The sequence below is a fragment of the Patagioenas fasciata genome, chromosome 25, assembly GCF_037038585.1.
Source record: "Patagioenas fasciata isolate bPatFas1 chromosome 25, bPatFas1.hap1, whole genome shotgun sequence".
Taxonomy (NCBI): domain Eukaryota; kingdom Metazoa; phylum Chordata; class Aves; order Columbiformes; family Columbidae; genus Patagioenas; species Patagioenas fasciata.
Window position 1 is genome coordinate 1633500 of NC_092544.1, and position 136969 is coordinate 1770468.

Genomic DNA, 136969 nt, shown 5'->3' on the forward strand with positions numbered 1-136969 from the left:
AATGTTTTCCTTAGATAACTGATAATAGTCTGCGTAAATGTGCAGCCAATTTAATACTCAGCAGCTTTATGTCTATGGCAGGTGTTTGTTTAAGAGAGGTTCCACAGTACAGAGAGAGGTAAATAGCAGATTTCTTCCTTTAATGGACCTCAGGCTCATTAAACGACATTTCACTTCCTCGTGCACAAGGTTTTTATTCATTAAAGGGTTTCACTCTGTTTCCAAGGGTGTTCTTTCCTCCTTTATTGACAATTCACCTAATGTGTTCAAAGTTGTGCATCTGGATGGGGGGCAGGCAGTTGAAGTGTCTCTGCTCCCACCCCGTTGTATTTTCCACCTCCACAAGTGGCTCCTCTCACACTCACAACAAGCAACTTGACAAATTCATCTTTTCCAGATGCCATCTTTTCTGAAAGACAAACTGTGTCTTCAAAAGGCTGTGTTGTTCAGCCTCAAAACAGGCATATCATTGCAACTGGCAGAGCCAAAAAGCCATGGGATTTGCTTTTGAGACAAACCAGCTTATAGAATTTGAAAATCTCTGCAAAATCTTGGAATTCTGTTTAATTTTTTCCCCCATATTGATAATTTTTCTACTCTTGCTTCCAAAATCTATGCATGAGCCCAGGATGGAGCACACCCAGCACGTCCCCACCAAATCCACAGACTCATCGGTCTGTTTAGTTCAAAAAATCACGGGAAAACTCCAGAGGATCTAAAAATTCTATTTCTTAAATTAAAGCGCATGAATTCCTAAAACTCTAATTATCTGCGTCTCACAAAAAGTCTTCAATCCATCCAGTGACCTCAAGCTGTCCATCAGTTCCCAAGGAGGACCATCAATAGCAAATAAGCCTTTATCTCCAAACTCGAGCCCTGGTGCCAAACAATCATCTGCCTTGATCAGCCCTTTGCTGGCCTAATTTTAATGACCAAAGTTGATTTCTAAATCCAAGTTGATGTCCTTTCAGTGGCTAAGAAGGGCTTGTGCAAGCCCAGAATAACCGGCCACAAAATCTCATGCAAAATAAAAGTCTTCGGATTCCTGCCTTATCAGAAGCAATCTCAGCTGCCTGCTGGCTGTCAGCCTGGATACAGGTAACACCTTCTGGGGGTGGGAAAGCACAGTATGGATAGAAAACAAAATCCATTATGAGAATGCACACTACAAAATAAATGAAGATCCAACAGCCACCAGGATAACGAGAGAGGTGGAATTGTTGAAGTATATTTGGAGCAAACATTGAGGCTGAAGGTCTCACGTGTCCTTTATGAGATGGAAGTAATGAGGTTCCCACTGGCAGTCTCCTGGGTTTAACAAGGAATTCACTAAACTGTTTTGCTAATATCTGGAAAGAAAGAGGGAGATGCTTTCCCAGCAAGCTGAGATAACACAGAAGTGTCTGCTCCACCCCTGAGAGAAGGAAGGTGTTAAACTGCAATCGAGAAAAACAAAGTTCAACTGATTGCTTAAAAACTTCAAAGTTAAACAGCTCCAATAATCTGCAACCAAGGATCTGGAAGGAGATGTTTTCCTAGGAGGATGAAGTATTTGCAAAGCTGGGAGAAAACTAATGCTATGATAGTCTTTGCATAAGATCAGCGGGGAGGCACGAGGTGATTAGGAAGCTGTTAGGTGCTATAAACACCGGGAAAGCTCAAGGAACTGTCATGGACTGGGAGGTGGCCCTGGAGCTGCTCACGTACCACCATTAATGACACTTGGTAAACAGGGTTTTCCAAAGAATGCACTAAGTACTTGAAAATCTGCCTCGTGGTGAAAAAGGTGAGAGGTTCAGTGTATTGAATTTATCTATGAACTACCTAAAGAGTGAACGGAGGGTGCTGCAAACTGGGAGAAACTGTGGGATTTGCATATGAGCCAGAGCTGGAAATGCTCTAAGTGCAAGAGTGCAAATAAGCAACGTCAGGAGTACTTGATTTTGGCATGTGATGCGTTTTCCAACAGGTAACACCTGTATACAAGGATTACAAGGCTTTAAAAAGTGTGCCAGATGCATTTGGCTCAGGGAAAGAATCCATGAGCTTGTATTCAGACAGTCACATAAACCACTGGAGTCATCTCTCCTGGTCTTGCTGTCTATGGAGATCTTCCAGAAATGTCCTCCCCTGAACAATTCAGACCTTCAACAGATTTATTGCAGTATTTGAGAAGTCAGTGTTTGTACTCCATACCTTAATACAGCATTAACAACCTCTAAGAAAACAGAATTCAGTCTCCCCCAAAGAATTATGCTTATTATAAGACAAAGCTCCTGGCCCCATTGCAACCAGCTGGGTGAGCTCAGACTGGGGACACTGGGGACACTGGGACTCCCCCAGGCTTGGGCAGCTCTCAGCAGTGATGCTGACTGACAGCTGTCACCTCGCAGCCCTGGAAACACGCAGAGCGTTCCCCATTCAAAGGAAACGTCGAAAAGTTTCAGTTTCAGCCTAGTTCAACAGCAACCAAATTTCAACTACCCCAAATATTCATTTTCTTGGAAATCACACTTTCCGACCAAGTTTCGATTCTTTTTTTTAGGAGGTGCCTAACGCTGTGTTTATGTCATCAGTGGTCAGCAAATACAACTGTCCCCACGACTGCCCCGGAATGGGGGCGTCGGGATTTCTGAGAGGGTGAAATTTAGACATATGTTGCTCCTGTGAGCAAAAACCTAAATATTTGCATAAAATCCACTTCCCCTACACCTGTGTTATTACTGCCCCGAATGATGAAACACTGACCTATTTCCATAACCATCAAAGTGCCGAAACAAGTGGCCCAGAAGTACTGGGGCCTCTGAACATTTGCACAGCACTGATAGGATCTGTAGGACAGATAACCCCCGAGGCTCTGAGAAGAGAAGCAACTGAATTATACTGTATATATTTATTTCTGTTATTCCTGATATGTTTTGCTGCATTTCTCCACCATGAGGAAAGAGCTGTTAATCTTATTAAATCTTGAAAAATCCTACCAATTACCTACTCCAATTAAAAACAAAAATGCAATATAATGGGGCATTTAGGAATTGTGTGGACTTCATTCTGATGTTTCAAAGCTCCAGGCTAAAATGATTTGCAAGATCTCATTGCAAATACATAACAAGAGAAGGAGAAGAACTCAGGTGAAACCCATTTTTGTTAGGGCCACACAGCTGCTTATAACTGCTGCAATCCTTGATTTTTTTAACTGTTATTTTATGACATGTTGTGTTGCTTTATTAGCTATTTGTTGGCACATATGCTTGTGAACCTCAGGAGTGGGTTCCAGAGCTGCTCTTGCTGCTTCTGCCCGCCTGTGTTGGTTTGTGAGCAGCAGGTTCCTCTGCCTGGGCTGCTGCTCGTTACCAAATGGCTTTTACATTTTCTCTTCTTGTTTCTTTTCTCCCTTCCCCAGCCCTGCAGCTGGACACCCTGGGGTGCTACGTCAGCTCTAAGAGCGCCAAATTAGCTTTTTCAGATGTGCAAAATAATGCCAGTGACAGAAGAGTTGCGTTCAAGGAAAAAAACCCGCAAGAGCAACAGGAGACAAGCCAGAGCGTGCAGAAACTCCCTGTTTCCGTTCAGCTGTCAGTGCACAACAAGAACTTCCACTTTCCAAGAAGCTGGAGAATGTCCCTGTATTGCCCCTCTACAAAGGCATTAAAATGATGTTTCACCTCCTGAAGACCTCGTTGTCCCTGTCCCACGAATGTGCGAAACCAAGTACAAGAGGAATAACAGGAAAGAAAGCACTTTGCGGTAGTGGCTGCACAGCATGGTCCTGGCCAGCCCTGTAGACTGCCGATAAAATATGAATTAAATGCGTTTATTGCAATTCATGAAGCCGAGCAGAGGAGTTGTCAAAGAGGTCCGTCCGCTGCAATGTTTCCCTGCCCCTGCTAATGACAGCAGGCTCCCCAGAAACAAACTCTGCTGCAAAGCACACCCGGGGTGTGCGGGTGAGAAGAGGAGGCATCGGTACATCAGTACATCGGCCACCGGTGCATTATCTGCAATGGAGACCCCGGCAGAGCCATTGCAGCTTGGCCAGACCTAAGGGTTCTGCTCCAGGGTGGCAAACAACCATTGCACACCCACCAGCTCTACCCATTTGTAAAGCAGAGAACATGCAGGTGCTGTGGACACGGAAAAAACATGTTCCCTGGGGCAGGGGACATCCAAATAACCAGCAGGGAAAGGACAAGGAGTGCTCAGAGTCAGGGCTAAAGAGTGGCTGTTGTTGACTCTGGATCTTACTCATTTTTTCTGCTTACACAATACTCCAGCCATGCATATTAGAGGGGGATCAGGAAGACCACAGCAGCAGGAAGCGAAATCCTGCAGAGCTCCTGGTCAGGACACAGAAGATGCCAAGAAGGAGTTGGGAGCAGGGTGTGAGAAAGGTGGCTGCGAAGGTGCCAAGGACATGAAGCACCCCGGGGGCCAGCCCGCACCCCTGGGACCGGGCTGCTGTGCGCAGAGCACAGGGTGCAGTGCACGGGGTGCAGTGCACCTTGCAAACAGGGTGTGCGAGCTGTGCTGCAGCACGGCGGCACAAGGGGCCACAGCGAGGGCTGCGTGTGCTGCCAGCACCAGGAGTGCCCGTCCACACACGCTTCGCATCCGACCTTGCTGTAGAAGCACAGCATTTTTCCTTATAATTATCTTTCCACCTTATCTCTCCAATGTCCCGACGAAATGTGCTCTTGCTTTAACAGCTCCGTTGACAGAGTCCCTCACAGTCCCCTGGAACGCAGGTAGGAGACATTGATCTGCATTTTCCTGAGGGAAACCAAATGTGTTTGGCAAAATTTGGGGTAAATGTGTATTTTGCATGTAGCAGCGTGGGTTTATGCAACCAAACCCCACTCTAGAGCACTACAGTAGATTGCTCAATAAGTACATGAGACAAATGTTTATTTATCAGGGACAACCCTTTTGTGAGATAGGCACATCCCACCTAATCCAGTACAGACACTCCTTTGGTCCTTGTAGCTCCAGGCACAAGCCGGGACCACCAGACAGCCCTGAGGGTGTAGGTATCCTTAAAGCAGTCCTACCTCCCTCATCCCATCCCTTTCCTCCCTTCTAACTAATCAATTTAGGCAATTTATGGTATTTACAGCTTGGCTCGGGATCTCTTGTTTGTGAGAATGCAAATGAAGCGTTGTTGGAGCTTGTTGGGTTCTGGAATACACAAAGGCTTTGTGATATGCTGATGTCTCACACCAGGCTCACCCTCCTGCCAGGGGCTGATTGAGCTGCCACCTTCCTGGCTGCTCCTTTCCCAGGCAGCTGCAGGGTGTGGTGCCACCAGCATTTTTGTAGTGGCAAAGCCAGTTTGAGAAATTCCACCCCTGTGGTTGTGTCAATACAGCTGTCTGGGGAGCCGGGTGGCAATTTGGGTGGCTTGCTTTAGTCACATAAAGAGAATATTTTGGAGGGGGTGTTTTCATCCACCTGGCTGATGTCGGTGATCGGGTCAGAAGGGACCACGCACAGCGGAGAGGACGCCAAGATAGAGCAGGAACGAGCAGCCAGGGGGTGGAAAATCCTTCTCTTGCAAAGTGGCACCAGTAGAAAGAATGAAGCTCCATCACCACTCCAGGAGCACTCTAATCCTGCCGTGAGTCGTGGAACCTCGAGCTGAAACCATAAAACTGCGTAGATGCACAGGAGGAATTCCCTGGTGCCGTGGAAATAATTAGTGCACAGCTGTAAGAGAAATACGGGAAATGGGAAAAATCAAATCGCCAGCCTGGGGAACAGCAGTGGCTTCATGGGCAGAGAAGGTGGCCAAGAGATCCAGGCTGGGTGGGACCAATGGCCAACACCACAGCTGAGTCCTGTAGACTTCGTAAAAATTGTGCTTGTATTAAATTTTGTCTGAGAAAAGCAGTTCTGCAAGAAAAAACACACTAAATCAGGTTGGATTGCCTGTACCTGAGACACGGCTGGGACTCTGGGATTGTAGTTCTGCCCTGAATTTCAAATTTTTAGCGGAATTCAGACCAAACAGATACGTAAGCAGCAGCATTAGGACTGAGATCAAACCTGATCTCTGCTTTTTGTTGGCAAGGCTTAGGTACAGCCTGATGGAGAACTGGGAAGGGAGCTTGGAATCAGGAGTTCAGTGTCAAGAGCTGAGCCAGCTGGGATATGCACAGAGCAATGGGTTAGAGAACGAACTGGTTTCTCCAGGGAGCAAGAAAATGGTGCCAGGAGTTTTGAAATTAGCACTGAATATAGAAAAGTGAAAGATGAGTAAATACAAGAGAATACTGCAGGCATGAAACAGACCTCTTCAAACGGGTCACCACAAGGAACTGGTTAGAAAAACTGGTTAAAAAGTGAATGTAACCAACGTCTTTGTCAATGAGCTTTGGGCTTCTGCTGCCCACTTAGAATGTGGTTGATTAAGGTTTGACAGTAACAGGTACTTCAGCAGCAATGAATGCTGTTTTATTTCAGGGGAAACCTGTGATTCACATTCCTTGCACTTCATTTCTTTTGAATATTTGCACTCTGAACTGCAGATATAAACAAAAGGAGGGTGCACAGGGATATATTGCTAGCAAGCAGCCCCAAAGCAGAGGTGCTGTCCCCAGGAGTCTGTCTTTCCCCCGCGATTGTGGAGGGATGCAGGCAGCCTTCCCACACCAGCTGCCTGGCGTTTCCGCTGCTGGACTGATGAGCTGAATTTCCCCAGTGTGTGCAGCACAGGTTGGTTTAACCCGTTTAGCAAAACCACCCCGCTCGTCGGTGTTGGAACACGCAGGTGCATCCAGGCTGGTGACTGTAACCACTTGCATTACGCAGGCAGCAGCAGCCGGGCAATGAGCCTTGATGGGATGCTGGGTGCAACCCAGTCTGGCACGGGCAGTGCCACAGGACTGGGTCCTGGCACACCTGGTAGCCTATGAGAAAGGTAGGCATGAATGAGAAAGAATATCTGCTTTGTTTTAGCCTAGAACTAGCCAAAATGCACCATCAGTGTAACACTGGACTGGCTGCTGGAGACATCAAAACTGCAGAGGGACTGGTTTTTTTGACTGTGTTTGTATGTCTTGCAAGATTTGAATGCAACCCTAGGAATGTGTTGTTCCATCCATTAGATGTGCTTTGCAACCCAGCGCTTGATGTATCTCCCAACGTCAGGATAAGCAGACATGCCTGCTCTTGTTGTGCCAGGAATCCTTCTGGGGCTTTGGCTGAGCCGAGATTTTATAATGCATGGATCCTTGCCAACTTTTAGCCTGTGAAGGCACTTTGCCCACCTTCAGCAAAGCTGAACAGCACGGCAGGGTTTGCAGTGTGAACCAGCTGTCAAGGATGAGTTATAACTCCTGCCCTGAAGGGAGTGGGAAGAGATGAGGCAGGGAATATCTACCCAAACAAGTTTGTACACACATAAGATTTTGTAATATGCTGCCTACAAGAGACTTGCAGCCACGGTGTGGAAGAGCCTGGAGAGCACTGTAAGGATCACATCCCCGTCCAAGGGGATGGGACGGGCACACACAATGCGCTCTGCTGGCATCTGGCTTCCCCAACCCGACCTCTGTGAATGGTTTTGGGAGCAGCATGGCCACACAGTGCTGAGGGGACATGGAACAGTTCAAACCTGGTGTTTCCTTCGTTTACCTGGTCCTGCAGGAAATTCTTAATGAGGTGACAATGAAGCTTCCAGCATCACTGAGTGCACATGGAGGCTGTTTTGCACGCACCCAGCAAGGCAGGAGGTGATTTCAGCGTGAAGACGTTGTTTTATAGTTCGGTGTCTGAATAGCAACTCGTGCTTTTTTGCCATAATTAAATGGCAAAACGCATTCAATTGAATTTTGTACCAGAGAGACAGTGGGTTTTACTAGCACCAAGAATAAACAGAATATCAGTAATGATAGTGGTTGGGCCCCAGGCAGATGCTGATTCAGATGTGGTGCTGGCTTCTGAATCATTCTGGGGAAAGATTAGCAAAGTGTTAGACACCTCACCAGAAATCAGAGTCCATTGCAGAGCACAGCTTTGCTGGAGCATCTCACTCTTCCCTGCCCAGGCCACCCTACTTCAACTGCGGGTGGGAGCAGAGAGACTTGGTTGGCTCTCCCCTCATTTTCAGAGCTGTGTGTGAAGGTACCAAGCTTTCCCAATGTGCTTCCCTGCTTTGTCCTCCAGCCCAAACACAGCCTTGTGGATTTTCCAAGCTTTATCAGCACTTTCTATATCACACAATTTGAGAAACAGTGACTGTACGTACATCACACGTTGTCACACGTTGGTAGCTCCATTCTACCTCGGGAGAAGACAACTGAGGTCAGGGATGAACAGAGCAGAGCAGGGTGAGCATCCCATGGCCCTGCTCCCACGGCCACAATGTCTGAGCACAACAGGGACCCGTACCTACCCGTAGTTAATAACAGCACCGGGAGGGGAAGAGGACACAAAGGCACCTGAATAAAGAGGATGTGGATCCAGCCATCCCTTCAGCTGATCCAGCACCACTTGCAACCCCGCAAGTTTGGATGCCCAGGAAGAATTAGCACGATCGGAAGCTTTTGCCTCTCAGCAGCTGCTCCCGTGGGACTGGCTTCAGCACAAATGGCTGCTGCCAGATTGATTTCACTCTGGGCTGTGATCTGCCTGCGCTGCCACATCCAGGGCTGCACAAAGGATTCGTTCTGCTGACAGGTAGCCTGGGCACGGGGATGTTCCCGAGCTTCTGGCACCAAGTGCTGCTCCAACTCCTTCCACATTGGTGTAGAGTAGAGTAAACCCTCTTTGATGCATTTAAAATCAGGTGTAAAACAGGAGTATCCAGCCTGGGCCATTTCATTCTCTGAGATCTAAGCAGGCTCGTAATCTTCATCAGCGTTGCTTCCTGCTTGAAACGCTTTTCATTAGCTGCTCATTCAGTGAGCACAACCGCTTCTGCTGCCTCAGCAAAACACATGCCACACTTCTTGCTCAGCAGCAGAAGGCAAACATTTTATTGCATTTTAATCACTGGCAGTTTCAGCAGTTGCTTCCTGGTCTCTGTGTTTCTTTTACCCATCCTGCTGAGAAGCCTCCATAAACTCTGATTGCAGAGACGTGCTTGACCGAAAGTGATCTGGTGCCTCCTCAGCCTCCAGGTAGCCGCACAGCCTATGCAGTTCCCGGGGAGGATGAAGGCTGAATGTCTGGTGATCTCAGCGGACTATCGATCCAGTTCTGAAGAACTGAGACAGGCTGAGCATAGAAAGTTTTCAGTTGCAGAATGGAGAAAACCCAATGACTGTGCGCCCTTTCCCAACCCAGCCATCGAGGACCCGAGAGCAGTGCCGCCCACTGTCAGGCCAGGCTGAGGCTCCATCCGACACTGCAGTTTCAAGTGAAGAAGTGTTGAGCGACCAGAGAAGGGCAGATCCCAGCCCTGGCTGATTGGTTCTAGCCCAGCAACCCAGAATCTGTTTGCTGTTGTCCCTGGTGGCTCCCCTAGATGATGCTCAGGGACGGGGTCTCCTGCAGATTGTTCCCTTTCCCCCGGGCACCACAGCCTGTGACCCGCTGCTTCTCTCCCAGGCTCAGTTTTCCTGTGCCTCTGAGTCACACCAAGTGTGCACAAGAAAATTTTGGTGCCTCATTTCTTCATTTTCCTGCGTCTGGGGATTTTCCAGCCTCTGATCCACACCGTTCACGCTGCCAGGGCGGAACTGGTTCTCCTCGCTTGGGCATGATCCTTAACGTGCCCGTAATTCACCCACAGCCCCTGTGCTAAGGTCAACATCCCTTTTGCTTCGTTCTGCTGCTGCGTCTATGGGCAGGCGTAAGCAGGGAGTGTGTTTGGAGCTCCCACCAGATGCTGATGGGCCACGGACAGGCAGACATGGGCTCTCTGGATCAGGACGGACAGAACCCATCGCTGCCCCAGGACAGGACTGGGGGCTGCGGGGATGGTGGCCATGGGACCACCAGCATCCCTCCAGCAGCACCAGCCCTATTCCTGCTCCAGCAGTGGGTTCAGCGGAGTCTTTCCCTATTTATCCACATGAAAATGAATGATGGGATCAGGCCCAGCGCGAGTGTCAGCTTCTGGCTACCAGCCGTGTGCAAGACCCTAAGGAAGAGGGTAAGCGCTGTGTGCAGAAACCCCAGGGGAGCAAGAACAAAGGCAGGTCCCTTCCCCTTCCTTCGCCGTTATCTGGGATCGATCGTTGCCTTGATGTAACACAATCCCCTCGGCCCCGCTGCCTGCCTCTCGCCCTGCAGAGTCATGCTCAAGCGATTTTGTTTCAGGGTAACACTGAGTTAATTTGTCTGAAGCCCCGTGGGACTTCCCAGCCGGCCCTTTTCTGCAAGGGGATCTTGCTGAGTCTGCAAAATAATTCAGCGCAGGGAGGGGAGCATCCGCGGGCCCCAAATCCTCTGGTTTTTCTCCTTCAGCTCTGTGTCCCCAACCCGCCGAGGTCTCAGGCTGCCCCGGGACAGTGCCTCACTGAAATGGTCCAAGCTCGGTATTTTCCCCGCTGCACAAATCCTGCTGTGTCTTCCTCCCCCCCCGCAGCACCCTCCAGGTCACATTGGGAGGTTGTGTGATCTGATGAAAGGGAACAGGGAGGAAAGAAAACAGCCCAGCAAGATGAAAACTGATCCCAGGCTGCAGCCCGTTCCCTTCGGCCCCTCTTGGCTCGCTCCACGCTGCCCGCGACGCGCTTGTGAGGTGGTTATGAAAGGAATTGTGCATTCAGGTATTCTAAGAACTGGCTGAGCCTCTTGTCCGGAGAACGGATGGGAAAGCTTACGCCTTAGTGCCTGCTCCTTAAGTAAAGGGTTGTGTAACCCTGGCATGCGGCAGTGCTCCTGCTGGCAAGTGATGAGAAACCGAGCAGAAAACAGCCTTTGAAATGCCCAGCTGGGGAGCCCTGACCCTCCCTCACCCCTCTTGTAACCTGGTGCTGCTCCTCTGCCCAGAAGATGCTCAGAGATTTACCAGCAGCCGAAGTGCTTGCATCTCCACTGGTGGTTTAAATACACCTGGCACTGTTTACTGGCCCCGAGGCCTCTGACACAGAACAATCTATTAAACTTTCTTATCCTTCCAGCCAGGATGAATGCACCTAAGTGCACAGGGCAATAATATCAAGTCCCTGCTGCCCTTAAACTCTTGTCCAGGAGTTGTTTCTGAAAGCACTAGTTGGCTATGACCCAGATCATGCCAGGGACTCACAATCACAGCGGGACCTTCCAGCCCAGGTCCCCATGGTGCCACCCTCCTCCTTGCCCAGGTTTACCATGGAGAGGCAGCCCCAGCAGGAAGCAGTGACTTGCACAGATTTACTCTGTCTCGAGGCTCCCCTTTGCTCAGGGGTGCACAGAGCAGCTCTCTCCCCCTTCTCCCTCATTTACGCCCTTTGCATCCATTTCTTCTGACACACCAAACACGAGTGTTTTGCACCGGTGCCACGATTGGCCTGATTGCTCAGACGAGCTGCCCGATCCGCTCCCACTGCTTCGCTGGGAAGGTGCCAAAGTGCTTTTTGCAGAACTGCTGGACTCTCTTCCAGCAAACATCCTGTCAGTAGCTGGATTGTTTGAATATCCAGGGAAATCAAGTGCAAACCACAGATTGACCAGGCGGGTTCCCCAGAAACACTTTTATCGAAACTTCTGGCAGAGAAAGTGCCTGGTTTGGTGGAGCCTTTCCAGGGGCAGGGACGGAGAGCAAAGGTTCAAGCACCATCCTTGTGTGAGCGGAGTCAGAAGCTTGGCTCCACTCCTCTCGCTCAGTGCATGCTCTGGGCTCAGGCTGCAGAAACAACCATCTACATCCAGAGCATGTAATTAAATGCTCATCGGGCCAGGAGAAGGCTGCTGTGCATGGTGCAGAACATACTCATTCCGGTACCTCAGCTGTTTCTTTTCCTAGGGTAACGTACTAACCACAGGACCCAAATTATTTCAGATGTCCCAGGTTTCATTCTGCCTCATAAATAGAATATTTTGGGAAGCTCTGTCTTTTTCCTTTTCACAAAACCAAGCTTTCATTTCCCAGAAATAGGGAGCACAAGCTTGAGCTTCCTGCGAACATCCTCACATTTCTGCTTCGGGTTTGCAGCGAGACATCGTCAGATATCAGGTGGAGCAACACGCTCCAAAGTGGCCATCACACTGCACCCTAAGGAGCCAGCAAAGAGATGTGCAGCGCAACCAGCAGGATCAGCCCCTATGTTTGCAGTGTGGGACATCACACAGCCCAGCATCGGAAAAATCACGCTTCTTCCTGAATGCTTTATATGCTATTGTTAGCAGCAGTAATCCTACGGTACAAGAGCTGTAAGGGATTAGGAAGGAAGAGCTTTCTCCCTGCGTTGCAGTGATTGCACAGTAAATTTCCACAGATTAACGTGCATTGAGTCGGCGGTTTCTCAGATACAGCAGTTCCGCAATTGCTCCTACTTTTGGGGGTCTTTTAAACAATAAAGGAGTGAAGAAAGAAAAAGTTGCACCTCTAGCATGTAACGGTGAAACCTCAAAATTTGATTATTTTTCTTTCTTTTTTCGAGATCTGATTTATACAACTAAAAAGTGTCACTGAGTCTGCAGGGAGCCCCTGGCCCCTGGTGTCCCCCAGCCTGGGCTCAGCACCGTCACTGCCACGTTTGTCCTGCGCACAAAGAAGCGGCACCGTGTTGAGCGGGAGCGGGGCAGCAGCGAACAGCTGCCATCTGCCAGGAGCCGACCCGGCGCCCTGCGCCTCCCAACCCGGACTCCGGTGTCAGCAGCAAAGCTCCGCTTGCAAGGGTGGAACTCAGAGCAATTGACCTTTGGGTGACAGTTTGCAGAGTGCCAGCTCGAATGACGCTGTGGGGAGGGGTGGGGGTGTTATTAAGGTATATGATATCACCCGCAAGCAGGAAAATAGCAAAGCTTCCCCTGGGAAAAAGAAGAAAAAGCCTGTGATTTCTCCCAATGTTTGGCTTCTTGGCTCACGGCTTCACAGGTTCTCTGTTGGAGATGGGAGCTCATCACCAGGATACCTGCATTTCTCATAAAAGGTAAATTGGCTTTTAACTCCTCTCCGTTCCTTTATAACCATCCTGCTTAGATCTGATGATGTGCAAAAGTTTACGAAGCATCTTCAGTTGACCTGGAAGGCTTGCCAGCTTGGGAGTAGAGCAAATAGCTTAGCTAGGATAACAGAGGGGAAATCCACCGGATAGCTCAGCTCATTAAGATGTTTGCATTTGACGAGACAGCCACTACCAAGGGCCGGAGAAAAAGAAAGGAGGCAGTGCTGCACGTCTGCATCCACCCCTGACCCCCAGCACCCTGACCTGTGAGGCTCCAGCCTTTTCCCAGCTCACCGCCTTGATCGCTTTCTGCCCAAGACCTGGAAAAGCTGCAACGCACAGTTCAGCACTTCCACACGCAAGCAAATGAAAAACAAACTACATTCCATAGTAAGCGCATCTGCATTCCTCCAAAAAGCTGCGGGTAGAAGGGCTGAGACAACAAGTGTACCTCGTCGGTGCTTGTTTCGGAAAACGGCCTCATCCTGGAATTGTAAGGCGGAGTTGAAAACCTCTCCTCATCCATCTCCATTCTTGTAGCTTTCAGCCATGTTTTACAAACTTTAAGGAAACTTCTTTTCGCTTTATGGCTGGGTGAAATGCATCCTTCTTCCCAGGGAGGACCATTGCAAGAGGACTGAGTGCTGAGCACTGTGAACTGCGGGGGGTCAGGAAGGAGGCAAGGGCACGCTGACATGGGAGCCCTCGGTTTCCTTTCGGGTATGATGTCCCTTCTCACCACACACACCTTGGAAAGCGAAGCTGAGACAATCACAAATACCTCAGGAGCAGCTGATGCGAAGGAGAATTTTCTCTTTGTCATTCAGCCTCAGGGACAAAAGCAAACAAAGGGAAGGCAGAAGGGATGGGGACTGCAAGCAGATTTAAAAAGCTGGTTTGCACTGATAGCTTCTGTGGAGAGGCCAGGAGTCAGACACCTTCAGGCAACGTGTGACAAGGTGCCTTGTCCCTACCCAATTCTCAGTTCCACTGTGGGAGGTCCTGTGATGCCATCAGGACTTCTGTCCGCTTGCTCCAGGACACTCAACCTTCCTCCTTCTCTGTCTCCTACCACTTTGCTTTCTCACACTAGACTCCAGTTTCTGGAGAAGAACAATAAAGTAAGGTTGCCAGTGCCGAGGTGGAAGACATTGCACTGGGGCTTATTTTACCCAAACCATCAGAACAGTGTCAGGACTAATACCGAATGGCTGTATCAGAACAAATCCAGATTAACTCTGCTTTTTCTGTCCAGCTGGCTGTGGCAGCTCTGCATGTCCAAGTGGGTATCTGGAAGATTAACGGAGAACGTATGCCCTTCCAGCAGGACATTAAAGTCATCCCCAATTGGGCTCATTATGTGCCGACTCCCTATGTGTCATTTCAACAGCTCAAGGGCCCCTTATGAGAAAATAATGACTCCAGAGCAATGTACATTACGCGCAGTTACACAGAATTCTTCCCCAAGTCTCATTTTCCACTGTAGAAGTCACAACAACGCTGGATTTCTTATAACTAAATAAACACTGTGACAGCAGCAATTGTCTGCAGGAAAGAAATCCCAGGGCACATGAGATCAGTCGCAGGTACAGCGCTGAAGTCTTTGGAATCCACTTGTGCACCGGGGAAGCTGTGTCCTCTGCAATGCCGTTGCTTTCCGACGTGACCCTCTTGGGCTGCAGCGCAGGTGTTGTCCCAGGGCCATGGAGTTCCCCATCCTGAGACAAGAAGACACGACATTTGCAGACAGGGAGTTGCTGGGATTTGTTAAAAAGAGTTTCTTGGGCGCTCAGTGATGCTGGATTTACACATATCCCCCTCCTCACCATTCATAAATACATGCACGAGCGTCATTTTATTCACACACATTTTGGCAAAAGGCCCGTTGAATTCAGCAGAGAGGAGTCCATTGACTTTGGTAGACTTTGCACATTGCGGGTGAGAACAGATGGAGGCTCCATTCACCAGTTGCCTCTTGTTATTTAAAGCTTATTATTGTTAAAGAGTTTTGTTAATACATTCACAAATGAAGTGTGATCCGGGCGGCGTAACCACCGCTGAGAGCTGGCGAGCAGCAGACACGCTCTTCAAACAAGGATGGAGCGAACAAAGGACACACAGACCTTACAAACAGGAGCTACTGGCCAACTCATCTCCCGACCTTCAGATGCAGATCTACAGCCAGCGCTTTCCACACACAAGAAAAAGACTTGTTGGGCTAATCTAGAGCAAGCACTAACAGACATGGGAGTAGTGTGAGGGAGAGTAATGGTTTTTACTCCAAAGTGAGACTGCAACCAGCAAAATAGCATCAGTAAAGAACAAGGAAAGTTTCCCTTGCTTCATTAGCCCTTGGGACTGCTTCTCCAGAAACTGGTAAAGCCAAACACACCTGGCGCACGCAATACAAAAGCCTTTCCCTGCTGCAGGTGGGCAGCCTGGGTGGGTCTGAGCCAAAGCACCCGCTGAGGAAGGTGTAAATAATGAGCATTGATCTATGCAAATATTGCAAAACATAGCAGTGTGCACATGTGGCAAGAGGTAATTAATTTCAGCTCGCAAATATCTGATAAAGATGGCGTCAGCGCAGCCTCATCAAAGAGCGGCATGTTCCTGGTTGTTAATTATTGGGGTGAGGAACATCTTCTGCTGTTTCTGTGCTTCTTAAAATGGTTCAGGGAAGAAAGTGAATGTATACGAGCTATAGAGGAACAGAGTTCTTCCAGTCCCCACTTTCTCTTTCTGCTTCAGGGCTTTTATTCAAGACTACAGGAACAGCATCTCCTGGGTCAGAAAGTGGATTGAAGAGCTTGTTAAGGTTTGGTTTTGTTTTCCATCTCACACATATTCTTCCACAGCTGGACCTGGTCGGTCTTGTGGTGGTTTAATCCACGGTTAATGAGCACACTACCATGGAACTGATGTGTGCGGTGTCTTTCACACAGTAATTGAGACGTGTGTCTCTCAGGCAGGCTGCAACTAAGCTCATCTTACAACAAAAGCTGCATGTCTCAGGCCGGTTACCGACACCACTAGTCTGTGTAGCTATTTTTGCATCACTTCTTCTTTAACCATTTGTGTTGACCATGTACCTTCCCCTCCATGCTAACCCACGCGTCACGCAGCCCAGACGCACAGCGACTCAATGTCATGTTTCCCCATACAGAACCACCCTGGTGCGTTGTGGAAGTCTCTCTCTCTCGCTTGTTTGACATCTGCGTGCATGCCCAACAGCTTTACTGAGCAAACCTTTCTTTTTCTACCCAGAATTAACTCATATGCTTAAAAAAGGCCACTCCTTTGGTCTGCAAAGCCACATCTGGCCAAGGCTGGGCACTCGCCATCCCTGTTCTCTTCTGCACCCAGTGGAGCTGCTATAAAAACATGGGCTCCTCCCACTCAGCCACTGGAACAAAGGCAGAGGAAAAAGTGTTTCTTCTATACTTCAAAGATGATTCTTCAAATATAAAGCTAGCAAAACTTCTACCGAAAGCAGCAGTCCCAGCAGTGAAACCAGTCCAGGCAGGAGAAGGCCATGAAGCATTTTGCTCCCAGAAAGCACCAGTGTGACAAGCTCGAATACAAACAGTTCTCGAGTTGTCAGCTGCAAACAGTTCCCATAAAAAACACTCCTACATTTCCAGGGAAAAGTGATGCAAGCTGAACACAGCAGATAATCCCTGTGCAGAACTTGCCCTCCTCGCCCACCCTGCTGCTCCTCTCCAAAAAGGTGCCACTCTATGCACCCAAGTCCAGACCCGAGGACCAACTCTGTGCTGGTGCTGAGGTTTCGCAATGGTAACCCGGTGCTGGGGAGCAGCTTGGCTCTGTAGCTGGTATCAGTTGGTGTGTGCAGAGGCTAAAAATAGAGACCCTCCACTCTCACAATGACTCAGAGATGCAGAAGGGAAACCCGCAGGCTCTGTGCTTGGCTGTCCCCCGAGCTGATTGAAAAGTTTTCATCTAAAACCTTGTTTTGACACAAAACGGCTTTTTGAAAAACAAACTAACCAGAAAAAAAACCCCAAAAAATAAAATTCAAACCTCATCTCTCACCACCACCAAAGCTGCTGGGAAGGCTTCTCATTTTCTCTAAGTTTGGATGAGGTCTTGGCCAGAAAAGTATGACATTTTGTATTTTTTTAATTCTAGTTGGCTAGAATTACCTGCTGAGCTCTTTCTTGGAGACCTGTGAGAGCACATGAAATGGTGATGAAGTGAAAGGTGTGCAAGTCCTCTGAAACTTTCATGGGAAATACAGCACACGTCGAGACGGCTCTAATTCCAGCTCAGGGAGAACACAGATCCTCCAGCTGGCCTCGCTAAACCCGCACAGGGAGCGATCCTCTAGGGCTTTAACTCTCTCTGTTCAGCCCCTGCACCAGGGCCACCAGCCAGGTTCTGGCCATGCCGTGGGTGGTGATGGTCTGGAGGGTCCTGATGGAGAAGCAGAAGAGAACTGGGAGAGGTGCATCTTTGCTTCGCATCATCTCACCCGTGAGGAGAGCGGAACCTTCATCTCTGGCTCTGTTTCCCTGCCCCATGTTTACAGGTAATTTTAAGATGGGTCAAGCTTTGGGGCAGGTGCCCATAGGTGGTGGAGTCTCCATCCCTGAGATTTTCAAAATGACTGGACAAGGCCAGGAGCGATCTGCTCCAGCTTTGACATTAGGAGGTTGGACTAGAGACCTCCAGGGACCCTTCCAGCCAGGAAGGCAGGAGCACACACACCTACAATACCCCAAAATAAGACCTACCCTGAAAATAAGCCCTAACATCATTTTTCAGGATTTTTGAGGATGCTCAAAGCCGTAAGCCCTACTCCAAAAATAAGCCCTAGTTACAGTTCATAAAAAACTCAATTTAAATAGTGTCCAGGCAGTTAGATGGATAAATAAGTCAGCATCTTTTGGAGCAAAAATTATACAAGACCCTGTCTTATTTTGGGGGAAAGCAGGTAGGTCTTCAAACACTGCATTAAATCACTGTGGTGCCCAAGGCTTTAGGGAAGGGCTGAGCCCTAAAGGCGACCATAGCAGGAGCCCAGCTCAGTCCCAGTCTTAGCCCTCTGTGGACAAGTCATGATAAACGTCCATTCTGACCCTGCGCTGCCGGACCTCAGCATGGCCATGGTATCCCACCCAGGGCTGCCCGGTGGGACACACAGCTGGACCCACAGCTGGAGCACGTTCCCAGCTCCCATGGGAACCCGGGTGCATGTCTGTGCCTTTGCTCCCTGCGATACAGAGCGAGGGGAGACAGTGAAAATGAGATAAACCGATAGCGATGGGATGCCTGTAAATCCCAGAGACAGCTGGGATGAGAAAGACCTCAAGAAGCCACCCCCACCTCCTTCCCTGTGAGGATCAACCCTACCTAAACTAACAGACCATCTGCCCATTGCCCAGGCCTGTGACCCCGCAGGGCAGAGCCCTTCAGCAAGGGCTGCAGGTGGAGATGCCTTCTCCAGCTCCATCCAGACTGAGATCACTCACCCACTGTGTGCTCCCGGCTGGGCTCTTCCCCATCCAGAAACCCATCATCGCTCTACCCACCAAGGGAAGGTCATGAAGACAGCATGTTGCCCTTTGTCACCACATGTGGGTTACGAGTGTCCCCTGCGTGGCAGCGGTCACTGCTCCTGCAGCCTTGGCGTGTGCTGCTGAACATCACCAGGATCCTCAGCAAGTCCATCAGGAATGAGGTGGCCGGTCCTTGAGCTATCCTGGAGCTGACGTTGCCACCAGTGTCTGCCAAATGGGGCATGTGAAGAAGTGACGTGTGGTTGCCCCTGCTCACAGGGTGGCTGCTGGCCTGGGACCCGTGCCCACCTTGCAGCTCACTCATCTCTGGTCAGGACAGGATCCATCCCATGCTTTTGTAGGCTTCTGACTCCGAGAAAGCCAGATAATGATTTCTGCTTCAAGACCAACTGATTTTTCAATCAAACCAGAAAATTATTTTATAATCAAGCCACTTTTATTTTCCCTTTTCTCACCAGCAAAGTGTTGTGTTTGGGATTAGCCACGAGCATTTTGTCCCAACTGAAATGGAATTTCTGCTTTTATTATATGCCTTTGTAACACAGTCATGTCCTCGGCTCTTGCGAGGGTCAGTTCGCTTTTAAGTGAGACCCCAGGGCTGATGCTCAGGTGGGACATGGGGTGTTCGGTCTGAGTCCTTTCCCCACCCGTGGACGTGTCCCACAGCAGCAGGTTAGAAGGTCTCTCTGGGTCCCTCACACCTCCCTCCTGGACAACCTCTATGGACCAACTGCCACAAGACCTCCTGCCCCTATAGGAAGGACCACAACCCCCAGGCTCACAAGACGTTCTCACTCTCCATGGACCAATCAATATGTCTTTATTCTTCACGAAGCAGAGAGGACAGACAAAACCCCCCACCCCTGGCTCTGCACCCCCACAGCAGCACAAAGCCACTTCACAGCTCAGGGCCTGTGGGAGTCCAGCCCTGAACATCTTATTCAGACCAAAAAGTCATGTCCAGCTTCCTATGACCATCACTGGCATTTCCACAAATGCCATATTCACTGCGAGCAAAGTCACCCTCTGTTAATAATGATACTTGAGTTGGTGGAAAACACTGGGAGTTTTTCCCCCATGAGATGAAACAGTATTTTGTTTTGATCTGAATCATGATTTTCTTTTCGTTTTAGTCTGCAAAATTTTGGAATTGATGTCTTTTTTCCTTTCCCCTCCCAACTTTTAATCTCTTTCCTCTGAAGCTGCCAACCCGCAGGGTGCCCTGGTGAGCTTTCTGAAATCCGTCGATATGAGGCGGGATTTGGATCCCCATGAAACCGCCGGTTGCATTTTAGATGTCGCATTTTTTTGCTGTGTTTCAAATAACCAGAATAGATGTGTGAAAGTCTGCTCTGAAATAGGGCACTGGGACAAAGAAAGAAGCGTAGTGGGCCCAAAATGCTCGTGATGAATAGCAGCACCGAAATGTCACTGCTCCTACACACCAGCCCATCATTAAATGCTTCCACTTTCTTTAGTGAAATGACAAAAAAACTACTTGATGCTTTCAGCACAGCACAAAAATATCTATCCACATCTGCCTTAGAGCGTCAGGTTCATGCAGGAAGCAGAAGCGCTCCTGTGAGATTAACATCTCTGTCTAGAACGTATCTGCGAAAGGTGGGAGCACAATACTAGCACAGTGCGATGTTCCTGCTGCATTTCTGTGTGTTTCATTAATGATAACATGGTTAAAATGAAATTATATGCTCTTTAGTTCACTTTTTTTGGTCATCATAACTAACTCAAAGGAGTTTCTGGGCGCTTGCTCAGAAATGTATTCTTTGTGGACCTTAAAATAACACTTCTCATGCAGTCCTTTGAGACCACAGCAGAGCTCTGCTGTAGGAAGGCTGCTGCTCTGCCCTTTGTTAGTGCTCGATGGATATAATTCTGCCGTCGTTGTTTGTCTAAATTCCCATGGAAAATGGTGATTTACGGCTCTGAGCGGTGCACAGTGTCAAAGCTCCAAGAAGCAAATATTCTCCTCATTTTTAGTAGGATCTGATCCAGATTTCCTGACTGCAGGAAAAGGGATCAAAGATGCTGCTGAAAAGCACACACACACACACTGCTTGACATTCTTTATTGAGAAGAAAAAACCACCATAATTTGAGGTGGTAATGTCTGATGGGTAGATCTGAAGCCCCTTCTGTGCGTGGCTGCCCTGCCAGTCCACCGAGCTTACAATTCCAGGAAAGGTTTAATCTGGAAAGCCTTTGTGTGCTGCTCATCCAGCACCAAAGCAGCTGTGCTGGTCCTTCTCTTCTTTCCATCCCAATGCCACAACCAGAGAGGAAATGTGGTTGCATCAGCACGGAGGAGCTGAGATGATGCAGCTTGTGGCCATGCAAGCAGGACTGAGCTGGCCGAGCAGCGGTGGTGTTTGGCAGCGGTCACACTCTGACACAGTCTCAGCAGCTCTGCCATTTCGAAGACCTGCGCTTCCATCCATAGGCGACTCCTATATTTAGCTGTGCTGGTGGCAAAGGCCCGGCCTCCAGGATGTTGATTCAGACACCCAGACACTCACCCACTTCCTGTTTGGATGCACTAAAATTATTTGCATCGTTTAAAAAGTGATGTTGGTTAAGGGAAACAAAGCGTTATTGTCAGAGGAGGCTGAGGGCCACGTTACGTACCCATGCACAATGGAAAAAAGAAAGCAGAACGAATTGTCTCCGTCTCCCAACAGCCACACACACACACAGCATGTCCCCAGGAGCCACTTTCACCAATTCTTTCGCACCGTTGGCATTTGTATTGCGGTAGAGCACTGTGATCCCTGCTCAGTCTCCTCCCAACATCATCTCTAGCAACAGATCAGAAGCAAAGACGTACCCAGGAGGTGTGGTCTGCTGGCTGGAACAGGCAATAGGCAGAAATACAGACTCCAGCGTCTGCCCTTGCTCTGCCACCCAGGCAGTTGTGGCTGGTGACAAGTTTTCCATAGCAAAATGCAGCTTTCCGCTGTCACACAGTCTTTGCAACCCCGGTGGGCATGAACGTGGCATCTGAGATGTTCATGAACTTCTGGATACCGGAGGTCCAGGAGCGTGGATCTCTGCCCTGAAGGCTTTGTATGATCAACTTGGCCTTTCTTCTCTTTGTTTTGAAGCCTTACTAATGTCTAGGAGGGTGGATGACTCAATAGGTTTTTCCCCACAGAGTCTGGACAAGCAATCTCTTGGAAAGGGCTGTTTATGACTTAGCTGCAGATGGATTTACCTATCCTGCCTTCTTTTTAGCTGAGATGCAGCTAGCCAAGCGGACCAGGAGCTTCAAAAGTGACCAGATACCTCAGTGCCTCGACAGCAATCTGGGCACCTAAAAATGCAACTGTGTTCCACTGTCCCTCTGAAAAGTCTTTGCCAAAGTGCACTTTCCAAGCCCAAATAAGGTGAGCGCATTGTTTAAACTAAGGAGTAAAAGGCAAATTACAAATAACAAATCACACGACGTGAGTTCTGAGTCACCCTCAGGCAGTGACAGAGGTTCTGCAATCAGAATTTAGGTCAGAACTGCATTGCTATTGTATGCGCAGGAATGTAATCTGGTAGCTGTGTTGAGTCCGCAAGGCAAACAGGAGTCAAAGAGAGTTAAAGTCTTATTTTTGTCACTGTGTTTAGCAACTGATTCTGAATATCTGTTCACCACAACTCAAATACCTTAATGGGAACCAAAGTGCCTGTGCATGCCAATAATTCCTTGCTCCTTGCAGCAGGAGGCAATGGTTCGGCTTCGTGTCACCACCGACGGAACGGGGCAGCACAACCGCTGTGGGTCCAGGATGGATCGGTGGGTTACGTGTTTCCCAGGGCACGGGCCGTGGGTTTCTAACACAGCCATATTATGGGAGGGGACATCACAGGACCAGCTGCCTTCACAGCCAGCACAGGGGAAAATCAGGGTTTTCAGCATCGGTGTAAATGCACCACAGAGTGCAGGGTGCAAGAAAGGAAAGTTCTTTTGTATTAAGTGCTCTGGAAATGGCCTTTCAAGGAGTGCCCCACCACCACCTGACCCCACTCATGCAACCGGGCAGAGCTGGGATCTCCGGTGCCACTTGTGCCGTGTGACATAAATGGCTTTGCTGACCCTAATGCTTTGGAGCTTACGGCTCCTGATCCAGGTAGTCCCAGGACAGCCATCCGGCTCAGTTTCCTTGCAGCAAAATGAAGTTAGAAATGCGACTTGGGAGCTCACAGAGCAGAATGTGCTCCAATCCTCCCTTCACAACCAGCGCTGAGCGGGGTGCGCGTGTGCCCCTTCCCTCTCCTGAAAGCACGGGCTCCGCTTCCTCTCTTGCTTCTTGGGAAGCAGAAAGTCACACACTGACCTATGAGCAAGTGCTGCGTGAGGGTTGAGCAAGAGGCGCTGGAGGCGTCTGTCTGGGAGCCAGCAGGTAAGTCAAGAATTCCCCAGCACATGCCTCACGCCTTGGAGCGCAGCAAGCCGCCGTGTCGCAACACCTCCCGCCAGCTCAAGATGCACCAAAGGAGTTCACAGGATGGAAGCACTTCTAGGCCTGTTGCATAATCCAGATAAGGAGATAAGCCTGTAATATTTGCACAACACTGTGTCCCTTCCTTGGCCTTGTTACTGGTCTCGTTTTGCAGGGCTTAATTCAGGGGATCTGGTGGATTGAGGACACCTTTCGGGTCATCTGTTCCTTGGGAGGGGGTTGTCTCCCAGCTCTAGTGTTTTGCTACTGGAATAATTAAAGACATGGGCACACTTCGCTTGCTTTGTGCTTTGTAAATCTGTCCCGAAGACATATTGGAAATGGCACTGTGACACCTGTGGAAAATGCTTGGGCAGCTTCTTATGGAAGGACTGTGGCAGTGCAGATGAAGCTCATTTTCTGCACATGGGATCTCTAACAAGTCCTACAGGAAAACCAAGAAATGTCAGACATGACCTTCCTGGCAAATCAAATGTGAAAAACAAGGAAGCCACACTAGGAAGGCTTTTTAAGGAAGCAAAAAAAGGGCACAGCCCATTTATTTTTCCTCCGCAGATCCTCTCTGAGGTCATTGCACTATTGTGAACTGCAGCTCAGTTTGGCCGATAACAGGGTTTAGTGCTGGTGCTCTGCAGCACTCGTCTTGTGCTGGTCTAAGTTCATCCAGAGGAGGAGCAGAGCTTGGAGAAACAGTGACAAACCCATGGTCAGACCTGGCCGGGATCTGAGCATTTAATCACAGCTTCCTGGTCCCAGCCTTGTCCAGACCCAAAAGTCGGAGCGTCCCTGGAAAACCCTGGGGGCTGGATGTGGAAAAAAGCCCAACTCCGTGCTCAGAGGAGCCAGAGGGCTGTTATTGCTCTGCTTTATGAGAATCCACTTTCCAACCAACAAACACAGAAGGGTGCAAAATTATGTGTCCTGGTAACTGTTCAGATTGTTTTCCATCTTGGTTACATTCCGTTTCAAAGCTCCTCCAATGTGTCAGCGTGGTTTATGGTTTAAAGCTTTTTCCTGTCTGCTAATCCAAGTTTTAGGAGTCGCCTCCCAGAGGGAAAAGCCAGGAGGGGCTGAATCACCCAAGCAAACCACAAAACACAGAGCAAAACGCAAAACACAGAGTAAACCACAAAATGCAGTCAACAAGGATGGGCATGGAGGTCATGTAGCAAGTGCCATAGTCTCCAAGACTGATGTTTGCATCTCAGGGGTTACATGAAGTGCTATGGTCACAGGAGAGCACAGGGTTTGAGGTGGGACTCAGGGTCAGAGGGGTGAGCTGCCTCTGTAAGAGCAGGACGTGAACTGAACTTCAGGCTGTATGACACAGCTGATTAGAAAATACACGGCTCTTGTTGGTACCAAGAGAACCCATGGCAAGGCAGCTCTCAGGGCAGAGCATCAGCAGTGCTGCTGGTGCTGCTGCATCTCCTGCTGGCCTTGGCCTTTCCCCTGCTTCAAGCATCGCATATAGCTCAGAAGATTAAACAAACACATAATAAAGGGAAGATTTTGGTCACAGGGAGAGGACTGTGGGGGAACAGCTGGTACCAAATATTTTTCCGTGCCCGGTGCGTCACTGCAAGTGGGGGCAGGTGCGCTTAGAAAAACAGAGCCCATGTTTGTGCACTCTTAAAACCGTTATCGAGCTGTGTTTAGGACCCAGCAGGAAACTGAAACTCCTTTTTATGATGTGGAGGCTACTGATGTGTAAGTAAATCACATTTTATCTAGTTAATAATATCAGAGCCTGGCCAGGGACTCCAGGCAAGTCTGGATTAAACAACCCAAACTGCAATATCCATATAGCACAGAACAGCCCGCAGACAAGTGCCCAACACCAGCCATGTGCTAGCAGAACAGAGCCAATGCGCACAACTACCTTCTGGCTTACATATGCATGTGCATAGTTTTATTACAGGAAGCCATGGCCAGTTGAAACTGACCACAAATGATTTAATCTCTATGCCCGCAGGGTCTTGGTCAGTGCCTCTAACCTGGGCACACACAGGAAAACGCCTCCACTGCAAAAATCATTTGCAATTTATACTCCCTTGAGCTGCTAGAAGATGTGGCTGTGACTTGCGGCTGCACAGATCCAGTCCAGCACTAGAAAGATGGAGCTGACACTGTAAGTCTTGGTTAAAGGCCAGACTGCCGTGTGCCTGGGTGCAACGGTTTCAGTGGCTGGCAAGGCCATTTGGCTTCAGTTGTATCTCTGCTCACCACTGGTACACCCTGCTTCAGTGTAGAGAAGAATTTGCTGCCCTTGAGGGTGGTGAGACCCTGGGCCAGCTCAAGATGCCCCACATAGAAGAGCAGAGAGCAGCTGAGAGTTGAAGACCAACCACCATCCATCCTTGATGACTGTAGGGCTGGCACGTATGTCAGGGGGGCTTTGATCTTCCTTTTTCCTCATGAGTGGAGACACAGGACTCCCAAGCCCAGAAGAAGCTGGTGGGTGGCCAGGGCTGGTGTCCCCAAGCTAGCAAAGGGGATATGTAAGCCAAGTGCCCCTTGGAACCCAATCTGGCACAGCACTCTCGTAGCACAGCCATGGCATGGCCAGCCTTGTTCCCACCTGGGCCACCACAGGGACGGTGTCTGTGACCTCAGGACCTCCCTGCCATCGATAGCTGCTGCTCATGAAGCCACCGAAGGCCTGAGGAGCTCCCACACGTACAGAGATGGAGCTGCCAGAGCTGGCCCAGCAGGCCAGCCCAGGTTGCAAATCCTCAGCTGACAGGACAAGCCCTGAGCAGAAGGGACAGGATTCCCGGGCAGAGCCTCTGGCACCTCCATGAGCTGTTCTCAGACAGATTATGTTTGCAACTCAGCCAGCAGCGACTCCCGAAACAGCCGCCGTGCAGCCAAGGAACCATCCCCTGCTCCACTCCCACCAAGTGCAGTGTCCGCAGGGGCTGCCAGGGGCAGGAGGGTCCCACGCCAACCTCTGGTCCCCAGGCCACAGCCCCTGTGTAGGGTCTCACAGGTACAGTGCTCTTCCCCTACCAAAGGGCTTTGCTCTTTGCCTCATACCGGATGCTCACGCATCTCTTTGCAAGCAGAATCAGCACAATCTTTCTTTTTTTTTCTTTTTTAAAAAAGATTTTCCTTTTCCACTTGGAAGTTCTCCTGCTCCCACAGAGCTCAGAGAAATGGGTCTTGTTCTTATCTGCAGGCATGAGCTGATAGCAGATGAACTCTGGCAGCTCTTCCAGGAGGGTGTGTGCAAGGTGATTTCAGCCATAAAGCCATTGTGGGTGGGGTGTGATTATTTTTTCTTACCCTCCTCATTCTGCACTTAGATAGTTGCACTGATTTGCAAATTCCCCATGCCCCCATGAGTTTACATCTCCTGAGAGAGGTACAGCCATAAATGTGACTGCCGGAGGGGCGTCCTCTGCAGGGTGGGACCAGTGACTCGCTCTGACCCCCGGCAGGCAGCCCAGGGTGATAATGCAATTTTTCTGAGCCTGATCCTGTGGTGTGATGGGGGGACAAGGGCTGGGAACCCACCATCCCGGAGAGGTGGGGGATCCCTGCTGGAGTGCAGGGCAAGCCGTGGATTTCACGGTGCTGTCAGCGGGCAGAGAGGGACAATGCAAGGGGAGAGAAAGAAGCCGCTAAACAGCCCTTTTGGGGAGAGGGCGTTAAAGGACGGTCTGTGCTGAGCTGCAGGAGGGACCCGGGGCTGTTTTCAGCAGAGCTGAAGTTAGAGCAGGGCCGTGGTGCCCGGACACCCCCTCTCCTCTGGCAGGAGGATGCCTTTGTGTGCAGTTTATGCACAATAGATTCTCCGAGGAAAGAGATACTGTCTCTTTGCTCCAAATACAATTTCAATTAGATGAATAGCAGCATAATCCCATAGAGGCACTCAGCTGGGAACTGACCATGTGAGAGGCAAGCGAGCCCTCCCCCAGACGAGCGGTGAAAGGGGATCCCCCGCAACCTGCCAGCGAGCAGCACCGGGCCCCCAAACCCTGCAAGAGGGACCATCTGCTCCCCCAGCAGCCCCTCCTCCCGCAGCCCCCAGCCAAGAAGGAGCAAGGGCTGCCAATGCTGCTGCAAACAAAGGCAGCGCTCCCAGGATGGTGCTTTGAGCATCCAGGACAGAGGAAGAGGAGGGAGCAGGAGCCCCAGAGGCTCCCGGGGAGTTCCCCGTGTCCCCGTCCTTTGGGCAGGCAGTGTTGGCAGGAGATGGGAGTAAAACGGGGAGAGCACGTTGTCCCCCTGCACCAGCTGATGCCACCACTAGGCAAGAGGAGAAAGGAAGGAGGAGAGATCACAGGAGACTCGCTCCAAACTCTACTTTCTTCTCCTTCTGCCGTGTCCCCGGTGCATCCCAGGGCAGGGACTTGCTTCTGCTGCCATCCTGGCCGAAGGGCAGAGCGGCTGCACCATCTGCCAGTGATAAACACGGCAGAGCTGGGCGCTCCCGTCCCTCTGAACCCCTCCGGGCTCTCGGGAGGAATTTCCTCTCTCACTGAAATTCTCAGACTTGTCCCTAGTGCCAGAGAGGCAATTTGGGGAAAGTTTTGAGAAACCTAGGTTGTGCAACAGGGAGTTTAAAGTGATTTTCAACCCACAAGGCAACTGACAACACTTTTGTCAGTGACTATTACCAAAACCCTCTGTTGCACTGTTACAGCAACCCCTTGCCAAGCGGGAGTGCACCACGTTTGTAGGACATCACTCACTGTACACAACAGGCGTGCTCGGCTCACAGCTACAAAACCCCCATATCCTTGGCTTTGTGGTGGCCTCCTCCATCCCTCCAAGCATCCCAACGTCCTTCAGAACAGGCCCACCTGCCAGGGACACCCTCCATGTCCCTGCACTGGGACAGACGGAGGAGCAGTTACGGCTTTGCAGCACATGGAGGAACCTCATCCAGTCCAAGGGGCAGCCTGGCAAGCTCTGCAGGGCAACAGCAAGGCATCTTCTTGCTAAAGTCAACAGCTCCCAGCCTGAATACACACAGCTGGGCACAAAGTGACTGGAGATCACATCTGCTGAATAAGAAGGGGTCATTGTTGTGCTTTGTCACCCATTTCAGAGCAGCTCGCACTTTAAAGCCATTTGGTTCTGCACTCTGAATAGTTAAAAAGGTCAGGCACTGAGCATGGGCAGAGGGGTGTTTTCCCAGCACCAGAGCGTGATGTGAATATCCCCAGGTGCGAATATTTGTCCGAACATCCGCTGCCTTCCCAGTCCGGCAGCACGGGAGGGGACAGCTTTGATGTCCCCGCTGAGACCCGCGCGGGCTGCGCGTTCGCTGTCCCCGCTCGCCCTCCGGCTCTGCGACTTGTTGCTGTGCAGAACGGCCAAAGTCAGCAGCACCGCGAAGCCAAAGAACAGAACTGCCGATAGATGAGCCGGGGGGACCTGAGGGCTCAGCAACCCAGCTCAGCCTCAGCCTGACCCTGCAACCAGTGCCTGTAATTTGCTGTTGATCTGAAACGCAGCCGGAACACATGGGTTATTGGTTGCTAGTGAAAGGGGAGCTGCTTTCTCCCGTTCTCTGTGTCCCGGGATGCTGTGCACAGCCCAGCATCTCCCCACCGCAGCGCAGTTACAAACCCAGACATAAATCATGGTTAACCTTTGCTCTCTCTCATATGTTTGTCCAGAGGCTACAGAAATATTGCACAAGGCACGTGATAGCCAGAGAAACAAAAATAACTTCTATTAAACTGTCCCAGAGTGGAAGAGGAGGGGGAATTTTTGGAGAGTCAATACTTTTCACAGTAAGGGAATGCATTTAGGAAAATAATGCAGAGCAGGTATTCGTTTATCAGCAGTTAAAGGTACGTGTTAGGATCTCAGAAGGGACAGACACACGCCCTCATGACTCAGTACAGCAGGGCTTTGCGCTCTGACCCTGACGTCTTGTTTGCTCTTTTCAAAACCAAAACAACTTGATTTCCCATCAGCTCAGCTCTTCCCAACTGCCCTGACTTTGAAACTCCTGCTAATTCCCTTTCTCTCCTCTCCCTCAATCGCTGCTGCAAAACAGAGCCGAACGTGTCCTAATGCCTCGTTATTTCTGAATGACACGGGATTAACCAGAAGAAGAAAAACCTGATTTTGCAAAACCAACTGAGGTTTGGATTGCAAGAAAAATAAATACCTTGGTTTGCCCAGTGCAGGATTGATTACGAGATGATTACATCTATCTGCAGATAGAGATGTCACCCAGCTGTACATGTATTTCTGATGCTAAAACTGGAGTCACAAAGGTTGATAATATTGGGGAAAATTCCTGTAGGCTGAAACCCATGAAAACAGGAACCAGAAAATGAGGCAGAAAAGCCCAGTGAATATCCAGGCTGAGTTTTTGAAGAGGAATCATACATACTAGAGCATGCAAATGTAGCCTCATGCATCTTTTGTATTCGCTTTCCACGAACCTGCGACTGAATGAGTTTTACTCGCACAAGTGTTGGACGAAAGTGAAGTTCAAAGCTGCATGCACGAGTAACCATGGAAACCGAATTTTAAATTTGCACATGCGAGTATTTGTATCCGAAGCACTTTGTACGCTCGGCCAGTGTGGGGAGAGGGACGGCATCATGTCACAGCCGGCCAATCGCAACTCGGAAACACAGCTTGAATTTCAAATATCACCTACTTAGAGCAAACCTCCGTCCGCTGAGCTGGGAAAAAAGGAAATGTGAAAAAACCTGCCTCGAATTGCCATCTGCTCGTGAATATTCCACAATTAGCAGAGACGGATTCATTGGATACATTATTCATTGTGGATTATTCGTCCAGATCTAACAACGATAGTGGAACGGGTATTTAAATGTTGTGATGAGGGACGTTTTGGACAGAGAAGGTGTATGTGACTGTCCCCATGTATGAATATGGATGTGCTCCTATCCTGCAGGAATCTCAGGGAACAGTAGCTGTGTGGTAAATACCATGTCTTCTGCACCTTCAGAAAACCTAGAACTCCATGATAAACTATATATGTTTTTAATCCTTTTTCCTGTTCATTCATCCCCTGCCTCAACCCCTCCTTCCTCAGCTGGGCTACTGGTGCACCAAAATCAGCTGCCAATTCAGCAACAAAGGCATGTGCTGCTTCCCTTGCTGTGCTTCAGGTTATGAGAGAGGTTTGGTGAGACAATATTTGTCCCACTTCTACCCCAGCCTTCCAGTGTGACCCACGTTAAGTAGCAAAAATAACAAAAACTAAACAAGACCCTCCAAGGGCAATGCTGTGTTTGCCAACACGGCTTTCTCAGGGAATCTTCATAAGTCACCTCGCAGTTCGCAGCGACCGCAGCGCAGGTGGGTTTTGGGCCCCTTTGCAGGCTCAGCTTTTGTGGCACGGAGTCATCAGTGGCAAATTGACCCCTGCAGACCTGGAAAAACACAGATAGCCCCCAAAATCCCTCAGCTGAAAGTGATAATCAACAGGCATGGAAAGAAACGGCCTTGGGAAGGGGGCAAGTTTGGAGGGGTGCACACAGGGAAGAGTATGACAGAGCCAATGCAACCAGGCTGTGCCAGGATTGCTTAAGTAGAAACAACACAGAGAAAAGGAAAGGGGAAAACCAACAATAAAAAGGAAAAAAAAAATATATATACGAATGTAATGAAAGAGTCCAAAGTAGCGCAGGATGGGGTTATGCAACTTCAATTTGTCCAGCACTGCTCACAGAAGCAGCACGGGCTTGTGCAAGTGGAGGTTGTGAAATCCCACGCTGCTGCCAGCTGTTGCCCAACTCCAACGGGTAGCGAGGCTGGAGAGGACAGCCCAGGATCCCGCAGGCACCTCGGCGAGGCTCTGGCGTGCACAGGGAACTTCACCACGGAGCCTGGGCTGGCTGGGTAGAGCCAGGAGGTGTTTCCGCTCTTGCTGAGAGCAAGACAAAGAGCAGTTCTATCTCATACACGTTGCCTCAGTTGTCCCAGGCCTGCAGTGCTCCAGAGACCCTGTGGAAGGAGCCAGGGCTGGAGAAGTATGTGATTCCAGTGCCAGTGCAGCACCAGACCCACCCAATGGGCCCCGCAGCATCTCCAGGCCACGTCTCATCACACACAAGCTGGTGCTCCTCATTTCCTACTGTGCTGTCACTCAGTCCCATAGCGAGCCTGGAAAAAAGCAGCCACCAGAGACTCTAGGACCAGATGAGGGGCAAAGCTTGAGTCTGGAACCAAGACAAAGAGCCCTGGGAAGGGGAGATGAACATGTAATGGATGGAAAGAAGCATGAAGTTCCCAAAGGGAACAAGACAGCAGCTCCACGTCTTGCCTGGTTCTGTTTCCCTTTCCTCTCCAGTGTTCAAAGTCTTTTTCCCAGGTACTGGTGCAACATGATCGTAGTCTATGAGGACATGTCCTCCACCAGCAAGGGCAGAGCCAGCTGCTGGGACCCATCATTCTTCACCATCATCCCGCTCTGATTAAGGCATCAAGGCTACAGCTACAGAGTTGTAGCTCAACACGTTTGAAGCTGGGAGGGGAATCTCTCCATCTTTTTGTCAACCCCTTGGACAAAACCTTCAGACCCACCCAGGAAGGGAAAGGGGTGGGGGAAAACCAGAAAGAATGAGGAGAAAAATAAGCAATTCCAGAGGATTTCAAGGAAAATCAGGTGTGAGGGTGGCTGTGATGGGTTTCACTAAGGGCCATTTGAACTGAAACCACTTTCAAAGCAAATTTAGGCCAATACCAGAGGGTGGTCAGCAGTGAATTCCCGTCTGCAGATTGGGACCTCTTCATCTTGATAAGTTTCCACTGGAAAGGCAGTTGGACCAAAATAGAAATTCATTGTTGGAATGTGTCAATTCAAATCATACTTTCAATGGAAAAAAAAGTCAAAATGAATCATTTTTCCCTTCTCCTTTCAGTGAGGTAGAAAGTTTCATTTGACCGTGATTCATTTCATTTAAACCTTAACTTTTTGCACCAAAATAATATATGTGCATCCACATTAGATATTTACCATGTAAATCTTGCCGAAATGAGCTACCACTACCAAATTACTGCATTCTGCATTTTGCTCCGTTGTACAGCTACATTTTTCCTAGGCGACACCTTCCCATTTGTGCACTGATGTGTCCTTGCATGTGTTTTCTTCTGGTTGAAGCAGCCTTGTCTGATAAGATCTATCCTGAAGTCCCACCAAAGTGTGCTTGAGGATGGATTACTCGATGAGCATTCAGGATGAGCAGCATTTGCAAGATTTACCTGAGATTCAGTCCTCCCCCAGAGGTAATAAGGCAAAGACCCAGCACATTAAAAGACTTACCCTGATGAAGCCATCCTGTTCCAGCCCTGACTGAACCAGACAGGTACACAAATCATGGTTAATATCCTCTGAACTTCCGTGGTATGCAAAAAAGAGTCTATTTGAATCCAGAACGGAGATTTGACTTCTTTAATTGGACCGGGAAGAAAGCCTTTTCAAGCTCTGGGAAGAAAATGATTGTTGCTGTCTTGTAGGAGGGACCCCTGGATGCTGCTCCAGCTCTTGTATAGGTGACTTGGAGTGAACTATGTGTTCTCTGCCTTGGTTTCCCCATTTGTGCAGCCTTCATCTTCCCCAGAGGATGTCTGGGAACTCATTGGTGCTCATAAGCCCAGAAACGCTTGTGGGGAGACATGCAAGGGCAGTCACAGGAGCTCAGCACCACCATGCGCTGTCACAGCACCAACTCCTTCCAACCAACTTCGCTTGTTGGTCCTGATTCCTCACCCGTCCACACTGCATGGAGCAGCTCTGGGCCAGCTCCTCTCAGGGCTGTTTCCTACACGTAATATGGACCAGGCCACCTCAGGTTTGGGTCCCGAACCTCAGCTACCTCAGACACAGCACAAATTATCCCCACTCCCAGCCCGCACGTGCACCCGCTGCAGGAATCGCTGGGACTGTCCTGTCCTGACCACATGCCCTTTGGGACTAATTCTGTCTTTTCACATGTGTCTGTACAGCACCTAGCACAATGACCTAGTAATTATAGCAGAAGCTAAATTACTGCTAAAATTAGGTGCTTATTAACATCATAGCCTCTGGGCACCACCACAACACTTAATAATGCTGCAGTCTAAGAGTAACTCAGGACCCATCATCATCTTCATGAAAAACTGTCCTTAGGGAGAGACTTTCTGTACAAGGTCTCAGTTTTCCATTAGGTCATATTTTACAGATGGAAGAAAAATATCTGTTCACATGCCTAAGGATTTCAATTCAGTTCAACGATTTCAACTGCAAAATGAACGTGTGCACGTGCTGTCACCCCCGCACTTTACTTTTGATTGTAATCTTTGAGCCATGATCTTCGAGGACAGTTTTTGGATGTTAAGGTGCTTGGACTCAGACAACTCATGATGGTGTAAAGGCCAGAGTAGGTCCCACGCCACCCCACACACACCAGAGCAATAAATGCAGCAGTTCAGAGCCAAAGTCAGTTCCAGCCCCAGGGGGAATTTAGGACCACAGCTGAAACAGACCATGGCAAATATACAATCTGCTGCTTAAATCCAACCCAGTTGACTGAGGTGTTGAAGATGCAATATGGTCCACGGCAGGTCCATCAGGAAAGGCTGAGAAGAAGAGGGTAAAGCCAGCAGGTTCAAGTGCCACATGGTGAGACAAGGGGCAGGGTGAGCTCAGCATGGGACATGGAGGAAGGGCTGTGGGGCACTTCCCAGCTCCCAGACACAGCACCCTGGAGAACACATGGACATCCTCGCAGGGGCTGATTCCCAGCCCATCGACTGCTTGGAGATGCAGAGACAGGATCAGAGTGGTGCTTGCAGGGACAGGGACGGAGCCGAGCATCTCATCTGGAGACAACCCCCACAGACGGATCAGCTCGCTCGGTGTCCGGGGTGAAGGAATGGCTTGTACGGCCCCAAGTGAGCAGCCACGAGGCTGCCGGCCAGCACCAGCTGAGCTGGGGAGTCAGATGCTGCTATCACACCACACACCTTCTCTTCTGTTGCTGATTAATGAGGCTGAAAAGGAAGGACCCGGAGGCTCCTCCCAGCCCTGCCCGTCTTGCACACCCCCCACAAGCACCCATATTATCTGTATCAAGCACATTTTTATGTAAATGCCCTAACCATCCCTTTCAGAGGTACAATGCCTCCCAGACTAAGCCCTTGAATGGCATTGGCACATTTCTCGTGCCTCAGCTGCTCGCCCAGACAAACAGAAGTGTGGCTCTCCACAAAGAGAGTGGTAATGCTGAGCTGAAGGAGGGTCGAGGGGAGGGGGCAAGCAGGGGCCAAAGCTATTTCAATGACAGAAGAAAAGCCGGGCTCCCAGTATCTGGATGAGTCAAGGAAGGGACAGGCCCCACAGATGGGTGAATGGAGTTGCGGGAGGCAGACAGCTCAGCCTCACAGCAAAGCACCATCTCTGGCTGGTGTGGTGGCCCTGGGGTCCACCGCCGGGCCATGGGGCATTGCTGGGAAGGCAGGACCTGGGCTTGCAACCTGGAAATTACGTGTGGATTTGCCACTCGCCACCTTACACACTGGCTGGGGCAAAGCTGTGAAGGTGGGAAAATGAGACAAATGTCTATGTACAAACGGGCCGATTTGGGGCTGATCAGGTGTCCCACACCAATGTCGTCTGAATTCCACAGGGTCGACTCTACGACCCCAGTTGTGCTCTGCTGATGGAGAGCAGCAACACCAGCAACCTGGCAGAATCTTCTCCCTCTCCTGCTCTGCTGTTGCAGGTCCTGGTCACTCACACCAACCATCCCATGAGGCTGCTGTGAAACACCTGGAACTGGGCAGGTGTGGAGGGGATGGGGGGGCAGAACAGCGTGGTTTCCAGCATCACTGTGAGCCGGAGCACCGAGCAAGCCTGACAAAAAGGTCACGGTCCACGCGGAAAGCCCAGGGCAGTGTTTCCAGCTGCTTCTCACGTACAGAAATCCAGGCAGCACATGACCTTACTCTTGCTGTCAGCCAAGCCGTGCAATCAGTGTATTAGTCTCCCTCTGCAAAATCAGGCCAAGGGCACACAGACATCCTTTCCATTTATTCTTTCACTCTGTTTTGATAATCCACCATTAAACTGCAAGTAAGTTTGCAGTGAGATGCAATAACTTAGGGTAATAACTACTAATGGGACAAGCAGTGAATTTGCCCCCTGTGTGATGCGAAGGGCTGGTGCCTGCCATCCCCCTTCCCATGAACATGGAGACATGGCCAGGGGGAGGGCAACCAGTGCCCATGGGGACCACTCGTGGTCACTCTCCCATCCTGCTTCCTCCAGCGCTATCTGGATGTGTCGGACCAGTCTTCTCACTCTCTGGATCCTCCAGCACTATTTATTCCAGTGGATTTTGCACCATCCACCTGCTCCACCAGTGAGACAGAGCGGGAGGGACAGGACAGCCCCAGGTGTGGGAAGGAGACCCCAGGGCTGAATCTGGAGTGGGGCTGGTGGAGAACATGGTGCACATGGCATGAGGTTGTGGCAGCCTGAGTGTCCAGGTCCTGCAAGTGCCAGATCAGCTTAAGTGCTAAAACAAGCTTGCCGACTGCAAATGAACTTCTCCCTCACCCCCTCCAAACATGCAGCTTTCTGATGTTCCTCAAGCCCAGGGCCCCATCCCACCCACCAGGCTGGGGACTGCAAACACAAGCAAAGTGCAGCTGAGGTTTGGGTCAGCTCAGCAGCTCTGCCCTGGAATGTGGGCTTTGCAACAAACAATTATGATAATTGCCAGTGACAATAACAGGCAGAAAATGTTTGTGTCATGGCAACACGGAAAACAAACTCCAAGCTGAGCCTGTGTCCATCCCTGTGACATCCCTGCCCGCACAGCTCGTGCTCGGGCTGCTGCCGATGCCCCTGACTTTTCTAACAGCTGGGCCAGACTCTGTGCTATTCACCCACCATCTCAGAAGCCAAACCAGCGTGGGTTACGTGTTCCCAGAGCTGTTCTGGGCGCTGGAGGTGGGTTGTGTCCCATCTACCCCAGGACTTGCAAAGGTCATGGTGTCCACAAGTAAAGTCCATTCCATGTTATTTTGCAGCCAGGTCTCTTTACAACGGGAGGGTGGCAGACCCAGCTCTGCTGGACACCAGCAGCCGGGCATGTCACCCCTGCGCACCCACCGTGTCCAACCCACTCTGCTCCCCCTTCTCCTCACTCACATCTGTACTTCTGCATAGCTCAGTCATGGCTGATGAAACTTCCCACTGATTTCCCATTTGAAAAATACAGACCACATCTGGACTGAGGCCAGAGAAGTAAAACTTTAGCTCCACAGGAGAGTGATTCAGCAGTTTACAACCAAGGTTATAATTGAATCTGCACTTATTCATACAGTCTGGGTGCTGGCATCTGCTCATGAACACCACATCACACAGCGCTGAATTGCGATCCAAGGAGAGGGCAAACACGGCTCGTTCCTGCCCCATGGGCCTGCACCTCTCCTGCCCTCAGCTGCCAGCTGTGCTCCGTGGCACGCTCCGCAGGGCTTGCACATCTGGCTTGCACCCTTGCCCAGGGTGTCTGTGCAGACAGTATTGCACATACACACACGTGTGTGCACACACAGTTTGTTCCAAGGCAGCAAACACTCGTGCGATGAGTGTGCCCGCTGAAACACCAGCAAAGCGGAGCTGTGCATCGCTTCTCAGCTGCAGGGCTGTGTTGACTCTCCGAGAGTAACTTTTAGTGCTTACAGCTACATAATGAGTAAAAGCCTTGAACTGGAAATGCAAATAGACACATAATTTATATTTAATAAGGCAGTTAATGTACTGTGTGTCCAGTAAAGTACCATCCAGCTCCTATCACCCATTTATTGAAGTTATTCCACATAATAAATTCCAAATGAGTGATAATGACCGTATTTGGAATTATATTAATAACTGCACATGCATATCTGAATCTGGGGAGATGAGGGTTCATCAAGATCTGCACTTGCTGAGCAGGCGCAGCAGCAGGCAGGCCCATGAGTGCTTTGGAAACTGCACAGTGCATCCTCACCCCATCCCTTGGAGGATTCTCCCCCAGAGAATCAGGAGCCAAAAGGGCTACAGCCATCAAGTGTGTGTGTGCCTGGGCAAGCCGGAGATGCTCTCCTACCCAGAGCAACCCCCTTCATCCTCTTCCTCACCCCCCGCTCCAGCACCAAACCCCACTGGGAGCCCTGCAAGGGCTGTGGGGCTGGCGAGGCAGATAGAAATGCAAAAGCCCATGGTGCATGGAGATCATCTCTGCTAGCATCAGATAACACTTCAAAAGGCAAGTATCCTTTCTGCTTGCGCTCAGTCTCCCTCTCAGCTTCTTTTAAGCACAAAAATGGTACAAAAAAAAAAAGGAGAGGGGAGGAAAGAAAAGAAAGGGGCGACTTCCAGCCAGGCAGTAAAATGCCATCTGTCTCCTGACGGCTCATGTGACACTGACAGACATCCACTGCGAGCCCGAGCCAAAGGCACGCAGCCCGTCACAGCAGCAAGGGAGCGCCCCTTCCCAGCCTCCGCTCTCGCCCAAAACCATCACAAGGTTTTGAGCTGGGAGAAAAACATAAATCAGGCTGATCCTCGCTGCCCTTCCCGCAGGGAAACGTGCCCAGGGTGGCGGTGGAGGCCACCGTGTCGGACTTTGGAGCGGGGCTGTCTGTGCTGCGTGACTTTTCACCAGGCTGGGATCCCCTCCGATCCACCTGTTTCCCTCTCAAAAGCAGCTCGTGGAAAACAAAGGCGAAGAACAGCAGGCAGCCCACCACCCCCACGCAGCCCAACTGCTTAATTGCCTTTGGGGAAAGAACCTTACTGACCCTGGGACCCTCCTGTGCTGGAGGAGCGGAGAAGAAAAGGGAGCTGTACAAGACAGACGTGCGCCCTGGCTGCCGGTGGCCGGCCGCGGGCTGGCCCTGCAGACGCTGCCACAAAGAGAGAAGCTGCAACTCATGTTTCATGGGAGCACAGATGTCTCCAGATGACACAGCCACTTCCCAGAAAGGGATATGACCCCATTCAATCCCAGAGAGGACAGCAGGGAAATCCCTGTGCAGTGGGTGTAAGAGGAAAAGCCCCAGGTGTTCCTGGTTGCCCTGGGTTCCCAGCAGCGATGGCTTCAGGACAGCACGAGCTAGCTGGGTGTTGGAAGGTGCAGCCTCCTCACCCTGCATCCCCACATTTTTATTAGGAGGCATGGAGTTACAGTACTTGCATTCCCCGATGAAGGGATGCAGAGGAAGAGCCCAGCAGGTTTGCTGTGCCGGTGCTGGTCGCTGGAAGAGCATCAGTACATGGAGGACCTTGAGCCAAGACAAAAAATGCTCACAGGGTGAAAAAGGCCCTGGAGAAACTGTGAAGAGTTTATTACCACAGGAGAGGGAAAAGCCCTGGTTCTGTAGTGAAACGGCAGCGTGCGATTGCTTGGCCTCAGCCTGTGGGCCACAGGAGGGATGGAGACAGGTGTTACTGCAGGTGGGGCTGGGCTGTGGGGCTGGGATATGTGGGGCTGGGGGTGTGACGCTGCCTCCGCCAGCCCTGCAGGAGCCACCATGCAGTGCTGTTACAGAGGAACCCTCTGAAACAGCCTGGCCCTGCCGTGTTTAACCTGGCTAATGATTAGCAGGCTAGGACGTGGCCATTCAAGGGCACAGGGTGAAAACAGCCCTCCTGCCTCTGCTTACACAGCACACACAGCTGGGCCATTCCCACAGCCAACACCCAGGGGCAGCCACAGCGCCGGGGCAAACGCCAGCTCAGGAGCAGCGTCCAAGGGCTGGGGCTGGGAGAGCAGCCCAGGGGATGCTGCCCAACCCAGCTCTGCTCCACACGTCCCCAAGCAGGGGCTGACTCGGGCGTACACAGTTGCATCTTCTGCAGAGGTGTTTTATGCACCCTAATGCAAATTCAGAGAATGGGGATCTGGCCCTTCCTTCCTTCCTTCTTTCTTTCCCTCTCCCTTTCTCTCTCTGTCTCTTCCTTTCTCTCCCTCTTTCTCTCTCTGTCTCTTCCTTCCTTCCTTCTCCTCTCTTTCTCTCTCTGTCCCTTCCTTTCTCTCCTCTCTTTCTCTCTCTGTTCCTTCCTTCCTTCCTTCCTTCCTTCCTTCCTTCCTTCCTTCCTTCCTTCCTTCCTTCCTTCCTTCCTTCCTTCCTTCCTTCCTTCCTTCCTTCCTTCCTTCCTTCCTTCCTTCCTTCCTTCCTTCCTTCCTTCCTTCCTTCCTTCCTTCCTTCCTTCCTTCCTTCCTTCCTTCTCCTCTGCATTCATTCAAATGACAAAGGTTTCTGATTACAGTTCTCCTGGGGAACGGAACAGCGAGGCTGCTGCTCACTTACTGGCTGGCAGATTAAGGCAGATAAAGGGGGGGATTTGTATATTGACTCTGTGTTTGGGTAACTCATGTGCAAGGCCTGGCCAGGAGCAAAGGGAGATCTGACCCACATAAATAATAACGAGCAGCATTTTTAAACTAAATCATCTGGAAAATTCACAGATGACTCCGTCGGTTCCTTCTATTGTGTCGCCAGAGGGTTATAAATAATTCAGCCTTGCTCAAATATTTATGGAAATCAATTTAGCCTTAAGTCCAGCGTCACCTCCCTGAGAAAACAGTTTCCTTTTGTACCTCAAGTGTAAACTGACTGCCCTCCATCCCACCAGCCTCCCCGCGGCCGAGGGCACCTGTAGCGTCCCAGCAATGTGCCCAGGAGCCAGCCCAGCCAAGCAGGTCCCCAACAGCTCTGTGGCCATGGGGACCACCAGGAAGACAAAGCTGCGGGTGCTCCTCAAGAGACGAGCAGGTCCAGCAACTGCCCCCCCTTCTGCTGTGGTCACCCGAAGCTTCACGATGGGGCATCTGCTCTGGCCCAGGGCAATTGTCAGCTCCAGAGCCAAGGAACAGTGCTTGGCAAAGCTGCCAGCACATGCGGAGAAGCTCCTGTGCAGGTGACAACCCATACTCATGTCAATGAACCCTGAACAGAAGAAGGTTCCTCAATGTGATCGAAGGTCACAAAACGAACTCCCACAGCAGCGAGCAGCCCCGGGGAGCTCCCTTTGCCCACTCCCAGGGCAAGGTCCGTGTCCCTGCCATACCCACTGAGGAGCAGCTGCTGCTCGACCTGAGCCGTGACCCAGCACTTGCAGCTCGCTTCCTTAGATCCTCTGGCTGACACATGGCAACGATTCCCATCCCTGGAGACATCCCAGGCCAGGCTGGATGGGCCTCTGAGCAATTTGATCTGGGTAAAGATGTCCCTGCTCATGGCACGGGGTTGGACTGGATGAACTTTGAAGAGCCTTTCCAGCCCAAATTGTTCCATGGTTCTGTGATTCCTGAGACCTCTCTTCCCAAAACCAGAGTGGCCTCATGGGTTGCCCATCATGACCAGCACCCAGGAAGATTTCCACACACATCAATCCACCAGGCATATCGCATACCTGCATGTCTGTAGATGCCACTAGATGAGAGTGCTGCTGGTTTTTCCCACAGGTGATCCACACAGGTGACCCTTGCGATGGTTTGCAGGTGCAAAACCCTTCTTTCAGGTGACCCTCCCAAAATCACAACCCCACCCTCTTGTCTCTGGGCTAGCTCATTTAAGCTGTGACCCCTGCTAGGGTTTCCAAGGCTTCAATGGGGAAAGCGGAAAGAGGCAGTAGAGCTAAGGAGCGCTGTTAGACCTGGCCCAGGAGCGCTGTTAGACCTGGCCCAGGAGCGCTGTTAGACCTGGCCCAGGAGCGCTGCAGCAGCAGCCCCGCTCCGCCTGCGCACCCACGAGCAGCGGGTGCAGTTTGCCTGCACGTCTGCCCCAGCACGCCTGGGCATGAGACAACGGGATCAGGATGTGCGCAGATGCTAATAACATGGAAGAGCTTCACTGGAAATAATTAGCCCTTGTTAGGAGAAAATCTAAGGGAAATTTTTGACAAAAAGGTGGGTAGAATCATTTTTTAGTTTTTCCTCTCCCTGCCTGGAAAAGTCCCTCTCCTATCCAGCACTTATGATTTGGGCCCTTGGAAAATGTATTTTGCTTTCTCAGGCGGGTGATTCATTGCAAGCTGGAAAGAAATGGGTGTTCCTGAGCTATAGGTCCTGAACTGCCTGACATTTGGGATGCCACCTAAGGCTTATCCTTGATTCATAGCCCCACTGTGAAGTGTCTGCCTCTGCTCTCAGTGCACGAACATCACCTGGCCTCTGCAGACCTGAGTGTTAGTTGTGTTTTATTCGAAAAGGGGTTAATTTGTACCCACTTGTCCCCAAAGCACAGTAGCATAATCTCAAAAGAGCTGCTTGGCTTTCTCCTCCCTTCTCCAGCCGTCACTTCTTGGCTCTTAATAAATTATTCAGCTTTCCTAAATATGCATAGGGGTCTCATTAACAACTAATTTTGCTTATTTAAAACAACTGCATAATCAAACCACTATAGTGTTTCGCCTTTCTTATAGCCATGAATTATTCATGTGCTGGAAATCTGCATACAAATTTATTGATTCTTAAAAGGGCACATTTTTCACAGCCTGGAAAAAAAAAAAGAAACCCTGGTTATTCTGGTTTTGAACATTTTGGTCCAAACTCCTGTTTAACAAGTCATATGGTGTTTTGCTGGGAACAGACGGCAGGTGAACCCATAACATCACCAAATGCACCTGGAATTCCTGAGTGCAGCAAAAGGGAATATTTCCAATGTTGCAATTAATCATTGGCACAGTCTTGACTTGCAGCCCTTTCCCAGGGTGCTAATGGCTTGTTGCTGCAGCATCCATTCCGCACGGGCTTCTTGGTGCCTTCAGGCGCTCCCGTCCGAGCCACAAAGAACATCTGGGCAAGGAAGGGACATTTTGGGAAGGCATGAAAAGCCTCCAGTGTCACTGGATCCAGTTTGGGCTCATCCCACAAGCAAAGCACTGGGGATAAAAACATGCACAGGTTCAAGAAGGTGGTTCATTTTATTTGTCCCTAGAGAACTCATCAGGGTTTGGTGGTGGTTTTTCTGTTTGCTTAGTAAGGGACAAGGTTGATGTGTTTGAATTTGTCTTCTTATTCTTTCACGAGTGAAAAAACCGCTCGCCACAGGAGGATTATGAAGCTGTAAATGTTTTTTATAACACAGCAGAGCCCCGAGACAAGATCTCCCTTTCTTCCTTTCCCTGTCCATCTGCATCACTGGCTGGATGGCTCTTTATCTGTTCATCTGCTTGGCTGCAGCTTCTCAGGCTGTCGCTCAGGAGCAACCAGCACGTGGAGCAGCCTGAGTCTGACTTGAGCCAAATTGCAGCCCCTACCTGTCCTCTGATGGCCTGGAGTTTTCAGACAGGACTTGTTCAGTGAGGACCCAGGGGGTGACAACCACAGGTGAGGCAGAGTAAGCTGGACGGGAAGATGCACTTTGCACAAAGCGTGCAGTGGGATGCAGGGTGGCTGTTGACTACCTCCATCCCACACGTTTCGAGGTGTTGGTGTGCTGACCCATCCTTGAACGAGGGACTGGATCCGCTCCTCGCTGGCACTGCGGAGGTGCCAGCACATCGTGTCACAGCGAGGTCACCTGGGAGCTGGCAGGACTGCGCTGCTGTGAGTCACTGGTGGCTCTGCCACGTACCACTTGGAGCAGGTAATCACCCTCGGGGTGATCTCCAGAGACCAGGGCATGGAGGAAATGGCATCTCAGGCTGTTCTGGATGTCTTCTCAATGACCCACGTTGGTCTCACTAACTTCAGGGACTCCCTAGAAAAACTTAGAGCTTTTTTTCTTCTTCAAGTTCACGCTTCTGTCCCAGTTTCTGTGTCTAGTCCTCTGTTACAGCCTTTTGCAATTTATGAGAGCTAAGTGCATCCTGTGATTGCGGTGCAGGACTGGTAACCAGGATGCCTGGGTCCTGCAGAGGGTGGAGAAGGTGCCGTCCTCGACTTGTTGGGTGAGGATGAGCCAGTCAGCTTCCTCTTGCAGACCTTGTTTTCCCAGATGGAGATGGTTCTATTTACCCACATCCATAAATAGAGTTTTACAGCCTGGGTTAATGCTGATTTCTGGGTGACTGCACTAAAGTCTCATCCAGTCCTTAGCACTCGTTCAGAGATCCCCTTTTCTCCAGTATTTCACAGGTCAACTGCAGAGCAGCACAGGTGCATCGAGAAGCTGGTACAGGAGGTATCAAAGCACAGCCCCTTCCTGCAGCTGCATTTCAGAGCATGTTCCCCTGGGTCAGACCCCTCAGACAGCACCCCAGAGGAGGAGATCGCTTGGCTTGATCACCGGATGCCTTTTACCCATCACAGCTGCACCTCCTGGCTCACGTTGCAGCTCTGCTCTTCAGAGGTAGGTGGCTGACCTGCTCTTGACACCTCGCACTCATTCCCCACCTACCCATGGCTTGGTAGGAGCAGATGAAATCTGGAGATGTCATCCACAGCCACCGCTGCCCTCTGTGCCCACCCAGGGAAACAGGGAGCGGCAGGGAACGTCTGGATTCCATAAGAAGCTGAGATACTCATATAGGCAGCATTAATTACAACTCTCAACATTTAATTATAGGTTCACTTGGTTTCCACTGTATATTTACAGCTGAAAAACCTTGCTAATTGCCTGTGTTGCCATAGCTCAGACTTGAACTCACACTCTAGAGATGGTAGAACCAACCTGCCTGTTCCAGACCAGCTCGTGACCTTAACAATCTACCACCTGTTTATGGGCACCTAGAGAGAGCGGAGAGGAGGAGCTGGGTGTTCCCCACCAACCTCACCCCCTGCTTACAACATGTCCAAAAAATGGCCTCAAGCAGTTCCGAACAAGAATCTCCTTGAGAACAGCAGAGGAACAGAGTTGTAGAGCTGAGCCTTCAGGACCAGTAATCCATGATGAAACTGCAACCTCCATGGGCACAGGACACAGCTCCAGTGGAGCTCCTTCTAAATAGGCTGCAAAAAGATCTGATCTTACGCAAAAATATGCAGATGGGATCTAATTTCTCTGAATCACACCCCGAGTGCTTCAGCCGCTGCCCACACTTCACAGGGATGCGCAGGGTCACGGTGCCACAGGGACGGCACAGGGAATTATGTTGTAAAACTGCGTCATGTTGTGCAATGTCCCATCTCCATCCCGTTGCGGCAGCTCCCTGCTCGCTCCCCGCTTGCTGCGGTGTGATGCTGCCCGTCCTTGGGCTGTGCTCCCTCGGAGCAGCGTGGCTCCGGGACTGGGGCAGCCATGGCAGGGCACAGTGAGAAGGAGCATCCTTGTTTCTGCACTGATCCCTGCACTCTTCCAGGAAGCCAGACCTGCAGAGCTGGGCCTGAATTAGGACTTCAAACACCCCTCTGATGTCTATTATCTCTGCTGCGCAGGAGGCAACTGCTTCCTTCAGCTGAATTAAGGGTTGTGTGACCCAGGAACAAGAGCCCACAGCGTGTTTTGTAAGAGCATCCATTTTCCCCTGAAGATCTTTCCCCAGCGCTTGCCTAAAGGGACAGGTCCAACTAGACAGGAGGCACCTGGTCGTTCCCAGAACCAGGCGTGATCTGGGCAAATGTGCCCTGTCCTGCCCTCCCTGAACACAGACGGGAAAAGTACCTCGCAGGAGCCGCTCCCTGCCTGCCCTGGGACGTGCCCATGGGGTGAGTGTGCAGGAGCTCACTCCAGGATGGTGAGCAGCGATGAGCTGAGCCCAACCTTGGAAGGCCAGGAACCGCTGCTGCCTTACCTGGCTTCCCAGGGCAGCCCTGCCAGGCTCCAGCCTGTGTATGCCCTTTCCACCTCGGCAGTGGGCATCACTAAAATCACCTGGAGATGCTGCCTGCAGTCTTTTCCCATGGATTATGCCAACCCTGACTGCACAGGGCTTGGAAATCTCCTTCTGCCTTATCACATCTAACACACAAGCACCAATTGGCTCAGCACGACTGCTGAGGTCCAGCAGAGAGCTACTCGGGCACGTGCAGCGAAGATGCAAACAATAATCAGAGTGTATATTTGTATATCTCTTGGGGACTGTGTCCTAAGGCAGTTGAAGGGGAGGGTGGCTGCCGTCTGGAGCACGGCACAGTGACCTAGGAGAGCTTGCTTGGAAACCCTGGGCTTTCCTGTCTGTGTTGGTCACCCGGCAGCACTGAGAACGGGGGTTGTCTGATGCCACCGCTGGTTTTATGAGCTCTTCAAAAGAAGCAAGCGCACTGTCTCACTGAAGAAAGAAGCTGATGCACAACCACCACTTAGGAATCCACCTCTCCCCTGGCACTGTCCTGCCCAGGCCAGTCTATGGCAGGCTCCAAGTCAGATGGCCACAGCAGGCCATTGCTTAACCCATCCGCTGTTCCCAGGGGACAGAACTTTTGCGTTTAATGTCACAGCAGGATCATCCAGGGAGTCATTCAGCCCTGGGCCACATCTGTCCAAGCAGACAGCTGGTGTCCAGTCCCTGGGGCAGCGCACAGCCACGCACTGCAAGGCAGGGAGCACACACACCTGGAGCACAGCTCGTAGACCGTCCTGGAACACCAGACACCCATTTGGCCCATGGACAGACAGACCTGCCCTTTGCAGGCGTCATCCACTGATTCCTCTGCAGCTTGGAGACAAACTCCCCGTAAGACAACAACTATGAAAAGGCATCTCAGTCCTAATGACTGGGTGGAGAAAAGATAAGGAAGAAAGTATCATTTCCATCTTGCAAACTGGGCACCGACAGGAGTTCCAGGCCCTGTGGCACCTGCCCAGTGACTCTGCTGGGTACCGCGGGTCTCCCTGCCCCACCAGAGACCTGTGCCTGGGATCAGGCTGCGGGGTCCTTGCTGCAGCCTGGAAATTTGTCACCAGAGCGGATGACAAAGTGCACAGGTCTCCCTCCATGGAGAACACCCCAGGGCACCTCCGCACGCTGCCTGTTCCAGCAAAGCACATCTCGCAGGTCAGCAACTGTGATGGGATTTGCACAGGGCTGGGGAGGAAGCAGAGGAACCAGAGCAGCTGTGCCACGCCAGCTCCATCTTGGACCACTGCGGGATGCCAGCCAGGAGCCACTTTGCAGTGCAACCATCCAAGGGATGGAGTTTTCTGCCACACCTGCCCAGGCTCCCATCCAGCTCCCAAGGGCTTCCTCTTTCTTCTGCCCTCCATGCTCCCAGTAACGCAGACGCTACGCCCTGCAGCCTGGGGTGGCTGGGAACAGCCAGCTCTCCCCTGTCACAGCATCTCCTCCCAGCTGCGATCCCTCATGCACCAGCTTTAAGCTACTTCCTTGTGGCTCAGCCTATTCACATTCAGCGTGGCCACAGATTTCACACAGCTTGTTAACCAGCGTCACACACGGGGTGTTGCTTCGTATTCAAAATTCCAGGATGATTGCCAAACAAGGTGCATCCAGCTCCCATCAGAACCAAGACGAGGACCCCTCTGGCCTTGGGAGGACCCACTGTCTATATACAAGCTGATTCTTTAGCTCAGCCAGCCCCAAAGGTTTTCATTCCCATTTAGGGGAATTACCACATTTGCCTGTGTTTGTTACAAGCATCAGAATGAAACTCTTCAAATTCCACCCTAATGGGATCCTGCCCCTAAGGGACTGAAAGTTTTTCTTCACAGCAGTCTCTGTCTGAGCCGTGAGTACTTGGAGCTCTTCCCAGTGTTTACCTGGAGCTGTGAATAGCTGCCGTTCCATTGAACTGTGTGAAGTTAGAGCCCTTATTTGAGATTTCGCCAGAGCAGACCCCAGGAGCTGGTCCCCTTTGGGTGGGCTGCGCCCCCCATGTCCCCACAGCCACCCAACCTGCCCAGCCTGCAGCACAAGGGGGACAGAGACCTTTGCTCCGTGTCCTGCTCCTCTTATTAGTACATGAGTTAACTTTAATACAGAGAAGAGCCCTTATGAAAGTGGCTGTCCAGAGTCAGGTAGCATTTCTCCCCATTGCCCATGTCAGTGAAACGGTGCAAGTTCCCAACCTCTGATACAGAAGACATTCTCTGAAATCTCAGGAAGACACTGCCCTTCAGGAATATTAACTCAGAAATAATGGACCGTGCTGCCTATTCCTCTCTCTGAGAAATTTCCTCTACAACAGCTGTCACTCCTCTTGTCATTCCAAGCAGTGTCACCCTTTCTTATTCTCAATTAACACAAAGCCACAGCGCTGTCACCCGGAAAGCTCATCTCTTGGAAGGGCCACTGCCATTCAAACATAACTTTAGCCCTGACTTTCCCATTTGCTGTGGTTGTTTGTGCATAATTAGCCTCTGAAAATATTCTATCATCAGCTTGCTAATCTGGACGCCACATCTGAATAGATGTTTCTGGCTGCTCTCCAGCCAGAGGGCTTCGCAGACTCCTCGTTCGCGTCTGGTCTGGCCTGCGCTGCTCCTTGCAGGTGGGATCAGTCTGTGAGCAGGTCAAGTTTTTGGTTGTTTTCAGCAGGTGAAGTTTTTGGTAGTTTTCAGCAGGTGAGCTTTTTGGCTGTTTTGCAGCAGGTGAGGTTTACAGTCGTTCCTAGGCTGTACCAGAGCTGTGCTGAGCGCAGTCAAGGAGCTCTGGCATTGTCGATGAGCCGGAAAAAAGTCACGATGCTGATTATAGTCTGTCAGCTTCCCTAACCACTTCCAGCAATTAGATTTAAGGACTTTCTTACTAAATTTACAGAAATTGCTTCCTTCCCTCCTGTTCCTCGGAGCAGAATCAGCAGAGCCTGATCCCAGATCTGCCCACTTGCACTGTCGGGACAAACAGTTCCTGATGCATCCCGGTCAAACTGTGCTGCCCAGGCAAACACCAGCACTGAGCTTCCCCGGGACCCTGACCTTCACCAATAACCCAAGCAAGAGATAGCAAAGAGATTTACCTTCAAGCCAGGTGCATGTCACTTGGCAGGTGAAGCAACGTCAGCTCACAGGCAGGGGAAGCTGGGCTCGGGTCAGGAACCGGGTGGATTGCTGCTATCAGCTCCCCGGGGATTTGCGGACTAATTGCTTCCCCTTTCCCCTCAGGCCCATGCACACAGTCCTCTGGCAATTCAAACTCCTCTGATTTGACAAGGACCCACCCTTCCCCAGCCCCTGCGACACACTCGGTTCCTTCCCTCGCACCAGGGGCTGACCTGACCGTGCAAACAGCTGCTGCGCGGGGCTGATGTGGCCAAACACAGAGCTGTTTTTGCAGGGTTACTTATCAGTCTGATCAACTCCCCGAGTTAATTCAGCCAGCGCTGGCACGGGGGCAAGCAGGAACACGCCACCGAGGGCGTGCGCCCTGGCAGGGTCACACAAACCTCGCTTAGATCAGTTCCTGCCATGTGAAATGGATGCATGGAAGAGAAGATGTCTGCAAGGGACAGTTCACCCGCTCTGTGCCTTGCACTCCGTGTTCCTCCGCTGCGTCCTTGGCACAACACAAACTGTACCTTTCCGTGGCAGAACACGTATTGTTTTCCTCTTGCAAAGTCCCAGGAAGCCCCGTGACACCAGGCAAGAAGCAGAACCTGTACCAGAGTCCTCACCTCCCCAAGGGTCCGTTCCCAGGGGACAGATCAGCAGACATCCTGCAGAGCAGTGCGATCCGCAGCGTGTCCTTTGCAGACCAGACGCAGAGGGTGAAGAAACAGAGATTCTGGAAACATTTACAAGTCACAGGGATGCCACAAATCCACCCAGAGCCCGAGGGGATGAACATGGGCCTGCCCAGGTGAGGGCTTCCCGGAGCACTTGGGCTGGAGAGCGTGGAACAGTTCTTTTCTCTATCTGCGCTAGTTTCCCAAGTTAACTTGTCCTAAGACATGCAGTATTTATAATTTAGAAACATTCTGTCAACACGCATCGATTTGGTCAGATTTTCCATTTAAAAACCTGTCAATGTCCTTCCCCCTGCCCATCCCGACCCTGGTGCCACCTCTGGTTTTTAACTGGAAACACGGTGCTACCACTTTCAACCAAACAACAATATCAAGTCGCCCACATAATCAAATTGTCTTAAGGATAATTTCAAGCATAAGTATTAAAAATCATCAGAAAAACTAGGCTGGTGTGCTCTGCCATCTATGCTTGAATCTGAAAAGGTCTAATTTCTGTCCATCTCCACCCAAGACCCTTTTCCAAAGTGACAGCTGAGATTCAACTTGGTGTCTCCTGTGGATGGAGCTTTCTTGGGGACCAGAAGTTGCGTGAGTACCAATTTTGTATTCAGTTTGAGCCCTGGGGCTTCCCAAATGCAAAACCTCAGGTAGGTTCCTCTTAAACTGGCATGCAACATCAGCTCGGTGCTTTCTTCTGATTCAGGCTCTGCCTGATAGAGCAGAAACCAGCAGCACGCTCTTGCAAATATGGCAAACCATGAACTAGAGTGCAGTAGATGAACCATACCTGGAAGGCTGAGTGAAGTTATTACCTTCTCTGGTTGAAGCCTTCACACCATTAGTGTAGCCCCAGTGATTTTCCAGCAAACTTGAAGCCTGGTGGGGAGAGCACGGGGTGGTCTGTGAGTCTCTCACCAGGTACTTTCCATCACCTGCTTGTGGGTTGGGTACAATCATCCCTGACCCTTCTTCCCTTCCTCTCTGGGAGCTCTGCTGCCCCGAGGGCTGTTGGCAGGAGCTGGGCAGCAGGGCCAGGGGTGGGATGATGGGGTGAGACGTGTCCCTTTCCCCTCAGCTCTGCAGAGATCTCAGCAGGTGCAAACCCACCGGAGCCACCCCTAAAGCCCCTCCCCAGGAGTGCCACCTCCTGCAGAATTCAAACAGCAGCATCTCACCCAACGGACCTCAGCCAGGAGGGGCCTGGGACTGTCCCCAGCAGGACACAAATCTCTGAATGCACCTCACCCTCGTCCCCCAGACAGCCCACCGGGGCTTCCACGTACTGCTTTCTAGAAACCAAAATACGACCAGTCTGATGTGGAGCAGCAGCGCTTGGCTCTGCCGGCCGGGCTGGGCAAAGGCACCGGTCCCCACCTTGGGAAGAGGGGGCTCTTGCACAGGGCAGCCCCTCTCCTGCCCCCGGGGCGCTCGCTGCCTCTGCCCGCCGGGGAAGCAGCTTCCTCCCGGCAGAGCCGCACAGGAAGCCCTGCGGTATTTATAGCTCCCGCTGAGAGCTTCTTGCACAAACTCGGGGAAAAACCCGCACTTAGTCGAAAACAACCGCCGTGCACACGGCTGCACTGGGAGCTGGTGTGGCGGGAGATGTTCTCAGCACAGCCCTGGACCCACAGGTCCTGGGGAGGAGGCTGCAGGACCATGTCTACCATACAGATGAGGAGCCTTTCCCAGGACTATTTCTGGTTTTCCCTGCTGCAGGCTACCCACTTGCCTCTTTCCATCTCTGGCTTCCACCATCTCACCCCTCTTCCTCCCTCCTCCATCTTCCTCATCCCTTTTCCTCATGGTCAAAGCAGGCTACTCCCCACCCAGCCAGATGCACTGAGCAAGGACAGTGGTCACTAAGATGAAGAGGACACTGCTGCACAGGAGGGAAGGACAAAGCCTGCTGCTCAGGGTAGTGTAAAGTGTCCCTGGCAGCCAAGAGGGACCCGTGTCCTGGTGCATCCAGCACAGCATGGCCAGCCGGGCAGGGAGGGGATTGTCCTGCTCTGCTCCGGCCTCACCTGAGCTCTGTGCACAGGGCTGGGGACACAGGATAAAAAGGATATTAAGCTATTGGAGAGTGTCCAGAGGAGGATGACCAAGCTGGTGAAGGGTCTGGAGATGAAGCCATATGAAGTCCCTGGGTTTGGTCAACCTGGAGGAGACTGAGGGCAGAGCTCATGGGGCTGTAGGTTCATCAGCAGGGAGCAGGAGGGACAGGGCTGAGCTCTTCTCTTTGTGACAGTGACAGAACCCAGGGAATGGCAGAAGATGTACCAGGGAGGGTCAGTGGGACATGAGGAAAAGGTTCTTCATCCAGAGGTGCTGGGCACTGAACAGGCTCCCAGGGAGGTGTCACGGACCAACCTGACAGTGTTCAAGAAGAGACTGGACAGCGTCCTCAGACACACGGGGTGAGCTGTGGGGTGTCCCGTGCAGGGGCAGCAGTTGGACTCCATGAGCCTTGTGGGTCCTTCCAGCTCAGGACTTTCTATGATTCTATGAAAGAAGAGCAGAAGTCGGAGCAATCTGGCACGTGGCCATGCACACTCATCTCCTGGGCCGCAGGGAAGCTGGACGGGGTGCAAAGATCCTTCCACCTGGGGTTCCAAGGTGTCAGAATTTTACTTTGGTCTCAATCGGGATAAAAGACACGGAAACTAAGTTTTGCTTTCATGATGTTAGGTAATTCCAAGTTACCATTCCTATTCTGAATTTTAAGTGATTTTTCTGCTATCACATAAAGCAGGAAAATATTGAGATTTCAAAACATCCACTTCAACTGGAAACACGGAAATGTTTCCCTGTGAAAGAGCTCTGAAACAGGTTCAATTGAACTCTGAACCTTGCTTTCCTGAATGAATTTTGCTTCATCTGGCCCAGTTCCACGATTTCTTGGTAGATTCGTGTATGCTGAGGTAATACAAGTTCCAGGAAAATTGTCCCAGCCAGTTCTGGCCCAAATGTGAGCCAATTTCCAAGCCCAGCGATGATCATTTCCAATTCAATTCCACCTGACCTGGGTGGATCCTCACCTTCAGCTGTGCCCTGCAGTCGGCCCTCTGAGCAGCCTACAAGGCACAATGCGTGATAATTCTCCGTATACGATACTTTTCCCCCCTTTTCTTTCAGTGCCCAGCAGATCTCCTCGTGGATGGCGAGGCAAGCAGTGATTTCCCACCTTCGTGGGCATGCCCAGAGCAACCAGCCTCTTGGAGAAGCTGAACGGCTGCGTCCTTCCAAGGTTGGCCCTTGTCATGAAGACAAGGCAGCCCCGAGGTGACCCGTTTGTGGCTTGCTGTGCTGAATCTGCGTCAAGAAGGGCTGCTGCTGCCTAAAAATAACAGCATGGATTTTGCCATTTTTCTAGTGCCTCTCCTCAAAGCTGAGCCCACAGGGGCTGCCAACAAATACACTATACACCTGTCTTTAGCGTGCTGCCCCTCTCTCCATGCATGTATATGTAAACGTGTTGCCTGAAAATTCCTACTTGGCTTTGGGAGCTGCAGAAAGGAGGCCCTGGAGCACAGGGAGCAGGTTTCCATCTGGCAGTGTGCTGAGATGATCTGCTTTGCCTGTAAACCATTATCTCTCCATCCTTTCTGGGAAAGACCCAAGTTGAGGCTGCATCTTGAAGATAACTGTGAACATGGGAATATTTACACAGGTCTCTCTGCTGGAGTCAGGCCAAGCTGCCTGTGGTTTGTGGCCTACAATAACAAACGTTACAGTAGAAGATAGTATTTGTTTAACTGCTTGTTCTGTCAATACCGTAGCTTGCAAAAGCCCAAAGATTGCACAGTCAGAGCTGACAACATTTTGGAAATCATCTGTTCTTGCACCAGGAGTAAGGGCTGTGTTTCTGTAGGTGGGACTCTGCCAGGCTTCGCTTCTCTCTGGACACTGGGGATGCGCCTGCTTTTGAAGACTTTTTGAAGACTCTCCTGCCTGCGCTGGTTCTCCCTTCTCCAGGACAAACCACCCAGCACCTCCATCTACCATCACCTCTGCTGGTGATTTCCCACCTCCAAACACTCTCCAGTTTCTCCACGTCTTTCCTGAAGTGGTGAGGCTTCAGAATAACCCTTCCATAGGGCTTCTCCATTCACAGCCATCAGTTGGTCTGCTCCTCTGTGCCAGGGCCGCACTTAGCCAGACTTAACCATGCCCGTTGTGTGGCTTCAGCACGCAGCACCGGCTCAGCTTCCCATCAGACACAGGTCCATACCCAGCTTTCCAGCTTTCAGGTTTCCTTCTGGGGTGGCTTGGGTTTGTTGGGAACCAGAAGCGAAGTGTTGAGCTGGGAAAGCTGCCGGTTTCATTGCCTCTCAGAAGAGCAGCTCTTTTTTCCTAAGCCTTATTTATAAACTGCTGCTGTTTGGTGGTGTTTGGTTTTTTTTTATGACAAAGATAGCGAGTTCAGGAAATCAGCAGTGGTTTCTGTTATCTGGAGCACAACCACGCGAGAGAGGGAAGAGGGTGTCACACTCTAGGAGCCTGTTCATGGAAACTTGTATCTCATTGCTTCGCCTCTTGAGAGTCAGATATTTATAACCCCTCGCATCTCCTCTTCCTGCTCCTTGCTGTCACCAGCTTCAAAACTTGCTCGTAGTTTTAACCCCACAAAAGTAGCCAGTGGGGGAGGGCCACCTCTCCTTCCTTCCCCCATTTCCATGTGTAATTCTTTGCTCACAGACCAAGCACCACGTTTGCATCGCTTCAGGTCATCTCCAGTGGACTTTCCCACCCACCGTACCTGGAGCCGGGAGCATGATGGAGAGCAAGGAACTGAAAATGCCTTTCGACAGCACACAGCGTGGCCGTGGCAAACAGGACGGTTTCTCCCCGCCTGGCACTCCGCTGCTTTCACCAGCTTGTCCCTTACACAACAGATGCCTTCAGCAATCAGCGTTCCCAAAAAGGGCAATTGCGTTTTAACCCTGACAATGGCAGCAGCAACACAAGCTGTTTTCCTAACATCACATGTGCCAACAGCTACTATGGATTTCAGTGGATACTGGCCAGGAACACACATTTTCAAGCAGCACATGTTTTCACGTTAGTCCCAATAAATTAATAACTCACTTAAACATCCAGACCATTTTCTTCACGTAGAAAGGAAACCGGTCCACGTGAAAACCAGGCTCTGACGCTGTGCGATGCCAATGAGGTGACAACGATGCGATTTGCTTTCAGGAATACTGAGCTGATGAATAACAAAAAAAAGGAACCTGACAAACAGGTCTTGGGCGACCTGGATCCCAAGTAGCTCTTCCTGCACAAAACTTTCAGTTGCCCTGAATCACCCCCCCCATTCCTGCCCTGGCCACAGGAGCTGGAGCTGGGGCCGCCGGGCACCCACGCACCCGCAAGCTCGCACCTTCCCGGGGCTCCACTGCAGCCCCTGCTCAACACTCAGACGGGTAAGAAAGTGTAAAAGCACTTGGGCACCTTAACAGAGTCATAGGAGTGAGAGGGGCAGGAGTGAGGATGGGGAAGCACGATCATAGCCATGAGGGTCTGGAAATACCAGGAAGAACATTGTTGCTACATCGACCCAGGGAAAACAGCCACTGCCATTTGAAAAGAAGCTTGCATAACACCAAGGAAAGAGAAGGCAGATAAACAGCAGCAGCCACTTCTGATGATAATGCAAGAAACACCACACTAGAGCCCCCCGAAGACTCAGCACCACATCCCTGACTACCCCACACCTCCAAATGCAAGACAGTTGCATGAGGCAAGTTCATCAGACCAGAGAAACCGCCACCAGCTAATCTGCCTCAAGACAGCAGCAACATGGGTGTCAGGAGATAAGAAGAAATAACCTAAAACCTCTCTGACTTCATGCTGTGCTGTGCAGGAACAAGGAGGACAGAGTCATTTGAGGGGGAAAGTCCCACTGCTCTCCATGGCTACTGATCCCACCACCATGCACCAGGTCCTGGCAGAGGGACACAGCATCACACTGGGACACAAGAAGAGGCAGCCTTGACCCCAGATCCCGCAGGGACATCCAAGGAGGCACGTGGCTGTGCCAGGCTCTCCTCCCTGACCTTTCCCAAGCCAGAGAACAAGGTGCGGGCGCAGAGCAGGGAGCGGAGCAGGAGCAGCCAGCACAAGGGTGCACGGCATGCCCAGGGGAAAGCAAACAGGAGAAAGCAATTGGGGATCCTTGACTCAATAGGCTCATCGCCAGCGAAGCTACGGCATGGCTCTGTCCATCGCTGCTTCAAATCCAGCCTGAGGGAAAGCGGAGTGACCGAGACATCCCAAGAGGCCACGTGGGCAGGAACACGGGCCCAGGCAGCAACGCAAAGCAGCTTCTTGACATGGAGCAGCCCTAGGGCTGGTGGCATGAGAGGGCACTGCTCCTTGGCTCCTCTTGAGCAGGGAAAAGGACACACTGGGGTACCTGGGCAGGACAACCATGGCACTGAAGGGACCGCGCAAGAACAGGGCCCCGTGACATTGCACACGGACCATCCCTTTGACACCAGAGCTGGTTCGGTGCCAGCTCACAGTCCATGGACCACAGACACCAGCTGATATGGAAACCTGGAAAACTCTGAAGTGGAAAGGAAGGATAGAAATGGGAAACACCAACAGAGCAGTAGCCAGGCTGGCACAGAACAGGGAGCAGAGCAGAAACAACCAGCACCAGGGATGCACAGCAGGACCAGGGGAAAGCAAACAGGAGAAAGCAATTGAGGAAGCTCGTGTCTCATTCGTGTGCATCTCAGCCAAAGTCCAAAGCAGGAGGTGCTTTCAAAGGACACTGGAAAAATTCCAGTGATGTTATCTGCCCTCACAGAACAAGATTAGCCCAGAGAAAAAAAATAAGAAGAAGTTGTTTACAAGCTGGGCAAAGCAGCTCAGTGTTGGGAGCACAGCAGAGCCTGGGTGAGCCGCTGGCCTGGCTACCTCTGCCGCTTGGGAAGAGGCACCAAACCCCTCCATGCCCTGCTCTGGTCGCGGTCACCTTTGCAGCGTTTCACAGCCCTGGCAGGTGTCCCGTGCCGAAGGGCACACGCTCCCACATCGCCGTGCGTGCATCCAGGAAGCCGCGTGTCCCAGGGAGCGTGTGCACGGAGTTTGCACGCTGGACACTTGCATGTTTGGCAGCTCCTGCAGCGCAGTGGGAGGGCTGTGAACTGAAGTGTACACTGAGAGTCACTTGGTCGGCGGAAATTCCTAAAATAAATCCTCTACCTGCTCTCCTTCCATCGATACATCTTACATCCTACAAAGCTCCTCATAACAGTGTTCTTTCCCTGTCCCTCCCCGCCACTCAAGATTCTCAGACTCTTGCAAAAAGAGAGATTTGGACTGTAGATCGGCAACTGGAATTAGCAAGAACCAGTTCTGACACATACAAAACATTGCAAGGTAAGTGTTCATGTCTCTGCTTACAGAAGCTCTCACCTGTGCCACTTCTCATCCCTGGGGTCTTTAGGGACATGATTTTACCCCTGTAATTGTGCAGTTAATGCATGATGATCAGGGATCAAGTATGAGGAGGGAATATCTTGCATAAACAGATCACAGGTAGCACAGACTACCTGTACGCTGGGCTGCAAGCCCCGCTGAGAGGGGAGCGGAAAGGTCCGCAATGTGCTGGTGACCCAGTCTCTGACCTGATGCCCATCCACAGGGATGCCTTGACCTGGGACACAGACACACTGGGACACAGATCCCCAGCTTGCAGAGCCAAACTGGTGCCACTGGAGCCACAACATGATTTATAATGATTCCCAGCCTGGGTAATCCACCTTGCCAACATGGGACTGATGACACCGGTACAGCCAGCCTGGGGAAGTCCCACGTCAGGAAGCTGTGAATGACACACTCCTGGAGGTGGCTTGTGTTGTGACTTAAGTCAGGGCTGACCAACTGACAGCCCCGGGGCTGGATCCAATACACGGGCGGTTTATCTGCTTTCCCAGAAAGGCCAGTCTGTCCGGGGGCTGATGACAGATGGCAGCGCATGGGGAGGTGGAGAGACTGCAAACCTGGGGTTGGATCGAGTCATACACAGCGTATGTAAATACAGCTGCAGCGGTTTGGGTCCTTAATACTTGGGACCTCAGCATGATGAGGAACCACTGCTTGTTCTGGGCCAAAAGGAGGAATGTTGCCAGGACTGGTCAGCCTTTCCCAGCTCTGCTCCCCCAGCCACTGGCTGGGCAGCGTGAAATGCAGCAGATGAGCCCACACTGGTACCTGTAAAATAAAACATTAGTGGTTTGAGAGCAGGAAGCCCTCAAGACACAGAGCACAGGCTGGTGGCACACACCGTGGCAAACACGGAGGCTGTGGATCTGTGGACCCATCTCACCACCGCAATGCGTCCCATCACCTCACACGCTTCCTTCTGCGGGTTCCTCTCAGAACACCCCAGGTTATGCTGGTGAAACGCCTGGGGGACAACATAAGCTAGATCAGGTGATCCCAGCCAACACAGCACCATTTCTGGTCAAATTATTTTCAGACTGGATGAGGTGCTGATCTAGCTTACCCTTCCCAAAGCAGAAGGGACATAAGCCAGTGCAGAGGCAGAGGGGACTTTCACACCTGTATTCAGCAACCGTGCTCTCTCATCTGCCAATTTATTTCCAAAATACTGGGTCATTTACCGTCCTGGGGGTCTTGTGTAATGCACATGGCTATGGAGAGCCCCTTCCCACCTGTTACTCCTGTCCAAGAATTCCTGCCGCGGTGTGAGCTGCACACCACACCTCTCCTCTCCTCCGGCTGCGAGAGGCTCGCACGGCTGGATGCGTCTGCAGAGGCAAGGGCAGACACTCCCTTCGTATTTGTTCCTCGCCTGGGTGTGCGTCTGCATGTGAGCTCTCGGGCAGGTAGGTATATGTGTGTGAGCGTGTGTTTATTAGCACTAAAAAATGCATTTGTCAAAATCTCTAGAGTTAAAAAACAATCATTACGTAATTACACTCAACAATTAACCAACTGATTCATCAGTTAGAGGCTCACCAGCAACACCTGAGACCCATCCCAGCCACTTAGCAAGGCAGAAGGTGGCACAAACAAAAGCAATTCCCAGAATGACCTGGAAGTTAATGGTGTTGTGTTCTGTCCAGGGAAGAGAAGACATTTTCCATCCCTCATGTCTGGAAACTGATGGTTTCTGGGCATTATCGGCTCTGAGGAGCTGGTTTGAGGTGTTTTGATAGAAAGATACTCCATACAAGTAACCCTTCAGGTCAGTGTTGTGTGGTTCGGCACTCATCCAGGACGTCTGTCCCTAACTTCAGTCCCTCCGGACAGCACATCCTTAGACCTCATCACTCGTGTAATACAGTTAGCAACAAACACTTTATTCAGCAACCTTTGAAACACTGTGTTATCGCCTCTTTCTGCTTAACAGGGTCCATGAGCATCACAAAAGCGCAGAACATATAAAACTCCATGAAGCAGGCTGCTCCAATTCTGCAGAGATCTGTCTGTCATTACCAGAGCCGTGGTCTGTAACGCCGGGAGGGAGCTGGCCAGCCCGGGAAGCGGCCGGGCCTTTGTGCCGCCCGCCCGCCCCGTCGAGGGCCGGGCAGCACCGGGCCCGCTCCAATGGGCGCCGGGGGGCCGGCTCGCCCGGCCCGCCCCAGCCCGCGTCCCTATAAGTGCTGGGAGCGCGACGCTCCGCACACGGCGAGCTGAGCGGGTGCAAGGCTGCTGGTTGAGCCAACTTGCTGCACGAACCTGCTGCCCGCCGGAGCCCCGGATCGGTGCGTACCCGCGCGGGCACAGCCCGGCTCCCCGGGGCGGCCGCGGGCCGGAGCGCTGGGGCGCGCCGCGCTGGGCTTTGTGCGGCAGCCGCGGGCGGACGGGCGGCAGCGCGGCTCCCAGGGCGGGTGCAGCGCGGTGCGTTCCTGCCGGCGCGGAGGCGGGGGGTGCTCGGGATCCTCGGACGGGAGCGGGGAGCAGCGTTGTCCCCGGGAGCCTTGCCTTGAGCCGTGTGTCGCCTTGCAGGGGCCTGGAGCCATGGCTGAGCACATGATGATGTCCATGAGCCACGGTGGCACCGGGCTGCAGAACTACCGCATGGGGGTGAGCGGGCTGCAGGGCCCCCCGCAGCACGGGCAGCATGTGCTGAGGACGCTGCCTGGCACCGGTCAGATGATGCCCTACGGAGGGGCTGGCATGGATGGTGCGATGAGGCCAAGACCCAACCTCAGCGGACAGATGGGCCACCACCAGATGCAGAATGCAATGATGTTCAACGGTCCAAGTCAGCAGCAGCAGTACATGGGGCCGGTGGGCACCCAGCAGCTAATGGCCAGCATGCACCTACAAAAACTCAACACCCAGTACCAGGCTCACCCGCTGGGAATGAGCAACGGGCCCATGGGCGCTGGTGCCCAGCAGTACAGAGTGGGGCCAAGCCAGCACCCGGGCATGCAGCACATGCCCTCACCAGCGCTGACCTTGAACGTTATGGACACTGATCTCATAGATGAGGAGGTCTTGACATCTCTTGTCCTGGAACTGGGGTTGGACCGGATTCAGGAGCTGCCGGAGCTATTCTTGGGACAGAACGAGTTCGACTTCATTTCAGACTTTGTTAGCAAACAGCAACCCAGTGCCATCAGCTGTTGAGGGGCTTTGAGCTCCTCCTTGTGTCTCGATGGTTTGGAGTTTGTTTCTGACTTCCTTCTCCACCTGCCATCCTCCTCCCTTCCCCTGCCTTGCCCTGTCCTGGATTCCTGACCTCCCCGAAGAGACAATCATCGGACACTGACTTGCAATGGATTGCTTTTCTCTTCTGTGTGGTTTTCCATTTGGAGTTCCTGGGGAGGGAGCGTGTACCCCAAACAGAGAGCAGATCAAGAGCTCTTGCTGTAGAGCTGCCTCTAAGTGGCATTAACAGGATTTCTGGCTTAAGTAGAAATAATGGACTTAGGACTTTCCACACTAGGCTTTGGGTGCAGGAGGAGATGTGCAGCTGGCAGTCCTGCCGGTAGCTGGATTTGCTCAAGGATTCTGTGGTGCCAGCAAAGCTGAAGGATCCCCCGGGAGAGGATTGTCTCCCTGGTGCATGGTTTGAACCAGTTTCCCCTTGCAAACGTGGGTGGGGTTTGCTATTTGTTGGGACTTTTTACGGTGACAGTAAACAGGTTCAGCTGGGGAAGGGGGCGCTTCCCCTCCGGCAGGCTTTCCCTAGCCGGCTGAGCACAATAAAGTCTGCCTTGGGGAAGGGTGTGCGTAAATGTTCATCTCTGTGGAACCTGGGATCTCCGACCTGTACAGCTAATCAACTGTAAAATTCACAAAGTGTTTGAGGCTGATTCAGGCTTAAAGCTGCAGTCTAACTTCACTTTTTTCCACCTCTGAAACCAAATAAAGACCATGTAACTGTATATTCCAGATCTAATCTTTATTTATTTTTCCTATTATTTATTTGCAAGGGCTGCTTTTGTTATTTGGCTTCGGGACTGCTGGGAAGGATGCTTGGAGAGTACTGCAGCTTTAAGATTCTGGCTTCAAAAATAGAAAGCCTGGGATAGTTTTCAAGGTGCTCTGCAGATAGTCACTTCAACCCGAGATCTGTATGCTGAACACACAGGGCTGTAAATCCAACACCTTTCCGAATGTGATAAAGATGACTCGATTTCTAATTCCCTTACTCAGAAAAGGTTAAATGTAAAAGCTGCTGGGGTTTTGTTTCCTCTGCTGTCTCTTGTTTCCAGGCTCTGTGGAAAGCTCTGAACTCCTAGTTGCTGCTGCCCCCTGCTGCTGACGGCTCCTGGCAGCTGTCACTCAACAACCAAGTGCGAATGTACAAGATGAATTAGCAAATAAAAGCTGAAATATCTCCAGCGTGCATTTGTTTGGCGCTCGCCTCTGGCACGGCTGCAGCGGGGTGTCCAACCCTGGGGACAAGGGTTTTCTTCGCTCCCGTTGATCTGCGGATCCCGGTCACCAGTGTCGCCCACCTGACACCTGAGTTGTAAGGATTGTGTTTCTAGTTTAATGCTTGGACGAAGTCAATCCTCAGAGAGTGGCTGGGAGGATGAGATGCTCCTTCTCTGCACTGAGGGCAAAATCCTAATGTGGACGGAGGGGTCCGGACAAGTGGATGCTGACTCCTTATGCCTGTTCCAGGCCACGTGCAGCTCCGGCAGCTGGGCTGGAGCTCTGCTGGGAGCTCTGCTGCAGTTTTCTGTACCACAGAGGCTCCAAAAATCATGAATGCTTTTGCAAGCGTCTGATCCCAGCACAATTCCCGGTCCAGCCTTTGCCCTAAAGGAGGGGGAAAGCGGGGAGATCTGCACCTCAGGTCTTCGATAACACACTGGTGACCAGCAGGCTCAGTAGGTTACTCTGTGGCTCCTCTCAGCAGTATTTGGAGGCTGAGGGTCTCTTCTGGGACATGTGGTGGTTTATGGCGCATTACAACATTCATAATTTTCAGATGCTGGTTACAGTGTGCCGTTAGGTTGCTTCATAATTGCTACACCAAAGTATGGACCAAGTCCTGCTTTTCCTGTTTCAACTGTCGATACAAAAAGCAGTTGATTGTGGGGCATTATAGTGAGTTGAGAAAAGTTTCAACGAGTCAGCCAAGTCCTGTTGTCAGTTGTATGTGCGCAGCTCAGAACCACTGGGACCTTGCAGGGTGCAGGGGGCTGTGCTGCATCCTGCAGCCTCCCAACAGAAGATTATTTCCTTTCCAGATTTGCCAGAAACATCCTTTAGTTCACATTTCCAGTGAATTCTGCGAGTTCAGCCTGCTATAAAAGTCCGTGACCCACCCGTGACCACTGAAGGGGTGAAGAGATGTCTGTTTGATACTTTCCTGATCTTTTCCCAGTGCGTTGGCTCTGAGCCGCACGTCCATCCTCACCACCGCGGCTGTGTTGGGTGTGCAGAGCACGCTGAAATCTGCCTTTCTCTGCCTGGCTGGAGAGCTGCGCAGTCTGCCCCATCCTCTCCTCATCCCTCTATACACCCCTTGCTTTCTCCAACAGCACCAGGACAAACAGAAAGGGACAGAGGGTTCTATTTCATTCTTTCATTCTTGACCAAAGCCCTGTGCACTGTTTTGCTAAGCACCTGCTCTTCCGCGCCAGGCTGAGAGCCACAACCAAAAGCTGCCACATCAGTACAGGTGGGGAAATCTGGGTGACACTTCAGTGCTGCACTGTGAGCAGTGCCAAGAGCAAACCTTGTTTGCAAAGGGGGCACAGCTGGGTCAGGGAAGGAGCAGTCGTTTTAATACTTAGACCTAGTCCGAGCTTCCTCGGAGCTTTCGGTGGGGTCAGAAGAGGATTCTAGTGGCCCTGGAGGAGGAGAGCTGAGCGCTGCCCCACAGAGCCTCTGGTCTGCTGGACAAACCGGGGGGAGGCAGGCGGAGTGTTGCCCAGCATCCCTACACAATTGAGCCAGGGACAATACTAAGAAAGGCATCTCAAGGAAATGAGAACTGAAGATTCCTATTTCTCTGCTTTGACAAGAAAGTAAAGTTCGCTAGGGCTTAGAGGATTTGTTTCAGACATCTCAGAGCAGACAAATCCCGCCTCAAATGTGTGCATGCGGCGAACACTGCGCTGCTCAGCAGCTTGGAAAGATCAAGCCAAAACTGCTGCCGATTTCAGCCGGTACACCGCAGGGATCGTGCCCTTTGGGCAGGCACAGCTGTTTCATGCATTAAAAGCACAACTGCTACAAATTACTAATTTCTCCCACAAAGCCTTTGGAACAGTCCAGGGCTGTGAACAGCACCGGCTGCACAGGCAAAGCGTTTAGGGCTGATTCTCACTGGAGTTTGGTAACTCCGAGGAGTTATTAAAAGCCATTGGTGCTGCACTGTTCCTCCAGCAGATGCTCAGCAAGATCTGCTCTGCTCGCTCCTGGCTGGAGGATCGCTGGGTGAATTCAAGGCAGAGAAAGAAAAGCTGCGAGAGTCCCTGCCCCCTCGCAAGCGAAGGCTCAGCGCAGCAGGCTGTTTATAAATAGCCGGTTTCAGGAAAAGGCACTTTCCGTTCTGGTGTCAGTGCGCTGTGAAGAATAAGCAGCTTGTAGAGCTCAGAAGAGCCCTCCTTATGTTCTCAGTATGCAAAACCCTGCATCTGCCTCCATGTGCTCGGCAAGCTCAGGCATTCAGGGCGCGATGACCATCGGGGTCCCCTCGGCCTGGCAGGGACGTGGGCAGGGGACCCTGGTTCACGTCCTGCGCAGAAGCGTTTGCTGCAGCTTGTACATCATCAGCCCAGAGGCACCAGATGAGAACTTCTTTAAGGACTCAGTTTAAGTCGAAACAGCTCTCAGACGATCCTAGTAAAGACACAGTCTCTGGGATCCTGATACTTTCTGAAAAGCACACCCTGTGTTTTCCTTTCCTCTTCATCTCTAAGAGCTGGAGACTGTTTTGATGCCTGGTGGAAAGGGGCTGAAGTGGGACAGAAGGCTTTTTCCATCTGTAGGATGAAGGGGAGACAAAGGACTACGGATGGCTGGGTCCACTTCCACACCACGGCCCTAAACTCAGATCTTTGTGGGAGCCAGTGTAAAGCAGAGCAGAGCGGGGACACACTGTGAGGAGCCTTTCCTCCCCATCCCAGCACGGGTTTGGGCCCCTCATGCCAAGAAAGCCCTTGAGGTGCTGGAGCGAGTTGAGAGAAGGGAATGGAGCTGGTGAGGGGCTGGAGCACAAGTGTGATGGGAGCGGCTGAGGGACCTGGGGGGTTCAGCTGGAGAACAGGAGCTGAGGGGAGACCTTCTGATCTCTGAACTGCCTGAAAGGAGCTTGGAGCCAGGGGGGTCGGGCTCTGCTCCCCAGGAACAAGCGCCAGGAGCAGAGGAAACGGCCTCAAGTTGCGCCAGGGGAGGTTGAGGTTGGATTTAGGAACAATTTCTTCCCCAAAGGGCTGTGGGGCATTGGAACAGGCTGCCCAGGGCAGTGCTGGAGTCACCATCCCTGGAGGGTTGGACAGATGGAGATGAGGTTCTGTGCTCATGGGTTAGTGCTAGAATTAGCTTATGCTTAAACTCGATGATCTTTAGGGTCTCTTCCAAGCTAAATGATCCTATGATTCTATAGTGTCCCTGCACAAGGTGCTGGGTGCTAGGAGCTATGATTGCTCAGGGGACATCAGTGGTGACAGCATCGCCACTAAGCAGCCGTAGCGGCCAGAGAGAGGCAGGGAAGGCAGGAAAGGTCCCCAGTCCCCCGGCACCCACGGCCACCCAGGGTTTCCCACGGGGCGCTGCCGCCACCCGGTGGCACCGGGCGAGAACCACAGCGCTCAGGCCGCGGGTGCTGGGTGCGAGTCCTGGTTTTCACTCCACTGGGGTCACTTTTCGGAAGCTGGTGCTGGCCTTTTCCTTCCTCCTTTCCAGACACGGATGGATGCGTGGGCTGTGTGCAACAGCAGCGACATCTTCACGTTTCACACCCCCAGAAATCAGAGCGAGGAGCCAGAACCCTGGAAATCTTCCTCCCCAGGGAGGTATCACAGCCCCAAGCCTGACAGTGTTCAAGAAGAGACTGGACAACGTCCTCAGACACACGGTGTGAGCTGCGCGGTGTCCTGTGCAGGGACAGGAGCTGGACGCCATGATGCTGTGGGTCCTCCCAGCACCAGACGCGGGCTCCGTTGCCATGGCGCCCCGCGGCCTCACCGCCCTCCAGCGCGCAGGCGCCGCTGGCCGCGCCCCGCGCATGTGCGGACGTTCAGCGCCCGGCGGCCGCGCATGCGCACAGAGTCGCGGGCGCTGTCAGCCGGGCCCGGCGGAACCGCGCTCCCTCCCTCCCGACCCGGCCATGTCGTACGGGCCGCTGGACCCGCACCGCCCCGGGGCGCCGCCGCCGAAGGACTTCGGCGGCATCATCCAGACATGCAGCGCCAACGTGCAGCGCATCGCGCAGTACAGTGAGTGCGGCCGGGGCCGGGCGGGAAGGGGCGGCCCGGCCCGGCGGAGCCCCGTGGGGAGCGGCCGCCTCGCCGGTGTGGGGTGGGAGGTGCCGGTCGGACCGAAGCCTCTCGGGGGTGCGGGCCCCACTTCCCCGCGGCCGCGGAACCGCGTCCTCCTCCCCGCGCTGTAATGAACAGCAGGTCCGCCGCCCCTGGCCTGGGTGAAATACGCGCTGCTGTCGGTTCCCATGCGGTGTTTATGGCATTTTTGCCATTTTACTTGGGAGTTCTGGTGGACAGCAGGTTGGCAGTGAGCCAGCAATGTGCCCTTGTGGCCAAGAGGCCAATGGTGCCTGGGGTGCGTGAGGAAGAGTGTGAGCAGCAGGTCAGGGAGGTGAACCCTCCCCCTCTGCTCTGCCTGGGGAGGCCACATCTGCCGTTCTGGGCCCAGTTCTGGGCTCCCCAGTTTAAGAAGGACAAGGAATCACTGGAGAGAGTCCAGGGAGGGACACAGAGATGCTGAGGGGTCTGGAGCATCTTTGTGATGAGGAGACACTGAGAGCTGGTGCTGCTGAGCTGGAGAAGAGAAGCTGAGAGGGATGTGATCAATGATCAGTATCTCAGGGTGGGTGTCAGAGGATGGAGCAGACTCTGTTCAGTGGTGCCCAACGCCAGGGTGAGGGGCAATGGGCACAGACTGAAACACAGGAGGCTCCATCTGAACATGAGCAGAAACTTCTTTGCTGGGAGGTGCCAGAGCCTGGCCCAGGCTGCCCAGAGCGGGTGTGGAGTCTCCTTCTCTGAGACATCCAAACCCCCTGGGATCCTGTGTGATCTGCTCTGGGACCCTGCGTGAACAGGGCTTGGACTGGATGATCTCCAGAGGTCCCTTCAACCCAACCAGGCTGTGATTCTGGGATTCCCCAGCAGAACTGAAACCCTCTGTCCCCCTGGCAAGAGCGCAGCTTCTGCTTGCCTTGAGGGGCCTTTGGTGAGGTGCCCGAGTGGAATCAGCGGGCGAAGGTTGTCACCCTGCCTTGTGGGGGGGACCTGGGAGGAGCTGCTGGTGCAGGAATTTCTGACCACTGCTGTTGATCTGCCCGTTTCCTCTTGAATGTGCTGGCAGAGTTCCACAGGAAGCGTTCTGCTGCTGAACAGATTGTCGTTAAGTAAATGGCGTTGCAGTTTCTTGGTCATATGGTTGCATAGAATGCATCCAAGAAGGAGTAAAATACACTAGAACTTGTGTTACTAACTCATCTTGTGATCTCTTTATCTTCAGCTGCTCAAATAAAGAATTTGATGAGCCAGCTGGGAACCAAGCAGGATTCCAGCAAGCTTCAGGAGAACCTGTAAGTATTAAATGGGCTGATGTTTTCGAGGTTCTCTTTCCTTCTGTCTGTAGGTGCTTGTTCCTCACATAAGAGCAATAAGGAAAAATAGCAAGAAGACCCATAATTGATGAAAATGTAGCTTGTGGTACAGGTGGATTTACACACTAGGAAGATTGAGAATCCTGTAGGGCAGCCAAAATGCCACATGTAATTTCAGAAAAATTGTATGCCAGTGGGGGACGATCTAGAAGACATTTAAACAGGCGTAGTCCAAACTGACTGCTAGAGAGACTGAACAAGGAGTCCGTCTGTCTGTCTGTGCGGATTTTACAAACTTGTGAAGTACTAACAGCAAGTTATGAGAAGAGCAGTTTCTGGAGTCTTAAAAGAGAACTTGAAAGTAAGTTCAGAGTCAAGTTGATGGTAAAAGCTGAGAGTACATCTCTGTTCCACTAGGGTGAAAAAACCCCCACCAGGAAGATGTGTGATCTCAGAACCCCTACTTGGTGATTATTTTCAAAACTGAAATGCTCGCAGGCTGTTTTTTAGGTAGAAGCTTGTGTAACTGCTTTTGAACTTTGATTTCAGACAACAGCTACAGCATTCTGCAAACCGCCTTGCCAAAGAGACAAATGAATATCTAAAGGAGCTGGGGTCTCTACCGCTTCCTCTCTCTGCATCTGAGCAGGTCTGGATGTGTTTTTAAATCACTCATTTCATGAAAGTAGCTTAGACTTAGAAAATACATTGGGCTTTTTGTTCTCTGCGGTGCCTCAGAATGCTGGATCCAGAAGATCACTTGCATGCCAGCATTCGTTGCTATGATGATGATGGGGTTTGTTTTGAAAGTGTGACAGTTACGTTATCATGAATGGCAATATCTGAACACTTGTTTTTGCTTCAATTCTTCAGCGCCAACAGAGGCTTCAGAAAGAACGTTTAATGAATGACTTCTCCGCGGCCTTAAATAACTTCCAGGCAATACAGAGGCGAGTGTCAGAGAAGGAAAAAGAGACTGTAGCCAGGGCGAGAGCTGGCTCCCGGATCTCTGTGAGTATTCACAGGAATTTTGTGGTGCTGTAGTGACCTGCAAGTCTTTTGAGAGACCTTGCCCTTGCCTACCAACTTCATAGCCATCTGCTGACACATCACTGAGTGCAGACAAGGCCTCGGTGCGTTAGTTTTGTCATTGCAGATGTTGCAAGTACCAGGCACTCATTTCAGTGTCCTCCGTGTCAACGTTAGTAGAGGAGGGAAGAAATCCTGGTAGTTGCAAATATTATGGAGGATGAGATGGGGGGGCAAAGTGTAGTTAATAGCAAAGTATTACAGGCTGCTCTTTGCTTGGTGTCTGCCCTGGGCTGTAAATTTTAAGAGGTCAGTTGGCTGCTTACCACACCTTAAATCACATCTTAAATTTCACTCTATGTTTCCTTATTTTCTTACAGTTTCTGTCCTGCCAATATCTCCAATGTACGTTCAAACCTTCTCCATGTTATGTTTTGACAAACTCCTGTGGCTAAGAATTCCTAATAAAAAGGCCAGCGAAAGCGTGTTTCTCCCCATGCCTTGGGGCTTTGTGTTAAGTGTGCAGGCTTAATTAACAAGAGCACACGTGTATCAGTTGGATTATGCTCTAAGTTTTTATTACATGTTGAGAAAGGAAATGCCAAACGATGATGGTTTATCAGTGTAAATGGCCTAACTGCTTTTGATCTCTCGGTTGCCTCTGATTTGCAGAGACAATCTGAATCTAAAATCTAAAGAGGAATCTAAATCTAATCTTGATTAACCAAAGTTCAATCTGATAGTTGAAGTGACAGTGGGGTTCTCAAAGAGCTCTCTGGACAATATATGCCTTTGTCTTAAGATACTCCTGTTGATTTTGCAAGTGGTCCTGCTAGCCTGCAAGACTAATAACTCATTTTTCTCTTCCAGGCTGATGATCGGTTCAGAGAAGAACAGCTTGTTTCATTTGATAGGTAACAGCTTCTTGTACTCTTGATGTAAAGTTTTAACCACGCGTAACTAAAGTTTTTGTAGCTTGGGCCAGGGTCTGTGGAAGCAGCTGTACTGGGAGAAAGAACTGTGCTTTCTTTCTGTCTCTTTGCAGTGGTGAAGATTGGAATCAAATGCAGTCTCAGGAAGATGATGTGGCAATAACTGAACAGGACCTTGAACTCATTAAAGAAAGAGAAACAGCAATCAGGCAATTAGAGGTGACCAGTAGATCCTGCACAGTTAACAGTATTGGGAGATAAACCAAAGAAGTCGTGCAGTGCTAACTAATGGGCTGGGCTGAGGAGATCTGCAGGTGGAGGAGCAGAGTTCCTCGTAGAGAGGATTGGTGCCGAGATCAATCTCCCTGCTCCTGTTGAAGGACATTAGGTATATTTTCCTTTGGTGTTGGCTGGTGGTCCTTCAGATATGGTAGGGGGAGCTCATGGTGCAGTGTCCATCTCAGTTCTGTGCTGTGGCAATTGCCAGAGTGATGACACAAATACTGAGTAGCGGGAGCACTGGAGGCTCCTGATCAACCCCAAGTTCCATAGGCAGCAGCATCAAGTCGCCTCAGTCAGCGAACGATGGGATGCGTTCTGACGTTCGGAGCAATGGTCAGAATCGCTGCCAAGAATGAGGCTTAGAAAGATTGTAACCGGTGTTTGCTGTAACTTGTCAAACTGTTGTCTTCAGGCAGACATTCTGGATGTCAATCAGATATTTAAGGATTTAGCCATGATGATTCATGACCAAGGAGACATGATTGGTAAGTGTGTTTGGATAACAGGAAGTTTCTTTTTAGTTCAGTTGCATATTTTGCTCAGATAGTTTAAATTTTCCAGTATTTCATAATAAAAGTATTGTATTTCAGATTTTTCTTTTTAAACACTGAAGCTCTTAGGTATTTTACAATGAGTTCTCTTATTTTCCCGTAGATAGCATAGAGGCAAATGTGGAAAGTGCAGAAGTCCACGTGGAAAGAGCCAGCGAGCAGTTACAGAGAGCTGCCTATTACCAGGTAAATTCTGTGTGCTTACCTTATTGTCAATGTGCGGTTGAGCAATAATGGAACAGGGATAACAAGGCACATACCGAGGACTGCAGCACACAAACCAAGTCATTAAAAACAGCTTGTGCGAGCTGGCACTCGCTCCAAATTGTGCTGCAAGGAATAGATAAAGCACTTGAGTCAAAAACATGGCATTGAAATTGGCCTTTACTTCAGAGGATCTGCAGTCAGTCTTCTCCTGCACGTGGGTGCGCTCAGCAAGTTGAAATGCATAGCTGCTTTTGCTGTTTTCAGGATTTAGCAGAACAGTAAAAAGGAACAAATTCTCATGTCATAAACGTATCGGACAAGAGGCTGATGTGTAGAACTCCTTGCCCAGACCAGGGCAGCTCCTGGTGACTGGGGTTTGCAGCATTCTTCTGTCTGACTGCCGAGTTTCTATGCCATAGTCTGCCCGCCCTGTCCCATCAAATCTCTTGCAGTGGTTCTCACTGCTGCTTAAACCTCCTTTGTGTATGATATTGAGTGTTTTCTGTATGTTCCTTTCATCAGTATTGTCCTTGTATGTCCACGTTCTGTGCAGGAATAAGGGTTCAGTCAGTCCCGTATGCAATTTCACTGCTGGGACTTCAGTTTTCCACACGAGATAACAGCTTGAAAGGTTCCAGTTTTTTAAGTGGGGAGGTGATAAAACTCCAGTGCTGGTTAACACAAGGGAGGGAAAGCAGCTCTTACCATCTGGCAGCATTTAGTAGTGTTTCCTCTCCCCATGGTTTCCTATATAAAGTTTTGAGGTGTGTTATAAATCTCAGTTTGGGAGCTATTTGCCATGTATTAAATGTGGTTTTCTGGATGGAGACGTGGTTATGTATAACTGTCCTCAAATCCTTACATACCAGGTGAAAAGCTTGGTATCTATGGACATAAACAGACTGTGGGCATATGGACAGACCGGAGTTTCCTATGATTAATCAAATGATTGAAGCTGTAAAATCCAAGTACAGTAACTGTATATTAAATAATTTAAACTGTTGCAATACTATTTCCATGCCAACCCCAGCTGGCCAAGGGGAGACTGTACCGGAGAACTGCTTAGCAGTTTAATTGGTTTTAACTGGAAAAATCTAAATCGCAAAGGGGTGTTTGGCTTTCCTTTGAAGCCACGGTGGTGTCCGTCGGGATGAAAAGCACGTGGTAGATGTTGTCAAGTCCTCTTTCTGTACCCAACGTGAAGCAGAGCTTGCATTTTCCCTAAGAGAAGCAACACTTGACACATTTGGACTTAACTCCATTTCTTAGACCACTGTGCTCCTAAAACTGAACACCTTTATCTGTAGGACCACGCACTGGTTACTTCTCTTGAGTAAGTATGGGTGTCAAGTGCTCTAGTTCACCACAGTTAGTAACTGGTAGACTTGCTTTTTCCTCTTGTCATCTCTTCCTGGTATCAGTGGCTTTTTTTCTTCTTTTATTAGAAAAAGTCCCGTAAGAAGATGTGTATCCTGATCCTTGGTCTCGCTGTGGCTTCTCTAATCATAGGACTCATTATCTGGCAGGCGACGAAGCCTTCCCATGGAACTTAGTCTCATGGCTGAGATTTTTTCCCCTCAGAGTGAACAGGCTGACTGGTCTCAAATGAACTGACCACCCTGAGAGAGCACAAGCTGGAACTACTTCTAGTGATAGATATTAGCAACTAATGTGCAGATAACTAGTATTTGGAATTAGTGAACCATGGAGACAGTATTTATCAGTTTATTTACAAATTATATGGTTTTATGTAACTAAGATCTCGTGGGTTTGCTTTCTGTAATGTATTATTCCCTGTCCCAACTGTATGCTGAAGTGTGATGCATAATTGGAGATGTCTTGTTTATGACAAATGGCACAACTTTAACTTGTTATATATATCGGTAACTTTGTTGGACTGGAATAAGAGTGGCATTCAAGGAGGGCACAGCACCGATTCACATTGCCTGAATCCAGCAGTTTCTAAAGTCTCCAGTATCTGCCCCATGGTTTTATTGTCTCCAAGTGGCTGTGGTTCTCAATTCTCTTGGACAGAAAGGTGAGGTTACAGAATTGGAAAGCAAGGAGAAGTGCACACGGGTGATGGTTGGAACCACTATGTGCTGGTCAGTTCAGCCTTGAGACGTGTAACTGTGTTTAATTTTTGAGTGTGGTGGGGTCGTTTGTTTTCCGAAATGCACCATTTGAGACAGGATGTTCTTTGATTATAATTTAAGAATGCAACTTCCTTAGAGAAACTAGTTGGTGGTTTATTATTGGACAAATAGATCTCTTCCAATGCTGGCTCTCAAGCCTCAGAAACACAAAGTTTAGCTGCTCTCTCCTAGTTGTTTCTAGAAGCTTCCAGGGAGGAAATCATGCCGAGATGAGGAAGCAGGCACCTAAGTTTACAAGCTAGCAAGATAAGTGAGTACTAGCTGAAGTCTTGCTTCTGAAGAAGTACTTTTGAAGCTCAACTGTAGTGTGTATTAGTAAATATTACGTGTGGCTTGTGAACATCTGGTGTTTTCCATTCTCTGTGAAACTGAAAGTGCAGGAGCTGGCTGAGCCAAGTGCCAGGTTCTCCAGGCTGAGGATGTGTGTGCAAATTAGAGATGGGTGGTTGGAGCTGTCTCGCTAGTAGAGCTGGACAGAACATAGCAGCCACTCCCGCTTCCACGTAGCCCTGAACTGACATGCACTGAGGGAACAGTAACCTGTCCGAAGCCCAGCGGAGCGCGGTAAATGCAGCAGACTGACCCATTTTGTATTTAGTCCGTATTCCATGTCTCCTGTATCATAAGGTAAATGTGAAAGCTGGGAAGGGAGCGTGTTCTCCCAGTTGCACAGTGGTTTGCACTATTGCGCCATCATTCCATCTAATAACCATCAATAAACACTTTTAAAAGCCTATGTTGGAGCTTCTTTCTCTTGTAGTTTCGACATTGGCACTGGTATGTTTGCAGTTCCCTCCGTAAGCAGGGCCAAAGACTTCAGATTAGCAGTGTTTCCTCCAGCTTTAGTTCTGTGGTGTCTGATGAACCACTGAATGGCTTTGACATGGACATACACAAAATCCCGTGCAATAGCTGATCACATCAAAATAAACCTGTTGTACCAGAACTGTGTTGGGACAACTTGGACTAAGTTGCCTGTTGCTACAACTTTGCTGAGCCTGAATGGTGATGGGACCTGGGGGGTTCAGCTGGAGAACAGGAGCTGAGGGGAGACCTTCTGATCTCTGAACTGCCTGAAAGGAGCTTGGAGCCAGGGGGGGTCGGGCTCTGCTCCCCAGGAACAAGCGCCAGGAGCAGAGGAAACGGCCTCAAGTTGCGCCAGGGGAGGTTGAGGTTGGATTTAGGAACAATTTCTTCCCCAAAGGGCTGTGGGGCATTGGAACAGGCTGCCCAGGGCAGTGCTGGAGTCACCAGCCCTGGAGGGCTGGACATGGAGATGAGGTTCTCAGGACACGGGGCAGCGTCGGAGTGGGTTATGGTTGGACTCCATGATCCTCAGAGTCTCTTCCAAACCAAACGACTCTGATTCTAAACCGGGGGTGACGCGGGTTATCCCCTCGTGTTTCACCTGTCAGTGAGCAGCCCCGGGGTGCGGGATCACACGGGGCAGCGCCCGCCCCGCTCCCGTCCCGCCCGCGTCCCGGCGGCCGCCACAGGCCCCGCCCACGCCGCGCGGTGCACGCCGGGACCGCCTCCCGCGCCGGTCCTCCCGCTTCCCATCGTGCCCCGCGCCCGCCTGAATGGGGCAGAGCCAAGATGGCGGCGAACGCGAACTCCGGCGGCGGCCTGTCGCTGTTCGAGTGCCCCAGCTGGTGAGCGGGCGGGCTGGGGCGCTGGGCCCGCTCCGCCGGGCCGCTCGCCTCCGGCCGTGCCGCGGGGAGCGGCGGGGTGCGGTGCCCGCTGGGCAGGGCCGGGCCGGGGGAGTGGCGGCGGGGCTGGGCCCAGGGGGCCGGGCCGGGCGGCCGTGGGGCGGGAAGGGCCGTGGGGCTGAGGCGCTGCCCGGGCCCCCGGGGCTGCCCGGCCTGCGGGGGCTGCGGTTGCCGGGGCCGGGCTCGGGTGCAGCTATCACGGCCTCCTCGGCCTGAGGGCGCCGGGCAGCGCGGGCCGGGCCCGGAGCCCTGGCCGGGGTTACACAGAACACGGGGTGTACCGCACGTTGCATTTTATACTCTTGACGTGTATTCGCTACAAGAAATTTATCTGTGTGAAACTAGCCTGGGTTTTTTTAATTATACTGAATTAAGAAGTCGGAGCAGCAACGTTGAGATTGTGAATTTGGCCGCTTTTAGAGTTGCAGAAAAGTCCATGCTGGAGAGGTTCTCTGAAAATTATCTGGTCCGGCCTTTTTGGCCTTAAGATTGGTTTATCTGGGGCCCTGTGCTATTTGCTTTGAATTTTTGCTACATTACTGCATGGATCTTAGCTGTACCATCCTCTTTGGGTGCCAGAGCCTTTATTATTCACGGGTTGTGTGCAGTTATATCTTAAATGACCCAGTGTTAGAGCTGAAAAGCATTTGCATGAGCTGCCTGTGTATGTGCGTGCTCACTGCAGTCGCTAATTGCACAGTCATCTTTTTTCACTACAGGTGCCCTGCCTTTCAGTGCTTTGATGACAGAGCTCAGGGAATGGGTGCTTAGCGAATATGCTTTTAAATTTTCACCTGGTTTTGAAGTGCTTGCTTCAGTTAGGAAAACCATTTAACCCTCTCATAGAAAAGAGTTACTCATGGATTTTAATTGTGCTGAACATACACAGTAACAAACATCTATGTGAGACAAGATGGGCCTCCAGAAAATGGTGGCATGATAGAGTGGGTAAAGCCAAAAATTATTCTGGATGGTCAAATTGAAATTTGAAATGTCATATATTTATTAGCTTTTTTTTTCTCACTGCTTTTACACAGGAGTGTTTGCAACTCACATTGTAATGAAATTCAAGGTTTTCATCGGTTTTCAGTTCTGGCTTTGATTTAGATTTTATGCTATTATAAGTTACTTCTTCATATTATATGAAATACTTATTCTTGTGTTTCCAGCTGTTAAACTAGCTCGGGACAGATCAAAAACCATGAATGCTGGCTTAGTAGTGCTTGCTCATGCCAGCACTTGTTTATGAATGTACTGCAGTTCCTCCATACATGTTAGCAAAGGCAGGGGCTATGCATCTAAAATTGGAATAAAGATGTTGCTGATACTTTCCATGGGTTAAAATGTAGCCATGCCATGAGAGGAGAAAATGTCTTCAGATGACAATTCCATATTCTAGTTTTAAGACCTTTTCATACCTTCCGAGGTGCTGCTAGTGGGTAAAAGGAATTTCTGTGAGGCACGAACGGCCTGGGGTGTAGTTTTGAGGTGACCATCAGGTATTTAATAGATACTGCCGGTCTCCCCTTTTGTCCTGGCTTTGGGATTGTGAATCTTTCTTTCCTCTCTGTCTTGCCACACCATGAGTTGGGATGTCAGGCTTGCTCTGGAATGTCCATACATTGGGAATGGTGTGGTTGAGAGGCAACGCTCGTTCTTCTGCAGTTTCTCTGAGCCAAGAAGAAGCTGTTCCTGGTGGTGACTGCACACGGGTGTCTGGAGACAATGACAATCCCACCTTGTCCTTGAAGGCGCGCACAGCAGGCACATAGGCCAAGAGTTTTAAGAAGTGGCTAAATCTAGGCTTCCAAGTCCACATTTAGAAACTTAAATAATTGACCTAATTTTAAACCAACACAGTAGAACTGAAGTTGTCCTATGTCCTTAATAGCTACAACCTGAAATTTCTCAGTGGGCTGGTGGGACCGGCCTCAGCAGAGCTTCGCCTGGACGGGGCTGCTGTGACCCAGCTGCGGGTCTGAGCGCCGCTGAGGAGGTGCTGCCAGCTCGGCTGGAAGCTTCAGTCCTGCCATCCGGTGCTTCCAGCGAGCATCACATCCCAAAGCCTTAATGGCTTTGTCCTCTTTTTCTGACACGTTTTATTTTTGTTACTCAATGTGTTCCTTGCAGAGTTAAGCTCAGCTTGGGCTTTTCTTCCTCTTATATGTTGTCAGAATGAATCTACAGGGAAGAATAGGAAATTATAGGGTTTTCATATTTTCTCCAAAATCAATCTGCTTGCAGTTGCGTAGGTTTGTTCTGTGGCTCTAATAGGGTGTTAGCTCTAACACTAATAAAATTTGTATTCAATATTTTGATTCTATATTTCCCTTTCTTTATTTTCTAGGGCAGGGAAACCTCCACCTGGCTTACATCTGGATGTAGTCAAAGGAGACAAACTCATTGAGGTATGACAATAGGTTTTGTATGTATTTGGTGTATAATACCTGTAGGCACCAGCAGTAGAACGTTTTCCACATTTACTTGTAAGTAACTGCAAAATTAGAGTCTGGGTCTCCCCATTCTTCATTGGTTCTCTGAATTCTATATTAGCAGCTTCTAAACAAGTTCTAGAAGCAGCAGTGTGCCAAAAAATTCCATAAGTTCAAGCAAGTCTGTTCCCTAACACCCAAGTTGGCTTTGTAAGGCTGGGCTCTCTGCCTGCCTTAGGAAAGCAGGTGGTACAAACATCCCAGTTCCCTCTTCCTCCCATCAGCTCTCTGGATAACCTGAACCAGGCTAGGTTTTCAATGTGACCCATCTGTTTCCCTGTTAGTACACGTGGCAAATAGTTTTTCAGGTTTGTGTCTTACAATAGACAGCAGTAACCAAGAAAGAACAATCTTACTGCTTGTGGATTGCTGAGCACTTGATACTAACCGAGCCGTCCGTGCCCCGGGTCTCGTGCGGAGATCTGGGGTTTGCTTTGTGATCGCTGGGTCCAGAAAGTGCAACATTAAAACAAGCCATGAAGTGTTTAAGCTCAGTGTATAAAGGATAACACTGGGTTATAGCTCAGAGGCACAGAAAAATTTGGAAACCTTATCTTGAAGGAAAGGCAATAAAATTATTTTCTCTGATTTATTGTAATATTTCCAGTTTATGAATTCGTTTGTGTCATTGCAAGAGTCTCTTGAAACACTGTCAAGTGAGAATGGTCTCGTTTTGTGCATGTCGCAGTCACAATCGCTCCCCCTGCCACCACCCCAAATAGGGGAGAGAATCAAAGGGGAGGGGGAAGTTTGTGGGTTGGGAGAAAGGTGGTTTAATAAAATAACAAAATAATAGTAGTATACCACTACTACTAAGAATATATATAAAATAGAAATATAAAACAAAAGATACTCAATGCAGCTGGTCCCAGGAAGCAGCTCTTGGCCCCAGACAGCTGATCCCAGAGAGAGGAGGAGGCAGAAAAGCCCAGAGACCTCTGCAACACGGTGGAATGGCAAAAAGCCAAACTAAAAGAAAACTGCAGCGAAACAGAGCAGAACCAGAACGGGTCTCTGCAGCCAGAAAAACCCGGCTCTCATTAAATGTAAAGCCTGATGCTAATGGCGGGGAATATTCTCAGTGCTCGGTCTGGGTATCAGTCAAGGTCTGTCCGTCCCTGTCCCCTCCCCGCTGCCTCGCGCCTGTGGGCATTGCTCACAAAGACTTTGGCTCGCAGACAGCTAAGATAACAGTGAGTTCTTAGATTCGCTATGTCCCAACTCAAAAACAATGGCAAGTTACTTGAAGAAAAACATTAACTCTGTCCTGGGGTGTTATCATCGTGTTCTCAAACTAAATCCAAAGAAAGTAATTTAGTTAATTCAATTAATTTATTTAAGCCTAAAATTAACAGTTTGCTTGAATAGACTAATAAGGATTCGTATCACAGCGCATATTCAGGATAGTATTACATCTTTATTTTAAAAGTCTGAAATCTCCTCTGTGTCCATTTCTGTACAGAAATGCCATTTAGGTGCTCTGTGCTGGACTGAAGATCATTTAGCGCTGAGTCCTGGCTTGGACCAGACCCAGGGTCACCTGCACCAAGCACTGTGTAACGATCACTGGGAGCAGATGTGAGAGAGAATCTCCTCTGTAAGACGATCTCCTGCCGTGAAGAGTTATTGTCCTTCCCAGGCTGTCTCGTACTGGCTGTTAAAGAAGGGATTAACCAGGACTCTTCCATACTCAGCTGTTCTGATTTTACAATGAGAGGATCTGAATTTCTGTATTTCACGGTGTCAGACAAAACTGAAATGTTGATGAGCTGTGATGCTTGGGTTTGAATTTGCTCTGTATATTCATTTTCTTTTTTATTTTTCCTTCAGGAAGGTCCAAAAGATTGTAGGAGTCTAATGTGCTTTTCTGTTTGATATTCTACCTCAGAAACTCATCATTGATGAGAAGAAATACTATCTCTTTGGGAGAAATCCTGATCTGTGCGATTTTACCATTGACCACCAGTCTTGCTCTCGGGTCCATGCTGCCTTGGTCTACCACAAACATCTCAAGAGGGTTTTCCTCATAGATCTGAACAGCAGTAAGTAACGTGACATTTAGCAGCCAGCAGTACGATATTTCAGCACTTAAACATTTCTGAATCTGAGACTTTTTGCTCTTTTGTTGCTATTTGCCCTGTGTGGATTCGGACTGCAATCCGAATGAGCATCCTAGTGAAAGACTGGTGAGTGTTAGGAGTGTTTGCTCCAGCCAGCTTACATCTGCTTCAGCTGGTGCTTAAAACAACATTTCTAAGAGGCCAAGGGACACAAGGAAGGTGACTTTGCCTTCCCTTCACACTTTTAATGCAGCTTTCTCCTCTGAGCGTAGTTTCCCGAGATCTAAAACCTGGCATACTGTGTTTTCCAGCGAGGGAATGGTTCCAGATATGGTGCGTTGGGACCTACAGGAATCCAGAAATAATTGGTGTTCGTCATTTATTTCCATGACTTTTTGAGGAATTCTGATGTGTGTTACCTTAGTTTGTGAGACGGTAGGTAAAACGTACATAGCTAATGCTTTCAGCAGTATCTCAGTGATCTGTATCTCACACCAAATATGTGCAGTTTCTGAATTTTTCAAGACTTAAATACCATGAGCCCGAGCTGATGACTAACAGATTATTTTGATGTTCTCAGCACACGGCACATTCTTGGGTCACATCCGTTTGGAAGCTCACAAACCCCAACAGATACCCATTGACTCCACAGTTTCATTTGGGGCTTCTACACGAGCGTATACCCTGCGAGAGAAGCCCCAGACGCTGCCCTCAGCGGTGAAAGGAGACGAGAAGATGGGCGGGGAAGATGAAGAGCTCAAGGGTTTGCTGGGGCTGCCAGAGGAGGAGACAGAACTTGATGTGAGTACAATGGCACGTTGTACCTAGACGGCTTTTCCAGCATAGCGTTCCCCACTTGTTTCCTTAACTTCGGGTGCTTAATTTCTTGGCCTTGAAGACAGCCTGAGGTGTCTCGTTCTGCCACGATAGGCCTGTGGTCACGCTGCTTCCCAGAATCTGTGATCTAAATAACCCTGCTGGTCCAATGATTGTCTCACAAAGGTCTTGTCGGGGGGTAGCGCTCTCCAATTAACGTCCCCACATCAGGGGTGATTTCCCACGTTTCCCCGTTGGCAGGTAACAGCGAACGCTGCCCCGTTTCCTACAGTTGTCTAGTGAAGAGGGAGAGAGCAGTGTGTGCAACATTTACAGGGTTGTTGGGCTTGGAAGGGACCTCTTGGGATCCTCTGGTCCAACCCCTCTGCTCAAGCAGGGTCAGCTGGAGCAGGTCAGACAGGTTCTGAACGTCTCTGCAAGAGACTCCACCACCCCTGTGGGCATCGCGTTGCGGCACCGGAGCGCTCTTCCTTCCCAGGGTCTACAGCTGAAGCAGAACACGTGTGTTGTGGTCTGTTGATATGCGCAATCACACGATTAAATCAGGCTTCACATATTGGGTGCTTAAACTGCTTCGTCTCTTAAATTTGTCATTAGAACCTGACAGAGTTTAATACAGCCCACAACAAAAGAATCTCCACGCTAACCATTGAGGAAGGAAACTTGGATATTCAGAGACCAAAGAGAAAACGGAAGAACTCCCGAGTGACATTCAGTGATGATGATGAAATCATCAATCCAGGTAAATACTTTGCTTTTGTCTTTAGTTGATGCCTTTAAGGCCCTTTTTCCAGTATTCTCGTAGGATACCCACCCAGTTGACCAAGGGAAACCAGTCAGTGTGATCTTTTTGGATTTCAGTAAAGCCTTCGACACTGGCTCTCACAGTGGAAGCCTTTCTTACCTTGAGGCAAAGCCACCAGGTGTCCCCTTAGCTCTTGTCTTGTGCTTCCTGAGCTGCAGCACTGGCTTTGGGTGAGAAGGGCCGTGAACCAGTTCTTCATACAGGTTCCTTTACCGGGTAGATGGTTGATCTTTTCCTGTTCTGACAGCCTCACTGTTGTTGCCTTTGCAGAGGACGTGGACCCTTCTGTTGGGCGCTTCAGGAACATGGTACAGACCGCAGTTGTCCCTGTGAAGGTACAGAATAACTCCCATCTTTCTAATTAATACATGACATTAATGAACTCACTTCCTGCATTGTGCACCTTTAAGAGTTTGTTGTTCAGTGGTTTTCAAGGAAACCCAGGAGAAATCTTGGGAGATGGTCTGTAAGCAGTTGGTGTGTGGCTGATCTAGGTCCCTTTTAGGAGAAAATGGCCTTGGTATCCAGTTTAAGGAGATTGCTTGTTTCATGTATGTTGAGTAATTCTCTCAATACTTCCATCTACAGAAAAAACGGCTGGACAATCCAGGCTCATTGACCACGGATGATTCTGCATCGCGACGTATGCAAAACTTCCCCTACAGCGGAGGATTATATGGGGGTTTACCCCCAACTCACAATGAGGCGGGTTCCCAGTCGCACGGCGTCCACGGGACAGCGCTCATTGGGGGGCTGCCCATGCCCTACCCCAATCTCGCCCCAGATGTGGACTTGACTCCCGTTGTGCCCTCAACAGTTAACATGAACCCAGCTCCCAACCCCGCTGTCTTTAATCCCGAAGCTGTGAATGAACCCAAGAAGAAGAAATACGCAAAGGAGGCATGGCCGGGCAAGAAGCCGACCCCTTCCCTGCTGATCTGAGCTGGGTTCTGTCGAGGGAGGGCGGGAGTCACGAACTCCAGAAACTGTTTATGTGCAGTATCGTCTTTTTAAAATTTCAGTGTCCTAACCAGATGTAATCCCAAGATTGGAGAAGTGAAATAGCCTTTAAAGATCTGTCTTCAAACGTTTTTATATGTGTTTAAAAAGAAAATACAGCTCCCATCTCCTTTTGAATCAAAAATATCTGGCAGCCTTTTCTTAGCCATTACTGTCCCAGAGGTCTTTACTCTGAATTTTGATCCGTAAGTCGAAGGGGCAGAGTAATACAATTCAATTATCATTTATGGGATGACCCTGCAAATTCGTGTATTTAGGTGTCGTGCTCACTATGAATATTGTTGTTCCTGCTGGACTTGCTCATAGCAGGTCGGCTGTATCAGAAGTAAATGTTTGTGGGGCCAAGCCTTTCAGAAATCCCATTGCTGTGAGTTCTAGAACTTGCAAAATATAGGTCAGCTTTTCTTTTTTATGTTTCCAGGACCCCGCTGATGTGGGACCTTTTTTTATTTCAGTCTGGCTGCAGTTTGTTTTAATTTCCACCTGAAAACACTACAGCGCCCCATTAGGTGGCCAACACGTGGGGCTGAGATGGCAGAGGAGCAGCGGGGGTTCCGTGGCGGTGCTGCGGTGTCGGATGGTGCATCACGGTGTCTTTACACTTGGTGGCCCTTTTAAGTAGTTCCGTTTTAGTTGCAAACGGAGCCTGTGAGGTTAGATCATATGTGAGGTGCAACGAGACACATAACGTTGAGCAGCCGTCAGCAGCGTCTTGTACATTAACAACCCACCCACCGTCCGCACGCTGTTTCGGCTGCTGATAGCAGCGGGTGAGAATTGAGCGCTCCCCAAAGCTGGGATATGAATTCCAGCAGAGAATCTGCCTCGCCGTCAATAAAGCGGCGCCCAAGTTGGTTTCACGGTATTGCATTGTTTGCCTACATCACTTTTTCACATGGAATAGAATGAGAAGCCAGGTTGGGTTGTTGCTCTCACCCTCCAAACGCTTTCAAACTCCGATTCCCTTGTACTCAGACATAACGTCTTTATACAAGGTAAGGCCGGAGCTCTGTTTTTCTTAGGTTTACTCTGGATTTCTTTACATTCTGTAACGCAGTTCAGCTACGTAGTCGCATTTCTGTGTTCGGGGGATTTCTCCGGGAACTGTGCGCGGGCTGGCAGTGCCGTACCCAGCAGTTCGCTCTACAGTCCCTGGCTGCGCAGCGCTGGGAGAGCTGGCGGCTGCTCCAAAATCAGGGTGGACTCTGCAGGTGCAGAGCGATCGGTTCGATCATGTTGTTGATGTAAAACGCGCTGGTACCTCCCCCGTTCACACGAGCGATGGTTTTAGAGGCTGGTTCATTGCCCTTCCCGCACCGTGGGATGGGGCTCACACTGTCCTGTGGATGGACCTTCCCCGTCCAGCTGTGCCGCTCCTGTCCAGTGGCTGTCAAACAGCATCCAGGCCTCAGATGCTCTTCCAAATACTCCGTGCGGACTCCTAAAATCTCCCCTTAGTTTTGTTCCTCTCTGGTACGTAGAACTTTCGTTTCCCAGCCGGTCTGCTTTATGAAGGCAACTCTTTAGGGTAACATTAGTTAGGGCAAGTAAAAGCTGAACAGGTCATCTGTTAGTTTTTTTGGGGGGATGTTCTTTTGTTGTGGTTTTTTGCAAGTGGATCTTTGCAAGATTTTTCTTGAAAAGCGAAGCTTTACTGCTCATTGGTTTTTAAAGCTCTTCTCCTCCCTGGATTTGAACAAGCTCTCGTTATTTTAGAGCTTATGGGCCATAGCTGCCCAGTGCAGGAGGGGACACTTTAACACCTGGGGGCTTTGTACAGAAGTTTGTACACTTGTGTAATATGTAATAGGCCTTTTCACACTTTCTGTTGAGCTTTTTACCTGTAACCTTTACTATGTTGTAAATTAAATGCAGATTTTGCCAGTTTGGAGAGTGTAGTGTGTTCGTTCCCAGTCTGCGCGTGGGCGGTTGAGCCCGTACGTTGTTTCGTGGTGTATTGCGGGATTTCTGCCGTGCTCTGGCTACAGGTTATTTTGTGGCTGCAGCTCTTAAAGCTGCTCCGGCTCCTCTCATCGCCTGCTCGGCTGCACTTCTGCACACGAATGACACCAAACCGCAGATTTTAACCAGCGGTCGCCTTTGTTTTACGAGTGAAGTTTTATCCAGTTCTGCCATAGTCCTGTTTATTGGACAAGAAGCTCTTTTCAACACATTGAAGAACTTACGTGGGGCAAAGAGACGTCCCAGTTGGAAATACGGTGTGTTATCTAAGCTTAAAAGCAGACAACTAGAGACTGGGGGTGGGGGAAAAAAGGCCAAAAAAATCCCCAAACAAACCAACCACAAAACTTAAATTTTTGGATAAATTCCACGGCATCTTCAGAAATTTTGCTCATGAAAGCAAAACCACTCATCTGTACGTACTGATTGCACACGTGTCTTAGCGGTCAAAAGTGAACCTGTAAGGCAGCTCAGAAAACACACACGTGAGGAGCGGGCGCCTCCGTCTGCTCTGCTTTCAAACACAGGACCGCTGGATTCGGTGGCCCTAAAGACAACGTTGAGTAGACCGCTTGTCCCAGTTTCTCATTAGCGGTTCATCATTTGTAATCCAACCTTCACTGCAGAGAGAGAACGATGGGAGCGGGTCCGTGTCACCCCGAACGCCCCGAGGACGCGTCGCTGCTGTTTGTGCCTCTGGTTGTCCAGCGACCATTGTGGGTCAGACAAATACAGCAGAAAACAGAAATCAATTGTACGCATTAAGTGCACATTATTGATGAGTAGGAATGAAAAGGGCTTGATCTCTGGAGAGTATTTCCACAACTGAATGATTTCTGTGGTGGTTGACCCTGAGCTAAGGAAATATAACAGGCATTAAAGTTTGGGGGATGTTTTACGGCAAACTCGCCACCAGTGAAAGGCACCGAGGTGGCTTTAGACCTAGAAGAAAAATGAGTATTCTCTCCTCACATCACTAATTATTTTGTTCCTAAACGCTGAATGTTGGTTATGAGTTTATGTAAATGGTCACATCTGCGAAATGTCTGCACTAAGGTAAAGAGCAGCATTGATGCTATAAAATCGTATTTTGTGCTCGAATTCATGTTCCTGCTCGACTTGTCTGGTCGCTGTTCGACTGACGTACCGTTTTACATAGAACATCAGATGTGGATCGTTCAAGGTTTGGGAACCTGAGCCTGCTGTCAGTGCTGTTCTGCTGGGGCAGCTGGGGCCCAGCACTAAAAGGCGTTTGTGCCGCCCGGTGTGTGAGTGAAGATCAGCTGAGGAATTCGAGCTGCAGATTCTTCATTTCCAGCTTTCTAAACGAGGTTCTCCCGCTGGTCATGGTTGAATTACGCTTGGAGCGGTAACAGACCGAACCACAGATCGATTTTCTCCTCACTCCATCCCCAGTGAATATAAATTCAATGTGCAAAGCTCGTGCTCCGTCACTTGTTCCTGCAGCAAAATTAACTGCTTAGAATGTGAAATGTACTCGGACGGAGGGAAGATGGCGGGGGTTACAACTTCTTATCGGACACCACAGATCTCTAACTTTACACGTTTTTGCAAAGAAAGGTAGGTTTTAATTTTAATTTGCTGTTTGTTTTTAATTTATCTTTAAAAAATGTCTGATTTGCGTATTTATAAACTGATTTACAAGAGTATTTTCATGTTTGGCAGGCTGCCTTAACAGAAGGTTTTCTCTATAGCCGTCAATATTGCAGCCGTAAGACTGCAACTTCCATCCGATTCCTTAACACTCCTGCTTTACAGGTGAAAATCAATGCTATTTCAACAGAAAACACCACTGAAAAGGAATTTAAAATCTTGTCCCACCAGCTTCCACAATGTTTGATACTTTTCTTCTCTCCTATGTTTTAGTGTTAGGATGGCAGAACAATAATGGGAGACTGGAATTTCCTCGGAGGCATTTTAGAGGAGGTCCACATTCATTCCACCATCATCGGAAAGATTTGGTTAACTATTCTCTTCATATTTCGAATGCTGGTCCTCGGGGTGGCGACCGAAGATGTTTGGAACGACGAACAATCCGAATTTATATGCAACACCGAGCAACCCGGTTGCAGAAACGTGTGCTACGATGAGGCCTTTCCCATCTCTCTCATAAGATACTGGGTCTTGCAAGTTATATTCGTGTCTTCCCCTTCCCTGGTGTACATGGGCCATGCTTTATACCGGCTGAGAGCCCTGGAGAAAGAGAGGCAGAAAAAGAAAGCTCAGATAAGAGTGGAACTGGAAAGCACTGAGTTAGAAATGACCGAAAATCGGAAAAGGCTGGAGAGAGAGCTCCGGCAATTGGACCAAAGGAAGCTGAACAAGGCGCCGCTGCGAGGGTCCCTGCTCTGCACGTACGTGGTGCACATCTTCACCAGGTCTGCCGTGGAGGTCGGGTTTATGATCGGCCAGTACCTTCTGTACGGCTTCCATCTAGATCCCCTGTATAAGTGTCAGAGGGATCCGTGTCCAAACACAGTCGACTGCTTCGTATCCAGACCAACGGAAAAGACAGTGTTCATATTATTCATGCAATCAATAGCGACTGTGTCGTTGCTTTTAAATATCCTCGAAATTATCCACCTAGGATTCCGAAAAATTAAACTGGGGCTCTGTGGGCAGAATAAACACAAGGAGGACCCAGACAATTCCTACATAAACAAGCCTAAGAAATACTCGGTGATACCACACTCTTCTCTGGGAATATCCACCACCCCGCAGAAAACGCTTCCTGCTGCGCTTAGCGGTTACACCTTCCTGATGGAAAAGCAAACCGATGCTGCCATCTACCCCGTTCTAAATTCTCCTCCCATGTTTCAGTCCGTGCAAAATAACCGTACGGAAAGCAGCAGCAACTACACATGTCGCAATCAGGAATGTAAATCGCCAAAGAAGAGGCCGGCCACAAATGCTTTAGACGGTCAGACTCCAAATATTAGCACAAATAATAATGATGCCTTGCTCGGCAAACTCGATGCTCAAAAAGAAGCCGAAAAGAAACCTTTCCCCACCGGTGCTCAGAATGCAGACATCGCTTCAAGAGGCTTCGCTGAAGCGCCATCTCAAGCTTTGCTGCAGCCCGATATGGCTCAGCCTGTCACTGCTTTCAGAAGACAGCACAGAATCGGTTCATCTCGGAGCTGCTCGGCAGCGGCTGAGAGCGCGGGAGCTCCAGCTTCTCTTCTGAACAGCAACCGAAGACAGAGCAGTCTCGGCGCAAGCAAAGCCCAAGCTCCCGGCGCTGACGCAAAGCCCTGCAGCCGGCCACCCACTCCGGAGTCCCCGGGGGACGCGAGCTCGGGGTCCCATGAGAGCCGGAGCCGCGGGAGCCCCCGGCCGGCCCTGCCCCGGCGCCTGTCGCTCTCCAGCAATGCCAGCAGCAGGCGGGCCCCCACTGACCTGCAGATATAGCTGGGGACCCCCGAATTGCGCCCATCGACGCTGGGGTCGTCTGAACGCCGCGATACGAGCGTGCCCTGTGTAAGAGCATTGCCCAGCTTTAACCACCTGGTCCACACCGATGGAGAAGCTGTGTAGCGCGGTGAATATTAGTGGAGTAACTTTTGAACGGTCTCTTTGCTTCCTGTGTAGTGAGAGGCGGCTTGGGGCTCGGCGTGTAAACTTCCACACCACCCTTCGGCTAAAAAGGGAAACGTACATTGTGTAAATCCACACATTAGGAAAAGTCAGGCGTAAAATCACAGCTGATGCTATTTAAACTGGATAAAGAAAAAAGCTAGAAAACAAACCTTACAGTCTAACATTGTATTTTACAAATGTAAATGAAATTAGGGTAAAGGCGGCACTGGCGCTCTCAGCAGAAATTAATTATCGGTAAATAAGTTTTTGCTTAATCTCTCTAGGAATTCAAGCAGATATTTGATTGCTGGCTGAAAGCAGAACACCGGACATATCTCCCTACTTGAGCTGCGCTAAATACAACAGGAACAAACCGTTTGATACATGTATCACTAATTCTCTGGCTCTGCAGCCACGTTGCGCTTTCTTTTCAGTGTAGCACCCCTGGCTTCCCCAGCAGAAAATCAGAGTGAATCTCTCATTGTACACTATAGTCATTAAATCACTATCGCGTTTTTAAAGCACCACGATTTAGAAATGAGCTGTGAGCTTTCAAAGTGAGATTTTGCATAATCAGAAAACACACCACTGAAATTTATTAATCAGAAATGTCGGATTTCCCAAAGCAGAAAGCTCACTATGGTAAAAAATGAATCATTTTAAAGAACGGTGGTACCTTGCTGCTTTCAATGTCAAAAACCATATACAAGGTATTTCAGACTGTAAACCCACTCCTTTTCCGGATGATACGGGGTCTGGTTGTCTCTGCCCTGAACTCCAACATTTCTCTAAGCATTATGGCCCTGTCCACATAAGAAATACGTATTAGTACTATTAAAACTATTCACTGGACACTTCTCTCCAGCTGCTCTTGTCACCTCTAGTGTTGCTCTACGTGTATCCATACATACAAACCCACATAATTCCGCTGACATCATAAAGTTTAACACTGTTTAATACACAGGAATTTATATAAACGTATAGCACGATTTAGCTGAGTTAACACTGCGACTGTGGCTTTGTTTCTTGAGACATACGTTTCTGTGCTAATGCATGTTTTGTATCTAATGTCTCTGCAATAAAAAGCCTGGTTTCACTGCACTCTGCTCCCACTGTCTGAATAACAGAAAATCAGCATTTAGATGCTCACACATCTGCATTTCTGTCGGTTCAAGACAGGTTACAAAAGAATCCATTTTTCTGTGGCTGACAGCGGATTTTTAATAACTTTGTGTGTGTGGGCACAGGTCAAACACTCTATTTTGTCACTTGCCAGCTGAAAAGTGGAACTTCATCCCAGTGAGAACCAAAGACATTGCAGAAGTGTAGAAAACACATGGAAAGATCCCAGCATCGCAGGTGCAAGGTTAATTGGCTGGTTCTGGGTTTAGTTTTTATAATAAACAGATTTTATCAGTAGATACCACAGCGCTTCACAAAAATAAGCTGGTATAACCGCTTCTGTTTCCTAAAACGGGCCGAGGCAAGAGGCCTTTTTCAGGATGCGAAGCTTTCCCGCTGTGACTCCCCGGGGTCCCCGGGCCCGCCAGGTGCGGTCGCCGCTCGGCCCAGGGCGGCAGTTGGGCGATCGTTCCCTCAGGGCCCGGCACACGCGCTTCCGTACCTGCCGAGGAGTGCGGGGCAGAGCGGGACAACGGCCAAGGCTGCCCGGGGAAGGGAGCGCAGCGCCGGGCCCGGTGTCGGGCGGCGAGCGGGGCCGACAGGGCCGGCGGAACAACGCGAGGCCCAGGCCGGGGCGTGGCCGCGCTGCCGTCGCCATGGTAACGGCGGGAAGCGCTCGCGCCGTACAAGAGCAGCGCGCAGGCGCGGGGTGGTGCGGGCGTGGGGCGTTGATGGCGCATTACAAGGTAGGAGGGAGCGAGCCGGAGCGGGGCTGGGGTGGCTCTGCTGAGCCGGCTGCGCGGAGGGGCCGGCCCGGGACCGGTGCCGCCGCGGTCCTTCGTGCCGCCGCCGCGGCGGAGAGGGGGGGTGGCCCGGTCTGATGAGCCGGCTCCGTTAGCCGAGGGGGAGGCGCCGCCGATCTGACCGTGTGGGCGTCCTCCCTCAGGCCGCGGGCTCCAAGCGGGAGCAGTTCCGCCGGTATCTGGAGAAGTCGGGGGTGATGGACACGCTCACCAAGGGTAAGTCCCCGGCTTGTGTCGTGCCGCCCGGGCGGGGGCTGCTCCCCTTGGGTCGCCCTCGGGCTGCCCCGGCGCTCTCCGGCGGCCCCACGCCCGGGGAGCCGCTCGCCCGTTCTCCTCAGTCTGCGCGGCGGCCGAGCGCTCCCGGAAAGCTTGGAGCGGCGGTTGGAATGGAGACCGAGGCGGGCAGCGGGCGGGAGGACAGAGCAGAGCCCCCCACATGGGGACAGAACAGAGCACCCCATGGGAACAAGGTCCCCCCGGGAACGCGGCCCCGAGTCCCGTTCATGGCGTGTGGGGCAGGAATGGTTGAGACATGTGAGAACGGGGCAACGGTTCCTCTCCCGTCGAGTTTGGCTGCTCACGCTGAAGCACGTTGTTCGAACTAAAAGAATAGAGTTCAATTTAAAAGTTAGTTTGATTAACTTATTCTGCGCTATATAAGTATTTATGAAAACTGAGGTCTTCTATAGCCCTGTGTGCCCATGTGAGCAAGGGAGGTGGTTACATTTGGGAACTTTCTGAGTATTCATGTCCATGAGTTTGCCAGACACGGAGCTGGTGTTTGCATGGCCATGGAGCTGCCGGGTTACCGCTGCTTGTGCCTGAACTTCCCAGCACTCTGCTGGAGCCCCCAGCCATAAAGATGATCAGTATCACCTGCTGTAACGGCTGCCATTTAGTTTTGTAACTGTAGGTGTTCTTTGGAGGTTTTGCTTTTATGCTCAAACTGATGGAAGTGCTGATGTTGTCCTGCAGTACTTTAAGTGTAAGCAATGGCTTATGAAGGGAGAGCGGAACAGCCAAAGATGGTGGTTAGGGGATCAACAAAACTCCTGTCAGCTGTTGCTGGGTGGGGTGCTCTGTTCCCTCCTATGACCTGCTCTTCACGCTGGAGTACAGAGGTGAAAATCTTGTGAAGCAGAAAAATGTTCTATAAAAACAGCATGGAACTTGTGTGCCTCTGAGTGTGGTATGCTTTAAAAACGTGGAGTTCTGTGAACTTCTTGCAATCTTTGAATATTTTCTGTTTGTAGTGCTGGTAGCCTTGTATGAGGAGCCAGAGAAACCAAATAGTGCACTGGAGTATCCTTTTTCTCTTCTGGGAATTGTTTCTAGAACTGCTTCTGAATCGTGGGTGAACTGGAGAGGCTCGTTTAGAAGACTGGCACTGAGAACATGGTTTTTATATACCTATTTTAGCTAATAATTGAGTTCTTACAAGAAGAAAAGGGTGTAGTAAAACACAAGAATTTGTCCTGTGTGTACTGATGCCTTGATGTGGGTTTTGTTTTTCTGGGAATATATTAATGACCTTGAAAAGCTTTCTGACTTTTGTAACTTCATCCCGTAGGATGAAAAGCACTGTAGTAATCTTACAGTGACTTAATGCCATTTCGGTCACGTGTGCTGCAGCGCTAACCTCATCGTAAGCGTTAAAACTAAACCCCAGTTGTGCTATCTAACAGAAGGAATACTTAACATGCAAACATCAGCTTTCTGAAGCAGCACCTGGGAGCTTCAACTCCTGAGAATCCAGAAATAGAGGCACTTCGCTTGGAAGTGACAGAGATGAAAGAAAAATACGAAGCAGTGTTGGAAGAAAATAAAAAACTGAAAACCAAGGTAAAAGTCTGCTTAATGTTCCGCAGTAGGTCTGTGTTACACAACAAAAGAATACTTTAATGCTTAGAATACGGCTAACTTTCATTATAGTGACTGATAAATGTTGGTGCATTGCTGACCCTCATGGATGAGGAACGCGGAGAGAATTCATTGTAGTAAAGGTTCCTTTTTTGTTGATGAGATGCTTCTTATATTTTATAACATAGAATAGTATTCTAAAGTAGGGATTTTATTAATTTAGTGCAAGTATATGTTAGTGAAGCTAATCCGTGTCTTCATTCCGTCCTGTCTGGATGTGTTTAAGTTGCTTGATATTATGTATCGTAGACTTCCAGAAGTGCTTTGAAAAAGATAAAAGCTATCTCCTGTAAAGGCTTTCAGAAGGCAAACTGAGGGAGGAATAGTGTGTATTAGTTTGTGTGGCCTGGCACAGCCTTGTGTGTAGCCGGACGTTACCAGGGGAGGCATCGCATCCGCATGGATCAGGAGTTTGCACTTTTCGGCTAAAATGTCCCTGATACCCCTCTTTAGCTTCCCCTTACCACTGGCTGTAAACCTCACACTGGAGAAGGAAACCATTGCAAACCTGCTGGAGTGGTGGTGGAGTTGCTCTTTATGTGAGAGAGCAACTCCAGTGTATTGAGTTGCTCCTCGTCCAGGTATGGATGAGGAGCAAGTTGAGAGTCTATGGGTGAAAGTTAAGGGGCAGGCTGGCAAGGGTGATACTGTTGTGGGCATATGTTATAGGCCACCAGATCAGGGTGAGGAAGTTGATGAGGCCTCTACAGACAGCTGAGAGCAGCCTCACAGTCACAGGCACTGGTTGTGGTGGGGGATTTGAACTTCCCTGATGTTTGTTGGAAGGACGACTCGGCCGGCAGCCACAGTCTGGGAGGTTCCTCCAGTGCCTTGATGGTAACTTTCTGATTCAAAGAGTGGAGGAGCCGACCAGAAGAGGTGCCCTGCTGGACCTCATCCTCACTGACAAGGAGGGGCTGGTTGAAGCGGTAAAGGTTGAGGGCTGCCTCGGTTGCAACGGCCATGAGATGGTGGAGTTCAGGATCTCCTGTGGCAGGAGCAGGATAGCAGGCAGAATTGCAACCCTGGATTTCAGCAGGGCAAACTTTGGCCTTTTCAGGCGGTTGGTGGGGGAAATGCCATGGGCAAGGCTGCTTGAAGGTAAAGGGGCCCAAGAGAGTTGGTCAGTGTTCAGGGACTGTTTGTACCAGGCACAAGATCAGAGCATCCCGACACGTAGGAAGCGATTCCTGGGCGCTACCCTGTTGTATTGCTCGTGGGGAGTGCCCTCCTGCTGTCCTAGTCATTCTCCTCCCTCTGTTACACACTGTGAGTCCTTATGGCTGCATTTGTTATTTCTTACTATGAACTATGGCAAAGAGCAGAATTTTAGGGGGAGTAGTAATAGACCAGCAGTTCACTTGGTGTAGCTGACTTACAAATGCAACCAATAGTAAGTAGATGCATGAAAGCAGAGTAACCTGGGTTTTTGTTTAAAGAAAACTTTTAAACAAGTCAAAACTTGTTCTAGGAAAGTGACCCTTTTCATAACCATGGAGTTATTTGTGCTTTCAGGTTCTTCAGCCTTCAAATGATAACTCTTACTTCACATGCTTTCCAGTATTAATGTTTACAAAGCACTGGTTATTATCAACTGCTATTTGCGATAAAAAGTACTTAGTGAGACCTAAACAAGAAATGGGGAAGATGAAGGGCAAGACTTAATGCTTGAAAGTGCATCTAAAAAGCCCCCCTTATAGCTGCGTGATTATACAACAAGACAAATGGATGTTTTGAGGGAAGAGTTATTTTGTTGCCTGACTTGAAAATGGACCTGCATAAATATCGGTGATGGATTAAAGCGCTCAAAGTAAATGGAACACTTCCAGACCAGATGTTTTCCTATGTTTCTTGATGTAGAAAGTGTCTCTGAAATGTTGCAGCTAACTAAATTCCTCTCTTTAAATCCACAGCTGGCTCAGTATGAACCACCTCAAGATGAGAAGCTTGGTGAATAACAGTAGTTTCTCCTTTAATGCCTTCACTTAATAAAGGGCTTCCTGAGAACCACAGTCTTTTTCTTTGTGTGAATGTGAACTGTGCATGTCTAATTTGTTACTCATCATCGTAAAGAAAAGAGGCAGTGAGTGTATAGCTATTTTTGTGCAGCTGCAGCAGCAACTGATGAGTTTAAGCATACTGGCCAACTTGCTTTCTGTGTTTAAGAAAAGGTGCTGGTCACGATTAACTTGCAGATAACTGTGCCTGCCAACTTGGAATATTTCACACACTGGTCAATGGTCCTGCTAAGCTACTGATCTCCATCTTGTTTTTAATTGGAAGGGGTGATGTGACACAGATGGACCCACTGTAAACTGCAGCAGGACCCCCAAGGTATGTTCCAAGTTGGTACTTGGCACTGTTAGGCTTCTGTTGGACCTGTCTGGTCAGGGGGACACAAAAGGAGTGAGTAGAGTGGTGTTAAGTGGTGGACGTAGCACGATGTTGGAGACGCAGAACCGCCTGAACTTTGACTCTTTAATTTCTATGTGCTGTACCTATTCCCGCACAGTTTGTGTGTCTGATCCTGTTTCAGAAACTGGACCTATTTTTGATCTAAAGAGACCAGAAGAGAACTGAGTGGAAAATACTGTGTTAAATCTTTAAAACAACAACAACAACAAAAAAAAAAAACCACAGAAAAAACTGGGGGGGGACACCATAAACATACAGAAACCAACCAACGAATGAAAATGCTCCACCCTCTGCAACGGAGAAGAAAGCTTGCTTCAGAGTTAAAATGTATACCTAGCATTAAATTGCAGTATGTTGAAATAAGGAGAGTGTAATGCTATAGAAAATGCATCGTACAGCACTATGAGTGGAGGACGACAGAAACAAACGCTGTTCGGGACGAGTCTTGCTGAAGAACCAGCACCAGGTGAGGTGCTCAGCTGTGGTCACAAGGACTCACGGGTGCTTTTCATGGCTCTTCTCTGAAAACAGTTTGGTCTTCTGAGCCTTAAATTAGGATTATAATGGAATAAGTCTTTGCTAAAACTTCCGTTGAGGTGCCTGCCTGTAGAAATGATGCCCGTAGCAAACCGAGGACTCTCTAACGAATGCGAGGGACCCGGTTCCACGCGTGACGCTCGCTCGGGACGGGCGGGCCCGCCTTGGCCCCGCCCCTCCGGTTCACGTGCGGCGGCGCCGTCAGGTGACTCGTGTCGTCTGACCGGAGCCACACTACCCCGCTGCTACCCTCAGCCAATCAGCGCCGCGGAGCTCGGCGCCAGCCAATCCGGGGCGGGCTGTGTGCTGTCGGGCTGCGTTGGCCGCGCAGCAGGAGGCCCGGGACGGGCGCTGGCGGCGGCGGGCGCGGGCGGACATGGCGCTGCAGTTCGGCGGGGCGGGCGCAACGGGCACGGCCGAGGAGCCGGCGTTGGTGGGGAGCAGCTTCGGGGCTGCGGACTCGTTCCCCAAGGACTTCGGCTACGGGGAGGAAGAGGAGGAGGCGGAGCTGGAGGGAGGCCCAGGGCCCGGCGGCGGCGCGGGCGGGCCGGGCGGCGGCGCGGGCGGGGCGGACTCCAAGCCGCGGATCCTGCTCATGGGGCTGCGGCGCAGCGGCAAGTCCTCCATCCAGAAGGTGAGGGGCAGCCGGCGGCTCCCGCCCCGCCTGCCACGCCGCCTCTCCAGCGCTGAGCTCTCTCTCCTTTCCGTGTTCTGTGGGGGCAATTTCTGCTTTCTAATGTGGGCGAAGTTGGAGCGTTGGGAGGCTCCTGCTTAAAGACACTTCCCAGAACGGACTCCGAGAGGAAGGTTGTGTAGTGTAGGTTGTAGCCTTTGTAGTTCTTCACTTTAACGCTTCAAAAATAAAAAGCGAAGGTACTGGTGTGAAATTTATCGAGGTGTTTTCTTATGGATCTGGAAACGGGACAGGTGTGTGGTGCCCAACTGGCGTGCGGGGCTGGAGGAGACTTGAGCTGTTCTGCCGTTTGATCCTTTGAAAGATGCTTCTGCTTTTCTGTGAGCAGAAAGGCAGCTTCTGGTTTCCTTTAGTACGGCCAGGCAGTCAAAGAGGAAGTGAAACTGTTTTGGTGCTGTAGGTTTGTTGGTAGCTTCATGAAGTTGCTGGTGTTTCCTAATAAAAATAAGACAAAACTGACTATTTTCACTTGTTATGTAGCTCAAGTGAAGTGTAGCGCTAAGAATGATCCTCGTTCCTAAGTGCAAGTTTTCCATTTGCAGTCCCTGTCTAGACTTAGGGCCCTCAAACTTTCTTCAAATGCAAGTGTAGAGTCTTCCAGAGGTCCTGGGGAGGTTCCGATGGGACACAAGAGGGAAATTTTTCCCAATGAGAACAATCAACCATTGGAACAATGTTCCCAGGGAAGTGGTGGATGCCCCAACATTGGACACGTTCAAGATTCAGCTGCACAGGGTGCTGGGCCAGCTTGTCTAGACCAGGCTTTTGCTGTTGCTTTATAGATGTAGCTTTTTTTAATGACCAAGGTTGGTAGTATCAGTTCTCTGAGGACCCATTCAAGTAGTTGTACAGGAAAGGAACAGTGCGATGTCGAGTATGCAATAAGAGAACATGACATTTATCTTGTGCTGATGTGGCTTGGGAATTAGAAGCTGTGGTTCTGTTACCTGGGAGCTCATTGCGCTGCTGCCTGAGCGAACTAGCTGTGGTAATAATTGGAGGTGCTCTTGGAGTATTGGGAAGTTTCTCTTCAACAGCTTCCCTGCAGAAACTTTTTATTTTCTGCTTTTGAACAATTGGATTTTCCGTGCTGGTATAACCTGAGCGTTCAGTAGCAGACTGAGTGGTGGCTGGGACAAACCTGGTGAAGGGCTCTTTCCTTTGGGTCACTGTGAAGATTCTTAGAAGAGTTTTGGCTCCGGTTGTTGTTTCCCTTCTGAGGAAAAGGATGTAGATTGCTCAGTTCTTCATGTTTGTAGACAAAGTGTCAAAGAAAGTGAAGCTATCCTAGGTTGGTTACTTTCGCAGCAACTTGCAATTCTTGCCTTAGATTTTCTCCTTGCAGTCGGTAGGTGTTGCTACAATGTACCCGATAAGGTGTCTTGCAGTGGCAGGTTGTATTTGATCATTAGACCTTGAGATGTTGTGGCAGTCGTGCTCATCACTGGTTGGGATTACTGTTGCGTCATCTGGAAAATGTAATTTTTTACACTGTTACTGTAGTTTAGGAACAGGTTGATTATATCCTGTCATAACACTTGGCAGCAGACTAAAAGTGGAGTTGCCTTTAGGAATTTCTCAGACTGGAAAGGAACAGTTCTTAGAAGCTTGCAGTTGTTTAATTCGCACAGTGACTTTATACCGGAATAGAATGGACAAACCTATTTGTAAGATTCAAGTCACAGAATTTTTACCTGTCTCTTCTAACAAAGACTGTTATTTGTGTTCTTCTAACAGGTGGTGTTTCACAAAATGTCTCCCAATGAGACTCTGTTCTTGGAAAGTACCAACAAGATCTACAAAGACGATATTTCCAACAGCTCATTTGTGAATTTCCAAATATGGGATTTTCCTGGACAGATGGACTTTTTTGATCCAACATTTGATTATGAGATGATCTTCAGAGGAACAGGTGCTCTAATATATGTTATTGATGCCCAGGTAAATACAAATCAGTAAGAATCACACAGAATCACAGAGTGTCAGGGATTGAAGGGACCTGGAAAGCTCATCCAGTGCAATCCCCCCATGGAGCAGGAACACCCAGCTGAGGTTCCACAGGAAGGTGTCCAGGCGGGTTTGAATGTCTGCAGAGAAGGAGACTCCACAACCTCCCTGGGCAGCCTGGGCCAGTGTTCTGTCACCCTTACTGAGGAGAAGTTTCTTCTCAAATTTAAGTGGAACCCTTATGTGTTCCAGTTTGAACCCATTACCCCTTGTCCTGTCATTGGTTGTCACTGAGAATCAAGGAATGATCAAGAAGCTAATGATATATATTTTTAGATAAGCTAGTAAAACATCTGTTGTGTATCAAAGGATGCATTGGCAACCTAACTTTTGGTGTGTGATTTTGGTTTTGTTAAGTGACTGGAATGTGTGATCCTGGTGGAGAGAGTGGAAAGGGGCGAGTACCCTGAACTGACCTTTTCTGCAATAATATGAGAACCTACTTGTGCTAGATGCTCTTTATTATCCTTCCTTTCTCTTCTCCCATACTCCTCTCTAGTTACGGAAGTGAAGTTCTTGCACCGCAATATTTTGTCCTTGTGCAGAATGGAGTAGTTGTCATAGATAAACCCTGTTCATTCATTCCTGCCAAAACTGATTTACAGGATGACTACATGGAAGCTTTAACAAGACTCCACATTACAGTTTCAAAAGCCTACAAGGTCAACCCAGAAATGAACTTTGAAGTTTTTATTCATAAAGTTGATGGATTATCGGATGACCATAAAATAGAAACTCAGAGGGATATTCATCAGAGGGCTAATGATGACCTTACAGATGCTGGGCTTGAAAAACTTCACCTTAGGTGAGTTAAAGATTCTGGCATGTGATTCTACTGTTGCCAGTATCCATAGTGTCTTTATCCAGGCTCTTTGCTGTTTTTACTGCTATTTTGAGTCTTGTGAAGCCTTTAAGTATTGCTAGTATCTCTCAATGTTAGTGTGAACAAAGTGGAAGGCAGGAACAGGACTGGAAATCTAGTCATAGAATCACAGAATAGTCTGGGTTGAAGGGCCCGTCCCAGCTCCCCCAGTGCCATCCCTGCCATGAGCAGGGACATCTTCACCAGCTCAGGTTGCTCAGAGCCCTGTCCAGCCTGGCCTTAAAAGTTTCCAGGGATGAGGCATCTACCAGCTCTCTGGGCAACTTGTTCCAGTGTTTTACCAACCTCACTGTAAAAAAAAAAACAGACCAAAACCAAATGTCTTCCTCATGTCCAGTCTGAATCTCCCCTCTTTTAGTTTAAAACCATCACCCCTTGTCCTGTCGCAACAGGCCCTGCTCAAAAGTCTGTCCCCATCTTTCTTATCAGCCCCTTTTAAGTCCAGAAAGGTCTGCCCGGAGAGACCTTTGTGCTGAGCTGTAGGCTGTGTTGTGAAAGCAGGCTCACATTTTTCTCTCTGCTCTCCCGGGGCTGGGGGAGTCTGTTTCGTGTTTACTCCAGTCGCTCAGAAATCAGATTCTTGGTGCAGTGGGCAGGTGTATTTGTGATAAGGGCATCTCGGCTAAACCATCAGGCCTGAATGTGAGAAAACATAGCTTTAACATTTCTGTTGCAATTCTGAAATACTCTTGAATCTTTGTTCTCTTTTCTTCCTTTTCCCTCCATCCTCATCTCAGCTTTTATTTGACCAGTATCTATGACCATTCAATATTTGAAGCCTTCAGTAAAGTGGTCCAGAAGCTCATTCCACAACTGCCAACGTTGGAAAATCTATTAAATATCTTTATATCAGTAAGTGCTAATCTAATACAACTTTGAGTGAAATACACGGAACGGTAAAGCGAGTCCATCTGCCAATGAGCGCTGGCCAGATGTGCTCTCGGGAGGTCCAAGTGGCTCTTGTGCTGGTGCGCTCTGCTGGCCTGGTTGTCTGCATTAGAAGCTCTCTTACCACAGCTAAATCGTACTGGTGCGTGCTTTGTGAGTCTCTAAATACTGACACAGTGTAGTTTGGCTGGTTATAACTGTTGATACCAAACTTTTCTGCTAGCACAACCTACTGATTAGTCTGCTAAGGCGTTTAGTCTGATGTAGTTGTACTGGCAAGAGACTTTTCACAATATGAACTTGGCCTCGAACTAAATCGTCTGCTTCATGTGGCCTGTGAGACTTTTGCCCTTATTTTTTTTAGCATTTGCTTTACTTAGAGAATTTGTAACATAGAAATATGCTGCTGTATGCTTTAAGTCCAATAAAATACCACCCTAGAGACAAGGCTGGAGTAGCATATGAATTCTACTTGAGGTTTTTTTAAATGCAGTTGTTTTAAAAATTCATCCAAATTCTTTCTCTTCCCGAAGAATTCAGGCATTGAAAAGGCTTTTCTCTTCGATGTAGTCAGCAAAATCTACATTGCAACAGACAGTTCCCCTGTGGACATGCAGTCATATGAGTTGTGCTGTGACATGATTGATGTAGTGATAGATGTCTCCTGTATATATGGGTAAGTGGTGAACGCTGCATTTCACAGGTATTGAAGTGACCTCTGCATGCCTGCTTGATTATATCTGGGGTTAACTCGTACTTTTTTAGGTTAAAGGAAGATGGCACTGGAAGTGCTTATGATAAAGAGTCAATGGCAATTATCAAGCTCAATAACACAACGGTCCTGTACTTAAAAGAAGTAACAAAGTTTTTGGCATTAGTTTGCATTCTTAGAGAAGAGAGTTTTGAGCGCAAAGGTAAGGGCTTCCCCCCATTGAACGGCTTTTATCTAATGCTTTTTATCAACTGTAAAATATTGGTATGACTTTACAAGTCACCTTGATTTTTGTGTAGCTAAATTTAAATCTTGTTAAATCTTCTAAATCCAAATTCGTACTAAAATAAGTAGCAAAATTGCTGTTGGTTAAGTAAAACATTTTATATTTGTTTTGAAGCTCTGTCGATTATGTAAATGTACCAAGCTGATCACAGTTTTTCCTCTCCCTTCCCTCTCCTGACAGGTCTGATAGACTACAATTTTCATTGCTTCCGCAAAGCCATTCATGAAGTCTTTGAAGTAGGTGTTGCCTCCCACAGAATATGCAACCATCAACCAAGCGCCTCAAATATGAAAGCAGTGACTCACAATGGCACACCCAGGAACGCAGTCTAGAGAACTAAGGACGTTGGACAGACTTGTCAGCTCTTCATTCTCAAGTTTTCTGGAACAAAAGAGGGGTAATCTGAAAGCCTGAAGGATGTTTTCACCGGAGAAGAGCGGCGCTAACTGGGGAACAGCAGCTTGTAAAACTCGCATTGGACAACTGGAACTACTGTAAGAATACGTTGAGGCCAGTGGGGTTAGAAATGCCGGTTTGAAACCAGCTTTGTTACATGTGCAGTGGTTTTTCAGTTTGGAGTCCTGTTTTAATTGTCTGTCTCTGACTGATTGCCCAGTCAAACCTTACAAATTATTGAGATGAGTTGTGCGTGAAACACTGAATAGTCACTTGCTCAACTTTCTTTTTTAATTAATCTGTAGACTATCCACTTTTGTTTAAGTTTACCCTTTTGTAATTAAAAGAGGATGGTGTTGTTCAGGCTTGTGAAACTCAGGCATTTTGTTTGGTGAGGCTGGTCTCACAAATCATTCCATAAAGTAGTTCTTGCTCTTGCTGGTGTGCTCGGAGTATTCTTGTGAATTCTGTACTTATTAAGCGGATGGAAGGTAGAGCTCTGTTCTAGTGATTCTAAGTTTGTTCGGAGAGCTGACCTGGAGCTTCATTTTAAGATTGCAATACTTTGCTTTCAGACCATGCTTCTCGATATGCCCCTTTTGACCAAAGGGAAGCATTAAAACCAGAAATAAACTACCCGCTCTCTTTTGCAAAAATGTGGATGTCATAAATCTGTGATTAATCCTATTTACAACACAACCGCATGGCTAACTAAACTCAAATGCCTGCCATCTCTCGGAATAAAGCGACCAACCACTCTCAGCTCTTCCCAAGTGAAGAAATGGCAAAGTAACTGACTTCTGATGGTGGATCTCCCTCTGCCCTCTGGCTGATAATCAAGACAGATCCCAGGAAAATGTCTGAGGATGTTATCCTTGCATGGCAATTAAATATCAGCGTGCCACAACCTACTAATAATACTGGATATTGAAAGTGCATTGATTCTCTACTGTGGCGAACACCTTGTTTGTCACCATGCAATCTGAATAGAATAGTGTTTTCTGATTTTAGTGGATTCTGGCTTCCATACTATGGGAAGTATGTATGAATTGTTTTAATCTAATTTATTGGTATTATTACTGCAGATGTCATACTGTACATTGGCCGTGCTATGCAGCAAGCTCAGCTACTGGCCTGTAAAGATCTTGCCTCTTTTCACCCGTCCCTGTGTGTGTTCTGAAGCCACTGGACCAACTGACTATACAAGCAGCACTGTAACAGTTTCTGCAAGAAGATCTGTAACTGCAAGCGATCCCTGCGACTGATGTATTTATGTGGTCAGAAATAACCATGGGGTTGCTTCTGTGCTTTTAGAATGGATTTTCATTGAACCTATGTAAAAATGAATATACATGCATTAACATTAGGGTGTATGCACATACCGTGTAAATGTTTTTCCTTTGTTTTGAAGATGTTGTATGATACTAAATAGATAAAGGTTCTGCTGTTCTACCGTTAGCAGGAGGCTCGGGAATTTAAGTGCTCTGGTTCAGTTTTCTTAATAGCAGATGCAGTTCTGAATGCAGGCTGAGCTGCTTTGTCGTAACGGAGCTGCAGGGTTTTTTAAGGAATCGCTGTGTGTTTGTAAGATGGGGCTTGCAGCTGCAAGTCTGTCACAGTGTGGTCGTAGCCCAGGTCGGGGGAGAAGGAGTCGGCCAGGTCCCGGCAAGGAAGGTCATTCCCATTTGTGCAGTGAGTTTTTTCATGTCCTGAGTACGCGCATATGTTCCTTGTCTTTGTCTTCACTCTTTACATGATTTTGTGTTAATAAAATGGAAAAAGGTCAAACTGTAACGGTATTGTTTCTGTTGGAGGGTGAGGCACTTCAGCAAAAGTCATAAAAGACCCTGCAGGGAGACGTCCTGTTAGAGGTAAGGCAAGATCACTGCCTCTGCAATAAAAGAACTGAAATGGTAAAAGAGACCATCAACCGCTGCTTCACCTTTCTGCTCCATTTTTCCACCCCCGCCTCTCCCTGAACCTGTACTGGTACAGATGCTCTGCAGTCTTCTTTGCACACGACTGAGGTTTTGAGCTTCTGAGGAGAAAAGAAGGTGCAGACAGGGGCGGGTGTGGGGGAAAAGGCGACCAGGCTGCAGGGAGGAGGAATAAAATCTCTTTCTGTTGGAAACTAAGGCAGCGTCTCCAAGATTCCTGTCAAAGCTTCGAGGTGTCTGCGTGGGGTGTTGTCCCTCGGCAGTGGGAACGGCGCCGTGTGAAGGGAGTCCCCGCCGTGAGGAGGGTCCCGGTGTGAGGGACGTCCCCGGTGTGAGGAGAGTCCAGGTGAGAGGGGAGTCCCGGTGTGAGGAGAGTCCAGGTGCGGGGGGAGTCCCGGTGTGAGGAGAGTCCAGGTGAGAGGGGAGTCCCGGTGTGAGGAGAGTCCAGGTGCGGGGGGAGTCCCGGTGTGAGGAGAGTCCAGGTGCGGGGGGAGTCCCGGTGTGAGGCGGGAGCGCGGTTCTGGCCCCGCGGTGTGGCTGCCCCGGCCAGCAGGGGTCGCTGGAATGGCGGCAGAGGCACTCGTGCGTTCGGCGGTTTCCGGCCGCGTCCGTCACTGTCCGGGAGCCGCCCTCGCGCCGCCGCGCACCTGAAGGGCGGGAAGCGCGCGCCGCCGCAGTCCAGAACGTTCGAGCGGTCTCAGGACGGGCCGGGCGGGCTCGGAGCGCTGAGTGCGGGGGTTTCCTCATTTACCAAAGATTTTCTACACCCTTCAGTGTAGAATACCGTGATGTTTTTTTGTTTTTCCCCGCGATAGGTGGCACTCTGGTAACACGTCTACAAGAGGACTTAAAAATGTTTCCCGAAGCCACCTTTTTCCCTTTCTGTCTCAAGTCGGCTTCACTTGGGACCAGCACCTGCTCAGTTGCTGCTGCGTCGCAGGGCGAGCTCGGAGGCGTTTGTGCTTTTTCCTCGAAGACTGAGGAACCTCTTCGAACAGAACAGCCATGGAAAACCGTCGTCTTCAAGCTCTCGTCAAGGGCCGTGGTTCTATCTCAGGTAAAGCATATTCTTTTTATTTGTTTTACATCTCCCCGTCCTCCCGGTGCTGTGCACATTAAGAAAACAAACAGAAACCACACCAAGCAACAGAAGAACTCCTAAAATAGTTCTGTTTAAAATGAAATAATTATTTAAAAAAAATAATAATAACAAGCAACCTCTGTCTTTCTCTAGTCATCCAAGTACAAGGTAGACCCTTTATCTGACTGCTATAGCAACCTTCCATTAGCTGATAGATCAAAACCCTACCTTTTATGGTTCCTGAGGGAGTTTAACTCCTTCCCATTAAAAATGAATAATAAAATTTAAAGCTTTCATTATAATGGGGTTAGGAGGAGATGTTTTGCTTTTTATAGCTATACCAATGATTGAAAAGCTGGTTGAAACCATTGCAGAATTAGGGAAGAGGTCATCGTTAGAAGACCAGTGGAAGGAACCTTGTAAAGAGCACTCTTGGATTTAATTCAAAGATTATTTCTTGCTGGTGCCGGTAAGCGGGTCATCTGCTCTTCGTGTTGGATGTGAGACAAAGGGAAGGTGTGGGATGCCTTGGGGTCATCGGAATCCAGATGAGACGTTTTGGTGTGAACGGTCTGCTGCAGACTTTTTCCTAGAGCAGTCCACAGTAAAATTAAAAGTTCCTCTGTACCCCATTCACCCCCCAATTTCTGAGTGACAGCTCAAGATCTTTACTCCATATTGTGGAAATGACAAGAGATGTGAGGGAATTTTGTATGCGTTTGCCCCCGTATAATGAAACATATGCCAGGTACCTGTAAGAGGCGTAAGAAAGGCCGGAAGTGGTCATAGGGGACTTGCTGTGTTAAGAACAATTAAGAGCATCGGTCCAGAGAGAGGGAGGAGCATTGCTGATTAATTATTTGTTTCCCCCCCCAGTCTTCCCTCTGCCCTGTCTGAATCAAAACTCAAGAAAGAGTTTTATCTGTACTTTCTTCAAATGATAAAGTGGTTCTTCTGCACATTTTTCTTAATCTGTAACATTTGTTCTGAACCAGCTGTGCTAATAGAACTGCATTCAGCTTTACCACAGCCAGGAATTGATCTGAGTAAACAGTAAGAATTATCCAGAATCCTTTCCCACTGTAATGCTCAAATGAATCCAGTTTTCTGATGTAGCAAGAAGCAGCTACTTATAAAGATGTTCCACTTGGAACTCCTGCTTCTATGAGTTATTGTGAAGGTTTACAACTTACCAGTTATGAACTGCTATGGGCATTGTGGCCATAAATGCTGGTTTATGATACTGTAGTAAGGAAGCTCATTGCTGGTTTAGTTGCCTTTTTGTGTTGTGTTTTGTTCTGCACCGGCACCAGGGAGAAGGAGATACAGTAATGTAGTAAAGAAGCTGGACAAAACTGACATTTTATTCCTAATTATGGACCAGTACTTTGAATTTTTCAGACTGATGTACCATATAGTGGAAAGCATTTTGCTCTTATAAAAATATGGACTTCCTGTATATTACCTTCCTAAAAGGAGAAAATTGTCACTTTGGGTGGTCAGGGTTATTGATGAAGTGAATTATGTTGAAGTCCCAGGTCTATTATAGGCCACCTAGGGTGTCTATTATAGGCTACCAGATCAGGGTGAGGAAGTTGATGAGGCCTCTACAGACAGCTGAGAGCAGCCTCACAATCACAGGCCCTGGTTGTGGTGGGGGATTTGAACTTCCCTGATGTTTGTTGGAAGGATGACTCGGCCGGCAGCCACAGTCTGGGAGGTTCCTCCAGTGCCTTGATGGTAACTTTCTGATTCAAAGAGTGGAGGAGCCGACCAGAAGAGGTGCCCTGCTGGACCTCATCCTCACTGACAAGGAGGGGCTGGTTGAAGCGGTAAAGGTTGAGGGCTGCCTTGGTTGCAGCGACCATGAGATGGTGGAGTTCAGGATCTCCTGTGGCAGGAACAGAATAGCAAGCAGAATTGCAACCCTGGATTTCAGCAGGGCAAACTTTGGCCTTTTCAGGCAATTGGTGGGTGAAATGCCATGGGCAAGGGGTAAAGGGGCCCAAGAGAGTTGGTCAGTGTTCAGGGACTGTTTCTACCAGGCACAAGATCAGAGCATCCTGACACGTAGGAAGTCAAGGAAGCGAGCCAGGAGACCTGCGTGGTTAAACAGGGAACTACTGGGTGTGCTCAAGTGAAAGAGGAGAGTTTCTAGATCATGGAAGGAGGGGCTGACCGCTTGGGGAGAATATAAGGCTGTTGTGAGAGGGTCTAGGGAGGCAACTAGGAAAGCTAAGGCCTCCTTAGAATTAAACTGGTGAGAGGGGTCAAGGACAACAGGAAGAGCTTTTTCCAATACGTGGCAGATAAAACTAACAGCAGAGGCAGTGTAGGCCCACTGATGACTGAGGTGGGTGCCCTGGAGACAGAAGATCCAGAGAAGGCAGAGTTACTGAACGCCTTCTTTGTCTCTGTCTATTCTGCCGGAGGCTGTCCTGAGGAGCCCCCTGCTGCTGAGGCCCCAGAGGAAGACAGGACAGTGGAGGAGTAATGTAGATCCTTTTCCCTTAGATTCACATCTGTTTAGCCTGGGTTTTTTCTGGTTTACAGTGAGTGGTCACTTAGTGTCCCCTTGTGATCTTGCCCTCTAGATGGCTGTCTTGTTCTCTTTTAAACAATCTATTACACAAAGAGAGTCTAGTAGAGCTGTAAGGGAGAAAGTTTATTTAAATAGTCATGTTTTTTACATATTTGCATATTTGCAATGTACTTAAGCATTTATGAGCAAAAATGTTGATATATGACTATATAATTGAAAACGTGCTGTGAAAAACTGTGAGCTGTTACATCTTGTGGTACTGGGCAGGAGGAGAATTAATACTAGCTTGTTTCAGAGAATTGAAAATATTTCCTAATACATTTTTCTTTTTATCAAAAAACTGCTTATTTTTCACAGAATCACAGAATGTCAGGAATTGGAAGGGACCTCAAAAGCTCATCCAGCTTCTCCAAGCTCCAGAGCCCCAGGTCTCTCAGCCTTTCCTCACACGGGAGATGCTCCACTCCCTTCAGCATCTTTGTTGCCCTGCGCTGGACTCTCTCCAGCAGTTCCCTGTCCTTATGGAACTGAGGGGCCACAACTGGACACAATATTGCAGGTGTGGTCTCACCAGGGCAGAGTAGAGGGGCAGGAGAACCTCTCTGACCTACTGACCACCCCCTTCTAATCCACCCCAGTGTTCTGAAGTACAGAAAGTGGGGTTTTCTCCATAAGTGCCCTCGTTTTGACTGTAGCAGCAATATTGTGGTGTTTAGAAACAACTCGGTACTTAATTTCTTTTAAAGACAGTTGTTAAGGGATAATAACTTATACAATTTAGCATTGATTAAAATAATTGCTTTCTGGAAAAGACTCGCTTGTCTAATAAGTTAATGCCTCTGAAGGGGAGATGTTAAGATCATTAAACATCCTTCTACTGTCATGAAGAAAGATGCCAGTTTCCGTAAGTGACAATTAGCACAGTCTGATAGTAACTTTGCTTAGGAGGTGACTGGTTTAATCTGCCTCTTCTGCAAACCACAGGTCATAATGTGGTAGATAAGCAGTTACGCTGACTCTGTGATTAAGGATGAATCATGTTTGAAAATCATGATGTAAAGCATTCAGTGATCTTATCAGTCATTCATAATAACTCCTGTGTCATGCAGAGTTTTTATGAAAAAGAGCAAAGTAATTGGTATCCGTCACATACACTTGTGTTAAGATCAGTTTCCATGACAGTGCTGCACTTTAATAGAGTCTGTCAACTTAGCTTAGCTTGTAATGGCTCACCGCACATCAGTCTTAAAGAATACATGAACCTGTTAGTGAATAAGAACTATAATTTTACACAGAATTGTACTGCGGAACCCTCCTAGGGATGAAAAAATGCAGAGGAAATCCAGTGCAATTAGGTCACACAGCTTCTCAAGTAGTAGAATGAGCATAAATGTTCAGTTCACTTTAAATAAAAAAAGCCAAATCTCAGTCTTCTGACGTTAAGAAAAACCCATCACGAGGTTTACATTTGACTTTCTTAAGTTATTTGTTTTCATAGAATTTTCAAAGCTGCTTTCCAACTGACAAGCTGCCTTGGTAATATTGAAAACCTTCAAAACCTGCTGTTGTTTTGACTTTGAGAAATGCATGGTCACCCGAACAAATAAAAAAAACCACAGAACTCAAGGAGCAGGAGAAAGCCTTAGGTTTATTCATTGTGCAGCTGTGTTTGTATGTGAATGATTCATTGCCAGGAGCAGTGACAGGGAAGGTGGTCATGTTTGAAGAGACAGGAGGGTCACTGAAATCTGTCAAAAGTAAATGAATGGAAAAATTGTTGGGGAAGTTTTGAAAACCTGTTTTCAAGACAACAGGAAAAAAACCCAGTGATTTTTTGCTTCAATGCCTACAACAGCGTTCCTCCATCAAAAGAGCTTTTAAATCCTAGTTCCTAGGGTGGAGCTAAGTAAATGAATCACCTTTTTTCTTTTCTTTTTAATTCTGCAAAATACCATTGATGAAAGAGAAATGTGTAAAATATTTTACCTTTGTAACCTCTGTTGGTGTGAAGGAGGATGTCTACACCTATTTATTAGGATGTGACAGAAGACTCTATCTTATCTTATTTTTTCTACATAACACTCTGCCTTAAGTTTTATGAGCACCTCACACCAGAAGGTTATTAAACATGAGCATATGGCTTCTGTCCTGGTGGTAGCACTAAGTACTGTTACTGAAATGCACTGAGCATTTGGAAGAAGGAAAAGGAACACAAAAGAAGAAATAACATATTTTAAAAAAGGGCAAGCTGTAAAATGCTAATGCGGGAGCGTGCAGCCTCTCAGCAAGCGGCTCAGCAGAGCAGAAGTGTGGGCTCAGTCAAGGCGCTGTGACTCATTATTAGAATCCTTCGCCTAAAGGCTCGGAGCAGCGATGCAGGAGAACCTCACGCTGAGAAGCTGAGAGCTCCTTGGAGTGACTGCGAGACTAATCACACCGCGGCTGCTGAAGGCTTGTGCTTGTTTCCTGACAGACAGATTCAGAATCAAACATTAAGACTTATTGAGTCTCATGCGTTTCTGTGAGGGCACAAAGCTTCCCAGCTTATTCAGTCTGAAATGTTGTTGTTACAATAATACAAATTATTATCATTATTACTGGCCTCAGTTCTCTGGGGAAGAATAAAACGTCCTTCTGGAACTGCTGCAACTCTGACCTTTTGTTTTGTAAAATATTTCTCTGACTTGGACAGGGCAGGATGTTGATTTTCAGCATTAGAATAATATTTTCCAGTTAGCCCAGGAAAGGCATTACTTGAATGAATACTCTTTGGGTGCTGCTCTCCATCATTATAGTGGCAGCATGGGAACTGTAATATTGGCAGAATCTTGTGTCTTTATTTTGACACAGAGAGTCCAGTGTTAAGCATCTCATTTTTATTGTGCCGTTTGGAGAAAAGGCCCAGTGCCTGCTATTGGGCTCTGCAACAGCCTGCTTACTGAATGGCTTGAACTAGCAAATAGCAAATGCCAGAGAAAATGATGGGCTTAAGGATTCCGATGCCTGACTTCATTAAACAACAGAGGCAGGTTGGCCTTTTTTTTGATACAGAATACAACCAGGCGAAGTTCACTTACACCCACTATTGACAGGCAGAAATTCAAGGGACTTCGGAATTTGCGCATTGGAAACTTGGACGCACTGGGAATTTGGGAACCCATCAGAGCCAGCCTGAGGAGAGCGTTTGGGATTAGGGTCGTAGGTCCCACTTGTAAATCTACTGCTGAATGGTTCTTCTGAGTCTCATAGTTCCTTTTTTTGAAGATCTAGGAGGGAAATGTGTTGGTTTTTATGCCTGTGTACATGACCGAGCCAGTAAAACTTATTTGTGCTCACAACAACGTCAGGGACAACAGTTATGGGTTCATGGAACTTCTAGTTTCTTGCTTGGAAACATGAGCTGATGAGATTCAGAAAATTATTTTCTAAACCAAGTGTATATTTGCAGTTTGACTTTCCTTCTGTTCTGTTTATTGCTTTGGGCAAGTAATTTGAGTGAAAATATGAATTCTTTAGTGAAGTGCAATATGCTGAAAGAACATTCTCTCTTAATTTTAAATATGTTCTGAATACAGGTAGAATGTGAGACTTGTTTAACGTAATATTCCAGTTTAGTTATTGTATAACAGAATAAGAAAACCCAAAGGAATTTTGTTAGCAAGGTAAGATAGAATCACATACCCTCCTTACTATTGCAAAAGTTTCCGTAATCACATTGTTTAAACTTTTCAATACACCTTAATGCTTATTAGTGGCTTTTCATTTTCAGCTGTCAGATAATTCCTTTTGCTGACTCTGGGTAAATAGTACTCTCAGTACCTTTGGTTTTGGTTATAAAAGATTTATATATGACCAGACAGCTGATGTAATAAAGTAGTATTGTGTTTTCCACTGTGTTGAACTTAGAGGTTCAAATGTGTTAATGCAATTGATTTGATTGTAATATTTTATAGAAGTTTCAACTAAAATACTGTTAGTGGCTCTTGTTGTCAAGGTTATGAAAGGAAATTAAATGTACTTTGAGCAGTAATGACAGCAGATGGTCAGGGTCTAAACCGGAGAAATAGAAATAGTCCCATGGTCTCACAGCTTGACGTGGGTGGGTTTTTAGGGAGGGAGGTGCTGAGACCGGGGCTGGGATACTGCCTTGCCCTGGCTCAGTAGAATTTCTAGAGGGATATCGCATGTATCCTTGAAAATATGAAGAAATAAGAATACGCTTTTCCTGCAGCAATATGTTTTGCTTATTGATCTTTTTTCTTTAGTGAGCGTGGCCAATGTTGTTGGCAGGAATTTTAATAAAAGTACCCGTAATTCCAGGATTGAAAATGCAGGTAAACGTATGATCAATCAGAAATCATCAATGATGATTTCCAGTCATCTCTCTGGCCAGTGGAAAGGGAAGGGCTGACCCTTCTTGTCTGCTCTGCCTCCCTAACCTCACTAACTGTTGTGAATAATTGCGAATTAAATTGTGAATAAGTTGCCTCTTTTCAGAGTAAGTCTTTTGAGACAAGATAATTAACATTTTAGTAAATTACAAGAGGCAGATTATCCTGTGAAAATTTGAGTTACTTGGTTTATATTGAGATTCTTTTGCTTCCCCTTGCTTAAAATGTGGCAGACTGATACCTCCATGCTTCTCTCGCTTCAAAATGCTTACAGAAAATGAGTGACCGCTGCATTTGAACGCAGAGCGTGCCCTTCGTGTCGACTTCTCCCTGTAATGTTTAGTGGCGAAAATAGAATTCTGCTGGAACACTGAGTCACCAGGGCTGACCCAGCAGAGCGCGGTGTGTGTGACACATAATGAAAGGTTGAACTGTCTGTCTCTGAGGTTTCGCAGCAGATCAAATCACAGCGGATCAGGCGGAGAGATGTTGCCTTGCTCTGAGTGACAGAAGTTAATAATTAGTGACAATGATTGACAGATCCTCTCCGTCTGCCGCTCTGCCGCCCAGGAGCGGTTATTCCAGAGCTGTCTGCAGGCACAACCAACTCCCGTGGGACAGACGGATGGGCTGTGACTGACAGCTGCCTGAGAGACGGCACTGACAGCAAAGTCACTGTCAGCAAAAGTGCTCAAGTCTCCTCCAGTTCCCTGGAAGTTTCACTAGCCGTATACATTTATTCTCTTTCATTTCTCATGTCAGGTGGAGTTTTAAATATATTACTAGCCGGCCGTTTTCTTAACTGCAGTTTGTTTTTTTCTAGTGGTGGTGTAGAGATCCACATACAAGACAACTTCACCTGTCTTTGAATGAAGTACTGTGCACTAGCATGCTTACATAGCTACATCTACTTAATCTACCTGTTGGGAGAGAAGAAATCTTGCATTACTTTATATTTTAAATGCCCATGTAGCAAAATGTTACATTTTTAAGATTTCCAAAGGCAGAAAAAATGTTTGTAAAGACTTTGTATTTAAAGTCATGTGGTATTATCCCTTCAGATTTGCAATATCACAGAATCCCAGAATGTCAGGGATTGAAGGGACCTAGAAAGCTCATCCAGTGCAATCCCCCCATGGAGCAGGAACACCCAGCTGAGGTTTCACAGGAAGGTGTCCAGTGCCACAGTTATTGTCATCCTTCCAATTCGGGGACACAGTCCATGGCATTCTCCCCGTTTCCCTTCCAAGTCGATGGTTAGATAAATTAACTAGGAGAATATATGTTACTACAAAGAAATAGGGTTCAACATACAAAATAATTTCAGTAGTTTCAATGTGTATATGAAAAAGCTCTTATCCAATGTAATGGTATGTTTCTGAGAAACTAAAGTCTCTGTTTCATGAGGGAATCACATTACTCTTCTATGAAATAAAAACCATCTTGATTTTTCAGAGTGTTACAGTTAGTCAGATTGTGTCTTTTCTCACTTCAAATGGTTCTTTAATTCACGATTTGAATTAAAGATCTGGAAAGAACAAGGCCAAGTGAGAAAGCTGCTTTGCTCGAGCTGAGAGGCAGAGATTACAAGTTGGAGTATGAAGCTTTGGGCCTTTTGGACGCATTCTTTCAGTGCAAGGCTTCATTTGCAAAGTTCAATGTCCGTGCCTGTTAGCACTGAAAGTCAGATCTGGTTGAGTGTCTGTTTGCCAGCACAGCGGGAGGTTCATCATCCGTCTCTGGACGGGGCCGCTGTCGGTTCAGCTGACACGTACAAGAAGCAGCATGCCTCGCAGAAATAAGTGTGTGGTAACTATACAGCGAACAAAATATTCTTAAGGCATGAGGAAACTGAACATATCTCACTGTGTTATACTTCATCCTCACAATTCAAAATGACACATTTTTATAAGTTCAACAGTCATAACGGAATATATGTGTCTGGCCCTGTGAGCATGACCCTTTAAAAACCCTCAAGTGTTATGGCTGGCTTTGCAATGCAGACCTCTATGGAGACAGTTTTAAGGAGAGGGGGGAAAAACCCTCATCTGCTAAAGCGTGGCTAGAAAGAAGCTGTGGTTAACTCGCAAAACTTAAAATACTTATAGAATGAGTAAGTATCAGCTGAGACCATCTTTTTTCCCACCTTCATGATCTTCACTCCTCCTCTTTTTTTTTTCCTGTTTACACCATCCATTCTAGTGTGCGCTGCCTCAGTGTTATTATTTCTGAGTTGATGTCCTTACCAGATATTCAAGATGTATCTCGCTGTAATCTTTGTCTCATCATTAGCAGCCCGCTGTGAGTCAGTTCTGCACTTGCTGGCCATTGATTCAGTAATGCACATTTCCTCGGTGAGACTTTCCCTCAGAGTGTTACTTTTTTTTCTGCTTCCCATTGTAGAATAATTAACCCTTTTGACCAATATACAGAGATCACCTCAAGTGCTACACATGAACCCCGCAGGGATGTGAGGGAACAGATGCTACCAGCTCTTTATTGTTTAATTATCATTACGGATTTTTTTTGCACTCGGGAGCCTTGTCTGTCTGGGCATTTCCCACCCATTCAATGACCAGCACGTGAAATACATTCCTGGGTTGCTTTTGCAAGAAAATACCAGATTACCTCCCAATAGGAAGAAAACCCGCATCAATGTAAACTCTCATCCTGATCAAATAAAAAACGTTACTCTGAACAGAATCTTTATTTCAGTTGTAACCTCTCAGCTCCTTCTCAAGAAGAGAAATAAAGATCGCGTTCAGGCTAATGTTTTTTATTTGATCAAGATGAGGGTAAATGCAGAACCATTCGCTTATCTAGACAGATGAATTGGGAATGGCTGTTAAAATCCCCTGCGTTTTCAGGTAAGACGTGTTAGGTTTTTCTTTGAGATGAAAGGGCTGGGGCCTGCAACAAAGCTGCTGCAATTGAAAATAAAGCTTGCCATGAATCAAATCAAAGACGCTTTTCCTATTGTTAGCTTCTCCAGTGCAGGGGAAAATTGTCTCATTAAAAGCAAGAAAACCACACTGTTTACATACAACGAGCCTGATTTATAGCATACGACCGTGCCGTATTTGTACCACCTTGAGCTTTTCTGCCCCAAGAGAGCACTTCAGCTATCGTGCGATGGCTCCTTTGAAGGTGTGTTCTCTTGAAAAAGGATGCCTACGATTGCCCTTGTTTGGTTTCCATTAGGTTTTCTTCTCTAATTAGGTGGCTACAGATAGGGCAGTATCTAGTAAGCTGAGACATAAAACAGTGTAACTCTGTCGGCAAAATTAGCTTCATGGTTACGTTGATTAAGCTGTACAGTGTTAGAAGCATTGTCATACTGCGCTATTAAATCCTTATTCTTGTGGGACTTCCGTACTTTTGATCATTAGGCCAATGTTTGTCTAACTGCTGGGGTTATTTTTACAGAAACTGCATGAAAGTAACTGTGGGGTAATTATTACAGAAGTCTCTTGTTACTGTGAGAGTTTCTGAAATGGCAGAATGTTTATACAGGAAAAATACTCCTGGTCTGGGAAATCCAAATCCAAATTACATCTGATGTTGGGTTTTTTCGTTGCTGTTGTGTTTCTGGTTGGTTGGGTTTGTCCCTTAAACTCCAGTGGGTAGAGCTGTCAAAGGGAAGCGCACGGCTCTATCGTTCTGCTTTAGTACATCAGGGCAGGCTGGAGATGTGGAGCCAGACAGCCCCATTTCCTTTGCCTGTTTTTCACAGTAAGTTATCAGATCTGAAAGCTCAAGTACTGTGGCGATATATGGAAAAAGTACTTAATTCTGTGTAAGTACATAAAATACAAATCTTAGTGTACAGAAGACACCAAACACACGAGAAATAATTGCGTTCGGATGGATTGTTTCCCAGACATGGATGATCTTCAAGTCTCTTGTTGCTTTTGTTGCTTGCATGTGGTCATTTTGAAATGCTTCAGGAAGAAATGCTTCAGCTTCAGCTGAACGGAGGGAGTGCAGTCTGGGTGAGTGGGTGGTGAGGTGGACGGCGAACGGGCTGAAGCGGACAAGCCAGAGAGTCATGGTCAATGGCGAGGAGTCCAGTTGAGGCCTGGATCCAGTGCAGTGCCTCAGGGGTCAGTACTGGGGCCGTTATTATTCAATATATTCGTCAATGATTTGGACAAGGGAATAGAGTGCCCAGGGAGGTTGTGGAGTCTCCTTCTCTGCAGACATTCAAACCCGCCTGGACACCTTCCTGTGGAACCTCAGCTGGGTGTTCCTGCTCCATGGGGGGATTGCACTGGATGAGCTTTCCAGGTCCCTTCCCATCCCTGACATTCTGGGATTCTGTGAAATTTGATTTATTTGCAATTAATTTCTGTTCTGTGTTGTTGATCTGCACTATTTGAAACTTCTTAAGAAAGAATTCAAACATTTTATGTTCCGTTACTATACTTCCATGTTTCTTCCTTTACTGTGCAAATATTTTAGTTTTGGTTTAGTGACTTAAAATGCATTAAAATAGGCTTTACTAATTTGAAAAATAATTCTTTTTATCAGCTCTTTCAGTACAGAGGAGACCTCTGAAGTGTGTGGTTATGGCTCCCATTTCATTTGCAGGGTGTTGGCCCTACTTCATTCAGTATAAATTGTAATGCAAAGGTCATGGAGATTAAATAACATATTTAAAAATGATAATGATGCAGATAAAATAGTAGGGTTATGTCACTTTTTACAGTATAAAATTTTTGACAAACGTAATGAATCAAGAACTGTGTTTGTTAGAAGATAGAGGTCTTTGACCTTTCTTTGACTTGATTAGCTGAGAGTGAAATGATAATTTTAAAATTGATGGGACTGGTATTCAATTTCTTCTGATGCATTGGTCATAATTAAACAGGAACACTTTTAATGGACATTTTAAACAGCCAAATCTAAAAATCTCTTATTGTACTTTTACAACCAGCATTTCAAGTTTTGGTATTTGTGGTGCAAATTTTATTTTGCCACTTGTGGACCTCATTGTTTTGGAATTGATTCATGGAAATTTGCCAACGACCAAGATGAAGCAGCAAGGTCAGGAAAAGAAATTGTAAACCATAATTCGGAGGGCTTTGCATTGGCAGACAGGTTGTTCAAGAGTGGCATTCGTGAAAGCATTGCCTGCAGCGTTGGCTGCTTCCTAATTATAACAAACCTTTCAGAACATTAGAGACGCGATTGGTTAGAAATGAGGATGAGGATAGCCCGCGAGGTGTGTACATATCGCTGCTATTTTCAAAGCACGTAGATACAAACAGTTTGGTTCAGTCACCTGAAAGCCAACCCCAATGGAGTTCTAGGTGCTGCAGGCAGCAGCTGCCTCTCCAGCAGCCTGTGACTCCCCCCTGCCCTGTATTGCGTTTGCAAATCTTGTGTGATTACCAAGGGATTCTGCAAAGTTCCGAGCCCAGACTGTGTAGTATCAGAAGTCGGGTACTTTTGCATGGTGACTATCTCATGGTGTTGCCTGCCAAAGCCAAAGTGCCCTAATCATGTTTCATGGTAATGCTTTAATCCCCCTGAAATTGCCTGAATGGAGCAGTTGCATCTCCGAATACAGATAGAGTTTCCCGTTCCATACTTGGGGTGGTGGTGAAGGAACAGTGTGGCGGTTCTGAGCCGCGGGCAGCCACGCTTCTCATTTCACGTCGGTCGTATCGTCTTGCCCGGTGCTCTCACCATTGAGGCCCTAGATCAGTGGAAGGCTGAGAGGTGCCACTGGACCAGTTGTGTGTGATTCAATAAAAGGTCTTTGTGTGGAGCTGGGCGGGATTGTTGCTGTGCAGGCCCTCATCGCCTCCCCGATCACGATGCGCTGACTGGAGCGTGCGTGCCCTCGCGGCTCTCCTGGAGGAGCCGTCTCCTCGCCTCCGCGCTGGCTTCGCTCACCCCTCTCTGACTGTGAGGAAAGTTGTTAAAAAGAATGTTTCTCCCTCTGCTGTTACAATCCACTTAGTGACACAAGAAATGTCACTCAGGATGATTAACATTTTAAAGCAGTAAATCTTGAAGGTCAGTCTGAAACAGAAGACAGGGAATGCTCGTGGCTTTCTTCCCCTGTCTGACTCCCAGGAGATGTACCGCGTGAGTGTTGGCGGGGTAATAACAGCCCCTTGCTTTTCCATTGTTTCTGATCAATAGAAAGGATAGAAATTATTTCAGACACGTTTCACGTAAATATAAAATAAATACCCTCTATCTTATAGAAAATGCACTACTTGGACTTATTTCCATATTCACAGAAAAGAGCTGCTGCTTAAACCATTGCACCTTCCTCTAACACAGCGTCGAATTGCTATTAGAACTCGTTAATTAGACTACTGAATGATACGGTAGACATAAAGAGAACCCGATGACGTGGGAACAGGATATTTTTTTAATACCAAAAGTTGTCCTCTACCAAACCACCGTGTTACGGGACTGCTTTGTCACGCGTGCTCAGCGCACTCTGATGCTGCAGTGGAATTTGCAATAGGTGGAATCAAGCAGCCACGAAGGGCCTTGTATATGCTAATATATATCCCCAGAGCTGCTGTAGGCACCGCCAGCCCACCGCTGCTACCAACCCTGGCTGTACAGACACCTCTCTGGAAAAAAGGAAAGTGTTTTTCCGTAGGAAAACAACTCAGTTTCTTTAAGTTGAAATGTAATTATCTATTATCAGATGTCCTATAAAAATGGAAGGCCTATTTAAGCTGCTAAAAATATTGAAGCCCTAATTCCACCATAATAGCATTTTAATTTCAGCAAATCACAGTTCTATTGTTACAGGACGTGTAGCTGGAGGAATGGTGGTAAGAGGTCCATCTTAGCCTTTTGAAGAAACGTTTCCCTTTCTGTTAGACACTCAATTAAATCTTTGCAATCATCTAACCTTTTGTGACACAAAATTTTACTAAGTGAGAAAACAATGGCCATTAGCATCTAAAAGAATTTGTTTTAAAAAGTAGCTGAAGTTTAATTGCTTTACTTACTCTCATCAGAATATTTCTGGCTGCTGGCTTACTCGTTTACTTTAGAAAGCTAGAGTTTAATTCATTACTGTTTTCCATTTGAAATACTTATTTAAATTGCTGGACAAATTTGGTGTGAACTCCTACTGTAACGGGGTCTGACGATCATCTCAAGAGATCCAGACCTCCAACTGGACTCTGCCCCATTGACCACGACTCTGGCTTCTTCCCTTCAGCCAGTTCGCAGTCCACCTCACTACCCGCTCATCAACTAAATTTACTCTTCTGTTTAAAATTGCTTATTTATCAACATGTTTACTGTTGTAGTGCACATATGTGGGTGATACAGTTTTAGAATCCTCATTTATGTTGATGATTTTCTACTGTCATGGGAGTAGGTGGCCTATACAGAGCTATGCTGCCAATAGGTACCTCAGGTGTCTTTATTAAAGAAGTTGAGCTTTGCTTCACAGTTTCTATTGCATACTACTCCTTCTTATCTTTACAATTTTTGTCCTATGGGATCAGATGAAAAAATTTTGTATATTGGCTTCATTATGATGTCCAATGTGTTTGTATGAGATTTTTTTTTCCCAGTATTCAATCGCATAGAGACTTTTTGTACTGTGAAACAGTTTTATTAGCCCTGGAGCTGAGCCTTAATGGGACTTGCATATGAATGCCAAACATCAGAAAAACCAATGATATATACAGCTGTTTCCCTAGCTGTTCGTCTCATCTGAATTTTACGTAGGAGTAAGATCTTCAACTTCAGTCTGTGCTGCTTTGCCACGGTATTCTATATTTAACATGGTTTTGCTCTGGGTTTTCACTTCCACTTTTCAGCAGTGCTGGGCCTATACAGCTGTGGCATCTGGCCATATGAAACAACCTATTTAAGGTAAATCAGCTCCTACTTAAATGATTGTAATAAGCATTCACCAAGCAGCACTACTCCTGGGGGTGTCATTTATCACAGTGCAATAGAAAACTGTAGTGAATAATAACACCTAGCGATTCTGCAGGAGCTTGCATATATTAATATTAGGGGAACTGCAAATAATGCATCCGAGTGAAAAGATGAACGTTGTAGTGTGGTGGTGTTGCTTTTCGTTTGGTTTTAGTTCCTTTACCTCTCCCCACCCCTTTAAAAACTCAATGTCTGTAATGTGTGCAGAATGAATTCTCCTTGCCTGGAAGGTTTGTGTTTGAGAGGTAAAGACTCTATCATTCTCATCTGATTTCTCTGCAGGGTTCTGTATAATACTGGCTCAAGGAGTATTTGCTAAACAGGAAACTGAAGCAGGGAGAAGGCTGTTCAGTGAGGAGTGTGGGCTTTGGCCCAAACCTTAGCAAATGTATAAGAATGCAAAATTACAACATATTTGCAAGATTTTACAGTTGCTATTCCCGTTTATGCTGATGGCTCATTTTCAGTGTTCTCTAGCAGCAATCCCTCTTGTCCCTGATTCCTAAAACCTCAAATTCTCTACTGATACCGGTGTCCCTGGAGCTGACCTTGCTATAGTTACTTATCTGTGAGTGTTTCAGAGATACATCAGAGGGGCTGGGATGCTGCTGTTATCTCGATTCTCCAGGGTTCTCCTTTATCCTTCGTGGACAGCTCTAAGATTCTGAGAAGCCAAGTCCTTATCTCCACGGCTGGGCTGGCCTTTCTGTGATGAGCTGGGGTCCTTTAGTAGTTAAGGAATGATACTTTCCTATCCACCCCTCCATCCTGTAAACTGGATTCTGTTTGTTGCGTTCTAAATGAAACAGAGTACCCACAAGTAGGTTTTTATATGGGTTTTGGTTTTCTTTACAAATTCACGTTCAAACTGTATAACGTCCCATATGAAGTTGGGTGAAAGTTTTGCATGGCTGCAACTTATGTTTTGTCATGAGTGTGATGGCCATCCCATCATCCAAGGTGTGCTAATAACGTTCACGTCGTTATTACTCCATTAGTAAGACTGTTACAACCATGGAATAGCAGAAATCTATTTTAAGGAGCAAGTATCATTTGTAAGTGTGCTGTTACAGCTGAATAAGCATATTTCTTGGCTTAAGTTCATAAAACATATACTAGTAATACTTCAATTTTGATGATGAATAAAAAGAGTGAGCCATTAACAAGCCCTTTAAAAGCTACTAACTACAGTAATACCTTCTGTTAATGGAAACGGCACTTTTTAATGAAGTATTTAAGGTTATATACTCACTAGTAAGTGCTGCTTTGTCCATTAATAGTAAATCTAATTCTGTGCTGTAACAAAAAGTAAAAGTAAGAAGATAATTTCAAATGATTAATTAAGCTGGTTTGTAGGCCAACTTATTGAAGTTGAATCATTGCGAAGCTAGCTTTTTTATTATTATTTTAAGTATTTTTTCATTTTGATCATAAATGGGGGCCGCTGTGATTGCATTGCATCATCGTGATTACATTGCATTAGGAGGAATTTAAAGAGCAAGAATGAAATGGTAAGGAATTACTTTAATGTCTCGCTCAGAGGGCCTGGACTTTGAGAGGCGTTTGGAAGGTAGGAAGAAAACATCGCTTTTGTGACATATATTTCAGTAAAAATGACCCTCCCTGGTGCTGGAAAGTTACCCATTGTTAAGACTTAATTGCTATAAGATTACCTTTTTAATAAAAGAGACTCGTGATTAAGTATGCATAATTATACCATCAAATTCTGCATGTTTAAAGAGTTTGGGGGTTGGGGGAAACCAACTAGGAAATTGTGGTCTTGTGCAGCAAACACCAAATCCCAGGCCTTCAGCTCTGAAACCTGCGCTTTAGGGGCTGGTGCCAGTGTGGTGGTGGGGGCTGAATGTTTTTAAGTTGTTTATTTTCAAGATAATGATTTCACACGCAGATCTCTTTGAACAATGCCTCTGTTTCAATATTAAAATCAAAAAGCCTTGCCTCCTAGAGGACACTGTATTTGGAGTCCTGCTCTTTATGCAGGTTTATCTCAGCAGAGGGAGTTTTGCTCCCCTGATAGCGTATCAGAGATGAGTTCTAGTCTTTCATCTTCATATATTAGCGCTATCAACAGCCAAATAACGCCAGGGAAGTTCACATTAATGGTTGTCGTTTTACATGTTATTGTTAAAGATGTGAGAGAGGCAATGTAGGCCCATGGTGAATGAGGTGGGTGCCCTGGTGACAGAAGATCCAGAGAAGGCAGGGTTACCGAATGGCGCCTTTGTCTCCTCTGCTGGGGGCTGTCCTGGGGAGCCCCGTACCGCTGAGGGCCCAGGGGAAGGCAGGACAGTGGCGGAGTTTGCCTGGGTTGATGAGGGCTGAGGGACCTGGGTCTCTTTAGCTTGGAGGAGACTGAGGGGTGACCTCATTCATGGGGATCAATATGGAAAGGGTGGAGGATGGAGCCAGGCTCTTCTGGGTAACAACCAATGACAGGACAAGGGGCAATGGGTTCAAACTGGAACACAAGAGGTTCCACTTAAATTTGAGAAGAAACTTCTTCATGGTGAGGGTGTCAGAGCCTGGCCCAGGCTGCCCAGGGAGGTTGTGGAGTCTCCTTCTCTGCAGACATTCAAACCCGCCTGGACACCTTCCTGTGGAACCTCATATATATATATATATATATATAAGCCAAGAAATAAGAGGATTTCAACTTTTCTTTTCTTCTGGCCCTCTTAAAGTAGGAATAATGCTGCTACTTTTTAATAGGAGGGTGTTTTCAGTCTTTTACAAAAGGTGATAGGTGAGGGTTTTTTTCTCAGATGTTTCTTTAGGTAGAGATTAGTGAGAAATGTGGCCAGGGAGTGAAGGTACCGGAGGCTGCGGCAGGAGCCGCTGGCGTCCCTGAGCGGTCACACCGCTGGGCATTATTGGAGCGTGAACAGGTGACTGGAAGCTGGAACTTGCTCCGCCGGGGCAGGCGAACACCCTGGCTTTGTGTTAGCGGACCTGCCAAGATCTGTTATTAAAATGATAGTCTATCAAACAGCGGTCCCATAACGTTGCTTCTAAACAATAAAAGACGGTTTTGATCAATTTTTGTTTATACTCAAGTGCCCCTCCAAACTTAAACGTTTTCCTTTCCCTCTCCCTACCAGATGCACAAGCTCTTGGGTCCATATATTATTCATTACAATCAAATAAGACACAGTGGTGGCTCAGTAAACTTGCTTTTCGTATAAGAATTGATTTTCTTGAGGAACGCACGCTGCAGACCCAGCTTCCAGCAGCCGGGGCTGAAATGAGCAATTCTCTCATTGTAATAATGTGCCTCTGTCATCTCCTTATTATCAGCATGATAAAAGATGAAATATTCACAGATGCTGCCCTCCTAACCTGATCACAGCTTGATATTTGAGCTTTGGAAATGAGTTTTATAAGCTTTAATATACTCCTTGGCGGAGTGACCCCTGAAATTAAACATTATTACAGAGCGGATATTTAAAAAGCTGGGGCCGCAAATTACATCAAAACGAAAATATTAAGGAGTATTACGACTATACCAAGTGGAAACTCAACTGCTGTTGAAACTGTGAATGCCATAAAGCTCAGCACATCGGTGTCAGAAACATCAGAAAAATAATAACAGTGCAGGCGCCTCGACTTCAGTTATTTTATATGTAGGACTAAACTAAATTACTGGAATGGGATTTTGTCTGTGGGCTCGTTTCCCAGGGAGAAAAGGCTCACGCTGTTCTCAACTTCGCCACACTCTTCGCAGTTCTTTTAAAATGCACATTGCTGCTTTTCTGTGCAAACACTGATAAAAAATACTTAAGTATAATGAAACTGAGTGTTACACTTAAAAAAAGAATAAGCCAGTGTTACTAGATGGAACATTTTGATTCCATTTCCATTGCTATCCCGGTTTTGATGGACAGGGTTTCTACCAAGGCCTGGAACATGAATTGCTAAAGAGGTTTCCTGGAAGTGAAAATAGAGGGGTGTACAACATATATTAGATCTTTCAACCCAAATATGATATTGTCTTTTTAATGCTAGTAAATATTTCTGAATTAGGAGAACAAAAACTAGTAGGAAGTTTGTATTTATTAGTCAGAAGTTACACATAAAATTTTAAATAGCTGAACTGGCCTGATGTACTTTGTACCCTTTCTAGCATTGACAGCCTGCAAAATTGCGCATGCAAGCCTGATTAGGACAGGTGTCCTGCAGTCCATTCGGAAATATAAATGTTGTGCTGGTCAAGAGGTATCAGCTTAATCTCGATATACGTTGTAGAGCGCTTCTTTAGCCCTTCTCTGCATCTTGCACCACATTGCAGAAGTGCTTACTGCAGTGATACAGCTGGAATTAGACCCCCAAGCTTGCCCTTTGTGATCTGTCATGTTTGGAGATGGTAGTTGTGGTCCTGTGCCTTATTTCTTCTATTAGTTCAGTGATGAACTCATTAAGGCTGTAAGATGAAACTCTGCAGACTGACAGCTGGTTGTTCTTCTCAAGAGAGAGGATCTAGAGCGAAGGGTTCCACTTTTCAGGAAATTGTTTAAGTCGTAATCTGTTGGCTGAAGTTTGACATGCAGTTCATTTCAGAAGCACAGAGGGCATTTCATTCTGTTTGGTGTCAGGCGTGGCACAAAGCGGAGTTCAGTGTGCGTTTGTTGCTCTTGGCCCCCAATTAGACTCATCAAAACTTGTAATGTGAGACCTAACATACATTCTGAAATTTAAATTTCAAGCCCTGTGCTATATGCAATTTTCTTCTATTTATATAATCAGTATGACAATGACTGCCAGACATTCTAACCTTAAAAATTTACAAACCTTCATCCCCCCCACTTTCTTAAGTAAATTGTAATTGAAGAATTGCCACCAAAACATGAGGCGCTTGGGGAGGAAGAAAGTTCCTGTGTGGGCTTAGACCAGTGGCCGGTCTAGAACATTTGGTGTGTGAGCTGCGTCCTTTTATTCTCGACTCATAATTAATTAGGCCATTATTTAATTTGTATTTACATCTTAGCTTTTTAAATCTGGCTGTCTGCTGAAATGTGCATAGATTTCAGCCTATTGATAGCCTGGAGTTGCATATCTGCGGTAGTTTAGACATCACCAAGTCAATGTGATTGTGATGTTCTCTGCACTGATCCAGCCAGAGCTCTTGCTAAATTGAGCTCAGCAGGAGCGAGTCCGCTGACCTCATAAATAGTGGAAATGATTGCAAATAGGAATTCATATATGTTCCGTCTCTGCGGGTAACCGTGTCCCTCACAAAGGCAGCAATCATCTCTTTCAGATTTCTGTTTGCCCTTTCACTCAGATCTGTTTGAAGATAATATGGAGAGGGAGCTCTTGCTGTGTCTCACAGAACTGTTACTGGAAATCTCAAACAAACGTCCTGTATCCAACACTGCTGCTTCCACATGTGTGTTTCGAATATTACCCCTACTGCCAAGAACTTGGGGCACAGTTTCCCTACTGGCTTCTTCAACAGCATCTGTATAAAATGCAGCTGAATCGAAATGCCCCAAAGCCAACATTAGCTATGCTGAGCAGCCTGTTCTTTACTGTACAGTGGCTCCTGTTACATGTGCTACCGTCTCCCTGTCTATTGGCCAGAAGTACTGGGAATACTTTGTTTTACGAATGGATTTCTTTGGGGCTGGTGATATATTTTGGACCATATTATTTTCCTGCTCCAGGAGATAGTGACCTCCAGTGGTGGCAGTCCCTTGAAACAGGATCTTCTGACCAAAGAAACTATCCAAGAAAAAATTCTACAGCCTGTTACTACATTAAAGGAGTGGTGAATAAAAGAAACCTTATCTGGATGTTCCTGCTCCATGGGGGGATTGCACTGGATGAGCTTTCCAGGTCCCTTCAACCCCTGACATTCTGGGATTGTGTGATGTTTGGGAGGTGGGTTTGACTTTGAATGGTAGATGTTTGACAGTCTAGAGAGGCTGAGGCTACAACTAAAAATTTGCAGAGACAGCAGGGCTTAAGGTTATAGAAAGAGGGCTTGATAAGACGGGCTTTATTTACATGCAGCTGTGCTGTGTACAGTGTTTTCTGTTGCTTATCTAGTTGCGCACTCACAACGGTGGAGATGTTCCGAGTGCACGCATGTTGACAGGCTGGGCAATTTCTGCGTGACTGTCTGCTTTAAAGCCGCTTTTTGATTTAGTCTGACAAGGGGTCATGAAACACAGCGATCATCTGAGGATGTTGCCGAGTCCCTGTAATGCTGGAAGCAACAGGCTTGACATACTGGAAGGTTCTTAGGTGATGGAAACAGCGTAATTAAATTCCTGTAGCTTATGTGTACGAGAGCAAGAAAAAGAATGTCCTAAGCATTCTGTCCAAGGTGTCTGGTTCCCTGTATTAGTGCACGAGTTTAACTTGCGGGGAATTTTCTTCCTCTGAGTCTTCTATGAATGGGTTGTGGCAAGTGGCTTCTTATTTCTCCTTCTGCCTTTTCCTCGCTGGGGACTGTTGGTGTGTTTTGTCTGACACGGTCACCAGTGTTAAGTGATCTCTTATTGGCTCATTTCAACCTCTAACATCATGAGAGAATAACTAAGCAAACTAAGGCATTTGAAGGTTTTGCCTACAATTATCTTCTGCCATGGAAGAGAATACTCAACAGCAAGCAATTAATCTAGTGTTGAGTTTTAAGCAGGTTGCTGGGACTCTGCATTGCCAAACCTTCCTTTCCAATTTGATATTTTATGGCCGTAGCTTTAATTTCTTCCCGAGTCCCTTTGTTTCTCTTTGGTACTTTGTCTGAGTGAGAGGGGTCAAACTCTGCGCCGTTGGCAGAGCTGTCAGTGCTCCGTCTCTCCTCTACCTCTCTGCTGCTTCTTACTGACCTTGTTTTAAATTCAGCTTAGAATTTCCATCTTTATCCGCACTGTATTTACTGACCTTTTCCCCTAGCTTTTTTTTGCTGCGAAGTATTAGAAGCCATTTTGAAGTCCAAATACATTATGTCTGTTAGTCTGTCCCATCAGTTCTTATTGTGACTTTTTCACAGAAGTTAATCAGATTTGTTCAGCATGACCTACTATCTCATGATTTCCCGTTGTACCTCTCCCCTTCCATGTGTCCCTTTATCATTTATGTCACTTACGACCCTTTTGTAATGACTGCATCCAACATACAAACCCATTTTCCTTCAGTATTAGTCACCTTTGCTTCCCTTCTGTTCTCTGTACTGCTGCTAATGCTTTTTCCTCTGCTTCGCTTAATATTTACCACTGATCCGTCTGTGTTACTTATTCCAGTCCAAGTCCAGAATATATTAAGTGAACAGGATGTCAGCTGGTCGTGAGTACATTGGTCCCTTTTCTTTAAAGCAGGAGGAATTCAGTCTCTGTAACACACGTCTAATCCGTCAAGACACTTTAAATGTCCTGACAGTCAATGGCCATAAGCAAACCCAGATCCTCGTAGTTAATCTAAACATAGACATTCCGCTTTGCTCCTCTTAGTGAGGCTAAAAAAATCCCTATTTCCTGATTTAATGCCGTTTTCTAGTACACAGCACAATATTGGTACTTCAGTACAAGTCATTTCATCAAAGAAATCTTGAGGGTCCCTTTATTCTGTATTGACATTTGGCTGCAAAATCAGTTATTTGAATCTGCCAATTTGAAGTTCTGTTCCCCCAAAGGGAAGATGATCGGACAATTCCATTCAGAAGCCTTCCGTTTATTTGACTGCTTCCAAATGCAAGTTAATTGTAAAATAAGCAGTTAAAAATAAATGATAGCCACAATGATTCAACATATTAAAACGTACCAAATTTGCCTGATTGATCAGTAAATATGCTGATAGATGTTTCTGCATTTGGAATTTTTCTGCCTGGCTTGAGTATTTTATTAGAGATAGAGGAGAGAAGAGGCAGGTGATGGGAATAGGTGAAGTCCGGTCGTCCAGAATGTGCAGTAGTGAATAGCGCCTGGTGAAAAGTAGAATAAATTTGTAGTTTGCAGTTATAAATCCAGAAGGATGAGTTGTTTGTTTGTTGTCCTCTCAGTACAGGACAAGCAGTGCTACAAGAAAAGCCCGATTGAAGTTGACAGATCAGAGGAGGTGATGGGAAATGGGTTAGAGGAGCTTCCTTTGGCCACAGATTCTATAGGAATATGCGCAGAACTGAGGAGTTAACTGCAAAAGATTTTGCCTCAAAAAACATGTCTGTTTTCATTTCTAAAAACCTTCCAGTGGAAGGTGAAACTGTCTTGTATCTGTGTATTATTTAACCCCAGGAGGGTTTCATAATAGACATGAAAATAGATGAATTATGACAGACACTTCCCCAAGTCTGCAGTGGCCGTTCACACTCGGGGATCCAGTGACCACCACGACTGCACTGAGTTGCATGTATTTTCTTCCCAGGTGTCTGGTAGGATACATTTGATGCCAGTGATGAGATCAGATCATTATGCAAACTTCTTGCACTTAAAAAGAAATCAAATCCAAACTAGTACATCCTTCCATTGAAAGGCTGCCTGCCCCTTTTCCTGTTCCTGATTTCCAGAGGCCTTCTAGAGGTAAAATGCACCAACAGTTGAAAGACCGGAGGTTGTGGTGTTAAGGACTATATGTAAGAGCTAAGGAGAAAACAGGAGAAGAGTTGCATTAGAAAATACCAGAATTCTGTATTACCCTCTGAGTTTCAAGCCAACCTGTGGTAGAGGAAACAAGTGGATGAATGTCTGCAGTATGATGTTCCAGGGCCTTGGTGCTCACATCGTCCTTCTCTTTCTGAGGTGCCCCCTCAGTTTTGAATCCAGAGAGAAAGAAGATAAATAATCTCAGCATAGCATGTTGTGACTGAAACAGACAGGTAATCCGGCATTCTTTCTCGGCAGAAAAATATAGTGACATCTCTTCAAATAAAATCAAGTTCCACTCCAACAACTGTCTGCAGTCATTGGTGGTGATGGTTTGCTTAGGTTGTGTGACAAAGTGGCTGTCAGTTTCTTGTTAGAAAGCAACTGATACCAGTTTTTCTCTGATTTTTCCTGCCAGTTCCAGGCAGGGTGGCGTGGGTGGTAAGAAAGCTGTACATTCGAACATTAATGTGTTTGGATGTGAAGGCTTTATAGCTCTGGTAGGCAATATACTCACACAAGACAGCCTCGAGTGGAGCTGCGCAACGCGTCGTTTTAAGGAACCTGCAGCTACCTGTGCTGCTGGTTGAAATCGGATTAAACCGTGTTCTTCCCATGCCTGGTGCCTCCTTGGGAAGAAACCTTCGTTACGGTCTTCGTACTTTGTGCTGTGTGTCCTGGCTCTACAGCTCAGAAATATCAGCGATGTGGGTGATTATTGAGAAACAGGTTGTGTGCTGGGGAGAACAGGAGGGTCCATCTGCGTGGTGACGTGTGACCGAGGTCAGACAACAAAACCAAATCTTCAACAGAGATGCTGAAGGGAGTGGAGCATCTCCCGTGTGAGGAAAGGCTGAGGGAGCTGGGGCTCTGGAGCTGGAGGAGAGGAGACTGAGGGGGGACTCATTCATGTTTACAGATATCTAAAGGGGGAGTGTCAGGAGGATGGAGCCAGGCTCTTCTTGGTGACAACCAATGACAGGACAAGGGGTAATGGGTGCAAACTGGAACACAGGAGGTTCCACTTAAAACTGAGAAGAAACTTCTTCATGGTGAGGGTGTCAGAGCCTGGCCCAGGCTGCCCAGGGAGGTTGTGGAGTCTCCTTCTCTGCAGACATTCAAACCCGCCTGGACCCCTTCCTGTGGAACCTCAGCTGGGTGTTCCTGCTCTATGGGGGGATTGCACTGGATGAGCTTTCCAGGGCCCCTCAACCCCTGACATTCTGGGATTCCGTGAGTTTTGACCTTAGATAAGGTTAGCAGCTCTTCCATTGATGTTATCATGTGGCACCCCTGTCACACTTTGTTCTGTTTACTTCCCCTGTCCTTTGCACTTACTTGCGTGTCCTTATACTCCTATTTTCGGTTCCCCTTATCACAAGGGGAAATATATTTACAAAAGAGGGGCGTCTTCACACTCGGTCTTTGTTTTTTTGCTTGGGTCCATGACTGTCCAGTGTGTATGACAGTGAGCCTGCCTGGCTCTCTGGATGGTTTCTGTAAGAACACGTGTTGCAGCACACAGAATGTGACTTTGGCCTTGTAAGTCATCTCCCATATTGCCACGTTTCTTCTAATATTGATGGTAGTTGTGAAAGGACAGGAGAAGGGCAAGGGGGGGAGGGTTGGCTAATGGAAGTGCATCAGACATGGTGAATTTGTGATGCTGCAGCTTATGGAAAATGATTGTTCAGCATCTGTTGTATTAAATGGCCAAAGAGAGCATTGCTTATTTGTCACTTCCTTGGGAGACGTCTACAACCGAATCAAATGAAACAGAGAAAATAAATTCTCCTTTTGCTGTGTTTTGATTGCTTATACATTCGATTGGACAGAGTACATCTAGGAGTAAAAAGCTCATGTTTTCTTCTGGAAAACCCTCCCAATCACGTATATTTCTTTCTCATCCAAGAGATTTTCTTTCACTACCCGAATAGATTTGAAGTTTTCAGTGTTTCTGTGAAGATTGCTTGGGAAGAGACTGAACACTAGAAATTGTAGCTAAAAATACAATTTCTCTGTAACTGTCATAACAGCATTTGGGCTAATTGATTCTCAGTAGACTAATGACATCCAGTATGTAGTGAGAAATATTCATGAAGGAATCTGTGAAAACCTAGATCTGCCTTACTCCCCCAATAAATCAGAAAAATTCATTAGAGTCCTCTACTTAAGAAGAATTAAAAATAAGGCATCATTAGAGATTCTTTTCAGTCTGATTTGAGGACAGTTGGAATTCCTTTAAGTGTCAGTGAACTTAAATTTGGCAGAACTCCAGTTCCAACAGGGTTTTTTATGCACATGCCCTGGGAGAAGGCCAGAGGAATGTAGAGAATATAGATGAAAGGCAGAATTGCAGTACGAGGAACACAAAGGAAGCTGAAGGCCTGTGAGGGAGAAGTTATGAATTTAGGAAATGGGATAATTGAGATGAGCAATAGGTTAACTTTGGAAAAGTGGACTTAAGACACTAATAAGTGTCACATCGTGTACTGCGTGAAGATTTTAGCATGTTCCTTAGGCTCGGCAAACTGAGCGTGGTTTGGCAGCTGCCGTACAACCCACATTCTTGGTGATTTCCAGTGCTCAGTCTCTGCGGAACTTTCTTCTTGTTGTCAATGCGGGGGAGAAGTGGCAGCGATTTGAAGTGAACTCACCCACCACATGAGGCCAGAACATGAAGACCCTGGTGGAGATTTTGGTTTGCAGAACAGAAGAACCCAAAGCATCAGTGTGTTCCAAGTGAGCTTCAGAAGGACGGGATCTGTTCTGATGCTATGACCCTGGGAATCAGCAAAGTGATTTGTAAAGGGGGTGATTTGGACCATCCAAGTCTCCTCCTCAGCTGCTATATAGGGGTGTTTTACTTCCTGAATTTCATCTGTACTTGCTGATAGACAAGTGTTTCCACCTATAGCAAACACGTCAAGCAAATCACAGAATCACAGAATGTCAGGGGTTGGAAGGGACCTCGAAAACATCTTTGCTGCCCTGCGCTGGACTCTCTCCAGCAGTTCCCTGTCCTTCTGGAACTGAGGGGCCACAACTGGACACAATATTCCAGGTGTGGTCTCCCCAGGGCAGAGCAGAGGGGCAGGAGAACCTCTCTGACCTACTGACCACCCCCTTCTAACCCACCCCAGGTACCATTGGCTTCCTGGCCACAAGGGCCCAGTGCTGGCTCATGGTCACCCTGCTGTCCCCAGGACCCCCAGGTCCCTTTCCCCTACACTGCTCTCTAACAGGTCATTCCCCAGCTTACACTGGAACCTGGGGTTGTTCCTGCCCAGATTCAAGACTCTACATTTGCCCTTGTTATACTTCAGTAAATGTTTCCCTGCCCAGCTCTCCAGCCTGTCCAGGTCTCTGGATGGCAGCACAGCTTCCAGTGTCAGCCACTCCTCCCAGCTTGGGGTCATCAGCAAACTTGCCGATAGTGCACTCTATCCCCTTGTTCTTCCTTGTTAGTGCACGTCACGTAGTCCTGGCCGGAGTTACAGCGCTGCTCACGGGAGATCAGTGTGAAACTCATCACTGGGTGTCACTGTTCACCACAGGACTCTGCCTCAAAGTGGATTTCTCTGGCCTCCTATTACAAAGGTCTTAAGGGCAGATGTGAAGTACAAATGGCAGAGACCTGTAGAGTTGGTAGGACTGTGGGAACTATTGTATGAAAAGCATACACTAAAAGGGTATTTGCATAGTCTGCCAGCAGTGCTTGTAAAGTCCTTTATGTTTGCTGATGTGCCCATGTTTGAGCTCTGAGAATGAACATCTGGAACTGGGCACCTCATGCAGGCCAGAGGAGGCCAGAGAGTGATGGTCAACGAGTGCCCATAACGCTTGTTGAAAACCTTCTAGTTAATTGTGTGTTTATTGTTACTATAAATGGACACAAGCTTTTATTTCTTCCCTGTTAATCGTCGCACATTGCTGGTTGGCTCCACGCTCTTGAGATTTCTTTGTTTATCGAGGAAAATTTAAATGATTTTCTCAGAAAAGGGGATTGGTACCGGCATTCTTGTTAACCGCAGTGACAGCTGATGCTTTCTTCACGAGCATATTAACTTGACCTCATTAGGTTTTGCATCCGACTTCCTTAAACACAGAAGATTGTATTTCAGTCGGAGCCAATCATGTTAATTACATCTGATCAGTTTGCATATTCATAAGCCATTGCCTGTTTTATGGACAGTAAACACCCTATCTTTTTAATAATTTTAAGTGGGTCACTTTCAGGACTGTATCTGTTTTAAATAAATCATCATATTGTTAAGGGCCGTGGGCAGAAGCTTTTCATGACTGATGTGATGGTTTGGGTTTGGTTCTGTTTGGCTTTTTTCTGTCACCAGAGCTGCTGTTGTCCAGGCCTCACTGGTTCAAACACAGCAGGGTTCAAAGCTGGCTCTGTGTGTTTGCCCGTTCTGCGTGCTCTGTCTTTTGCTCCACGGTCCCTCGGTTGTGTTTTGCCGTTTAGCTGTGAGATTCTACGCAACTCCTTCCAGTATTAGATGTGCACCGAAATTCTTCACAGAGATTTCCAGGGGGTTTTCAGTTTAACATCAACAAATAGTTTGCAGTGGTTTGGTTTAACTCTTGGGTCTGATCTGTGAGTTGAAAATTGATCGTAAAGAACCAAGTAATGGATTGTTGTCATATGTGTGTGATAAGCTTCAGAATTACAGCTGATAGTCTCAGGAAATCCTGGCATAGCTGGATGTTTACAAGCTCGTTTACCTCTGGGAAATCCACAGTGATCTGGTGTGTGTGTACTCAGTCTGTTTGAAATGAGACCAGATACAGCGCGGGGCTGATTGACAAATTAATGTGTTCAGCTTCTTATCAGCGTGCGTGAATTATAAGTACAAAAGGCGTGTTATAAACTAATAATTTGAAGTCTGTTCCATTGCTGAAAGCTGCTAATAATGAAAACAGATCAAAATAGAAGTGTAGCCTAACTCATGCAAGAGCAAAAGAACAGGCAGAGGAGGGACCATACCGCAAAATAATTGTTTTAATTAAGAATCAGAGAAGCCCAAGAACATGACTTCATTTTGGATGGATTCAGTTTGTCAGGGGAGTTGCACAAAGCACATTTACATCCAGTTCCTCATGGCACCGTACACTCCCCAACCTAGTGCACCCAAGGGACTACTGCCCACTGCTGATCTTCCAGAGAGATGGGGAGGAACCTGCATCCCGCAGTCTGACGGGAGTGAAGGAAGATTTCAAGGCTTTGGGACGGATGGTAAAAGAGTCTGGGGCTCAAGTGATTTTTCTCTTCCCTCCTGAGGTCATTGCTGGACCGCTCTCCATCATCTTTGCCAAGTCTTGGGAAACAGGAGAGGTGCCTGAGGACTGGAGGAAAACAAATGTCACTGCAGTCTTCAAAAAGGGCAAGAAGGAGGACCCCTTCAAAAAGGGCAAGAAGGAGCCAGGCTCTTCTCAGTGACAACCAATGATAGGACAAGGGGTAATGGGTTCAAACTGGAACACAGGAGGTTCCACTTAAATCTAAGAAGAAACTTCTTCTCAGTGAGGGTGGCAGAGCCTGGCCCAGGCTGCCCAGGGAGGTTGTGGAGTCTCCTTCTCTGCAGACATTCAAACCCGCCTGGACACCTTCCTGTGGAACCTCAGCTGGGTGTTCCTGCTCCATGGGGGATTGCACTGGATGAGCTTTCCAGGTTCCTTCAACCCCTGACATTCTGGGATTCTGTGGTCTTCATTAACTTTTCTCAGTATTCTAGTGTTGTAATTTCATGTTGACTCTATGGAATTACAAAAAATAAGGCAGTATTGTTCTTATGAGTTTATTTTGTTTCACATAAAGACATAAGCATTTTGGTTTATGTAAAACAATATTCAATTATGGTAGAGAATTATATAGAAACAGCTGAATGTAGCTGTCATATGGAATTAGGTAATTTTACTTTGAACATTATTTACCGTATAATAGAAAAATTATTCAGTGGTGATTTGTTAGTACAGAACAGATTGTTGTTATTCATACAGAAAGAAATACGTGCAGAGGAGAAACAACATTAGTGATATTTTCCATGTACTTTTCTCTGAAATGCTCTTGCAGTCCATTATTAATACTGGCAATTTGCTTTATGTGCTGTAGCATTCAGAGCTGTGGCCACTGCCTCAAAGGGTTTACAGGTAAATTGATGGTTAAAAGAAAAAAAGCCAAGACGAAGACCAAAAATTGCCAGATTAGGGCAAAGCCAAATCCATGTCAGTGTTGCCTTCAGTTCTTACTCCATTTCCTGACTCCTTTTTCACAAAAGAGCTTGTGCCATCTGGAATTCAGCATGGATAGGATGGATGTGTCTGCTACTTGTAACATAGAAGCTGTGTTTGGGGAGGGTGTTGAGGTTTTGTTGATTTTCTAATCACCCCGTGTGCTGTTCTGTGGCGCTGTGCTGCGTGTCCTGTGTGTGTCCTGCACGCTGTGTGTCCCCTGCATGCTGTGTGTCCTGCGCGCTGTGTGTCCTGTGTGTCCCCTGCACGCTGTGTGTCCTGCACACTGCGTGTCCTGTGCGTGTCCTGCACGCTGCGTGTTCTGCGTGTCCCCTGCATGCTGCGTGTCCAGCGCGCTGCGTGTCCTGTGTGTGTCCTGCACGCTGCGTGTCCCCTGCGCACTGTGTGTCCTGCGCGCTGCGTGTCCTGTGTGTGTCCTGCGCGCTGCGTGTCCTGTGTGTGTCCTGCGCGCTGCGTGTCCCCTGCACGCTGTGTGTCCTGCACACTGCGTGTCCTGTGTGTCCCCTGCACGCTGCGTGTCCCCTGCACGCTGTGTGTCCTGCACGCTGCGTGTCCTGTGTGTGTCCTGCATGCTGTGTGTCCTGCACGCTGCGTGTCCTGTGTGTGTCCTGCACGCTGTGTGTCCTGCCACGAGCGCTGCTTGTGTGGATCTGCAGAATGGGGGGTGTGAATATAACACAAGAGTCAGGCTTGACAATTTGAGCATGGAGGTTTTGAAATCACATTGGGCGTGTTTACATAACTGCTCAAAAGAGGCTTTTTCCACGTACCTGTTTGCACTCTTTACTTTGGAAATTCTCGAAGCAATCAGCCCTTGGAGAGCTCTTACCCAACACTTGCAAGCCCTTGATTGCTGAGGAGAAAAACCCTGTTAGTGAATCATTGGGAAAACATTCCCTAACAAACTGGTCTTTAATGAGGGTCACCGCTGCCTCTGCAGTGCCGGGGAGGAAAGGGCCAGGGGAGAGATGCTGTTCTCTTGTAAAACTGTTGGAGAGACACAATAGCGGAGGGACGGCCCAGACACCGGCCTTTGTGTGCAAATTTCCCACCACAGCTAAGCAACTTCTTTTTTTTTTCCCTCCCCAATCTAATTAAGTGGGTTTGGAGTCCAGCGCTGGCTTAACAAGCACTTCTTCATGAATGAAAGATTTGTCTGTGGCGGTGAGGCAAGGCTCCAACAATGTCAACAGCAATTACCGCCAGCTCTGGCCATTTTAACAGCTCACGTGAGCAAGAGGGTGCTGGGAAGGCCCTGCAGCACAGGACTGTTTGGGGCATTGTTTTTGCCCATCTTACAGCAAACTTATCATCCGTGTGCCCGAGAGTTTAAGCCAAGCGAGACCTCTCATGGGCAGGATTTGTGTAAGGGTGCTGGTGCGATCAGGTGTGACACCCGTTGGGATGAGGGACCTGGTAGGAGCTGCGTGTTACAAGAAGAGGTGACGTTTGTTGGGTGAGGTATGGGATGCCATCAGTTATCCCGGAAGAAGCGAAGGCAATTTCACTGAAATTGAATGGGCTGCATCACTGAAGGTTATAGTGATCCCATTTCTGAATCCACTGATATTTTTTAGACTCATTTGAGTGGAATTTATTGAGGACCTAATGAGTCTTTTGTCTATGTTTTGCTTTGCTTTCGTTTGGGACCCGTTGCTTGTCTTAGGTTTTCTCTTTGGACAACTGAGCTCTCGAGCACTGAGATGAATTTCTTGTTTGATAAAGAGTTAAAACCAAACCCCACAATTCCCTGTGCAAGGGGAAACCCACGTGTAGCACCAGAAACCCCACAGCTCCTGGGTGCTCTGCTGGTTGTGCTTTAAAGCAACCCCTGTTTCAGTACTTCCTTTGGAGGCCAGAGGTGGGCTGCGAAGAACAGAAATTGCCGGGTGATGTGGTATCTGAAGCTGTGATTTCAACAAGAATGAAATCTTGACCAGAATCCCTGTCCAGAAACAACGTGTGGCTTTACAAGTTCAGCAAAAAGGCTTTTATTTCCTCAAGATCGTGGTCTTCTGATGAAGGATTTGCTGAGAAGCTCAGAAATCATCAGTCTAAGTTATTGGTTTCTCTGCCTGCCAGTGGCCATAATTACAGCTGAGTGAATAATTCAGAGCAAATAATTTGTCTGACAAATTTCTTTTTCATCTCATGAAAAATCCATGAGTAGTTCACAAGCTCTTTGTATTTGTTTGTTGTTCGTATTTATTTATTTGCTCTTGCACAGCTTTTATTGGCTGTGTGAGTCACATGGGATGGCTTCTTTTCCTTTTTTTCCCATGTTTTGGTGGTGTTGGGATTTTGGTTGGTTGGTTTTCTTTTTTGACGCTCGTTGTTGGAGCCTGGTTGTACATTGATATTACAGTCTGAGAGCTGGAGGTTTGTGTTGAACAGCTCTTTACAGTTTCAGCACTTGCGGAATATATTTCTTCGATGCTCTATATATACATTTTTCTCCTTGGGTCTTCATTGCCATATCTGGTCTCCTCGTGGTTGGCAGGATATTCACTGAACTCACTGTTGTTGCCATCTGGATGCTCTGCGCTGTGTCTCTGTGGTTTACTTAATGAGGTTCTGCTCTGGTTCTGAGGAGCTCTACCCCATTTGTTTGTTTTCCTGTTTTAGGACAACATTTATGAATAAGACATGGCAGGTGGATTAGGTATTTGTTCTGTGGAGAGAGGCATGCGACTTGTTCATGACTTGCTGCACACACAGAATCCCAGGATGTCAGGGGTTGAAGGGACCTGGAAAGCTCATCCAGTGCAATCCCCCATGGAGCAGGAACACCCAGCTGAGGTTCCACAGGAAGGGGTCCAGGCGGGTTTGAATGTCTGCAGAGAAGGAGACTCCACAACCTCCCTGGGCAGCCTGGGCCAGGCTCTGCCACCCTCACTGGGAAGAAGTTTCTTCTCAAATTTAAGTGGAACCTCCTGTGTTACAGTTTGCACCCATTACCCCTGGGTCCAGCCCGCTGCTCTGAGCTGGTCAGTGTAGATCAGGCTGCTGAGGGGCCTTGTCCAGTTAAACTTTGGATTTTCCCTTTTTCTAGAACCAGCAGAGGGAGCACAATAATAAAAGTAATTTAACTTACGGATCTTTCTACTTGTCTGTAGTCTAGGAATCTAAAAGTGTTCTCCAGATCTGTCAGTGTTGCAGGTCCATTTTACTGATAAGCGAAGGGGGTAGCGAGGTTGAGATTGGTCCCTCTCTTTCAGTTCTGCTCTTCCTCCGGTTTAGTCCCTTACACTGTAAGCTTTTTATGTTCCCCTGTGCAGCCCCAGCAGTGGAGCTATTGACATGGTTGATAAAACTGCTAATAGTTTTTGCAGTGTAAAGTACCGTCCAGAAACGGTGCATTTTGTGACTGATAAGCGCTCGCAATCCTGCAGATTCAAGATGGTTTGCAGGTGGCTGCACCTTCTGCTCTTCAGATGTGGTTACATTTGGTACATCCATTGGAGGCAGCACCGCAAGGCACCACTGGGAGCTGAGCAATGGGAGTTTCCAATGTTCCCTGGGGGAGGACAACTATACACGATGGGGACTCTGGTTGTGAGTAAGTCATTTAGACCAAATTTGGTTAGTTAATTTTCCCTAGCGCAAAGTCAGTGTTGTGGAACTCAACAAGCAGTCCAGTACTTAGATTTTTCTCTTTTCATCTAAATTCAAAATTTACTTAACGGAAGATCCACAGCTCTAAGTGCTTATGTTGACCAAATCACGGTAGTGGGTTGAAATTCAGCATCGCTGCTGATGGCTTCTGGAACAGGCCCACTGCTGTTGTGTAGCTGCACTGTAAAGCCTTCAATTGTGATTAATGGTCAATGTGTTGATTGCTCTAATCCACCATGTCAGCTCTGTGCGTCTTTAGCACCTTCTTTCTACTGTCAAGCTTGTTGGGATCTGTGTGCCGGGGATGGAGCCTGAGGCATTCGGCTTTTTAGCTGTGAAGACAGGATTTGCAAATTAAAAGGAAGAATGCTAATCACTTAATGTCCTTGTTTGTTCCTTTTTAAACTTTGTAGACTAGACAGTTAATCAATTATTTGAAATGATGATCCCTGCAATGCTCACATATGAACAGCAGCACCCTAAGAAAAGTCAGTGGGCAATCTTGTAATAAGGTTGTGAACTGGGTAATAATTTCATTTCTTTCACAGTTTTGGCAGCTATAATACACTGGGAGTCTGTGTGCTGATGCTTATTTTAACATAATCAAGATTAATAAGTAATATATTTGTGATTTTGTGGAACTGTAGGATGTAGTTTATTCTGGGGCACACACCGATGAGTAGTTAACCTGCCAAATCGTGTGTGTTGGAGTCTGCTGGCGTTGCCGTATGGCATTAAGTGCTGTGTATACTTGGAATTGCTGGGAATTACCTTAGTAGTTCTCTTTCTCTGATGTTTCTAAGGTGCCTCCTACCCATGGGTGGATCTTACGGGTTCTGATAAAAGCAATCAGAGTAATCCAAAGAAATCAGTCATGTGTGCGAGCTTCTGAAAATGAGCCAGTTCAGCTGGGTTACGGCAATGCTGGCAACAGGCGTTTTCAGTCACTATGTACACAAGCAAACAGTGAAGCAACTGTTACAGTCCAGAGCAATCCAGAGGCTGGAAAAATGACCAGAAGAATGTAGTGAAGCTTTTTCTGAAGCTGCGGAGATAGTTTTATGGCTTTTTTTTCCCCACTCCTTCCAAATCAGGTCCAGTTTCCAGCTGTCATGTACCCATGCAAGGTTATTATGATACTGCGTCCTTCCATCTTCAGTGCGAGTGTGATACTTGACTAAATATACTAAAGATACTGTGGCAAGGCCGTGAAGCTGTATACTTCTTGTACACCCAGTCCACGGTTCGCTGTTTTTGTACCAGACTGTCTTGGACAAAGACACCAATTTCATATTACTGGCCTTTTGCTAAAAGAATTACCAAGAGAAAAGGCAACGCCATGTGTCTCGTGGTTAAATGCATATTCCCTTATCAAGTATCCTCTTAAGAAAACCAGCAGTGATTACACACAAGGCGGTTGCGACAGGGACTGAGGGGGCCGGAGTGGCAGATGTGGGCTGCTCGGAGCCCTGTCAGGAAGGAATGATTAATGAACAGCGGCTCCAGCTGAGCTAACCTTTGGAGAGCTGAGCAGGACATCTGCAGAACTGTCAGAGCTCTGACAAGGACAGCGCTGAACAACCAATTATTCCACCATCACTAAGGTGGGCTGTCAGTTTAATCCCAGCCATTCACTTAGGCAAGGACAGGGAAATTTCTCCTTTACATAGCACCGCTCTGTTGTGACCTTAACTATTTCAGTCCCGCTGAGGGGACCCGTGGGGCAGCACCGTGTATCCAGGAGCTCCCGCACACCGAGTAGGGGTAGGGTGGTCATAAACCCAGGGTTAAGAGCCATTGTGCAAAGAGCTGTAGTAGCTCTCTACTGAACTACAGTGACGTGGGGATTCTTGTGATTTTAGGAAATGGTGAATAGTAACTTGAATGTTCTGCAGACACATTAGTCGCTGATGTCGTCAAAGTTTTGTAGTACCAGGATTGTCTGGTAGCTGCTGACACAATCTGACTTGACCGTGCTCAGCTGTGTTTGTCCTCCACCAGAAGGCTGGGGATTGCTCCAGGGTAGCTGACAGCAGCTCATCCAGGGACCCGGGGTGTTTGTAGAGACCACCAGGAGCATTTCAGTTGGCTGAGCGAAGCCAGAGCCAGCCCAGCCTGGGACGAGGCATTTTAGTCCAAGTTTTGCTGCAGACATGCAGCCTGAGCCCCCGCTGGCTCTGCAGCACAGGCACTCGACTTTTGGCCATGTGCTACTTTTATTTCCCACAGAGTGGGCCGGTGCTCATTTTGTGTGGATTTTCCTGAGTTTTCCAAAGATTGGATGTCAAAATGGCTTTCTCTTTCTCATTCGTCTTTCTCCTACCATGTGGGGAACGGAGGAAGCTGCAAGCACAGGTTTGGAATCTGGAGCATGGCTACACGCAGGATACATGAGATACGCCTGTGAGCAACTCCTTGAGCATTGTTACAGATGTGCTGAGTGATGGGAAAGTCCTCTAAGGCAGAGCAAACTCCTCAAAGATGAGTCAAACACCAAGATAAGA

General features: G+C 48.2%; 6 protein-coding genes and 1 non-coding gene across 8 annotated transcripts; all 7 read left to right on the plus strand.

The window, feature by feature from the left end:
• Positions 1-58182: 58182 nt before the first annotated feature.
• Positions 58183-60384, plus strand: LOC136112643 (cbp/p300-interacting transactivator 3). Its single transcript, XM_065857447.2, has 2 exons — positions 58183-58293; positions 58538-60384. The coding sequence occupies exon 2, from the start codon at positions 58550-58552 to the stop codon at positions 59162-59164; it is 615 nt and encodes a 204-aa protein (XP_065713519.1). The 5' UTR covers positions 58183-58293; positions 58538-58549; the 3' UTR covers positions 59165-60384.
• A 3875-nt stretch (positions 60385-64259) lies between these two features.
• STX12 (syntaxin 12) lies at positions 64260-71688 on the plus strand. The gene is made up of 9 exons (XM_065857285.2): positions 64260-64440; positions 65705-65774; positions 66345-66444; positions 66669-66806; positions 67695-67738; positions 67870-67975; positions 68451-68523; positions 68693-68775; positions 70242-71688. The coding sequence occupies exons 1-9, from the start codon at positions 64332-64334 to the stop codon at positions 70347-70349; spliced, it is 831 nt and encodes a 276-aa protein (XP_065713357.1). The 5' UTR covers positions 64260-64331; the 3' UTR covers positions 70350-71688.
• A 791-nt stretch (positions 71689-72479) lies between these two features.
• PPP1R8 (protein phosphatase 1 regulatory subunit 8) lies at positions 72480-81759 on the plus strand. Of its 2 annotated transcripts, XM_065857196.2 has the most exons (7): positions 72480-72604; positions 75009-75069; positions 77042-77195; positions 77794-78014; positions 78648-78792; positions 79126-79190; positions 79444-81759. In XM_065857196.2, the coding sequence occupies exons 1-7, from the start codon at positions 72549-72551 to the stop codon at positions 79795-79797; spliced, it is 1056 nt and encodes a 351-aa protein (XP_065713268.1). In that variant the 5' UTR covers positions 72480-72548; the 3' UTR covers positions 79798-81759. The 2 variants fall into 2 exon arrangements, with proteins under 2 accessions (XP_065713268.1, XP_071655283.1); XM_071799182.1 differs by lacking the exons at positions 72480-72604; positions 75009-75069; positions 77042-77195 and adding an exon at positions 77525-77648.
• Positions 75525-75690, plus strand: LOC136112655 (small Cajal body-specific RNA 1). The gene has a single exon (XR_010652928.1). It is a non-coding gene; the product is annotated as a small Cajal body-specific RNA 1 (non-coding RNA).
• A 1969-nt stretch (positions 81760-83728) lies between the features above and the next one.
• On the plus strand, positions 83729-85315 carry GJA9 (gap junction protein alpha 9). The gene has a single exon (XM_065857194.2). The coding sequence runs from the start codon at positions 83746-83748 to the stop codon at positions 85267-85269; it is 1524 nt and encodes a 507-aa protein (XP_065713266.1). The 5' UTR covers positions 83729-83745; the 3' UTR covers positions 85270-85315.
• A 1901-nt stretch (positions 85316-87216) lies between these two features.
• Positions 87217-91289, plus strand: MYCBP (MYC binding protein). Its single transcript, XM_065857198.2, has 5 exons — positions 87217-87305; positions 87506-87578; positions 88616-88664; positions 89075-89204; positions 91196-91289. The coding sequence occupies exons 1-5, from the start codon at positions 87291-87293 to the stop codon at positions 91238-91240; spliced, it is 312 nt and encodes a 103-aa protein (XP_065713270.1). The 5' UTR covers positions 87217-87290; the 3' UTR covers positions 91241-91289.
• Positions 91290-92545: 1256 nt separating this feature from the next.
• On the plus strand, positions 92546-99894 carry RRAGC (Ras related GTP binding C). The gene is made up of 7 exons (XM_065857195.2): positions 92546-92868; positions 94666-94869; positions 95541-95740; positions 96556-96670; positions 97240-97382; positions 97472-97620; positions 97885-99894. Exons 1-7 carry the CDS (start codon positions 92611-92613, stop codon positions 98034-98036), a joined length of 1221 nt encoding a protein of 406 aa, XP_065713267.1. The 5' UTR covers positions 92546-92610; the 3' UTR covers positions 98037-99894.
• Positions 99895-136969: the final 37075 nt, after the last annotated feature.

Excerpts from the sequence above, each read along its gene's own strand:
- LOC136112643 (XM_065857447.2), top strand. The coding sequence starts at position 58,550 with ATGGCTGAGCACATGATGATGTCCATGAGCCACGGTGGCACCGGGCTG.
- STX12 (XM_065857285.2), top strand. The coding sequence starts at position 64,332 with ATGTCGTACGGGCCGCTGGACCCGCACCGCCCCGGGGCGCCGCCGCCG. Across the intron at positions 66,445-66,668 it reads CTCTCTCTGCATCTGAGCAG|CGCCAACAGAGGCTTCAGAA; the intron begins GTCTGGATGTGT and ends TCAATTCTTCAG. Across the intron at positions 67,739-67,869 it reads CAGCTTGTTTCATTTGATAG|TGGTGAAGATTGGAATCAAA; the intron begins GTAACAGCTTCT and ends GTCTCTTTGCAG.
- PPP1R8 (XM_065857196.2), top strand. The coding sequence starts at position 72,549 with ATGGCGGCGAACGCGAACTCCGGCGGCGGCCTGTCGCTGTTCGAGTGC. Across the intron at positions 77,196-77,793 it reads CCTCATAGATCTGAACAGCA|CACACGGCACATTCTTGGGT; the intron begins GTAAGTAACGTG and ends TGATGTTCTCAG. Across the intron at positions 78,793-79,125 it reads TGATGAAATCATCAATCCAG|AGGACGTGGACCCTTCTGTT; the intron begins GTAAATACTTTG and ends TTGCCTTTGCAG.
- GJA9 (XM_065857194.2), top strand. The coding sequence starts at position 83,746 with ATGGGAGACTGGAATTTCCTCGGAGGCATTTTAGAGGAGGTCCACATT.
- MYCBP (XM_065857198.2), top strand. Across the intron at positions 87,579-88,615 it reads GATGGACACGCTCACCAAGG|TGCTGGTAGCCTTGTATGAG; the intron begins GTAAGTCCCCGG and ends TTCTGTTTGTAG. Across the intron at positions 88,665-89,074 it reads AAACCAAATAGTGCACTGGA|CTTTCTGAAGCAGCACCTGG; the intron begins GTATCCTTTTTC and ends TGCAAACATCAG.
- RRAGC (XM_065857195.2), top strand. The coding sequence starts at position 92,611 with ATGGCGCTGCAGTTCGGCGGGGCGGGCGCAACGGGCACGGCCGAGGAG. Across the intron at positions 94,870-95,540 it reads TATATGTTATTGATGCCCAG|GATGACTACATGGAAGCTTT; the intron begins GTAAATACAAAT and ends ACTGATTTACAG. Across the intron at positions 95,741-96,555 it reads CTTGAAAAACTTCACCTTAG|CTTTTATTTGACCAGTATCT; the intron begins GTGAGTTAAAGA and ends TCCTCATCTCAG.